General features: G+C 32.5%; 8 protein-coding genes and 1 long non-coding RNA gene across 9 annotated transcripts in view; 6 read left to right on the top strand and 3 right to left on the bottom strand.

Annotated features, from left to right (window-relative positions):
* Window positions 1–8,920, top strand: part of LOC127737758 (uncharacterized) — a 10,991-nt gene extending 2,071 nt beyond the window's left edge. The window contains exons 2-4 of the mRNA XM_052248660.1: window positions 1,106–1,174; window positions 4,783–4,872; window positions 8,103–8,920. Coding sequence (XP_052104620.1) covers window positions 1,106–1,174; window positions 4,783–4,872; window positions 8,103–8,213 — 270 coding nt within the window. The 3' untranslated portion in view covers window positions 8,214–8,920. The remainder of the gene's footprint in view (window positions 1–1,105; window positions 1,175–4,782; window positions 4,873–8,102) is intronic.
* A 14,398-nt stretch (window positions 8,921–23,318) lies between these two features.
* On the bottom strand, window positions 23,319–36,059 carry LOC127737760 (agmatinase, mitochondrial-like). Its single transcript, XM_052248663.1, has 8 exons — window positions 35,878–36,059; window positions 32,015–32,140; window positions 30,565–30,749; window positions 30,048–30,145; window positions 28,483–28,585; window positions 27,306–27,450; window positions 25,938–26,032; window positions 23,319–24,755 (listed from the first exon to the last, which is right to left on the bottom strand). The coding sequence occupies exons 1-8, from the start codon at window positions 36,044–36,046 to the stop codon at window positions 24,657–24,659; spliced, it is 1,020 nt and encodes a 339-aa protein (XP_052104623.1). The 5' UTR covers window positions 36,047–36,059; the 3' UTR covers window positions 23,319–24,656.
* A 2-nt stretch (window positions 36,060–36,061) lies between these two features.
* LOC127737759 (leucine-rich repeat-containing protein 63-like) lies at window positions 36,062–54,189 on the top strand. Its single transcript, XM_052248661.1, has 11 exons — window positions 36,062–36,124; window positions 40,376–41,075; window positions 43,962–44,196; window positions 45,295–45,383; window positions 45,724–45,809; window positions 46,953–47,036; window positions 48,812–48,963; window positions 50,800–50,886; window positions 51,332–51,476; window positions 52,554–52,648; window positions 53,784–54,189. Exons 1-11 carry the CDS (start codon window positions 36,104–36,106, stop codon window positions 54,013–54,015), a joined length of 1,926 nt encoding a protein of 641 aa, XP_052104621.1. The 5' UTR covers window positions 36,062–36,103; the 3' UTR covers window positions 54,016–54,189.
* A 7,199-nt stretch (window positions 54,190–61,388) lies between these two features.
* LOC127737761 (zinc metalloproteinase nas-14-like) lies at window positions 61,389–85,504 on the bottom strand. Its single transcript, XM_052248664.1, has 15 exons — window positions 85,154–85,504; window positions 79,527–79,638; window positions 78,957–79,062; window positions 78,375–78,457; window positions 77,683–77,803; window positions 77,023–77,092; window positions 76,212–76,415; window positions 75,749–75,893; window positions 71,765–71,872; window positions 70,854–70,994; window positions 67,558–67,719; window positions 65,807–66,058; window positions 65,464–65,619; window positions 64,333–64,464; window positions 61,389–63,246 (listed from the first exon to the last, which is right to left on the bottom strand). The coding sequence occupies exons 1-15, from the start codon at window positions 85,172–85,174 to the stop codon at window positions 63,128–63,130; spliced, it is 1,932 nt and encodes a 643-aa protein (XP_052104624.1). The 5' UTR covers window positions 85,175–85,504; the 3' UTR covers window positions 61,389–63,127.
* A 10,598-nt stretch (window positions 85,505–96,102) lies between these two features.
* On the bottom strand, window positions 96,103–102,850 carry LOC127737763 (peroxynitrite isomerase THAP4-like). The gene is made up of 5 exons (XM_052248666.1): window positions 102,818–102,850; window positions 101,783–101,933; window positions 100,904–101,013; window positions 97,804–97,907; window positions 96,103–96,356 (listed from the first exon to the last, which is right to left on the bottom strand). The coding sequence occupies exons 1-5, from the start codon at window positions 102,831–102,833 to the stop codon at window positions 96,246–96,248; spliced, it is 492 nt and encodes a 163-aa protein (XP_052104626.1). The 5' UTR covers window positions 102,834–102,850; the 3' UTR covers window positions 96,103–96,245.
* A 2,365-nt stretch (window positions 102,851–105,215) lies between these two features.
* Window positions 105,216–115,853, top strand: LOC127737762 (uncharacterized). Its single transcript, XM_052248665.1, has 4 exons — window positions 105,216–105,363; window positions 110,832–110,971; window positions 112,543–112,678; window positions 114,145–115,853. Exons 1-4 carry the CDS (start codon window positions 105,303–105,305, stop codon window positions 114,534–114,536), a joined length of 729 nt encoding a protein of 242 aa, XP_052104625.1. The 5' UTR covers window positions 105,216–105,302; the 3' UTR covers window positions 114,537–115,853.
* A 14,414-nt stretch (window positions 115,854–130,267) lies between these two features.
* Window positions 130,268–130,699, top strand: LOC127699266 (uncharacterized). Its single transcript, XM_052203017.1, has one exon. It carries the CDS (start codon window positions 130,268–130,270, stop codon window positions 130,697–130,699), a length of 432 nt encoding a protein of 143 aa, XP_052058977.1.
* A 27-nt stretch (window positions 130,700–130,726) lies between these two features.
* LOC127699267 (uncharacterized) lies at window positions 130,727–131,533 on the top strand. Its single transcript, XM_052203018.1, has 2 exons — window positions 130,727–131,040; window positions 131,530–131,533. The coding sequence occupies exons 1-2, from the start codon at window positions 130,727–130,729 to the stop codon at window positions 131,531–131,533; spliced, it is 318 nt and encodes a 105-aa protein (XP_052058978.1).
* Window positions 131,534–131,713: 180 nt separating this feature from the next.
* LOC127699269 (uncharacterized) lies at window positions 131,714–137,177 on the top strand. Its single transcript, XR_007981148.1, has 2 exons — window positions 131,714–131,873; window positions 136,459–137,177. It is a non-coding gene; the product is annotated as an uncharacterized LOC127699269 (long non-coding RNA).
* The last annotated feature ends 7,002 nt before the right edge of the window (window positions 137,178–144,179 follow it).

A 144,179-nucleotide genomic window follows, 5' to 3' on the forward strand; every position in this document is an offset into this window, starting at 1 on the left:
TGTTAAAAGAAGTCTGAGTCCGATGTCAAAATTGGTAACAGAAGAAACTATGCAAAATGACAATGATTCATACATGAACAAAAGACTACTAGCAGTTACTGACATGCCAGCTCCAGACCTCAATTAAACTGATTGAAAGATTATGTCTTCATCATATGAAAATCAAGCACAATCCCTCCCGTTAGGGGTTTAGTATCATACCATCATAAAATATATGAGAAGAACAAAACCCGTATCATTCCAACAACTAGTTTTAGAATAAATGTGTTTATTTCCAATGCAAAGACCCTATAAGGGAATCAATTAAGGGTTTGGTTAGCTTTTGGTGTGACTGACGACATGTTTGTGATTTGTATAGAATATTATCATAAAAGATTGGATGTGAAATACCTGAACGTATAAAATTTCTGCATGTTTTTTCCCCTATTTGGAACATATTGCCACTTTTTTCAATGAATTTGCTTTGACTTATTTCTTTGTTCAAGTTAACAGTGATCATTTGAGTTCATATTTTTACGATGTATGTTTCAAAATAGATACACTGACCTATTTATACCAGAAAAAAGAATTAAACAGTAAACAACATAATATGTTGTGTCTGTCTCTTTTAAAGCTTGTTATCTATCCCATATATTGTCCTTTATGAAATTTCTATGTCTTTATTTTTATCATAACTGTTGGTTTTAATTCCTATGGTTTTTTTTTTTTTTTTTTTTTTTCCTTTTATTTGCTGATAACTGTCATCTTCCATGTGTATTGGTATGACAAATCGGTTCTTTATTAAGTATATACAAAAGAAATTAACATGTTCATAGCCATAGACAAATTTGAAATAAACCAGAATGCTTTAGAATCCTGAATGATATTTCTGTTTTTTTTAATTATATATGTATATCTCTCCTTCCTCTTGAAAATTCAAAGGGTATTTTCCAACCCTAATTGGTCACCGCAAACATTTGACAGTTGTTATCCATTCGTTTGATGTGTTTGAGCTTTTGATTTTGCCATTTGATTAGGGACTTTCCTTTTTGAATTTTCCTATTCAGTTCGGTATGTTTGTGATTTTACTTTTTATTATGTAGTATAGTAACAAATTATATTTCAGGCTCACCAACCGCTTGAAGAACTACATAACTTCGATATGTCAGTACTACCGGACAAGACGGTTCATCAAGTAAGACACTTCAACCATTAATGAAAGTCTTGAGAAATGTTTATTTTACGATACACTTATTCTAATTTGAAAAAGTCAAAAATTGAAACGATCGATTTTAACCGAATTTTTGTTGGAAATCAGGTTATTGCTATCGATTGGTACGGCGGTTCGGACGGATGGTTCTAGGTGTTTCCATAAAATAACATATAAACCGTTCACCAATCCTTTTAAAATTGTAATATGTTGTTACTAATTACAAAAAGGAGGTCAAATTTGATATTGACAATTTTCACATTAGCTGTTCAGGAGTGTTGGTTCTTGGTTGATTGGAAATTTCTATTTTAAGTAGTTTCCGTGCAACAAGTTGAAGACAGTTCTACCAATGATAATTAAACTTTAATATGTTGTTACTGATAGCAAGTTCTATTGATTGACGATTTTCACTTTCACCGTTTAGAAATTATGCTCTTCCGTATTTCTTAAACAATGACACTAATAAAAGTAATACAAAAACGGGTTTTCTGTCATTTTGATAGCATCTTGTTAACAATTGAACCGTTGCATGGGTTGACATTGAATATAATTTGCATAACGATATTTTTAACTTCAATATTATAGAGATGATTTTAAGATTTTATAGAGACTACTTATTATAAATTTCATTTTCAAATGAAAGAATTTGCCGTTGTGTCTAAAATGTTTATCATAAAAATATAATTCTTATTAATTAGAAATAAGAAGTGCACAGTATTTATCACAGGTAATGGATATCGAATTGAGAAAATGTATGTCTAATAGACATTTCAGTAACTACATATTCACATGTTACCTTGACGAAATTGCACTGCATTGATATATTTGGGATATCAAAATAGCGACACATTCAAGCGTCAAGTCTGTGTATACCTTCACATAAGAAGAGATTCTAAACGTGATTTTAACAAGAGAGATAAATCGGACGTTTAAAGTATTACCCATTTTAATGCCAAAGTAAAGTCACCAGTGCCAAATTTAGCGAAAGAAATAAATCCATAGTGTTCTTCTTTACAGAATGAAAAAGTAAAAAAAATAATTTAAGTATTAAAAACTAATCAAAGATACAAGGCTTATAATTTGTCACGCCAAACGCGCGTTTCTTCTACATAAAACTCGTCAGTGGCGCTCGAATAAAAAGTTGGAAAGCCAAAATCAAATACGATGTTGAAAATAAAGTTGAGAATGGAAATGAGGAATGTGTCAAAGAGACAACAACCCGACCAAAGAGCACAAAACAGCCCGAGGCCATCAATGGGTCTTCAACACAGCGAGAAAATCCCGCACCCGGAAGCGGGTTTCAGCTGGCCCCTGTTGAAAAGCATTGCAAGTCAAAAGAGTTGTGTGAAATACGACTGAGGCCTTCTATGCTTGAGATTGAAAAACCTGAGTGGCATTCAGTGGCACTCAAAACAGCACAATGTAAAAATGTCATTTTTATTTAAAATGCAGTGCTGAAAGTAAATACTAAATAAAACCAATCATCTCATATTTGAGGTTTGTTTGTGAAATCAACTATTACAAGTCCATTCTAGCCTGCAATAGAGCTTAGAACAATAATTCTGCGGAAAAGATTACTTAAATAATCCAATCATTTTTATCCATGAAAATATTTTTGTGTAATTCATATTTTTAAAACATCTCCGGGCTATTTCCTGACTTTTGAAAACCTTTTCGAACCCACTACATAGTATGCGTCACATATTGAACTTTTTTTTTAGCTTTTTTTAAAAACATTTATTTTAGTATAACGTAACCAAATTGTAAAACTCTTAAATTAAAACAGTTTAAACTTCTGTCCACGGTTGAAGTATAAAAAGGTACAGTGTATCGCAAAATTGGGGTATCATTTGAACTTCGCCTTCGTCAGTGGTAGACGTTTACCAACAGCTATAAACTGTTTTCTCCCCTATTTGGAACATATTGCCTCTTTTTTCAATGAATTTGCTTTGACTTATTTCTTTGTTCAAGTTAACAGTGATCATTTGAGTTCATATTTTTACGATGTATGTTTCAAAATAGATACACTGACCTGTTTGTACCAGGAAAAAGAATTAAACAGTAAACAACATAATATGTTGTGTCTGTCTCTTTTAAAGCTTGTTATCTATCCCATATATTGTCCTTTATGAAATTTCTATGTCTTTATTTTTATCATAACTGTTGGTTTTGGTTCCTATGGTTTGTTTTTTTTTTTTTTTATTTTCTTTTATTTGCTGATAACTGTTATCTTCCATGTGTATTGGTATGACAAATGTTCACAATTGGCAAATATATTACTAGTATATACAAAATAAGGGTATAAACATTAAATATCAAAAAAGGAGAAAATTACTATGTTTGTAAATTGTTGCTTCTGGTGTTGTTTTGTATAGCTAAGATTTCAACTACATATATGCCTCATGCCTTTCGTGATATTAGATACAGAGTATCTTTATCAGGAGATTGACTTCAGCTTATGTGGTTCCTTTCATTTGTATTTTTAGACTCTTATCTAAAAAATTCGTAAGGGTTCCGCGGAACCAAGTGTCTCGCCTGTTTGTTAAAAATCCATAGTTTAAGAACGTTATTAAAATTTAAAAAAACTTAAACCACAGAGTGAATATTTGTGGACGCCGCCGCCGACGACTACGGAATGTAGGATCGTTATGTCTCGCTTTTGCGACAAAAGTCGCAGGCTCAATAAAAATGGGGAAAAAAATTATTAAACATTTTCCTCTAGATACTATCTTTTGATTGTAAGAAGCTTCTGTCCAAGTTAGGTAAAATCAAGGATGGTTTTTGAATCTAATAAATGTTTTAAAATCTTTAACTGCAGATTGTATGTAATACTAACTGGAAGAAAAACTAAGTCCATTTATAAGTAATATACGGAAAAACAGGAAATAATTTTTTACAAAACTTCTTTCTGGATACTAGCTTTTTATCATAAACAAGCTTCTGTCCAAGTTTGGTAAAATCCAGGATAGTGTAAGAAAGTTATTAAATTTTTTAAAACTTTAACCACAGAGTGAATGTAATGTTAACTGGCAGAAAAACTAAGTCCATTTATAAGTAAAATACGGATAAACAGGATTTTTTTTTACAAAATTTACTTCTGGATACTATCTTATGATCATAAACAAGCTTCTGTCCAAGTTTGGTAGAAGTGCAGGATATTTTAAGAAAGTTATTAAAATTTCAAAAACTTTAACCACAGAGTGAATATTTGTGGACGCCGCCGACGACGGACTGTAGGGTCGCTATGTCTCGCTTTTGCGACAAAAGTCACAGGCTCGACAAAAAGAGGCGAAGGATACCAAAGGGACAATCAAACTCAAAAGTTGAAAATAAACTGACGCCATGGCTAAAAAATACAAACAAAAACAAACAACAGAGCACAAAACACAATATAGAAAACCAAAGACTGAGCAACACGAACCTCATTAAAAACTAGGGGGGATCTCAGGTGCTCCGGATGGTTAAGCAGATCCTACTTAACATGTGGCACCTAAGGATAATATAAGATAATTGTAGTTTCAAAAGATAAATTTTCCATACAATTTTTATCGTGTCATATATTCATATATCCAATATTTTCTTTTATATTTCAGATTCTAATTTTCACAAACAGACTGACTGGTCCTCCAATTGGCGTCAGTGTTTACGGATTATTTGTAATAGACTACTCTACAGTGTTAATGGTAAGTAGGAGGGCACAAGGGCATGTGTACAACCTTCATCATCACACGAAAATTTACAGTGGGTAAAAAGACTTTTGTTATATAATAACCTTCATTTAACTGCTTGCACTACCGTCAGTATCACATATATTGAGCATATCTATACATTGACGTTGATATGCTATCAACGTTAATGACAGGCACAGCAATCTCAATTTGCCGTTTGTTGTTGAAGCACAAAGATTTGCAATGAGATAGGGATAACAATACTCTCAGATTCTTGCTAGGTTGTGATAATGTAGGCAGTGAGTCAGTTACTGTTGGAAATTTCACAAACACAAAATAAAACAGCCCTTAGATATCTATTGTTTGCATGCTGGACATTCTGATTTAGAATAATTCTTTTGATAGATATTTCAACATACATGATACTAAACCCCTAACGGGAGGGACTGTGCTTGATTTTTGTATGATGAAGACATGATCTTTCAATCAGTGTAATTGATGTCTGGAGCTGGCATGTCAGTAACTGCTAGTAGTCCTTTGTTAATTTATGTATCATTGTCATTTTGCTTAGTTTCTTCTGTTACCTATTCTGACATCGAACTCGAACTTCTTTTTAACTGAGTTTTACTGTGCGTATTGCTGTGATTTTGTTTATTCTACACTGGCTAAAGGTATAGGGGGAGGATTGAGATCTCACACAACATGTTTAACCCCGCCGCATTGTTTGCGCCTGTCCCAAGACAGGAGCCTCTGGCCTTTGTTAGTCTTGTATGGTTTTTAACTTTAGTTCTATTATATGTTTCGGAGTTTAGTGTGACGTCCATTTTCACTAGTACACAATTTTGTTTAGGTGCCAACTGAAGCCCGCCTCCGGGTGCGGGATTTTCTCGCTGTGTTGAAGACCCATTGGTGGCCTTGGGCTGTTTTCTGCTCGTTGGTTGGGTTGTTGTCTCTTTGACACATTCCCCATTTCCATTCTCAATTTTAATTGATATTTTGGCAGTTAAGGGCAGTTGAAAACAACATTGAACGACGAAGGTAATAATTTTCTTTTTGAAAAGATGAATAAATTATTTTGTGCTTGGCAAAAAAGAAATCTTACTATTTTTGGAAAAATTTTGATTATCAAAACACTAATTGTGCCCATTTTTACTTTTGTGGGATCTGCCTGCATAGTTCCAGAGAAATATTTAAAAGAAATAGAAAAAAGTTGTTTTAAATTTGTTTTGGATAATAAACCAGATAAAGTAAAAAGAAATTCAATTATTGGTCCCTATAAAAAGGGGGGATTGGATATGATAGATATAAGGAGTTATTTCACTGCTTTAAAAGCTATGTGGGTAAAAAGAGTAGTAAATTATTGTGAAGGAGGTTGGAAAATTATACCTCAGCACTATTTTTATAATTTTGGGTCAAACTGGTTAGTGTTTCAAACAAACAGTGGGAATAAGCCAGACGAAAGCATTGAACACATCCCAGATTTTTATAAAGATATCATTAAATGTTGGAAATTAACTGGTGGAGGTCTAACAAAAAACCAGAAACATTAACAGAGATAAGAAAACAAATATTATGGAATTTTATTAAATTTGAAAATAAATCTATATTTTTTAAAAATTGGATTAAAAGCGATCTTATTTATGTAAATGATATCATAGATGAAAAGGCTGTTTTTCTCAAGACATAATTTTAAATAAACTAAAAAATAAATCAAACTGGATAGCTGAAATTAATTTAGTAAAGAAATTAATACCAAAAGACTGGGCAGCAATTTTAAAATCGGAAAATTCTGTAAAAAGTATTGTTAATATAAAAAGAAACCAATTTATATTGGAAGGTTTACCTATAAAATTAGAATCACTATCAAATAAACTTTTATATAAGTCTCTGATAAATAAAAAATTTTAACCAGCTATCGGACCAAAAAAATGGCTGCGTATATTTGATATAGATGATGTGTTATATCAAAACAATTTATATAAATTTTTATTCAGATATTTAAAAGAAAATAAACTTAGAATTTTTAGATGGAAATTACTACAACATATTCTACCTACAAAGAAACTTTTATGCAGGTGGAAAATTGTAAACAATAGTTCTTGTAATTTTTGTACACAAGAAGAGGATTATGATCACTACTTTATACTGTGTCCGTATTTAAAACTTTTTTGGAATAAAATAAATGAAGTTTTAAAAAACAGTAAAATAACTTTTAAGATAAAACTAAGACACTTGGTATTTGGATATAAAACTTTTGACGAAGAATATTTTGACTTTAACTATTTTTTAACGATTGTTGGCTTTTCAATTTACAAAGCCTATTACATATCTGATCAAAAGACAAAAAATGTCAATGTTTTCTTAATTTTTCTCAATGAGTTCAATAGGAGAGTATGTTTGAAAATAAAAAAGTAATATTTTAGCAACTATTAGAAAACATATGAATAGTCATATTAAGTGATATTATTTAATATATATTTGATGTACAAATGTAATATGTATTTTACAACTAATCAATACCCTGAGTGATTAGTGGATTGTAACAGGGAACATCAGGAGAAGCTTGGACTCCTGAAGGATATTGTAACAAGCCAATATTTGAAATAAATATTTAATTATGTTGTTAAAAAAAAAATAATAATTTCCTTTTTCTAAGTAGAAGTACACACACGTCGTATGTGTACGGTGTTTCAATTTCAGAACTGATTTGAAGTTTAACGAGCTTACCAAATCATCAAAAAGAATAGAAAAAAATAAATAAATTCAATTTATTGGCAAGATTTATATTTTATTAATCAAGATGTTTTTCTTGTAACAAACACAATTATTAAACAATTCTTACATCTTATATGGGTAGCAAAAATATTCCACAAAAATACCATCAACATAGTTTGTTAATTACTTCTCCACAACGGTAACCACAGTCAGACAATGCGAATAAAACAATCTTGATTAACTAGTAATAAACTTGTTTTACTTGATAAACTACCTTGTAACAATTTTTAAACTACCTTTTGACACTTTCGGTCTCTTCTAATATTTTCTATAGTCTTCCTTATTTTGACTTCCTGCTATTTAACTGTATATATCGGGTTATGATACACAAGTACAAACATAGATACAGATTCAACACATACATTTAAAAAGGACACTGATCAGAGACACCGGACAACGTGAAAAATGAGATAGTAGTAGACTGTATGTAAAGGTGTACATATATTCAATGAATTAATTTCATCTTTCAGGTATTTGGGACAATTATAACATATGCAGTGATCGCAGTACAATTCACTTCAACTGGTTCACCAAGTGACAGCTGTTTATACAATAATACAAATGTGACTTTAATAACATAGAACAAATAGGAGCTCCCATTAACATAACATGCTTTTTACAGTGGTAAATTATTAACAGAGTAAACATCTATATCCGTATAATCTGTTTAAAAATAATGGCGGTAATCCAGACATTCTCGTTTGGTAGTTTTTCAACGCAACATTTTCTGTTGGTTAAAACATGAATATCACACTTTATAAATTTTGTGTATCCAACGAGCTTTTTTGGGGTTTATCTTTATCTGGAACGTTCAAATCCATCCATTTAAAAGCTGGGGAAGTATAAATATATGACGAGCTCCGTTTTGTTTTTGGACAAAAAGGACATGAAATAAATAGCCAAAACCACCAAAGGTTAACAGTGCCTGAAGGAGTAGGAATCTTAATTTATAATAAGTTATTGATGTATTAGCGGAAATATCTTGAAATGTATGTTATAAATATGGTAAGTGCGGAAGCACTGACTACTGGGATGATGATAACCTCGGTTATTAACAGTTCACCGGCAGTGGTATCGAACCAGTGCTAGAAATGAATTGGTAATACAATAAAAAATAAAAATATGTGAAATGATTGTCAATAAGACAACTGACCATCAGAGACCAAACGACGTAGAAGTTAGCAATTATAGGTAACTGCAAGGCTTTCAACAATGAGGAAAAACCCATATCGCATAGCAAGCTATAAAAGGACCCGACATGACAAAATGTAAAACAATTCAAACGAGTCAACATTACTGGTAAAGAACTGTTAGTTCAAAAGAGTATCATAGTCGAAACCAAAGGCTACCGGTGATTTGTTAGTCCAAGACAGTTGACCGTAGACATCACTATTCGTGGACTGTTAGTCTCAGAGAGTATCATAAATGACACAACTGGTGGGCTCACGTTGAACCCACAGCCTATTATGATCATAGTCGACACTACTTGTGGACTATCAGTCCCAGAGAAAATCATAGTCGACACTACTATTGTAAACTATAAGTCCCAGAGAGAATTAAAGTCGACAATACTACTCCTTCAGTGTTAGTCGACACCAGCACTTGTGGACTGTAATTCACAGAGAGTATCATACCCCCATATTCAAATGTCCATAGCTCATTTTTATCGCACTTTGACCTTATGTATCCTAATTAAATTTAATCTAAACACATGCTGCAAAGACCATTCATTTCACTTTAATATCATCTTGATATCTAAAACAGCAAAACCCTCTTTGAAACGAAATGATTAAGATAATATTTGCAGATAATTAATTCATTAGTCATACAGCAATAAATAAATATGAATAAAAAGATGTCCTTGTTTTAGCAAAAACTAATTTCCTGTTGTTATCTATCAATTAGACAATAATGTCTTTGCGAGGAAGGAACCTAGCCAAACTTCATTTGTCTATTCACGTGATTGTTCTAATTTGTCATAAAATCTGTTTCCATGTCTGAGTGTCAACATGACTTATATAATATCGCATTGTCATATAGATCAAGTTATGTAACGTTTAATGGAATCTTAATAAAAGACTGTTAACAAGAGCATTGGTAACCATAATATTTACTATCATGAGTGAAATGCTTCGCAACTGACACGCTTTTAAGTACAAATTTAAATCTAACTTCCAGTTCACAAATTTTACATTGATCTGCTGCTTCATTTTGATACAAGATACAACCATCACAAGCAAAACTAACCCAGAATGTTTTTCCAAGTGCTGTCCTTTGTTTTCATTCTCCCTAATGTTTTTCGCGCTTTTTATGTTTTCTTAGGTTTTTAATTGATGTTTGTTCTTATTTCATGCATATTCAGAGCGAGAACAAATTAAAACTAAATCAAATAGGTAAGGGGTGAGGGGCAGGAGTTTCGACTGCCTACTAGAAAATAAAGAGTTTTTTTGATAGACACAGAAAATTGTTTTTGCAACAGGACATCAACTGACTTCTTATAAAGCCTTCGCGTGAAGAGAGCTTGACATTACCCTTACACAATGTATCGGATTTAAACCCCCATTGCGACCGTATGTGGTGGTGAATTTATATATACCACAAAGCAAAATGGACGACTCGTGCCCCATTGTAGCAATGGTTTTACTGTCAGATTGAAGAAGTCTACGGATAATTGTACTTCTATACTCAAGTCAACCATTGGAGTCCAAAGATGTTTGCACATTACACGTCACTTCCATACACCTTATCGATATTTATTGTAATCCAGGTCTGAAATAACACAACTTTTTCATGACTTCATAAACCAGTTAAAGCTATCTGGGGCCCGGTTTTAACAATGTCTTGTGCAGAGAGACATGTTTAAATTATCTGTTGTGTTTTGTGAACTGTTGTTTGCCTATGTGTCTTTTTCTTCTTTTTTTTAGTCATGGCGTTGTTAGTTTATTTTCTACTTATGAGTGTTTTAATATTCCTTTGGTATCTTTCGCCTCTCTTTTTCAAACAAAGCATTTTATGATTTTAATGTGTGTTTCAAAAATGGAATCATAAACTATAAAAATTTCAAAATGCATATTTTCTAAACTTTTTCCTCCCTCAGCTCATTACTGATGACCTTTGTTTATGGAAGTTGTCTAAGTTTACGGATTAGGCTAAATAACGATAAGGTGTATTGCAAAAACCTATTAAGACTTGGCAAAAGTAACTGACGCATGCATTGGAAATGAAAGTTCCCCTATTTGACAGCTCCAACAAAAAATTGTGAACAAGTCGACAAAAGTCGATAAGTAGTATCTTTTACGTAAAATAACACAATGAATACACAAAACATCAGCATCAGCAACACAAGGTTCTTCCTTACATCGAAACAAAACCGATCTTACATTTTTTCTACAGCGGCCCGTTGTTGACAGTTTGGGGTTTAATACACCAGTATTGTTCCTTTAGTAAGCTCTCCAACCAAATACAGAACAAGCCAGGAATAATGCAATTCACTGTACGATGTAAAACACAAAACCTTAACAATCAGATAAGCAGGAGAAAGTTACAAAGATACGTTGAAAAGCAGTCACACAGACCCTCCTGTATCTGTTAAGAAGTACCAATATTAATATCAGACAGCAAGGGTTTCTGCTTGAGAGACGCATGTACACAATATAACTTTTCGATCGAATCTTGGTGTATCAGTGGTGCAAGAACAAGCACACTGGTGGATTTACTGGAAGATCGTATTGAGAAAGAAATACAAAGGCACAAGCATACTGTTATACACTTTTGGTTAGGAACGTGTCACTTGACCAATAAAGAGGGTATATACACAGAGCTAAGACACAAAGGTAATAGATTAATAGAGACAATAGAAAAAGAGTTTCAGAAAGCAAAATACATACCGTATAGCGGGTTATTTTCGCGGGGTGTTTATTTTCGCTTATTTTGGCGGGTCAGGGGAAATCGCAAAAAAATTAATTTCGCGTTTCTAATAGCTAAAGCGTTTTGTAAACTATATATTTTTCCCGTTCGACGGATCAATAACGGTTTATGTTAATTTAAACAACAAAAATGCCAAAAACCATTATTCACTGGCTTTCAGGTGTTCTTCTATATTCATAAGAATTTAACTTCATTTGAATTAAAACATCTTACATTCAGTAAAATATGTGTGAAATTACAATACGTTGTTAATAAGTTTCCATGGGAGATCACCTAAAACATTATTCTTTTGAATATAGAAGACTTTTCGAAAGAAAAATTGATTATCTTCCATGGAAACTTACACATATTTTACTGAAAATAAAATGTTTAAATTCAAATGATGTCTGGTTCTTATGAATATAGAAGACTTTTCGAAAGAAAAATTGTATGAAAGCTTAGTTAGGACATTTTTGTAGCAATTCAAAATTACTACCCATCACCTTTAGCATGACAATAACAATAAAATTTCTAAACAAACTGTTAGACTGATTTTTCATAATAACATTAAAGTGGAATAAAAGTCTTATAGGATTGTAAGTATGCTATATTTTATCACCTTGCAATTTCACGACTTGACTGTGGTTTTCTATAGCAGTTTGTTCAAATTTCTGACCAGTTGAACAGTTTGTTTTATAAAACAAATTGCAATTTGGTCAGAATTTTGAATAAGTTGCAATAGGTTGAAAGCAACACTAACAGTCGAGTCACAGTAAAAACTTTAACTGCAGACTGTACGTAATGTTAACTGGAATAAAACTAAGTTCATTTATAAGTAATATACGGAAAAACAGGAAATAAATTTTTACAAAATTTCCTTCTAGATACTAGCTTTTGATCATAAACAAGCTTATGTCCAAGTGTGGTACAAATCACGAATAGTTTAAGAAAGTTATTAAAAGTTGAAAAACTTTAACCACAGAGTGAATGTTATGTTTACTGGCACTGGCAGAAAAACTAAGTCCATATATGAGTAAAATACGGATAAACAGGATTTTTTTTTTTACAAAATTTTCCTCTGGATACTATCTTATGATTATAAACAAATCTAGGATAGTTAAAGAAAGTTATTGAAATTTGAAAAACTTTAACCACAGAGTGAATGTTATGTTAACTGGCAGAAAAACTAAGTCCATTTATGAGTAAAATACGGATAAACATGATTTGTTTTTACAAAACTTACTTCTGAATACTATCTTATGATCATAAACAAGCTTCTGTCCCAGTTTGGTTGAAATGCAGGATAGTTTAAGAAAGTTATTAAAATTTCAAAATCTTTAACCACAGAGTGCATAATTTTGGACGCCGCCGACGACGACGACTCCGACGGTATGTAGGATCGCTATGTCTTGCTTTTGCGACAAAAGTCGCAGGCTTGACAAAAACCGCCAAAATTTTTCGTATACTTTGTTGCCCCAAAAATCACTTTGACCTTATTTATCCTAATTAAATTTAATCTAAACACATGCTGCAAAGACCATTTATTTCATTTTAATATCATCTTGATATCTAAAACAGCAAAACCCTCTTTGAAACAAAATGATTAAGATAATATTTGCAGATAATTAATTCATTAGTCATACAGCAATAAATAAATATGAATAAAAAGATGTCCTTGTGTTAGCAAAAACTAATTTCCTGTTGTTATCTATCAATTAGACAATAATGTCTTTGCGAGGAAGGAACCCGTTTTGATAAATGCATAGCTTCATTTGTCTATTCACGTATTTGTTCTAATTTGTAACAAAATCTGTTTCCATGTCTGAGTGTCAATATGACTCATATAATATCGCATTGTCACATAGATCAAGTTATGTAACGTTTAATGGAATCTACACAAAAGACTGTTTACAAGAGCATTGGTAACCATAATATTTACTATCATGAGTGTAATGCTTTGCAAATGACAAGATTTTAAGTAAAAATTTAAATCTTATTTCCAGTTCACAAATTTTACATTGATTGATTTTGATACAAGATACTACCATCACAAGCAAAACTAACCCAGAATGTTTTTCCAAGTGCTGTCCTTTGTTTTCATTCTCCCTAAGGTTTTTCGCGCTTTTTATGTTTTCTTAGGTTTTTTATTGATGTTTGTTCTTGTTTCATGCATATTCAGAGCGAGAACAAATTAAAACTAAATCAAATAAGTAAGGGGTGAAGGGCAGGAGTTTCGACTGCCACTAGAAAATAAAGAGTTTGTTTGATAGGGAAAGAAAATTATTTTTGCTACAAGGTATCTACTGACTTCTTATAAAGCCTTCGCGTGAAGAGAGCTTGACATTGCCCTTACACAGTGTATCGGATTTAAACCCCCATTGCGACCGTATGTGGTGGTGAATTTATATATACCACAAAGACAAATGGACAACTCGTGCTCCTCTGTAGCAATGGTTTTACTGCGGGATGGGAGAAGTCTATGGATAATTGTACTTCTATACTCAAGCCAACCATTGGAATCCAAAGATGTTTGCACATTACACGTGACTTTCATACACCTTATCGATGCTTATTTTAATCCAGGTCTGAAATAACACAACTTTTTCATGACTTCACAAACCAGTTAAAGCTATCTGGGGCCCGGTTTAAAAAATGTCTTGTGCAGAGAGACATGTTTAAATTATCTGTTGTGTTTTTTTAACAAGTTTGCCTATGTGTCTTTTTCTTCTTTTTTTTAGCCATGACGTTGTTAGTTTATTTTCTACACAATATAACTTTTCGATCAAATCTTGGTGTATCAGTGGTGCAAGAACAAGCACACTGGTGGATTTACTGGAAGATCGTATTGAGAAAGAAATACAAAGGCACAAGCATATTGTTACTTGATCAATAAAGAGGGTATATACACAGAGCTAAGACACAAAGGTAATATGTCAATAGAGACAATAGAAAAAGAGTTTTTGGCTGGTCAGGGGAAATCGTGAAAATAAATTCCGCGAAAATTTATGAATACGTTCGATACTTTCTGATAGCTAAAGCGTTTTGTAAACTATCTATTTTTCCCCTTCGACGGATCAATAACGGTTGTTAATTTAAACAACAAAAAATGCCAAAAACCATTATTCACTAGCTTTCAGGTGTTAATTAGTTTATTGGTTACATAATAAAATAAATAATGATACAAGAGTGTAAGGTACGCTGTCATGTATTTTATTCTTATTAATTAGTGTCCAGTTAAATAAAAGTTACAAGTCGCTCATGATAATTTTGTAATCTAATTAGTACATCAAAGGTCCGGTCAATTTCGTAACTAATCAACCGTAACATTTACAAGAAGTTTGTACACCTGTGACTAATAACTATGTACCGGTATTATATCGATTAACTGTTTCAAAACATAATCAATAAATCAATAAATAAAACGTCATGGGGGTAACACAATAATTTAACCATAACAATAGACCCTTGTTTGTAGAATTTTACAACTTTTTAACCTCAACCATTTCAGTATCCGCCAAAATATTTGATTTGGATAAAAAAAATACGCCAAAATAAAAAGCAAAATTTTTCGTATACTTTGTTGCCCCAAAATCGCGAAATTTTTCACCCGCGAAAATAACCCGCTATACGGTTGTAAACAAATACTCATCAGCTGAAATAAAATTTATTGACCGCCCTGTCCTATCAATCTCCACATGGAATAAGAGAAAAGACAACAAACATCCAGAAAATTTCAAAACACTGGTCTGTCTTCTTACAAAACAAATAAATCACTGCTCTAAACAAAAACATTTGGAAACTCAATTCAGGTCAGCGGTTACTTTGAAAAAAGGGAACGGAAGATATTGGATATGGAGAAATGTGAACCTAACCATAACAAGGACGGTGTCCACCCTGATCCAAAACTAAGTTTAGCGATTACAAAACTTATACTCCTGTATACATACAAAGAGTGTTATCAAGTCGTAAATGAACAAAACATAAGGTATTATATATCGAAGTATAAGAGATTAATTTGCTTCTCTAAAAGCGTAAACGGGTTTATTCTATCACTGTTACAGAACAGACAGCTAGCCAATCAATCAATAAGAAAACATAAATAACCAGGAGAGAAATACCAGTGAGAGGTTTAGCTAGCTATCAAACCTGGTTCAATCCCCCATTTTCTACATAAGAAAATTCCCATACCAAGTGAGGAATATGACAGTTGTTTTTCATTCGTTTGGTGTTTTAGGCTTTTGATTTTGCCATTTAATAAGGGACTTTCCGTTTTGAATTTTCCTTGGAGTTCGGTATTTTTGTTACTTTACTTTTTGCCATACACTGAACACGCTAATTGAACCTCACATAGAAGTTGGGAATAGCTGGAGAAACATCTACATGCAGAACACCTTCGGCCAAAGCCAAAGCAGGTAAGTAGTAGCACTTAGGTGGGTTAATCCTATTACTTTACTACAATACAACAAAAGTTTGTACTACAGCCTAAAAGTATTTCCTGTTGGGTAGATTTTTATTGGATCCTTGTACAGTACGAATGCGTATATCCGAATAAATATATAATACAAACATATAAATAATGATATATACCGTATATGATAACCATCATGTCTACCACCAGCAGAAGTAAACGTCTAACAAGCAATCGGAAAACAGTTCAGTAAATGACAATAAATGCAAAATAAGAAAGAGATAGAGAATGTGAAGGATCCTGCAGAAGGAAAGTGAAACAATTTATGTGCTGGGTGTTGTAGAGAGGAGCCACCCTAAACTGTAACTGAAAGAGATTACCTGATTTGCATGTGATCTGTGCAATAAGTAGTGGCACTGCGTATCCGCAGGATAAACAGCAGAGGACATAGAAAAAATGACAAGTACAGGTGTTTCTTTATGATAAATTAACTGTTTACAAAACTTTGTATTTTTGGAATACTCTACTCAGGAATAGATTAGGTGTATCTGGCAAAACTTCTAAGAATGTTTGGTCCTCAATGCTCTTCATCTTCCTACTTTATTTGGCCTTTTTAACTATTTTTTATTCGAGCGTCACTGATGAGTCTTTTGTAAACGAAATGCGCGTCTGGCGCAAATACAAAATTTCAATCCTGGTATTTATGATGAGTTTATTGGTGTGCACTTTTTGTAACAAAAAGCAACCGCACTTACGGCAAACAGTTGAGGACCATCAAGAAAGGAGTGATATCAAACCAGTTCCGAAAATAGATAAATTATTAGAGATTACAAAAACAATAGGACAAGGATATATGCAAAGTAATAATCAAAAGCAGAAAACAGAAGGAAAATTGCCAAAGTCATAGCGAGAGAAGAAAGTCCAGAAAAAACAACATAGAATAGTCAAACATAGTTACAAACAGTACAGCAATCAGCAAAGTGTAGTCAAAGCGCTTGGAGATCAAATAGAAGAGGCATATATAGTCAACTAAAACGCGGAGTAGCTATCCACCTGATTGGCAAGAGAAAAAGAGACAGTATCATTACGTCGTTGCCGCTCAACACATCAGTATGAGGTGAAAAGTCTGTAGGACACAATCAAAGATCAATATACCAGGGAACAAACACTTGTTGCTTACATAATATACCTGTCCATATATCAGTGGAAAATCATTCACTGGATATGTCACACATCTTCAAAACCAAAGAAGTGAAGAACCAAATAGAGAGACACAGGGAAATCTATGCCAGTAGTTAAAGTTATCTTTGTTGACCACGAGGAGGTGAACAAAGATATCGATTCCAAAGGGTACTGTCCCCACGGTACAAAATTCATTCAAAATTTCAAACAGAACAACCGGTTAAAGTTGTGGGGTGTTATAACTGCAACAAATTTGGACACAAGTTAGAGCTGCATAAATTAAGCAACCTGTTCAAACTGCGGAAAGAAAATTGCAAGACAAGAGATGGCAAAACATCCCGTGATGCGTAAACCTTGGTAACAAACAAACAGCAACATCAACAAAGTGTCAAACATATTTGGAAATATTTAACAAGAAGTGACTCTACAGCATTCTGAATACACAGAATAAAGCTCCTCTTCGGGGACTATTTGCATCAATACTCACAAAACAAACTTCACAGCCACTGAATGCAAAGACTTTGAAGACATAAACTATGAAAGTGAAGCGGCTACAACACTCACGGATAACAACGTTATAGTCGATCTGCTAGTACATACATTCCATCAGAAGAAACAAAACAACTTGAAGAAGTAACAATCAAAGTTCAAAAGGTACAACAAGACAACAAGTATGCATTGGTTTTGATGGGAGACCTTAAGGCTAAAAGTCTAGCAAAACCAGGCATGATGCGTGTAAATGATGGCCAACCTACAAAACGGAATACAAAAAGTATTATTGACCCAGTACTTATAACACCCAGCAAACAAAATAAAGTCCTTAACTGTTCAACATTAATCTATGCATATTAGCAGAAATTAACGTGTGCAAAGCGGAACACGACGACAAACCAAAAGATAAGTATGACAAATAAACAAAGTAGACTGGAATAAATGGAAAGAACAGGATGATAAGAATTTGGACGAATGGCTACCTTACAATCCAAGCAGTGACAATGTGGACAAAATATATCAATCCCTTAAAGAAGCTAATGACAAAACAATGCAGAACGTCGTTATTTGCCAGAGAGAGATGAAAGTTAAAAAATCAACTAAACCTCCGTGGTGAAATTACGGTGAACGCTTAGTAGACCAGATCAACGCATCCAGGAATTCAAAATAAGTATGGACTACTTATAAGAAATTGACAAAAAAGAAAGTGTGCAACACCATTCTACCAATAATCCTTTAATAGAATAAGACGAATCACCAGCCTTTCTGAATCAAGAAAAATATAAAATACTGCAGAAAAACGTTTTTTGGAGGAAAACATCTGAAGACCGATGAATTTTATGAAGAGTTTAAAAACAAATTCTAGAGGAATACAAAATAATATGAGAAATAGAGAACAGACTGGGATAAAGTTACACATAAATTGGATAATGAGGTTACGACAAACGAATTAGAATCAGCGATATGCCTGATAGAAATAGGGAAATCACCTGTAGCTGACAGCCACTTTCAAGAACTGTTTAGGTTTGCCGGAGAACCCTTATAGAAGCCATATGAACTATGACGAACCTTAAAATAAACATGGCAGGTATTCCCTATTAGCATACCACTTAATAAGTCTAACCAGTGTAATGTGTAAAATTACTGAATGAATTGTTCAAAACATGCTTTCAGCGTTCATAGAAGGAATAAAAATAAAAATTCAGAAACAAACACTCAATTTCAAACTGCTGGTTGTATTAAATCCCCCTTGCATGCCTTATCTATTTAGAAAAGGCATATACTAGTATTTCAATCTGGCGAAAGGGACTATTAGAGGAAAAATATGGGCCTGGATTAAAGATTTCTTAGATAACAGAATGGCAAGGTGCTTCTTTGAAAACTAAGTAAGCGAAGAATTTGAATCAAGGATAGAGCTGCTATACAAGGATCAGTCCTCGTTCCCACATTATACATCTTTATCAACGACCTACTGGGGGATATCCTGGGGGACTTCTCTAAATTTGCCGACGACGGAACACTCTGGCAAACTGCTTAACCAGATCAGATAGCAGAACTTCCGGATAGAATAAAGGTTGTCATCACGTAGGCAGTGAAATGTACACAAAAATGGAGAGTAAACATCAACCTGGACAATACCGAAACATGTTTCTTTTCAGAATAGAAAATTGACGAATAGGACAAACGCATTTTGATTCAGGTAAAAGAAATCAAATATAGCTCGACACCAAAACTCCTGGGAATCCTTATGGACGCGAAAATAACTTCTAAACAAGCACATTGGTGTCATTGAAAAATGAGTAAACAGGTATTTAACAATAAGGAGAGAAGTGAGATAGGTTAGTAAAGTTAGTTAAAGCTACTACAATTATACTACAGTCTAGTAAAGTCAGTCATGGAATACTGTATCCCAGCATGGCAAATAGCAGAACCGAAGGAACTGCAAACATTTGACAATAGTGCAAAGAATAGCATTGATTCTTTGCATAGATATTACAACATTTGACAGACAAGCATTAGGAGTTGAAGTAAGAGTAATGCCGATCGACCTAAGGTTTGAACAAATAGAACAAAGAACCGATCAAACAACAACTTGCGAGGTATGAAGAGCAGGACAAATACCCCAACCCAATGGGTAAAGACTAAAGCCAAGCAGCAGACATGGCAACACAGGCAGGGATTAACATTAACCTCATTGAACCTGTAGGGAATTGACATGCAGACTGGGCGAAACTCAAATAACCCAAACAAGACCATTATACTGGAGTCGATTAGGCAACTGAAAATCAAGGACATGTCAGTATAACCGATAATGACGAGGCTGACATCCTTGCTAAGACCGCGACAAAGGAAACAAAAGAACTACCACCGGAGGACACTACATGACGTCAAACAAGCATCTTATAAGAGTACAGCAAGAAAATGGCAGAGAAGATGGGAAATATCTGAGAGAGGCAGGGACTTATACGAAAAATACCGACTACAAACATTCTGTATGATTTCTTAACTAAAAAACAATTCAGCACATTCGCCCAACTCAGCAATAGCTACACAGAACTAAACTACTACAAGAAACGAGTTACCAAACCAACGCCATAGAGTCATGCAACTGTGGAGCACCCGAAACACCTCACTACTTTCTCCTGGAGTGTCCTTGTTATGAGAACGAACGAGAAAATATGTTTTATCAAATATTCACAGTGGCTAAACCGATAAACTAGAAAAAAAGACAATTCTTTTGACAAAGTCGGGAAAATCAACAGTAAAACAATGCCGGTGACGATATTGATCAAAAGTTATTTCTAAACAATAATCGTACATTTTAAAGAAATTATGTGTTAAACTGTGTTATTAGAAACATGCATGCAAAGACACGATGTTTTATATTTATTATTTACAGAGATAATTGCATTAGAAGCTTGTGAAACTGGAATTCAAAAAATGTTAATCTTTGCTGCATATTGATAAAAAAAATTGGAAAAAAATCATGAACATACCAAATCTAAAGATCTTTCAGGTCAAAATTTTTCTGAGTGTTCCACATAGTCCTTAGCAGGTTATCATTTCCCAAAATATACGTATTTTAACGTCTTGAGTATTCGAATACACAGGTCTGTTCTTGCCACGTGAACTTTCCATATAAAAAATATTGTCTTTCCGTGAATATAACAATTTAAAAGTCATGTATGTGCGTGTTAAAAAATTAAAGATAAATATTTTTATATAAAGTAGGTTATCCGTTAAAATATTTTTACTATGTTTTAAACAATTCTAAGAAAAGGTTGTCTCAATTTATGTACATGTATTTGTGGTCTTCTCGGTCTGTTCAAATGTCCGTTTGAATTTGCTTTAAGTAACTTAATTTCAAAAGTGTTAATCTTTACTGCATATAAATCGATTCCATTGGATTTTCCCCCTGAACTTCTTTGATCTAGCTGCATACCTATATGTATCTGTATCCGTATCTTTTCTTCACCTCCTTTTGTTCGAGATCAATGATTGCTCACTAAAAGTATAGGTAAAACATTTTCCATCCACCACAATGTTAAAAGATAGTCCATCACCATATATACATGTGTATACATCATGTACATTCTTAAAAACACATTGTCTATAAGCAGCATATAAAATGTCTGTTTCTGGCAGTTATCTTATCGTTCAGTTTAGAATTCATACATGTGTGGTATATATATATACCGTAAAATACTTTCTCAGATCAGACAGCATCTTATATCTTGCTCTATGAATGTTATACACATATTTGCGACACTGAAATTCTAATGAAGATAACATATTGAAACTAATTTTTCTGTTGCTATGTCCAACATTTTCCCTAAGGAGATTTGGGCAGTCCAGTATAATTTTGATTTTATCATCATCAGAAAAGTAGGTAATGTTTCTACTAGTTAGATTATAGTATTCATTTATAAGATCTGCCATGGAGACTTTCTCTAGTTGTCTCTAATAGTGTACACTACAATAGAAAATGCTGTAAATCTTCAAAGTTCCAGTTACTAGTTTTAATTTGTTAGAATACGATTTATGTCTTGTACAGATGATATTTGGATATAAATCAAACGGTGTTGTTTTCCAGGATTGTATTCTCCAACATTTAAATACTTTATATTTCTATATAGCTTGGAGATATCTGTAAAGTAACTCTTCTAATATTTATTCAAATTATTATAGATTAGATTTTCCACTGAATTTTGGAATATGGAGTGTCTAATAGAAGATATATTTCTGAAAGATCATATTTTCAAATAATTTTCTTCACTTCTATGAACTAACTGTGATTATTCTGGTCTTCAACAGCTAATTGTATTCTAACTATTTGTTTTTCAGTTGATTCCTCTGGAAGTAAACATATACTATAGAAGTAGCTTAAAATTTTAATATGTATTTGTCCTTCTATTGCTATCATTTCAGAGATAATGTATGGTACAACATCAGGAACATTTTGCGTTAGGGACAATATTTGTTTCAGTAATATTTTGAAGGATAGTTCCAATTTTCAATATTTAGTTTGGTTGGTATCAGTATCTCCAATCCATAAAGTAATGTTGGTACGACATATGTTTTCATATGAATGCAAGTGCCGGGATATAAACTATCGTTTCTGTGAAATCCTATATGCTGTTTTCCTTGCTTTTTTTATGTTTTCGTTGCTGGTATTATCTACAGTTTCCTTATTGGATCCGAAACATGAATTTATCAACCATATTAACCATACTAGAAGACGAGAAAAATAGAGACAATGAAAGCCCAGATTACATACAGTGGGAAATTATATCAACAGAAATGGCATATTTGATACTGCAGTTCCTAAATTCAAATCGTAACCAGCCCATTCCCTTTAAAAAGCGCACAGAGATAACACGTTAAGCATAAAGCACAAAACCTGCACATTCCAAACAATTTGTGCCAATAGACCTTAAGATGGAGGATTGAGGATAAAGTACACTTGAGACCAAAAGTTTGGAAAGACATTTATGGGTATCAAAACGATATTTGTCTAAAAACACAGAAAACCAAAAATAGCTTTAGGTCAAATTTGCTTCATTTATAAGGTTCTAAATTCCTCAGGCAATAATTAAAGCCAGAAAAGCACTTCTGCGCACTAACTTCGTAAAGTTTTATTTTCATTAGCGTGATGCAGTTTCAGGCTTAATTTTAGTACAACTTCTTTATTCATAAAATGAATATTTACAATAAGAATAAATTTTAAAATCATCACCACTTATTACTAGGCATGATACCTCATATGTCATATGGTATTTTGACCCCTGGTGTCGATTTTCAGACATGGAATATTAACTCGCTTAAGGAAAGTTAACATCCCTTATATGTTAAATTTAACCTGGGACTTAAAGTTCACTAGCATTGATAACAGTGATACTATTACCATAGAAATGTAAACATATGATATAAAACTAACTTGGGGACAAATGGTTACCTTTGGTCATATATGGTCATACTTCTAAGTTTGTGCACTTTGCAACGTGCTGGATTGTATCAGGTTTAATGAACCCTAGTTTAAAAGTTATTTCAGTTTGAAATCTCCAAGTCTAACAGTGAACTTAAAAAGCCAAATGTGGCAGTCATACTTAAATATGAATCCATTTTGTTTTATCTTCCTTAGATATGGCATACACTACAGTAACGAATTATTTCCTCACCAGGCAATAAATATGACTTGTTTTTTATAAAATGATTTAATTCATTTGTAAATATGGTATAAGTAACAATTATAAATGCAATAAATGTCCAAATAAAATGGATCAATATAAATTACTACGAAAAAAAAAATATGAGAACTAACCATTATTGCATACATGTACATTTGTATATGAAATTGTACATCATAAAGTATATATTGACTGACTAAACATTTTACAGTAATGCATGGTTACCATAACTTTGGCTACAAATGCAGTGACATTTATCAAATCGGTAACATGTTATCAAATCAGTAGAGAATTCTTCAATCTATAAACCATGTTGTATTATTTCACTGTCTCACAAAATCTAGACATTATACACAGTATCATTGTTTGCTTCTTTTGTGTCTTTTTTTATCTTTAACTGGAAGTATTAAAACAATAGACATTAAGGCTTCAAATGTTGATGTAAACAGTGAATTCCTATGTAAAATGTTAAATGCTTCAACAAAATATACCCAAGAGTCCAAGACTATAGAAAAATCATTTCTTTGAACATAACAAATAATGATATTTAACAAAATCTGTTTAAATGAACTAATAGTGAACATAGAAAACATTAAATTCCCTCAAATAATATTAGTAATTACTACAACAAAACCAAGTTTAATTGATTCAATGTTTTTACAAAATGTATCAATATTCTGAATTCAGAGACTAAACATTCTAGATTACTTTCATTCTCTGTTTACTCATTTAAAAAATTACATAGCATCTAAAGTACTACATTGTATATGTAAATATAAAAATATATAAATATTCTCTGTTTATATGAAAAGGTTCTCTTTTTTAATCAAAATACTATAACTGTATTTTTTTTATATTCCAAAACTATTGCACAACTACATACAACAAAACAAGAAAAGAAAATGCCAATTAAAAAGTACACTAAAATTACCAGCTGCAACATATACAGCCACTTATAGAATAAAACTTTATGAAATTTGCACTGAAAAAGGAATAACATTTGTTTGTTTCAAACTATATGATACTTTCATCTTCGATCTTTTGATTTTAAATCCCAATATAAGATGTTGGTTCTATTTTTTTTAAGAGATCATAACTGTTCTGCTTAAATTTTGTTTAATATGAGCAATGAAATTATAATAATTTTTAAAACCCTTATAAATTTTTTTTTCCCAAAAATAGCAGGCTAATATCTGATGTTGAAATAAGTGGGAAGTTGACGAGGCATAATAAAGCACATGTCATATAGTAAAGCATGCTCTGCGGAAGCTGTGATTCATAGTTCCTGATAAGTATGGCACAAAAATTTCATAAATGGCTACTGCAATATCAGGTTTCCTACTATATTTTTACTTATATATGACACCTGGAAGAACACACAACATTTCAAACAACATATTGGCTCCAACCAAAGCTGTAGTACCTGTTGTATCATATGGAGGTGACACCTATAATAAAAATAAAGAAACAAGTTCAAATTCTATATTAAGCTAGGGAGTATATCAATTAGCAGTCTCTGATATTTATACAATTTTGCATGTAACTACTACAAATGGATTTGATTGATTGATTGATTGTTGGTGTGTAATGCAACTTTCAGAACTATTGTGCTGGTCAGATTTTATTGGTGGATGAAGACAACAACTATGAAAGATTTACTTGAAATCAGAAAAATATGTTGTCCTTAAATGATGGAAAGACAATATTTGTAAACAAAGACTATTTAATGTTTTTTCCCCAATTTGGGTAATCTATCATAATTATTTTTCCAACTGCTGAGATCTTAATACTGAAATGATGCATACCAATACACAAATACCTATTTTCCAATGTTTATACCAGATCAATCATAGGATTAAATCAGTCAAATTTTATCAGATTTTGCATACAAATTTAGAAGATTAGATTTAAAAAAAAAATATTTTTTTATCTCCTTTATTTTCCGAAACATTTAATATTTTGTTCAAATGAGGAACACATTTGTATAGAATCTGAAAGCATGTAAAATCAGTATACATTCTTAAAAACCCTCATAAAATCATCATTCCGTTCTTAGCAATCAATTTTTAATTAATGTGTTGATACTAGAAAGTTTCTGTTCAATTGGTATAGTAGTAATAAAATGAGCTTAATTATTTTACATAGTAATATTTCTATTTCTTTTTTCCCCAGTGGAAAATCTTAGCAAGATAATACTTTGTATAAAGCTTTACAAAGTCATGCTTATTTCAAATTTGTTTAGCCTTTTAACATTCATATATTACTCTTTTAATGCTGAATATTCAATACAGAAACTATTTCCCTGACAGAAATTGTACATCATAAAAACAGAAATTTATCTAGCAGTATGACATTGGTTTTAATAAAGTAAAAATGTTTAATTCCCTTTTGTTCATAAAGCTCCTCATTTTAATGCATCCCTGATTTCCAATTTTTTTTAAATACTCCTAGTGGAGGTAAATCCTGACAAGAACTCCAGAAGCACCAAATTTATTAAGTGATATTTTCTTTCTTAAATAAAGAGTCATTCAATATTATTTTATTTGAATTTTAATTACAATGTGTCTATGTTGCAAGCAAAATCTGTGACATAGTCATTTCTATCTGTTTTATGACCTTAACTTAGTTACCTCCACTAAATCTCCTCCAATTACATTCAAACCTCTACAACCTCTGAGAATTTCTAGACCTTGTATGACAGTTAATCCACCTACTTCTGGAGTACCTAAAACAAATAAAACCATACATTGTAAAATAACATGTACTGTACTATGTTCCTAACTTCTGGTAGTTCATTGCTTCCTTAGTTTAATGTGTTACTAATTAATGATTTGTTTCTGTTTTTACACACTTACAACTGGACCTGTTTCCCTTGGATAATTGTAGACTGGTTCTAAACTCGACAAAATTAGCAGATGCAAAGTCAAAGCATGATAAATTGAAAGTGATATATAGGCATTTTAATCAATTCTTAATGAAAAAAAAAAAACTATCTATATCTATAGTTTTTAGCTATACAAAAGATCAAATGTCATTACAAGATTTAAAAAGGTTACAGATATATACACTACACACAGATAAATTTGCTTTTTCCACTAAAATTTCATGTTCCTTCTTATGGAAACAACTCATGCAAATGGATCCCTAATTACAGGGTCAATTATGGTATTGGTAAATAGACTGAGGGAGTCAAAAATAATGTCAATACATGAATACTCAAAGTATCCAATGAATGACATTTTACTTTATCTAAGTCATAAAAACTTAACTGAAATGTCCATCCTGACAGATTATTGACATAACTATAATCATTATACTAGTTAATTCCAATGAAATTTTCTAGATATATTGTCCTCCTGAATTCCTCTTCCATTTGGTTGACTCTCCATTCAAAATACTTAAAATCATCAAACTTTGATATCATCATAAATTGACAGGCTAAACATAGTTCCACTGTGATTATAGATTAAGAGTCTCCAGATGACTAATACCATGTCAGTTTGAGGTTATGCTATACTGCAATATTCATCTCCATCTTTTAATTTTATTTCAATAAAAATTATTCATATAATTTTGTTAAATAAATCGAAGATAGTATAAATATTGAGTATTATGTCACAATTACCAAGTGTTAACTGATTGATGACAACTGAATACACAACTAAACCACTTTTGAACTAATAAAAATTTACCCTGTGATCTCAATTGACCTTAGAATTCTATCTTCTATAACTTTCAAGCCTTCATTAGGACCAAGTATTGTGTTAAGTTTCAGTTAAGATTTTGAGCTCTTTTATGCATATGATATTTTTTTTTCTATCTATGCCATTTTTATAGATTAAAGTATAATTCTGGATAGCTGCTAAATGTCAAGTGGTTATTTATTGAATGGAGATAGGTATATATTGATTCATCATCTCAACAACATACAGGGGAAAATGGAAATGTGAAAGGAGGATTATAATTCAATATATTCAACCTAGAGCACTAATACTGACCTGTTCCTGGAGCATAGCAGGGATCTAGTCCATCAATATCAAATGATATATAAACAGGCTTATCTCCCATCATTTGTCGTACCTCTTCCATCAGAGGTGTCAATGATTTATACCAACATTCATGAGCCTGCACACAGCGGAAACCCTGAAAACATAAACAAATGTCTTATTATACAGTTGTTGTTGCAAAAATGTTCTTAAATCCTACAGATACCATCTAATTGAGTGCTAAATCCTGTATGTCCTACATTTAGTTTAATTAATTTCATATATTATTTTAAAGAGTGACATAATGTATAGACTAGACACATATCATTGCAACTGTTTGGATGTCAATGGTCAAATTTGTTAGGTGAACAGCTGCACCAGAAATGCATGAGATGTCTGTTGTGTTCATAGGGAATATTGTAGAAGGCATTTTATCAGAGGTCAGTAAAATGACCCTAAAGAAAAACTTGCAGAAGATATTTTTAAGTGTATAAAATTGGCCTGAATTTTGACGGTTAATTTCCAATAACTTTAAAATGATAAATTGTAAAATTTTCAAAATTGAAAGGGAGCTTACCAGTACTTTCACAAATCCAAAAAAGAGTATACAGTTTCTTACCAAACCTTTCAAAAATTTTAACAAGATAATATTGTTTGTAGTAAATTGATCTTAGTTTGCTCCAAGTGTGTTACATGTGAAAAACTGCTTGAATCTGAAGGTTAAAGTCCCATATTTCTGGAATGACATATCATTAGAAAATCTTCAAAATCATTAGTTAGCTTACAACAATTGTGTAATTTTTCAGGTAAGTCGATCCAAGGATACTCCAGTTAGTTTGCAGCACATGAAAAGTTGACTTAAATCTGATATTTAAATGTACACTCTTGGAAGGACAACCATAAAATCTTTAAATTTTAAAGCGAGCTTACCTTTATCAATCCCAATAACAGCATAAAGTTTTGAGCAAATGAAAAACACAACAGGATTGTAAAATAGCATTGTGTCATCAGTATTCATGGTATTTGCTCATGGAGTTTTTTTTAAATGAAAGCAAGTAACCCATATGTCTTTGACACTGGTTAATGTACTGACAGACAGCATAATAAATTTACTTTAATCTTGCTAACAACAATTTAGTATTTTTATCCTCCAGAATTTAAAAAATAAAGTAAAATAAACCTGCTTTACCTGTTGTTTAGCCCAATCATAATCCGAGGTACTATAACCACTCCCCCTTAATCCAATCTGGATCACTCTTTTACCATCTAAACATCCTTCTTCTATTGCACGCCTGTCAATCAAGGTTAAAATTGTTGATATAAAATAAATACAAATGTGATCCAAGATTACAAAAGTTTGCCCTATTTAAATCATTGGCTCCATTAACTTAAAATAATAAATAGCACTCTAATCATCATAAATGGCAGAAAATAATTTGTTGAATAATTTTAATCAATATACGAAAACCATGCTCTGTTACTTTTGTAACCTTCTTTGTTAATATTTAAGCTCTAACGAGCATGTGTCACTCATCTCGATTAAAGGGCATCTTCAACAATGGCCACTCTCCAACATTATGTAGAACAGATGTGGTATGATTGCCAGTGAGATAACTATATCCACCAGAGACAAAATGACCTAGATGTTCTATAGAATGAAATATAATTCATGACTAAATCTCTTTTTTGTTGATCTTGTACTACTGATTATTTTTTCTGCTTAGTTTCTCTAAAACAAATATCGACCATTGATTTTTCCAAAAACACAAAAAGGGGTAACAATCATCATTGAAGGGCAGTAACTTATATAAGAGGAAGACTGACTATTTTGGCTATGTTGACCTATTTGCTGATCAAATCTTGCTGATCGTTTTCACTGTTTAGAATTTCTTTCTATCTTCTATACTTTTTGGCCAAAAAACAAAAAGCCGTGTTGGTTGCAGGAAAGATCATTGGAAATATTTCAACATATATATGCAACAAGATACCCCAATGCTGATTGTGGCTAAGTTTAGTTTCAGTCTGTAAGATTTTTGTAAAAGCTAACATATGATGATGATGGAAAACAGACCCCAAGTGATGAAAATAACCCATTTGGCTCTCTAGGGTACTATCTGTATGTAGAATCATCAGAGAGTTAACCATTTTAAATTTCTACATACCTAAAGGGTGTACCATGAGGTACTATCTGTATGTAGAATCATCAGAGAGTTAACCATTTTAAATTTCTACATACCTAAAGGGTGTACCATGAGGTACTATCTGTATGTAGAATCATTAGAGAGTTAACCATTTTAAATTTCTACATACCTAAACGGTGTACCATGAGGTACTATCTGTATGTAGAATCATTAGAGAGTTAACCATTTTAAATTTCTACATACCTAAACGGTGTACCATGAGGTAATATCTGTATGTAGAATCATTAGAGAGTTAACCATTTTAAATTTCTACATACCTAAAGGGTGTACCATGAGGTACTATCTGTATGTAGAATCATTAGAGAGTTAATCATTTTAAATTTCTACATACCTAAACGGTGTACCATGAGGTACTATCTGTATGTAGAATCATTAGAGAGTTAACCATTTTAAATTTCTACATACCTAAAGGGTGTACCATGAGGTACTATCTGTATGTAGAATCATTAGAGTGTTAACCATTTTAAATTTCTACATACCTAAAGGGTGTACCATGAGGTACTATCTGTATGTAGAATCATTAGAGAGTTAACCATTTTAAATTTCTACATACCTAAATGGTGTACCATGAGCAATCTTTTCACCCAACATAACATCGTTTGTATCAGAGTGAGCATCGATGTGTACCATTCCAACTGGTCCATGTTTCTCCTGTTACAGTATAAATTTTAAAAGGAAAATTAATTCCAGTTTAACATCAATAGATGACAAAAATAACTCTGAATTTCATGCATACAACCAATTTACTATCATATGAAAAATTTGGTTTTTAAATTGACTTCTTTATATATTTTTCAATAAAATCAATTTTTTTCTATTTTTAATAATTCTATACTATCCAAGGAATTTTATCATTAATCATAAATAGCATGATTCTTAGAGACTGTATTATCCACCCACCCCCCCAATTCTTTTTTATTGAATTTGATAAGCTTTCTTGTGATGTTAATTAATCAGTAATGACCTGATATGATTTAAAAATCAAAATATAGCAATAAAAAAAACAATTCAAGCCTATGCCATATCTAATATGCCTAAGAACATAAAAAATCTTGTAGTTAACACAATACCTTAATAGCCTGTAGAATAGGATAAGTCATTGTGTGATCTCCACCAAGAGCTAAAGGAATACATCCTGTATTGATGATCTTCAAAAAATGTTTTCTTATGTCTTCACATGCTTTGGGTAAATTGTATAAGTTAATGTTGACATCACCTACATCTGCAACTTGGAAAGAATCAAATGGTGATGCTCCTAAAACAGATAGAAAAAATGTTTACAATATTTAGAATCTACCATTTTACTAGCTGTATTTTAGCTTTCAGTTCTCCTACTTAATCTTCATCAAGCTTTTAACTCTGTATCCTTTTCTACCTTTTCACTTCAATTTTCCCAAAATACCTGGGGAAGAGTTGAATGCATAAATATTCAAACATAAAATCTGAATACTTTTCTCACTAGTTTTCAGGAAAAAAAATTCTTTTGAGCATTGGTTCAATGCCATTTTGAATCCCGTTTTTTTATTGGTATGTGATTTTTCAAAAATAAAAAAAATCTCATTTTCACCTTGAAATCTTCTTTTTTCAAATTCAATTCCATTCTGCTGAAGCAATTACATAAAGTCTAAAAATTTTTGGTTTTTATGTTTGATACCAAATACAAACTTATATGTATGATGTCAAACAGTTTATGTGCTAAAGACTGAATAAACATTTCATGGAATGTTCAATATTTAATGAGACGTTTTCACCAAAATAAAATGGATTGTTTCGTTCAATTGCATTAGAATGGAGATACCAGTATTGGCATTCATTAAACTTGATCAACTGTCACAAATATCCAAAAATTCAATTTGCAACAGATCAAAATACCAACATTTACATATTAGGCCAAGTTTAAAATCGGCATTAACAAAATAGTCACCAAATTTCCAGCAATTTGAAAAAGAAAATAATTAAGTTAATTCCGGCATAACACTAAAATACAGATTCCAATTGAGGCCTTACAGGTATAAATTTTAAGATTATCCTGTCACAGATACCTGATTTCATTGTTAACTTATAAATTTGGTTATTGAAAATTAAATTCAGGACAGTAAAATCTTCATGTTACCTCCTCACAAACATTGACAAAATCAAATGCAATACATTAATAAAATCTGTTAGATAATAAGCAGTAGTCAATGGAACAACTAGGGAAAAAATAAAATATTTTGGGTATTTAATACATCCCTGAAAAGTTAACAAATGTCTACTTTTAGCTTCAATGCATTTTATTGAAAATTGAAAGAATTATTTCTCTTTGCAAGATAAATGTAAAATAAGGAGATTTGGTATGATTGCTGATAAGACAACTATCCAACAGAGATCAAAGGACATGGATGTTAGTAACTAAAGGTCAGCATAAACAAGCAACAAAGAGCAAAACCCATTGTGTATAGTACTCTATAACATGTGCCAGCATTACAAAGTGTGTTTTTTTTTAATGTGTGCTTGCAAAGAGACAGTTACGCTTCTAACCTGTTGCATTGTTACATTTCCTAATTAAAGCAGATTCTGCTCTGATTTGTCTAGGTCCATATCTGGTGCCAGATCTATTGGACGTCCCAATATCCAATGGTACTCCAACAAAACATGCATGTAGGCCTGTAAGAGAAAAGGAAACATATGTAAACTTTAATTTTTAAAAATTCAAAACTCATCAACATTAATGGCTTAGTTTCAAGCAATGACCGTCTTCATTGTTACATTTATCTTTATTTTAATTCATTTTAATGACTGTTGATTGTAATTCAAATTGCTGACAATATAATGTCTTTTTTAATTTAATTGTATGTTTGTTTTTATTTTTTAATGTATAGTTGTGTTGTATATTTTTTATGTATGTTTACTCAATAATTGTCATGTTAACCAATTATCATGATAATGTTTGTTTGGGTTGCTCTCATAATATTGTCAAGACAACAGAGCGATAAGCACCTAAAAAAAACAGGTTTCACCAACCATTTTCTTTGGTAAATGGTTTTTATGTACAAAGAAAGGAATATGACAGTTGAAATTCCAGTTAGTTGAAATAGTCCAGCATTTGGTTTTGTCAGGTCTTATGGACTTCCCCCTTTTTGAATTTAACTTCAAGTTTGGTATTTTTGTTTACATATTTTCCACTCATAGTTACTACAAATGTAATATAACTAGAAATACAATAAACTTATTAGTCAAAATTATTGTATGTAAGGAGCTCATGAAAGATTTCAGGACCTCCATAATTCCAATTCAGGCTAAAGATAAGTCATTGAGGATTGAGCTTCTATCATGTCTATTTCAGGATATCCTGATATATTTGAGGACCTCAATAATTCCATTCCCGGATATCCTGAAACATTGCACGACCTCCACAAGTAATCAGTCTTTATTTCAGGAGGTCAATAAATATTTCAGGATATCCTTAACACTTATGTACCCGTACGAAATTATAAGGCGTATAACGCCTGGAAATCTGGCGTAAACCAGGCGTAAGTGGTAGTTACGTGTCCAGATCCAGGCGTAAGGGAACAGGAAACGTAAATTTGTAGACCTTACGGGCGTAGAAAATATGGTAAACCTGGCGTAAATTGAAATAAGCAAGGCGTAAATTTTCCTACGGGCGTAAAACTGTTGGTATGGCGTAAATCATAATACCCATAATGCATTGTTGATAAAGGATCATGGGATTTTTTTTTCAAAATTTGGCTCCTTGGTATTATTTTGCAAGAGTTGGACTTATGGCAGCTTTATATATTCAGGGATAATTAAGCTTGTTTTGTGCTTTTTGGAAGAATTTGAAATTGGAATTATGGAATCAAATTGATTAATGAAAATTGTGAAATAAAAGGAAAGTAATATACATGGTAAAAGATAATTATGTGAGTAACTAAGTTTTATTTTTTAACAGTAATTTTGAATTCTGAAAACCTTCATCCTTGGATGATAACATTAAAATCTTTCACATTAAGTTAAATTGCAGTATTATCATTGATATTTTGGTTCAAATGACATTAATTTAAAAAAAAAACTTAGTTAAAATGCTGGTTTTATTTCAGTAAGAATTAATTGTCATAATTCTAATTTAAACTTAAACTTATTTGAGCCAGTGTCTGTCTAATATGTATTTATCTATATAGCTTCATCAATTAATGGTTAATATTTCAAGTTTCATGTCAAAAAATGAGAAATTTAAGCAATAGTACAGAAGTTTGTATCAAATACACAAAAGTACACAGCTAGGGTAATACACTGATTTAAAATAAGTGTAGTATTATGTAAGGATATTACGCCTGCTTTTTTTATTGACCAGGCGTACTCATTTGCATATAACGCCTGGTTTTCTGTGGACCAGGCGTACTCATTTAAATATTACGCCTAATTTTACGCCTGGTTTCCGCCTCAGTTACGCTTGGTTTCCGCCTGGTTTACGCCTGGTTGACGCCTGGACATGCATTCCCTAAACACTACAATGACGCCCTGATAAAGTATGATTTCTACGCCTGGTTTCCGTGTCATTTACGGGCGTCCCATTTCGTACAGGTAGCTTCATAATATAGATTTAAGGACCTCAACAATCTAATTTCAGGATATTAAAGGTAGCAGGGTGTCCAAAATGTTTGATGATAGATTTTCTTAAACTTCTGTAGAAGAAACTTGATTTTTCCATATTGAGGAAACATTAAACGATAGAATTGCATTTCAGAAATACTCATTAAATTTTAAATACACTTAACGGCACTTAATTTTTTTGATATAGTAGTTTAATCTTAAAACTTCAAGTTTTAGTTGTTTCTGTTGTATATTTGAATGATGCTTGGTAAAATATTTTTGCTACATGCCTAGAAGGGATGCTCAGAAAAAGACACCTGATCAACCTTAAATGTTTATTCCCAAAATTTGTAAGAACTCCATGATTCCATTTCAGGACATCCTTAAATAAAAGAGAGTCAAAAGATACCAAAGGGACATTCAAACTCATAAGTTGAATATAAACTGACAATGCCATGGCTATAAAAGAAAAAGACCAACAGACAAACAACAGTATACATGTATACAAAACACAACATAGAAAACCAAAGACTGAGCAACAGGAACCCCACCAAAAACCAGGGGTGTGATTTCAGGAGCTCCGAAAGGGTAAGCAAATACTGCTCCAAATGTGGCACCTGTCGTGTTGCTCATGTTAGTACAAACCCAGTGATAAGTCTAATTCAGTAGGTCACATTCAGGGTCAAAAGGGGATTGTGGTTACAACAATTGGAACATATCCATTGCCATCTGTCATTATGGTCAACCAATTCAATTTTAATGGTTTTTATGTACCTATGCAGGTATTTATTAGGTAAATACATGTGTATATTAAAGAAAATACATATGCATGATATATCTTATAGTTGAAAAAAAAATATATCTCTGAGCAATGATTAGCTTTTCATTGACATTGTTACATTTGATTTGAATTTTTATTAAATTTAATGACTGTTGATCATGAGTGCATGTAATTGAAAATGTTAATTAGATATAATTAATATGTCTATGATACCATTGATTGCTGTGTGAGTGAGCAGGTGAGTGTATCAATTTTCCTTGGGGTTTTAATTATGAAAATAACATTTTTGTGAGGTTTCATTTAAAATATAAATATAAGAGGAACTTAAGGGTATTAAATTTTAATAGATATCATATTTTTCAAACATAGTCATACCAGAGACATATACTACTGTATTATATGTCTCTGGTCATACCATTATAAAAGCTTGAGGACTGTTAAATGACATTAATTTAGTTCTATATCACACTCATTGGTATAAAAAAAGTGTGAAATTGTGTCTGAATTACTTTGTTTTCCAGTAGACTTCAGTTCAAAATACAAAAAGAAATATAATTATCTGGCAGCAGCTATACAACAAAAATTTATATATTGTATTTTCAGTGTGCAAAACACATTTACGTTTGACCCTTTATTGAAATTTTCGACACATTTTAACTTTGGGCAATACATACGCTATTCATATAATACATTGACAACGTATGTGTGTTCCGGCTAACAGAAATTCCACTGGAAACTTTGTTCTAAACAATGTCATAATATCTGTTCCTGGAACAAATATTATATACCCTTAATCCTTAAGGAACAAATACTGGTAATATTTTTTCCAGTGGAAATAATATTACAGAATATCTCTTCCACTTGGAACTTATATTATGAAGGAACTTCTATTTCGTGACACTATTACACCACTATACAACATGAAATCATTTAAAATCCAAATCGGGGCGAATGGACCCAGGGCGAACGCGTTAGGGCGAACGTGATTAATGGCGAAGGAACCCGATTCATCATCTTCCACGATTTATACCATTTGCTGTTTCCTGCACTGGCAGTCGCATCATGGATGCAATTCCTCCTGCTCTGGCCATACTGTGACCGGAGAGAGGTTCGTTGAATTGGCTTGAACGCTTGCATGTTGAAAATAGACGCGAATTTACTCTCAGAGCAGAAACCAATGGCCTAATTTTTAACCCCATGTTAACTGTTAACTAATTCTCGCGTTAATCTCGTGTTTTCATGGCTACAGCGTCAAAATGGCGCTCAATGGACCCTCGGTAAGAAAAATGTATTCAAAACCTGTAATAAACATCTACAATACCTTTTAAACACCTCAGAAAACTTTGATAACACAAGAAAACGATTATACTTATCATTTTTTTTGAGAAATTTCTTCCATTTCTGATTTTTATTGTTTTTTTCCAAAGGGGGAGGGGTTAAAATCCCTTCAACATTCTGAATCTGAATACTCAATAGGTACGTTGCAGGGCCAGTATATGGCATCAATGGCAACGGAAGAGAGGCGCTGGAAAATTAGTCCAAAGATGTGAGAGCAACCGAAGTAATAAAGCTCTCTGTTGTCATAAAATTCTTTGTTTGATATGTTAAGGTTCATGTGGACCCTTCGTCTAAAATGGCTGCATTTTCACCTCAAAATTTACTCTGAGTACAGACAAACCTGTGCATCTGGAAAAGTTTAAAGGCATAGCATGCCCTAGATAACTAAAATTCAAATATATTTTATGTTTTAGAAAATTAAAAACTTAACCGGATTTTGCAGTGCACTTTTTTTCATTCCACCAGAAGGTGCCAAAATAAACAAAGTTGGGAAAGAGGTTTGAGAACTTCCCCACAGGTAATAATTGAAGTGAACTGTTTTGATTGACATGGACAATAGATGGACAATAGATACCTGGCAATAATTGGTGATTTAAACTGTGTACCTGAGTGGACCATATCAAGTGAAACTCAACTGTTTGTTAATTTTATCATCTTCTGCAGGGACGAAAAAAAGTGCACTGCTAAATCCAGTTAAGTTTTAAATTTTCTAAAACATACAATGCATTAGAAGATTATTTATCTAGGGCATTCTATGCCTTAAAACTTTTCCAGATGCGCAGGTTTGTCTGTCCTCAGAGTAAATTTTGAGGTGAAAATGCAGCCATTTTAGCAAAAGGGTCCACATGAACCTTAAGGATGGTTTAAACATGTCTCCTGGAAATTTTTTTATGGACAATGCATTGTTTAAACAGGGCCCAAGATACAATGTACATGTAGGTTCAACTGGTTTTTTACTGTCATCATGAAAAATTTGTGTAATTTAAGAAATTATCTGGATTGGAATAAACAGCGATAAGATGTATTCACAAACAGTACTGTAATTAAACCAGCTTATTTTCGCTGATACTTTATTTAGCGTTTAGCAATTCGTAACCGACTTTGCGGCGATTTATTTTCGCGATTTTTAAATTATTTTGATGTATTTATATGAAGGAAGATAAAAGTTTAACAAATTCGCAAAGATTTATTTTCACGTTATTTTTCAACTCGCGAAAGTCGCGAAAATAAGTTGATTTACAGTAATTGGAAACTATATTGTAGACATTAAAATATGTGGTTGACATGTTGACAGGTCCTGACTGTTGTCAAGTTGACAACAATAGTTTAGTAATCAGAATATAAGGTTGACAGTGACAAACTATGTAGACTGTATTGAAGTCTGACTAATGTATTACAAAAGTTTGAGAGTAAACAGGAAATATTTAACAATTGATTTTTATTTGCACTTGTATGTTAAATTAATGCACTGACCAAATATAGGGCTAAAAATCATTATAATAAATAATAATTGTAAGCTTAACAAAAAAAGTTAGTCCATACTCCCACAGAAATTGAAGAAATTTGTATATACATGTATAGGATTTACTTAAAAGGCAAAAAGGCACAGCCTATGAGAAGTATCATTATGTAAGATGCATTTCATGTGTCAAGATGAATATATACATGCAGCAATTGGTCAAAAAGTGTTGAGAAATCATGATCTTAAAAGTCTTATCTGATGCCCCAAATATATCTGCAAAAGTATATGAACTTATAATTCGTCTGATACATGTACAAACAAAGACCCAAAATTGATAGGACAAAAAGTGGAAAATAGTTTGTTTTTAATTGTTTGAAGTAATTTCCTTTTATAAGATTTTTATTTTACAGTTTTTGAATTTTCATTGTTTAACATGTTAAATAAAAGTGAATATTATTTTTTATCATTCAATATATCAAACAGACAAATCACAAATTGACAATACCAAAATTTGATATCCACATGACATGGCTATGTGCTGAATCTGTCAGACACCTCCTTCCTACTTGAAATTTTTCAATATGTTGAAATACAAGAAATAATTTTGTCACACTTTTCCTTATAACTACTGTACAGAGTGACTTTGTGTTTGTTCAGCAGCTGGACAATACATTAAGGCATTTTGTAATGATTTGTAATGACTGAGTGCTTTTTGGATCTGTTGAATGAATGAACTTTATTCTCACAAAACTACATGTCATAGTTACAGAGAAAATATATATCTACAATTACATATATGTATATATAAGCATGCACATGTGTGAACAAACGTAACTTAACTTGGAGGACTGACTTTCACCTGTATTATTTTTATAAACTTACATAATTTTTCTAAAATGATAGTATTGTCTGAATTAAATAAACCATTAAATTTGTATGTATTTGGATTTTTACAGCAATATTCAGGCAAAAATTTCTTTCTCTCTACATCCAAAGATTTACAAGTCATGATGTAATGATATTCGTCACCAATACCACTTGAATCGCAGAGATGACAAAGTCTGTCGTTTTGTGACAAGCCTCGCCATCTTCCCGTCTCAATTGGTAACCGGTGACTTCCACATCTAAATTTGCAGTATACAAATAATAAATTATTAGGCAATATGTTGAGATAATTCTCAAATTTCAAATTAGTCTTAAAAATTCTATAACATAGGCATTTAGGTAAGCTATCTATATGTGACAAACATAATTGTGTGAACTGATCTTTAAGTTTTTGTTCCACACTTTTTGATACCCATTTGTCAGACCCATGCATTTGTACTTCATGTTTCCAAATACTTTGAGTCGTTAATGCTAGTGAGTAGGCTTATTACGACAAAAACATACAACTTCTTGTTATTTGATATCTTCAGAAAATTTTGCATGGTAACCTCCACTTTTTTTTATAATTTCATATTTTCGTTATACTGTGAAAGTAACTTTTATTGGTGGAGTACCAATTTTCCTGGTTCTCATGGAAGGCTCTATCCACGAATGTTAATTAGTGTCCCACAAAATATAACAACTGTTGTCCAAATCAAGACATGGAAAGATCCCTGTGTACAGTGGTGTAGGTTTGACTTCATTGATACCGGCATATCTAGAGTACTTCAAATATAAGCAAACACAATAAGAACAATATATACAACTTCAGACAGGATTTTATCAATTTAATCTTTTAAACACCTAAATTGTACGACTTTTAACCTTTTTAATGTCATGAAAAGTTAGCTTCGATCAAGGAAAGTCAGACTTCCAGTGATGATATTCGATGATAAAGTGTTGAATCTCCTCATAATTCACATATGAAAACAAATCATATTAAGCTTGCTTTTTTATTTCATTCAGAATTAATTCTACATTTCAAAGTATATTTGTTGCATTTGTTTATAAATGTAATCTTTTGCTGTAAGTGACATGTTTATGACCCAATTAACACCTTTGATGACCGTTAATCTGTTGATCATTAAATTTCGGGTTAATTAGTGTCATCAGTTCTGATTACACATTTGCAATAATAAAATGTTTTTTTTTGCAATTTCCTTCAATCGAGACAATTTGTCACCATAGATGAATCAGCTTATTTACGAAAGCAATTATTTTATTAAAAAATTAATGAATGTTGTCAGTAATGAAAGAAGAACAAGTAAGCGAAATGAACACATTATTTTGCAATGTCCCACAAATAATTATAGAACAGTAGATGATTATTTTCAAGAATCTACAATATTTTTTCAGAAAAATAAAATCCACTTATTTAAGAAACCACGAACATGTAACTTCTGCTCAAACCACAAAAATTGATACCCACGAATTAAAGTACTTTCACAGTATGCATGCAGTGTAAAAGTTCCTTCAAACTCTGGTTGTATCCATGCCAAAATTATTTTTTTAAATAATGTTGACTGACAGCATCCCTATTGAAAATACATTTGAAGAATCAAGATAACTGTTCTAAACAAATGAGCACACACAGACAAATATTTTTTGTGTGACTTAATATAACTGAATTCTTGAGCAAATGCCTTTCAATATACCAAAAAAATAGATATAACCATAACACATATTTTGGAACCAAATTAATTTGAAACTTACCAGCAAACTTCCAGCAATTTTATATGATTAATGAATTTAAAAAAAAAACTCTGTTTATTATATGTAAATAAATATGATAAATGTTTTTCAGCTTCTTGTAACCTCAAGTTCTGAAGAAATAAAGAAAAAGAAAGGAGGATTTAAACTGCTTAGAAAACCAAGAGCACCAAAATTACCACCCATTCCTTTTCCCCCTTCCCCAGATCCAGCTGAGAGACCATTTTATGAAAATTATGATTTTGAAAATGAAGAATATGAAACTTACAGTTCCTTTCAACAATCTCCACCTCCAAGTGCTGTACCAAGTTTGATATCACCCCCACCCTCGGAATCAAATCCAAGACGAGGAATTAGTCAGCGAACTTTACATTTATATGGTTCTCCATTGAGTCATGTGAGTTACATTGCCAGAGAGGACAGAAAATATGTTCTAGACCCACTATATAGAGATAGAACAAGCTTGGGAACTTATGTTGATGGGAAGTCTCTTGTCAAACCTTTCAAACCAAGAGGTCCAGATGGATTGCCAGCTAGAGCCCCAAAACGATACAATGAAGTTCCATTTATACCTCCTGGAGATCCTCAGGATGAATTTCACTATTACCAGCCTCCAGCATTTACTCTTGAATCTTTTGTTGGAGAATGTGCAGACGTAATGAAAATGCCTCTACCCAAGGTCAGAGAGGCTATAACTTCAAAGCATAATTATAAAAAGTTGACAAATTTATTGGCACGCAAGCATATCATTCAAAGCAATGAAGAAATGCATGTGAAGGAATTTACTCCTGAAGGTAAGTCATCACTTACGTTGTAGATAAGCAGTCAGGGGACTTACTTAAATGAGTGATTTTCTAAATCACTGATTCAAGTAACATTATGTCCATAAAGGTTGGAAGTAAGAGTTGTCTTTCTTTAATAATCACATATTTAAGTAGTACAAATTAATCACTAAACTAAGTGATTTAATTTTATTGCAGCTTTAAATATAGAGAATACTAATGATCCAGGGACTAATTATGTTGCTAAAATTATCAGAACCAACGTCTGTGTTGATAGGATGACTGGGTCATGTCAGGTGATGACCTTGTACTAAATCTAGGATAATGACATAAAAAACACTTGTTTAAGTATCATACCTTAATTTCCTTCCAAAAAATCACTTCTTTAAGTATCATTATTTTAATAACCCCCACTAATTTCAACACCCCCGTACAGTGAAATTTTGATCGCGAACAGTAGAATTTTATTACATAATCTATAAGATGAAACCTTGAATTTTACAGAAAAAATAATCCCACTGCTGGGAAAATCTGTTAAGAAAGTATCAGTTCATTATGTAAAGCCATTTTTATAGCATTTTTTCAACTAAAATAGAGTTTGCAGCTAAATGATTGTATCAAAGGCATAAACCTTGCTGCTTAAAAGAAGCAAAAAGTTCCTTTTTTTTCAATTTTACTAGTGAAAAGATATTATCTAAACATATGTGTTTAAAATTTTGGTAAAACTACAAAATCACAATTTGTGACAAAACTTCGAATTTGCTACTGAAATAAGTGATTTGAAAATCACTTATTTCAATAAGTCCCCTGACTGATAAGCCCACCCCAATCTTCTAATTGAAACTATATTGATGTTTACTGTACTCAATATTGATGTATAAAAGTAAGGAGATGGTTATGATTGCCAATGAGACAACTATCCATTATTCCACCAGAGTTCAAATGAAGTGGATGTAAGCAATTATAAGCCACTGTACATGTACAACCTTCAACAATGAGAAAAACCCTTACTATATAGTCAGCTATAAAAGTCTATAGTATATTACATTTTGCATGCTTTTATAACTCTTTAATTACATCCAAGAAGCATAACCATATCTCGAACAGTATGCTATAGAATGCAATAAAATGTTACAAAGTTGTTTATTTGCATTTGAAGATGTGTATATTTTAATATCACAACATCATTTATCACAACAAACCATTTACATGATCTCATAAAAATGCAACACTCCAAGCAAGAATACTGGTTTCACAGTACATGTACTTTGTTCAGAAATTTATGACGGAGAATTGTTGATGCAAAACTTTAATAAGAGACATCATTTGAATTGTTTTCTCAGTCAATCAAATTTTTATGAGACATTTTCTTAGCCAATTAAATTGTGATTCTTTAAGACATATATACTTAGATTTATTTGATTAATTGTATAAATATTTATAATTAATTCCTGTCATTTTGTTCATAGGGAAAAAACCTACAAATATTTTTCTCTGCAATAAAATTGCAGATTATCAATAAACTGAAAAGAAAATACGTTTTCAGAAACATTGCTTTTCTTTTTTATTTAACTTTTCACTGTAACATTACTTATTTAATTTTGAGCTTTTCTCATCACTTGGCGTCCGTCGTCGTCCGTTAACTTTTACAAAAATCTTCTCCTCTGAAACTACTGGGCCAAATAAAACCAAACTTGGCCTAAATCATCCTTACGGTATCTAGTTTAAAAAATATATCCGACGACCCGGCCCATTAACCAAGACGGCCACCAAAATAGAACATGGGGGTAAAATGTAGTTTTTGGCTTATATCTCTGAAACTAAAGCATTTAGAGCAAATCTGACTCGTGTATAAATGTTCACCAGGTCAAGATCTATCTGCCCTGAAATTTTCAGACACATCAGACAACCCGTTGTTGGGTTGCCTCCCCTGAATTGGTAATTTTAAGGAAATTTTTCAGTTTTTGGTTATTATTGGTTATTACCTTGAATATTATAATAGATAGAGATAAAAGGTAAACAGCAAAATTGTTCAGCAAAGTAAGATCTACAATAAGTCAACATGACCAAAATTGTCAATTGACCCCTTAAAGAGTTATTGCCCTTTAAAGTCAATTTTTCACAATTTTTTGAAAATTTTTGTAATCTTTTACAAAAATCTTCTTCTCTGAAACTACTGAGACAAATTTAACCAAACTTAGCCACAATCATCCTTAGGGTATCTTGTTTAAAAATATATCCGATGACCCCACCCATCAACCAAGATGGCCACCATGGCTAAAAATAGAACATGGGGGTAAAATGCAGTTTTTGGCTTATATCTCTGAAACTAAAGCATTGAGAGCAAATCTGAATGATGAGAGTTATTGCCCTTTGATGATGATTTTAACAATATTTTGCGTTTTTGCCTTATTTCTGAAAAATTATAATAGATAGATAGAAACTTAAATACAAATGTAGGCAAACATGATCAGCAAGACAAGATCTACAATTAAGACAATGTAGAGGAAATCATCTGATCTACTAACAAGTCACATTTTGCTGATAAATGTAGTAGGCTAGCTGTCACTCTTTATAGGAGTGATTGCCCAGCCCCTTAAATAAGGATTTTTTTTAACCCTCATTTGTGTTTTGAGCAAAAACTAAAGAAGATAGAGAGAAACTAAACAGACTAAATGATCAGCAATACAAGATCAACAAAACAGAGATTTTTCTTATGAATTCTATTCTTGCCTTCAATGTTGGAGAGTGTCCTTTGTTGAATATGCACATAGACCAAGATGAGCAACACAGGCTCTTTAGAGTCTCTAGTTTTTATTATCACAGATAATTTTGAATATAAAATAGCCTTTATAATAAAAGAAAATAAATACATTTATATTATAATTATTCTTTCAGATCAAAATATACCACCTACAGAACCAAGAATTCCACAGAGACAGCTTCTGGTAGAAATGGCTGCCATGATTAAACAACATGTCAGAGATTTAATGGGAACAGAAGTTAAATCTGTGATACGACCATTAAAGAAGTACAGTCCTCAGTATAATGACGCTAATATTCCTCATACTGAGATTATCTTGTATGAAGATGAAGAAACAGATTTAACCAGAAGTTCATTTCAACAAAGACAGTAAGCTTCAATTCAAATTTGAGAAGTACATGTATATGATATTCATATTTTCATCAGAAAAAGCTGCATTTACTAGAACTTGTGTGTTTACCTGTTGTATAGATGTTTTACCATAGGCACTCTAATTTCCTTTTACATTACAACTGTCCTTTGTTATGCTATGCATATATAGTCACTATAATCCCATACAGTCACAATATTTACTCATATTAATTAAGGGAGCTACAATGTAATCAACAAATCATTTTGGATATTGACAAGAAATATGTATTAAGCTAATATTACAATTTATACAGACATCTATTGTTTACTATCTGAAGAAAAATCCTAGGCCTGGTGACATTATTTAATGCCAACTAACATATAGTAATGTGTATGCTATAATAAGTTACAGAAAGATGAATTTTGTCTTTCAAATGTTTTTATTTAATTTCAGAACACTGTTCAGAGCATTTTATTGAGATAAACATTCAATCTTGTATTCTGAATTTGGGAATAAGGGGAGATGTGGGGTATAGGTCAATGAAACAGCAACCCAGCAACACAAAAATTAAAAGGACATCTTAAGGTCAATATGCAGGTGTCTATACAAAATGTCAAACTCTATATGGTTCTAAATCTATAAAAAAAATGTTATATATTTAACAAAGACTACTGTGTTCATTTATGTTCATGGGTACTGACATCGTAGATTTAGGTAAATTGTATTTTTGTAGATATTTCAATTTCATGGTTTTCACAAATTCTGTAACCATGCCTATTGGAAATTTATAATTCCTTTCACATATAACCTTTACCCACGAAATCACTGAAAATAATTATAAGTACAAATGTACTTAGTGAATAATAATGAATTCACATGTACAGTACGATATCTGTGAACAACATCAAATTCCCACAATAAACAATAATCTATGAAATTATCAATAACTCTATCAGATGACAAGTAACCATCCTCAGTATTAGTTGTTTGATGTAAAATGCTGACTATATTCTGAATGTTATTCATCATCAAAGTCCATCAAGTTTGGATAACAGAAAGAATCTTTCATGTCATGGTGCTGTACACTGCTGAGATGAATATACTTTACCTTGTAGGGAAACAGAGGTACCAAGTGCGGACACAATGTTCCATTCTGCAAGATCAAGATACTTCCAAGGATCTGGGAGGAGTCAATCACCTTTCAGTATGTTTTATTGCATAAACACTTCAACAATTTTACTATAATAAGGTCTTAACAACTTTTGATTATTTGCTCCTTTAAACTGTATTGTATTTTCAAGATTTATGTGAAAGAAAATATAGACTAACTTGTACATTCCATTCAGTAGCAAAGAACAATGAAACCCCATGGTATTTATTTAAAAGAATGAAAGAAATACAAAAAAATACCAGGAATTACAGGAAAAACACTATGGACCAATATGAATTAGGGAGCTATCAAAATAAGAAGTTTTTACTTATTTAAAACATTTGTTTTATATGAAAAGGGAAGATATTTAATGTATTTTTACTATATTTTTTAGCTGCACCAGGAGATGGTGTCATTTCTCCCTCAGAGCTGGCAATACTGGATTGTCTTATCAATGGTGGAAAAATTCTTAGTTTGAAGGTAACTATTTAACATGTTTAATGAGACTGAATTTCAAAAAGATTTTTTTTACATTTTATACCTGCCAAACATTTGAAAAACTTATAATGTGTAAGTAGGCAAGACAGATGTGAATAGAATATGTTGGTAAATCAGCTACTTTTTTGAAAACTTGAATCAGTCTCTTACTCAATAATGCTTACAATTCAAAACTTGCTTTTATCCATTTAAAGCATGTGGAGGTACATTTGGAGAGAAACAACACATGCACTGTGATCAAAACATGTTTGAAAAATTACATCTTTTCTTAAAATACTCAACAAGAAATTCAATTTATTCTACAAAAAAAGCATTACCACAAAATATTAAGAATAAACCAAGTAAATTCAGCAGCCTATAAAACCAAAGACAGTTCTATTCCAAATTAAATGCTTGAAAGAAGTGCTTTTGGCTAATAAAAACAATACAGCCTGAATTCATAAGATACTGGGAAAATGTAAAGATGAAGGTGTTGCTGTTGCCAGAAATGTTTCATAGAAAGATTTAGACAAAAATGCTGTTTAGATTTTTGTTGTGTGCATAATAAAAATAAAATTACATCAAATAAAGCTATATTGGTTATTTTTTTAATCACAGGGCCAGAAACATATGCAAATGTTAATGCTAGGTAAATGAATGAAATCATATAAGTATAATTGATATTTACACACGCAAAAATATCATATTGTTATTTTAATCATTGGATAGTTAAGTACTGTAAAACAGCAATACATAAGAACATCTCAGAATATGGAAAAAATAAAATTAAAGTATAGTCATTATCAATGTAGATGTTACATTGCATTCTAGAATCTGGTTGTATGTATGAGAGAGAATATCTGCAATCCTGTGAATTATTGGGAGTTGGTATCCAACTCAAAAGAGTCTGACACACCTTAATAATATAAATATGTTGAAAATTTGGTTTCTTCATGGTACACACACATTTTTGAACCCTAGTTCTCAGACTGGATATGACCCAAAGATATTGGATACTCAAATGGAGGCCAGGGGTAGGGTTGTTGTTACTTTTAAGATGCTGTTCTTTGAAAGTAAAGTGTTCAATGTTGCATATTACTTTTTTTCTAGTTGAAGTTAATGTGGAATTATAATTTTTCTTTGTAGGCTCACTTCATATCACAAGTACCTGACCTTTCACCTTTGATGAGGACTGTCACATATATAAATTTATCTTTCAATGATTTCACAGTAAGTATAGTAAAAAGATATTCTCAAACCTGTACTACTTTGCGGAATGCAATTCAGAAATATATTCCACAAGCAAAATGTGGCTTTTCACGATGACTTTATATTTATTCCTTGTTATGTTGACTAGTTGACAATATTTGAAATTGGAAAAATAATTAATAAGAGTAGCTAAGAATTATAACGTATGAATAGTAGCAAAGGGTTAATCATGGTCTACTATTATGAAAACCCTTTCTCTAAAGATTCTCTAAAGTTTCATTATAATTTTTCACTCTGATTCAGATTTAACCCTTCTCTATCTCCCTCTCTCCTTGCAATTGATGATCTTATTGATGGTCTAGTGCACAATTAAGGATGCAAATGTTGTATTTCATCAGTCCTGCTAGAACTGTAATGGAAAAAAACATTGGAATATCAATTATGTCTTTATGACATAACTTTCATAGAATTTTTTGTCATCTGATTTCTATTTTTTTTCACATAATTAAGAATCAGCATTACAGTTGTTATTTCCTAATCACAAATACATTATTATTACATGGTTGTACTATGTAAACACTTTTCTAATTTTTACTTGTTTGTCCTATTGGATAAATAAATGACAAACCATAAGTTGAATAAATTGTTTTTTGTTCCCACCTAGTCTGTTTGCAACATGACACTCGAGAAACTTCATGTAAACACTAGGAAAACAGATGCTTTCATTTTACCCTTATGAAGTATTATATTTATTTGCTCTCCACTCTTGAACTATCTGGAGTGGAAACATTATGATAATCTAATTGTTATTTTGATATAATTTCTATTTCAATAATCTTTACAATACATAAACAGAACCAATTATAATAGAAAGGTTATCATACTGTCTGTCTACTGTAATTGATTGCTCCTGATAAGTTTATTGCTACTTTTAATTAAAGGATCTGGTGGAGATCTCATATTGCCTTTGTTACTCATTTATTGATTTGCCTTTTATAGTCTTGAAGTATTGATAATGATTAAACTGTATCTTAATCTCTACTGGAACTTTTTTGAAAAGATGGCTGTCATCTAATGACTTTTAGTGTCCGTCAAAGTTTCTGAATTCAAAGTAACCATTTTGTGTTTTCTATCAAGAAAAATGGAGGTTCTACCATTGCCATATAAAAATGAACAACTGTTCAACATGGAATGTAAATAAATTTGCCTAGATTACCTTATTCTTTTGCTTTACCGTCCATTAATTGATTTCATTTCAAATGTTTTGGAGAAAGAATACTGATTTCAAAGACATGACTTCTTTGCCCATAGAGCTACCAAACTTTTTGATTTGTCTATGTTTTCGATCAGTACTACAAGTTAATGTTAGATATGCAACGTTTAGTTATCATATTGAAAGATGTTAGACTGTCCTGCTAAGAGCTTGTGATGGTTCCATTCCAGGAAAAACCTGTAATAATGGTACTTTACAACAATATCTACTTTACTGTAATAATTAAATCCCATCCCTGTATATTTCATCTCTCAAGTTTGAAAAGTCAGCTTTCTTGCAATTTTGACAACTGTTGTTTGTGTGTGCCAAGGATGGTATTGATCATAGAACTTGCAACAAAAATAAAAACACAAGATTTATATGGATAAAATCCTGATAAATGCTATAATAAAGGTTATTAAGCAGGGTCTATTTTAGTATTTGGTCTTAAAATTAAAAGTTGAGGAATTTTTACTGATTTGGTAATGCAGCATTTGTTATTTAATTCAATGATTTAATATTTGAATTTTCTTTGTTTTAATAGCTATTTCCTAGAGAGATCTTAGGAATCCGACAGTTGGAGGTACTGAAACTTAGGAACAATCCTCTAAGAGAACTTCCACCTGATATTAACAGCTTACAGAACCTAAGAATACTGGTTGTATCCTTCTGCTTGTTATCATCTCTTCCATTGGGGTAGGAATACAAAAAGATCTATACATTTCAGTACTTTTTTCATTCATATAGAACTATTTGAGTTTGTCTGATGATTTTAAGTCTCTTTGGTGATGTAAGATAAATGTATACACTTATCCTTTATGATTTACTACATTTCATATTGTTTATAAACTTGTTCTATCAAATGGTTAGCAACTTTTAAGTTTTTACATCATAAAGTGCAACTTTATAACCTTGGCTGTTCTATAAAACATACATTGGACACAGAGAATGCATTTTAAAAACTCAGCACTGGGGGGTGTCCAGTATAAATTTAAAGTGAAAATTCAAGTGAAATTCTGAATATGCCTCTATAAGTGGTTACCCAATTTTAAAAGTGCCTTCCCTGGGTTCCATGTATGTTTATAAGGAACAGCTAACCCGGGCCTGTTTAAAAATTTGACTATATTTTTTATTTTTTTCCATTTTTGTCGAGCCTGCAACTTTTGTCGCAAAAGCGAGACATAGCGATCCTACATTCCTTCAGCGTCATCGTCATCGGCAGCGTCCACAAATATTCACTCTGGTTAAAGTTTTTCAAATTTTAATTACTTTCTTAAACTATCCTGGATTTCTACCAAACTTGGACAGAAGCTTGTTTATGATCATAAGATAGTATCCAGAAGTAAATTTTGTAAAAAAAAAATCCTGTTTATCCGTATTTTACTCATAAATGGACTTAGTTTTTCTGCCAGTTAACATTACATTCACTCTGTGGTTAAAGTTTTTCAAATTTTAATAACTTTCTTAAACTATCCTGGATTTGTACCATACTTGGACAGAAGCTTGTTTATGATCATAAGATAGTATTCAAAAGTAAATTTTGTTAAAAAAAAAAATCCTGTTTATCAGTATTTTACTTATAAATGGACTTAGTTTTTCTGCCAGTTAACATTACATTCACTCTATGGTTAAAGTTTTTCAAATTTTAATAACTTTCTTAAACTATCCTGGATTTGTACCATACTTGGGCAGTAGCTTGTTTATGATCATAAGATAGTATTCAAAAGTAAATTTTGTTAAAATAAAATCCTGTTTATCCGTATTTTACTTATAAATGGACTTAGTTTTTCTTCCAGTTAACATTATATTACATTCACTCTATGGTTAAAGTTTTCAATAAATTTTAATAGCTTTCTTACACTATCCTGGATTTGTACCAAACTTGGACAGAAGCATATTATGATTAAAAGCTAGTAACTAGAAGGAAATTTTGTAAAAAAAAAATTCCTGTTTTTCCATATATTACTTATAAATGGACTTAGTTTTTCTTCCAGTTAACATTACATACAGTCTGCTGTTAAAGTTTTTAAAACATTTATTAGATTCATAAACCATCCTGGATTCTTACCAAACTTAAACAGAAGCTTCTTACATTCAAAAGATAGTATCTAGAGGAAAATTTTTAATAATTATTTCCCCATTTTTGTTGAGCCAGCAACTAACAGCAAAAGTAGGTGAGACACTGGGTTCCGCGGAACCCTTACAAATTTTTTATTCATGGACGGGGGATAGTGGCTGAGTTGTCTAAGTAGTCAAACTACTATATCAATAGCCAGTCAACACTGAGGTTGTGAGTTTGAATCCCACATGGGGCAGGTGCACTCGATTCCAATCTTAATTGACAAGGACTGTCAGTTTTCCTACCTAAGGTCAGTGGTTCTCTCTGGGCACTCCGTCTTCCTTCACCAATAAAAACTGACCGCCACGAAATAGCACAATAGTGTTGAAAGAGGCGTTAAACATCAATCCGTTTATTCATGGAAGTGAAATTTGATTTTTAATAATTTTGAATTTTTTATTCTTATTTTGCAGATTATTCTCCTTGCCAAAATTAGAACATCTTGACATATCTTACAACAAGGTGACATTTATTCCTATTGAAATAAAATACCTTACTAGGTGAGTTATCATTAGACTATTTATTGAATTTTGATAAAATTTATAAATAAAATGTTCTAAAAGACTCTCACTTAAACTTTATAGTTATGTGTACTATCTGCAAGTATGAATGAATAAGTAACTGCAGCTAATAATTGAAACATCTAATCATGTTTCTGCATGTATTTTGGTACTTCTAGTAAAGCACTTTACAGTAATAATAATAATGAGCTGTGGTATGATTGCTAATGAGATAACAATCCATCAGAAACTAAATGACATAGATGTTAGCAACTATAGGTCACTGTACTCCTTTAACAATGAGCAAAACCCATACCACATATCAAGCTATATAAGGTCCTGGCATGACAAAGTGTAAAATGATTCAAATGAGAAAACCTACTGCCATATTTATGTACAAAACAATAAATGAAAAACAAATTTTATGTTAATACTTGTTTTAAAGGTGTTTACGAGAACTGAATTTGGAGGGAAATCAGTTACCAGCCATGCCTAGTGGTGCATTAGGATTAGAGTTGGATTATCTGAATGTGAAGAATAATTTCATGCATCCTTTATTCTGGAAGGAAAATACACAAAATCAACCACAGGTATTGTAAACATGGATTGTGCTTTTGTTTCCAAATCCAACCCTTCATTATGAAATTTCATCTTTTAGTGACATTAAAGCTACTTGAACTCTTTACTAGGGGGAATCTGTTTCCTTAAAACAGTAATACTTCTCTGGCATAGGATGGCAAGAGCTCATTACCAGCGATGTTAAATATCTTGCTTACTTAACTTTTCACCAACTGATACTACTTTAAAAAAAATTGAAAAGATTTTCATAAACTGATACCAATGTGAATAAATGATGATAAAATATGAAAAGAATGTACAAAATGAAAATTACAGAAAATTATAAAAAAAAGAAGAAAAAAATGTAATTTCTAGACAATCACAGGATTTTGATTTGCAAATGGATAAAAAGAAAACTGAAAAAAAATCTACTTGGTATCAAAATAATATATTGATGGCTGTCGACCTCCATCATAGGTAAGATAGCACAGCATATAAAGTAACTGTGAATTTTCACTCTTCATATTTGTTGGTCTTTGTGGCATAATTGCCTCATTGATAATGATAAATGTCTCCTTATTTTCATACTCTTTGCTGCACATTATTAAGAAAAAGAAATATGGAAAAGCATAAATTTTTTTTTTTAAATTTAAAGACTACCACACATATATAGAAAATATTTACATGATTGTCTACAGTTATATGTTTTTAAAACAAAAATTGATAATGAATAGTAAACTCCAAGGCTCTGTCTCCACATACTTCAAACTTTATTTGCAGATATAAACATGTTAAAGTTTGTACATATTTTGATAAAAACTACAAAACCAACTCTATATTACTTAAACTAAAAATATTGATTATTAAAGCGAAAACATTTGAAAAAAAACTATTTTGAAAGGTTATGAGAATTTATGCATGAAGTAATCATTGAATATATTTACAAACATAAAAACATGATATTTTTTTTTCAAAATACACAGATGTTCCCAACTGTTTTGGTCAGTTTGGATTTTACTTTGATAAATATCAATATCCTACTAATATATTTATATAGCTTAACAACTGTGTCCATGAGTTTAATAAAGTACCCTGATTTTTCTCTTCAGAGACTGATTGACATGGCAGCTTTAATGATGTTTAATTCAGATCTACATATGCATCCAGAACACTACCCAGAATCTGTCAACAATGTACTAGCTAGGTAAGGCATTGTGGTACCATGCCCAGATATTGAATTAGTATCAAAAATACAAAATAAACAAAAACCTCCCATTCATACCAATTGTGAAATATCAAGGCCTGAGAGCATGGGTTGGAAACGGTTATGTTTATCAGTCAGGACTGATTCGAAATTCAAATGAATAAAATGAAAGTCTGAATTTGGGTCAAATTGAATCTGAAAACATAAAGAGATTTGACTTTTTCAACTTCATTTTCTGTGCCTTTTTGTCAGTAATTGCAGATTCTTTGGTTACCATTCACTAAATCCTTGTTGCAATGGATTTTCTGTAATAAAATTGCCATACAGTATTGTATGATAAACTTCAGGGCCCAGCAAGTTACTGTTTCAATTCCTCTAGGGATATCAGGCTTATGATCCTTACTCAGTGTTATCAGCATTGACACCTGATTTAAGATTATTTTATTGACTTCAGACAAATTACTTTATTATCAAAATAATTTTTCAACAAAGGCCATCTACAATTGAAATTTAGCTGCTAAAACTATTTAAGGTTGTAGAAAAAAGAATTTTGCACAAATCGAACATGCTTTTATTTACTATGCAATATGCATGCCTGCAAGTGTCCCCATTTTAACAAAAACAAGATTAGAGGCATAATTGTAAAATACACAATAATTTGATGCCACTGACATGTTAGTATAACTATTATCAGTTATATAGATACAATTTTACAAGTAAATGAATTCGAAAATATGTTGCATTAAATTAATAACAGGTTCATTTATGTTGTGACTTCTGGTATGAATATTTACAGTATGAATAATGTGACCCAGACTATGGTCCTAAAAAAATTACAGAAGTTGCCTCAAAAAATTTCCTGATCCTTGCCTGAGACCCAACATTTATTAGAAATAGCTTTATAGTATTGTGTTATATGTACTTCTGTTACTAAGAGAAGTCCAAGATTTGTCTTGTTATAGATACAGACTGCTGTATGATGGTATAGGATTTTACTCTGTTACTGCTGGTATATATATTGACAAACAGATCATATTAGACTTAAATATTGTTTAGTCTCAAAATTACAATATTTCATTCTAAACAGATATTGTCAGTACTATCCTAAAAAAATATTGATTTTTTTCTTTTTCAGTCGATCTGTTTGTGATTGCTGCCAAGGTGCTTTGTATGGGCCAGGACTAAGAATAATTCGACCAGTCAGCAAGCTACATGGAATTAAGAACTTACCATTTATATTTAGGGCTTGCTCACCTAGCTGCTTACAAAGTTTTAAAAGCAGTAAAGAAACATTATCAGAAGTTTTATATGGTGTGAAAGACAGAGAATATGGATTTGATGATGAGGAACATCATGATCAGTTGTGATGATTCAGCATAAGATTTTCTATTTTTAATATATAAAATATATAAAAGTTGAATTTTATGCTTCAAAGATCTGACCTGAATCGGTCAAAACAAAGTTTCATGATATAATAGAAGAGGCATTAGATGAAGGGTATAATGTATTTTAGAATACAACTAATATAAAGTACCCTTTTTAATTATTAATTATCCTTTGATGTCTAAAAAAGAACAATTTGATGTCATTAATGATGTCAGTGATGAAAGTAACAATTGTTAGTGTCCAGGTTTAGTCATTGGACTCCAGTGAGTAAGTGACAAATACTCCATCACATAACAAAAGATTAAGTACATGTACCAGTGTTTCCTTATTAGTATGCTTTAAATAATACATTTTGACAACAAATTTTCCTTTTATAAATTATGTAATTAAAGTAAAAGTTAGGGTGCATCTCCCTCCTGCAAACTTAGATGATTTTACTGAGTCTCATGAATTTATTTTGGTTTAGGATACTCCTAAATGATATTTTTTGGCTTCCCAAACCTTTGGCCTCAGGTGTTCATGATGAAGGTTATTCCACAGACAAAGATTATGCTAACTGAAATCAGTATCATACTAATACAGTATTTAACAATAGGCTGAAGTGATGTTTAAAGGTAGATATCACTTATTTCAACAAGATACTTTGCACCAGAGACTTTTTGGATTTTGTATGTATGTTTGAATATATGGATGTATGGATATAAGGATGTATGTTTGTATGATAGAATATGTTATATTGATGAGTGTATGTTTTTTAAAAATTATTTATTTCTTTTAGTGCTGTTTAATGGAAAACTGTGATATATTTACATGTTTAAGTATGAATCTTGTAACTGTTACAATTGTATTTTGTGCATTTCCTGCATTGTGATATTATTTTTGTAAAACATGAAAATGTTGAAAAATAAATATACCGGGTACTTGTATATGAAGACTTTTTTCAGATCATTGATTACAATAGTTTAAGGAGATTTCCGGTATACCTCTATGACCCCCCCCCCCCCCCCCCCTCCCCAAATATTTTAAGATAATATGTAACAAAGATGACAGAAATTGCCAAACATATATATTCATTGGTGTAAAAATATTTGCATTTTTCCCTGAAGGCTTTGTAATTTGTATTTTTTTCTATTATTCACTCAAATTTCAGTGTCTGTGTCATATCTCCATTATCCTAACTAGGTTTCGCTTCAGTTCACAGTATTTTGTACTAATGACGAGTTGTACAAGACATTTAAAGCTAACTATTTGGTATGGTTTTGCTCATTGTTGAAGGATGTACAGTCATTAGTTGCTTAAATCTATGTCATTTGGACTTTGGTTGATAGTTGTCTCATTGGCAATCATGTCACATATCTTTATTGGACTTTGGTTGATAATTCCCTAGTTGACAATCATACCACATCTTATTTTACATAGTACTCTAACTTCAAACTTCAACTGAAAATGAAAATTAAGAGTTCATCATGCACATGTTTTAAGCAAATTGTATAACAGCAAATCAGATTGCCAATTGACTACCCATTTACTTTCTAATGACCTTGAGACAATTATTACTCCAGACAAATATTACTTCTATCACTGTATATTATAGAGAAAAATCAAAGAGCTTGGTAGCTCTAGGAGAAAAGTTGGCCATTGATCACTTGATGTCAGTAATTTTGTCCCAAAATATTTTAACTCCAAATGTATACTTATACAGTATAAAAGATACTCCATATATTTTTGACAGCTAAATGTGATTCTTTCAAAAGATTACCCCACTATTCTGCTTTTGGAAGAAAAATGGCAGCCAAGTTGCCTATCTCAGTGCCAGTTTTACATAAATAGTAATAATTGTGAAAGACCATTCCAGGGGCCATATAAAAGTTCTAACACTGCCAGTTAAATATTTTGTATATAAAGTAAGTTATGAATCAAGTATCAACTTTATTCACCATATACTTTACAATATTTCAGGAAATGAAAAAAAATTCACACATAAATCTGCACTTGGCTCAAACATTAAAAGTGTGTAACCTTTAGCACAGACAAATCTTAATATGTTCATTACATATCAATTGTCATGATCCAGATCATGTGATGTGAGAGATTGAAGTTTAATGACAATTTTTGATTTTTAGACCATCTATTTTGATCGCATGGAAAAGCCTTGCACCATCAGTGAAGTTCTTTTAATCATTAGACATGTTACTCAAGTGTTTTAAACTTGTAGAGATTGGTTAAGATTTCAATCGATAATTGTTTTTTAACTACCTTACCATCCCACAGGGGTATGAAAATTCTGATAACATTGGTCAAGTTTGCATATATAATGTGGCTTATGATTAAATTCAGCTTTCTTTCCTTAATAGTTTAGATTTCACTGATTTACTAGTTATCATCATTTTTGGGGCCCTTTATAGCTTGCTGTTCAATGTGAGTCAAGGCTCCGTGTTGAAGTACTTTGACCTATAATGGTTTACTTTTACAAATTGTGACTTGAATGGAGAGTTGTCTCATTGCAATCTGAATATCAAATTTCAGAGTCAAATGATAAGAAATTGCCATAATTTCAGTCTATAAATTGCTGCTGTAACCTTGACATTCGACCTAATGACCTAAATTCAATAAGGGTCTGTTCACTTTTTACTAGGTACATTTTTCAACCAAAGATAAGGGACCTCGGTGGCCGAGTGGTCTAAGTAGTTACTACTGTAATCACTAGCCAGTCAACACTGAGGTTGTGAGTTCGAACCCCGCTCGTGCGGCTGCACTCGACTCCAATCTTAATTGACTAGGATTGTCAGTTTTCCTATCTAAGGTCGGTGGTTTTCTCCGGGCACCCCGGCTTCCTCCACCAATAAAAACTGGCCGCCACGAAATAGCCCAAAAGCGGTGCTTAAAAGTGGCGTTAAAACACCAAAAAAATCAAAATCAAATCAACCAAAGATAAGAGAAAAGATCTGATTGGCAGATCAAAAGATACTGTCCCGAAACAACATTTTCACAAATTTCAGTCTTTTTAAGGGTATTGGGACCTTAACCTTTCACCTATTTACCAAACAAATACTCAAAGTCGTGTCCTTTTCATTTTGCCATTTGATAAAGGACTTTCCGTTTTGAATTTTCCTTGGAGTTCGGTATTTTTGTTATTTTTCCTTTTTTCAAGAAAATTTGTTGGAAACAAATTTGTGTCCAAATTTCAGTTTACCAATTGCTATTGGCCTTGAACTTTTACCTAGAAACATCAAATCGATAGGGATCTTTGTCATCTCATGAGGGATTATCAAATTTATTAAAAGTTGGATATAGTTAAAAAAAATAAAATCAGGACATCTAAACTGCTGTCTTTTAATAGCTGCTTTGACCTTGACCATTGACTAATTGACCCCAAAATCAATAGGGATATTCTCGACACCAAGAGGCATTGTCATACCAAGTGTACTAAAAGTTGGACGTGTGGTTCAAAAGATAACACTCATCTACAAAACATTACATAAATGACTGTGCAACATGAATCCCACCAAAATCTGGGGTGATCTCAGATACCCAGAAAAGGTCAACCGATCCTGCTCTACATGTAGCACTCTTTGAGTTGCTCATTGGAAGTGCGAATTCGGTATTATGTCTTTGTCACAATCAAGGAAAAGGGACAGGAGAATGGCCATAACTACTGGAACATCCGCGGTCATCTGTGAAACAGATATCCCATAATAGCTGTCAACCAAACCATGATGGCTCCCATAAAACTTTCGAAGGGATGACTTCAACTTTACCCGCACGTGGCAGGTGCACTCGACTCCAATCTAAATTGACTAAGATTGTCAGTTTTCCTACCGCAGGTCGGTGGTTCTCTCCGGGCACTCCGTCTTCCTCCACCAATAAAAACTGACCGCCACGAAATAGCACAATAGTGTTGAAAGTGGGGTTAAACACCAATCAATCAAATCAAATCAACTTTACCACTAAGAACCCTTCATTTGATAGCTTCCTTGTAAACAGCAGACCTTTGTCAAGTAAATCATGATGAGTAAAGCAAACTCTGTAATATTATACCAACTAGGAGATATACTCCATATGCAGGCTCTGTTACAATGTTGCTATATAGAAATGGAAAGTTCCCAATATGAAATCTGAAATCATCTCTTCTGTCGTAAAGTTTGTTCTCAATCACCCCTCTTAAATGCTCTTCACATAAACCTTTTAGCATGACTAGGTCGAAAGCCATTTATACTTACAGTGTTTTGTTTCGATATTGTTAAAGATCACATTTGGCGTGTTTTTTAGTTGACCTAACAGGGGCTGATGGGTAGATCCAAACTTGAAAAATGCTGAGGGGAGCGAGGCGAACATTTTTTGGTACGATTTTTGTACCAAATGTTTTTATCTTCCGATCAGAAGGGGGAAGGCATACACCCTAATGCCCCCACTGAACCTGCCACTGTATTAATTCACTAAAATCCTTTACATTTAGTAAAATAAAATCTTAAACCTTTTTGTTTTTACCTTTGTTGTCTGTCCTTTTTACAGATATTAAGCCTATATTATTTATACATATTGTAATGCGAAGTTACTAATTAAACAGAATTTGTTTCAGGTTATCCTCTTTTGACACAATGGACTTTTTTTTTTATTATTACCGACTTCGACTACGGAGTATAAAGTTTTTGAACAGGATACCTTGTCTGTGGTAGGACATTCTGTATTCGGTAACTTTAAAAAGATTAAGCTTACAATCGGTTCAATTTGGGGAGGGGGTTAACCGTTTTTTTGTTTCCCCAAATTGCACCCTTCAGGTGATCACAAGGCATAAACTTTAAGTCTATAATTTAGTCTATTGTTGTGCACGGCCAATTACTTTAGGCCAGCAGACTTTCATTTTCAAGGAAAACTGACAAAAAGAGCCGTATTTCGAAAGCTAGTAATAAATGTTTTAATATGAGCAACATAACATAGTTACCCAAAATATGTATTTTAACATTATATCTCAAAGATATTGATGTGATTAAACATCTTTTCGTAATTTGCTGTTGCTTTTATTCTATTTTTCAACATCACATCTAATATATCCTTTATAAGGGGATAGTTATCTCATTGGCAATCACACCACATATATCCTTTATAAGGGGATAGTTATCTCATTGGCAATCACACCACATATATCCTTTATAAGGGGATAGTTATCTCATTGGCAATCACACCACATATATCCTTTATAAGGGGATAGTTATCTCATTGGCAATCACACCACATCTCATTAATTTATACAGATGAAGGCGAGAATACACTCATTTCAGAATATAACTGGCAAAGAAATCTAAGATATAGGGTGCTATAAACAGTTTCGTATAAAAAACTAGGGGTTATTCCCCGACTAAAAATAACCATGGAGGGAAATCCCTTTTTATTCATATAATTGGTGAAAAAGTATCATGTTTTTTGTATTTGATTGTATAAATTAGTTAATTAGCTTTCAATTTAAACAGGTTAAATGATTAAAATAATTTTAAAAATTAGATTAAATATACATGTTTTGAGGGGAGACAACACTGTAAACATCCTGTTGTTTTGGCAGTGAAAATTGAAAACTTATTTGCAGCCACTGTAGCTCTTTTCGAAGCAGGAAACCGTACCCTGAAACATGATTTTTATTAAAGGCCAGGTAAAAACCTATGAATTTCATACAGTTTTGATTATGGGAAATGTGCCTGTATCATGTTTACATGGGTATGCACATGAGCTGATTTCAGGTTTTTTATGTTCAGATTAGGCAACTTTTTCCCCATTTTCTCTGGATAGAACTTTTTTACTATACTAAAAGTACACTATATTTTTATTTCAATATAAACTAGAGACAATTCTGATTCCAGTGATATCTAGTTTTATACAAGTATCTTTATTAACCATTCCACCACTAAGGGTCACTTAGACATGGTCCCTTAAAATATGACGTCATAGAAAAAAACTGTTGATTGCACCCATACTGACATAATATACCCAAGAGCTCGTTGTAAAATAAACAAACAATACACACATTTAGAAAAACTATGTGGACTCTTTTTTGTTGTAGGGATGTATAAATACCCTGCCACGTCCGGTCTGTGTTTTTGTTACATGTTTTCCTGCTTTGTATCGATCTGATGACCTAAGCCCTTTTCAATTGATTTTCCTCGTTTGTTCAAATGTTGTATTGATATACCACTGTCCCAGGTTAGGGAAGGGTTGGGCGACCGCAAACATGTTTAACCCCTCCACATTCTGTATGTGCCTGTCCCATGTCAGGAGCCTGTAATTCAGTGGTAGTCGTTTGTTGTATATCATATTTGTACTTCATTCATTGTAATTACACAAATCAGGCCATAAGTTTTCTAGTTTGAATTGTTTTACATTTATCATTTCGGGGCCTTTTATAGCTGATTATGCGGTATAGGTTTTGCTAATTGTTGAATATAAAAAAGAAGATGTGGTATGATTGGCAATGAGACAACTCTCCACAAGAGACCAAATGACACAGAGATTAACAACTATAGGTCACCGTACGGCCTTCAACAATGAGCAAAGCCCATACCGCACAGTCAGCTATAAAAGGCCCCGAAATGACAATGTAAAACAATTCAAACGAGAAAACTATATATCGGCCTAATTTATGTACAAAAAACAAATATGTAACACATAAACAAACGACAACCATTGAATTACAGGCTCCTGACTTGGGACAGGCACATACATACAGAATGTGAAGTCCATTTGGTAACCTATAGTTGTTTACTTCTATGTCATTTTGTCCCTGGAGAAGAGTTGTCTCATTGGCAATTATACCACATCTTCTTAATTCTTATCTTGTACGCTATTTTACATTTCATTTTTTATCAAGCACTTTATTATCCATGAAAGTATTTTACATGTTAGTGAATTTCACATGTGCTTCGTATTTCAAATTAAGCCCTTTAGTAAGTTGTTTTAGACTGAAAGATTGAATTAAGAAAAAAGATACCAAGATGGCAGTCAGAAACCATAAATTGAGGAACCATAAAACCATGGCCTATGACAACATAACAGACAAGCAACTGACATGAAACACAGCATATCAAAACTAAAGATTAAAACACTTGAACCCAACCAAAAACCGGGGATTTACTTAAATGCTCCGTGAGGGTTAACTGTTTCTGAGAAACGTGTGTCAGAGATGATCACATGATTTATCGTAAACAACAGACAAAAATGAAAACTTAACGTAACTCTCTAAGAATTCCAATAATGAAGGAACTTATATGTGCTTAAGAAGGACTATCATAATTATCTTGCATCGATTGTTACACTCACCTTATTGCTCAGATAGTATTATAATATTTAAGATATATACATACATATATTTTACAATTTTACATATTTTATTAAACAATAATCAATAACAATAACAGCACCAAAGATAAATTAGTCAATGATAGCAATATATATACAGTATATGTCCATTGTCGGAAAATATGATAATTGTTTGTACGAGGTTTTCATGACTCGCTGAACTTTTTCCTGTTTCCTAGCGAGTACAAATAAATTTCATATCTCCGTAATAGTTATACACCGAGGGATAGGTGTGTCTGGATAAGAAACCCCGTCGGCCGGAGGCCGGAGGGGTTTCTTATCCAGACACACCGTATCCCGAAAAAAAAAACGATAGCATATTTATTGATAATATCAAACCATGATTTATAAGAATATTTTTTTATTACATGAAACCCCACTAGTAACCTTTCTTTGGCTATCTTTGTTCAAACTTTGACAAGTGAGTATATTTTACAAATGTCAAAGTTGTTTTGCATATTCACGTTAAATCCATGTGCTAATATGGATCAGCAGGTCAAGGTTGACTGTTTCGTGTATTCTTATTACAAACAAAAAATTACATCATGCTCCTGGTATACAGTTGTCAATATGGACGGGTATAAGACGGACGACATTCTGTGGCAAGCGTTGGATTTGGTAGAAGAGACTAAAGATAAAGGCAATATTATAACCCAAAGTACTTACCTGTATCAGTCTAATAAAGGTAATCATAACTGTATTTTATATCTTATGATTTTATCAAAAACGAAATCCCCCCCCCCCCCCCTCATCTCGAGAATAAACAAACCGATTCATATTCGAACATACTAAGGAATAGGTGTGTCTGCATTAGAAACCCGACTACCAGACACGCTCAACATACAATATTTAATATTGAGGAACTACCCCTTTTTTTGGGGGGGCAATCAGGGGCTGATCCAGCCGGGGGTTCCCAACTCAAGAGAAAGGGGGGCCCAACCATTCAAATGCATTGATCTTTTAAATAAAAGTCGGGTCCAACCCGCGGAACCCCCAACCCCGGATCGGCCACTGGGTAACCGGGGGAGGGGGGTCCGGGAGCTAGAATCCCAATTCTTTTTTTAAAGATCAATGCTTTAGAATAGAGACCATATGACTGGGATAAAAAAAAATTACCTTCAAGCAAAAAAGTATTTGAAGGATTATTTTTGTATTCCATATAGATGCTTATTGGAATTTCCTAAAATGTGTTTTTTTTTAATATCATGAAACAATTTGAAGTGAACACTATTAGTAATTTCTTATGTTCATAATCAATTTCTATTGTTACGAATAACAATGGACTTTGTTTGCGGGATGTAGAAGCAGGGGTTTCCAGAAACCCCGCTCGTCACACCCTGTGGTCAAAATCCATTGTTTTTCGTAACAATAGATCTATTCAATTCACACTTGTTTCAGAAATAGAAATTATGAAGTATAACAATAGAACTGGGGTGTAAGACAATGTACACATTTTGTTTTTTATCCTGTATTTACACCCTGCACTTTAAGGTTTTGTTTTTTAAATCAAAATAGTTGTCTCTGCTTTTTTCAAAGAAATTGACAAAGTTTGAGCCTGAACAAGACCCCACAATGAACTGTCACACAAAAAACAAAATATTCACATTAACGTTTCTTTTATATGGAAGCGGTGTAACAGAAGACTTTATTTATTCAAGTAAAGCTAGCATTTATTTGTGTGTCTATTATTTGTACACTAGAATGCTAATACAGGATAAAATATTCAAGATATATACATACATATTTTTATTAAACAACAATGAATAAAAATAAAAGCATCAAAGATAAACTATAAAGAGTTCCTATGAGTGTTCTTGCATTGTTCTCTGTGTTTTCTTGAACGACTTGTTCTGCGGCTTGCCTTAAACCTAGAATGAAAATTACATGAAAGTGTTTTTTCTCCAAAATTACTTAAGTTGTTTTAAAATCATTAATGTGACAAACATACATAATACCCAAGTGAAGGCGGTTATGTATTCCGTATTTACTTAATGAGCTAATCTTGTCAGGGTACAAAAACAATTTGGTTTAGCACATGGATGTATTTTCACTGATTAAATTAAATTACACCTTTCACACTGAGATGCATTGCAATTTGAAGTCAAGTCACTTTGTATCAAAAATACAGTGGAAAAGAATATTTACAAATCTTGTTAGTGTGCTTTTAGGAAGATAGAGGCTTGGAATTTTCAGTTTGCTCATAGGCAAAACCTGCTCGTCAACGTTGCATTATGAATTCCTTTAGAGCATTAATTTTATCGAAACAGTTATTATAGAGCAATTGCAATAATCTTATTCTTATCATTTATTCAATACTAAGAAAATCGGAAAAGCTAGAATTATCAGGAATAGAAGTGTATATAAAAGAGTTATATTCCAATGTGAAAGCAGAACTGTGACAGGTTATCAATACCAAATACTAGTACTTCAAACTAGTTGCGTGACTAAAAGATTTGATGTTTGTTGATGGAAAATAGTTCTGGTGGTGATATCTGAATATCAATGTGCATGACTTTTGTGATCTTGTAGTGTCAATTAGACTACATTTAAACTTAATATAACAGTTACTTTGATAAGGTAAGAGGTGACACTAATTGTATTTGAATATTAAATTACGTTTACTAATCTATACAAGTCAAAAAGATCAGAAGGGTTGTCTCGCCCATTGAAATAGTAAATTGCGCTTTTATACATTCTCGGAGCACCATGATGAAAATATAAATTGAAAGTTATCAATGACAAGCAAATTTGAATAAAACTTTCCAATAAGGCCTTTTCATTGAACATGCTTTGTAATTTTAACAAGTATTTAGAACGTACTTCCATCTACTCTTGTACATGTCCTTGTGCTAAATATTTAGGTTGATATTAAAGGAAAAGTTTTTATTTATTATTTTTTATGCAAACCTTGTAGTTTTGAAGAGTATTTGTTTTCATCTCAAATATATATTTACCTGTTGTACATCTTCTACAAGACTTTGCACAGCGTTTCAGCATGAAACTTGGATTAATGACACAATGTTGATGTTCTGCCCAGATCGGACACATTTCGGGACTTGTCCATGTGTCTTTACAGTTACTTATGACTAAAAGTATAAATTAAATCATGACATTTGATTCTATTACTGTAATAAGGTTACGTTACCTTTTTAATCAACATTACATGCAACTTACTTTTGTAATATTAAGATAACCTCTTTTCTTGTTTTAATTTTAGCGCCAAAAAAGGGGAAATGGGATCTCCAGCATTTAAAAAAAAAGGTTTTCTATTTCTTTGCTAATTGAGAACACGAAACCGCATTTTTTGCTTTTGCAATCGACTATGTACTACTTCAAGAATATTATAGTATTTTAGTCTATAGTGTATCAAAATTGGAAGAAAAAAATTAACGATAGAATTATGTCTACATCCATTTGTATTAGCAAGAAAATTATCTACGGCTTTTTATTACGTATGATTTTGCAGACATTTTATCGCATTAAAATTTCATCTCAATAAATTAAGGAACACTTTGCAAAACACTGGGTGAGAATATTTTTTTTCAGTTAAAAAGTTGTGTTATTTTTTCGTAAAAGTATTGAAAAATGAAATTTTGTGTTTTTTCATGAAACATGCAAATTTTAAACTGAAATATCTAAAAAAAAGTGGTCATAATGGTATGTTTTTCTTTGCATATTTCAATAGTGCATATCAAAATTGACCTTGTGTCATAGTGTTAAGGAAAATAAACGAGAGATCTTTTCTGTATCTTATGTCCTTAAAATGGAAGAGTAAAGACTCAAAAATAACACAGTATGCTCAAAGTAAGACTTAAAGCATCATAATAACTGTTTTTAAGAACTATATGTGCCAAACAATTTAGTGGACAACTTTGCAGCTAATGTATGCAAGGTTAAATATATATATTATATTGTTGGATATTTATCATACTAGCAGCATTTGAGTTCATTTATAAAACGATAATAACAGTTCAAAATCAGCAAATAAAAGCAGAAAAGTATCAATAATGAGATTGTTACCGTTTTAGGTAACTTGGACTCATTGAATCTGCAAGAGAATCCTAACCGTTTTATTTTGGACATACCTGGATTTTTTGTAACGCCAACTCTACCATCGTTATCCTGGCATACCTTACAGGAACGCATGCAATTAGCTTCCATAAAAGTGGGATTTATTGTGCAATGTTTGTACCGTGCCCAAACATCACAATCTTTATCTGGATAACGGTTGACACAATCATCTGGAAAACAAGAAAAAATTGTTATTTGTAAATTATTAATGAATTTCATGCTGACAAATTGCTTCTTAATAAACACAATTTTTATATTTCAAATTGTTCAAAATAAGATTATTAACACAAATTTCATATTTTTGAGAGAAAAAAATTGAACTATCGTTTTGAGAATTGTAAAAAAATGCTATCTTACCGACTGGTTTTCTAGTTGTTGGTTGTGTGGTGATAACAGGAGGTCTAGTTGGTGGCCGAGTTGTCATTGGTCTTCGTGTAGGAGTAGTTGACCCTGATGGTTTGACTGTATTAACAGTTTGTTCATCAAATGGACATGTAAAGCACGCCTTTCTACAGTTCAGTGGCATCCATCTGTCATTTATAATACATTCTCCTTTCCTGCCCCATACTTCACAAGCCGTGTCATTAGTATGAGCATTCATACACTGGGCTGAAATTAGAAATGAAATGTATCATCCTCTTTTTCGAAGTTTACAGCTTCTGTCTAAGTATACATCAACTAAATTGCACATCTGTAATTTTAAAGTCTACCGAGAACAATGATCGTGAAAGAATAAGTAAAGGTGGTCAAGTTTAGTGAAAGGATCGTGCAAGATCTAGTATCGGATCCTGAATTATACAGGTTTATTATCGAAAAAAGTAAAATAACAAAAATACCGAACTCCAAGGGAAATTCAAAACGGAAAGTCCTTTATAAAATGGTAAAATCAAAAGCTCAAACACATCAACCGAATAGAAAACAACTGTCATATTCCTGACTTGGTACAGGCATTTCCTTAAAAGGACACATGCAAGGTCAGTATTTAATCTAATTCATTGAATTATTAGACACATATTGGAAAAAAATAAATCTGTCGGTCAACATGGTTCAACATTATGATCAGTATCTGAGAAAAATCTAAGTGTAAAAAGGCAAATTGCTGATCAACTTTTCAATATCATAAAATAATGTAAACCCACATGATTTTTGTCAAAATATGAATGACTAAATAATCATTATCTGTACAATGTCATTCTTTCTTACTTTTCTTAAATTTTTATTGTAGAAGCTAAAACAAAGAGTTTGCAAAAACTGGAATAATTATAAAAAAAAAGATCGGGTACCACTTTTTAATGATCGCGAAAAGGATCGTGAAAGACCAGGTGCGACTTATTTGTTTTTGCAAAAATCCTTGAAAGCGTTCAAATCATTGTAAAATTTGTGAAAATGGTCGAAAAATTTGGTGAACACTTAAAAATAAATACGAGACGGATACGCAGAGTTGAATTTTTTTCACGTTCGAGCTGAAAAAAGATATTTAATTCGAGTTCGCATGAGACATATCACTTACTGGGACATATGATTCTGACTCCGAGCTAGACGGTTTTGGCCGTTTTTCTAGTGTTACATGCTTAGCAAAAAGGAACTGACTTTCCGTTTAGATTAAAAACATTTTGTGGATACAAACCAAGAGAAAAAAGCTAATGGAAACTTATTACGTCCAAACAGAGCGAGACCAGATTTATCCACTAGAGATAGACATGCAAATTAAATCAAGACTAAATCAAAACTGTTACGATTTGGAAAAGAAAACATAGGACAATTTTCATACCAAGCTCAGATCAATCAGAGTCTTTTAAAACCTTTATAAAACTCGTTCCGAAAAACTACTTTTAAAACTTTAAAAAAAATGTTGTTTAAATTGAACTCTTATTAAATTTACAAAATTATGTGTTAGTGACCTTTGCCTTTCATAAACCATGTGAATGCGAATTTTTCAAATAATTATTCTGAAATTATTCATTGATAAAAATCATAATCTTGGAAATGATAAATTGGTTTTGAGTTCTTAACTTGTAACTACAATAATCTTTAACATGTGATGCGATTGTACATATTCTGGCACTGAACATGTTTAAAGTCTAAAATTATTTAGTCAATGTACTTACTCTGTGGAGGTGTACGGTTAGCGGTGAAGTCATTGCAATAACCACAAGTCTTTCTACAGTTCTTTCTCATAAAATGTTCAGCAACTCTACAATCACCAACTTCATTCTTCCATTTGTCACAAGTGGCATCATCGTATGTGTTTTCGCACAAACCATTTTGTCCTGAAATAGTTAAGTTAAACCCAGTTATACTTAAAATAATTAGATTAAGATTACAATGTTTCACATCCTCGTCTTTTGGAAGGAGAATCCAATGAAGAAGAAAAGAGTTTCTAAAAAAGATTATGCAACTTTTTGTTTTTTGGCTCGGTTGTTGTCACAGACAGGCATGAACATCTGTATCATTCGGTTGTTGTCACAGGCAGACATGAATATCTGTATCATTCGGTTGTTGTCATAGGCAAGCATGAACATCTGTATCATTCGGTTGTTTTCCAGGCAGGCATGGACATCTGTATCATTCGGTTCTTTTCATAGGCAGTCATGGACATCTGTTTCATTCAGTTGTTGTCAAAGGCAGGCATGATCATCTGTATCATTCGGTTGTTGTCACAGGCAGGCATGGACATCCATATCATTCGGTTGTTGTCTAAGGCAGTCATGGACATCTGTATCATTCGGTTGTTGTCACAGGCAGGCATGGACATCCATATCATTCGGTTGTTGTCTAAGGCAGTCATGGACATCTGTATCATTCAATTGTTGTCACAGGCAGGCATGGGCATCTGTATCATTCAGTTGTTTTCCAGGCAGGCATGGACATCTGTTTCATTCAGTTGTTGTCAAAGGCAGACATGGACATCTGTATCATTCAATTGTTGTCACAGACAGGCATGGGCATCTGTATCATTCAGTTGTTTTCCAGGCAGGCATGGACATCTGTATCATTCGGTTGTTGTCATAGGCAGTCATGGACATCTGTTTCATTCAGTTGTTGTCAAAGGCAGGCATGGACATCTGTATCATTCGGTTGTTGTCACAGGCAGGCATGGACATCCATATCATTCGGTTGTTGTCTTAGGCAGTCATGGACATCTGTTTCTTTCAGTTGTTGTCAAAGGCAGACATGGACATCTGTATCATTCGGTTATTGTCTTAGGCAGTCATGGACATCTGTATCATTCGGTTGTTGTCACAGGCAGGCATGGACATCTGTATCATTCGGTTGTTGTCTTAGGCAGTCATGGACATCTGTTTCATTCAGTTGTTGTCAAAGGCAGACATGGACATCTGTATCATTCAATTGTTGTCAAAGGCAGGCATAGGCATCTGTATCATTCGGTTGTTGTCATAGGCAGTAATGGACATCTGTTTCATTCAGTTGTTGTCAAAGGCAGGCATGGTCATGCATATCATTCGGTTGTTGTCTTAGGCAGTAATGGATATCTGTTTCATTCAGTTGTTGTCAAAGGCAGGCATGAACATCTGTATCATTCGGTTGTTGTCAAAGGCCGGCATGGACATCCATATCATTCGGTTGTTGTCTTAGGCAGTCTTGGACATCTGTTTCATTCAGTTGTTGTCACAGGCAGGCATGGGCATCTGTATCATTCAGTTGTTTTCCAGGCAGGCATGGACATCTGTTTCATTCAGTTGTTGTCAAAGGCAGACATGGGCATCTGTATCATTCAGTTGTTTTCCAGGCAGGCATAGACATCTGTATCATTCGGTTGTTGTCATAGGCAGTCATGGACATCTGTTTCATTCAGTTGTTGTCAAAGGCAGGCATGGACATCCATATCATTCGGTTGTTGTCTTAGGCAGTCATGGACATCTGTTTCTTTCAGTTGTTGTCAAAGGCAGACATGGACATCTGTATCATTCGGTTGTTGTCTTAGGCAGTCATGGACATCTGTATCATTCGGTTGTTGTCTTAGGCAGTCATGGGCATCTGTATCATTCGGCTGTTGTCTTAGGCAGTCATGGACATCTGTATCATTCGGTTGTTGTCACAGGCAGTCATGGGCATCTGTATCATTCGGTTGTTGTCACAGTCAGGCATGGACATCTGTATCATTCGGTTGTTGTCTTAGGCAGTCATGGACATCTGTTTCATTCAGTTGTTGTCACAGGCAGTCATGGACATCTGTATCATTCAATTGTTGTCAAAGGCAGACATGGACATCTGTATCATTCAATTGTTGTCAAAGGCAGGCATAGGCATCTGTATCATTCAGTTGTTTTCCTAGGCAGGCATGGACATCTGTATCATTCGGTTGTTGTCATAGGCAGTAATGGACATCTGTTTCATTCAGTTGTTGTCAAAGGCAGGCATGGTCATGCATATCATTCGGTTGTTGTCTTAGGCAGTAATGGATATCTGTTTCATTCAGTTGTTGTCAAAAGCAGGCATGGACATCTGTATCATTCGGTTGTTGTCAAAGGCCGGCATGGACATCCATATCATTCGGTTGTTGTCTTAGGCAGTCTTGGACATCTGTTTCATTCAGTTGTTGTCACAGGCAGGCATGGGCATCTGTATCATTCAGTTGTTTTCCAGGCAGGCATGGACATCTGTATCATTCGGTTGTTGTCTTAGGCAGTCATGGACATCTGTATCATTCGGTTGTTGTCACAGGCAGTCATGGGCATCTGTATCATTCGGTTGTTGTCACAGGCAGGCATGGACATCCATATCATTCGGTTGTTGTCTTAGGCAGTCATGGACATCTGTTTCATTCAGTTGTTGTCAAAGGCAGACATGGACATCTGTATCATTCAATTGTTGTTACAGGCAGGCATGGACATCTGTTTCATTCAGTTGTTGTCAAAGGCAGACATGGACATCTGTATCATTCAATTGTTGTTACAGGCAGGCATGGGCATCTGTATCATTTAGTTGTTTTCCTAGGCAGGCATGGACATCTGTATCATTCGGTTGTTGTCATAGGCAGTCATGGACATCTGTTTCATTCAGTTGTTGTCAAAGGCAGGCATGGACATCTGTATCATTCGGTTGTATACACATGAATTACTGTATTACGTATTCAATTACGGCATCATTAACAGAATTTTCAGTTAATTCAGAAGATATTTTCTAAATCTTCATAAAACATTGATGATTGTATATAACCTGATTGAAAACAGAGACAGACGATACGAAAGGAGCAAAAAAAAATCATTAGTCCAAGAAAATTCGACAATAACATGGCAAAAAAACGAAATACGACGAAAATCAAAACAACAGTCTACAAAATAATAGAAACACGAATCTTACCAAAAACCCCCGGAAGGGTAAACAAACCCTGCTCCACTTGTGACACCCGTCTTGTTGCAGTATTTCTTACTTAAATTACCTTGTGCGTTTTTCTTTTCTTGAGCGCATGCTTTTGCACAGTTGGAATTCATATAACCTGGATTCCTTTGGCATTCACCTTGTCGTGACCATATGTAACACTGCCAGTTTTCTCTATCGGTCCTTGCATTATTTCTAACAGCTGAAATTTGACAAATACGAGGTATGATCTATGAGTTCGAGGACAATTTGTATACAATATAGACTTTTTAATTGAAGTTGGTTATATTTATTCTTAAAAAATCATATGTATTAGGTGTTACCGGATAGTTTTATCTTATTGCTTAAAATTTAATTTGCGTTCCTTTTTTCAGTCTACTGATCGAGGTTAAAGGGAAGGGGGGCGCTGATATTTAAAATTAAATAGTTTAGCTGCACAACATATGCATGGGCCTGTCCCAAGTCACGTTTCTCATTCGTTGCTGTTTTAAATCATACTTATTTTTTTTCCATCTAGAGAATAAGATGTTGATAGTTTCTGTTTAATCTAATAAAAATGTTAGACTCGAGTAGTGCATCAACATCTGTATTTTGATCTCTAGATGTCTATCGATTAGTTTATTTGTTTTGTTTTGTTGCACTCATACCATACATTGTTGATTTCGGAATAGTTAAAGGTAAGAGCACAAATTACGTAACATTATAATACAACAACATGTGCGGAGGGAAAACAATCTTGAAAACTCTATAGACGATATTTTTGAAGTAATAATCACATTTACTGCCATATATTGATTTATTTTTATTTTTCCTATCAAGTCACACGAATGACATTTTTTTTAATTAGGTGTTTCTCTAAAAGACTGTGCTTTGGAAATTCACACAACTGCTGAGCTCATATAATAGGATATGCACTGTCCATATTTCTTCTTTTATTGATATATCATTCGCAAACGTAAAATTGGTACCTACATGTATCCCGTGTTGTTCCGCTGGTACATTCTTGTGACCCATCAGGGCATATGCAGTTACAATTCTGATCAAGATAACCCTTTCCTGCACAGGTCACACCACCACACTCTAAAACACACAATTATAAGTATTTTTTCTACCTACATTTAGATTCACTGCAATTGTTGTTGAATGAACTAACTTTGAAATGCCATATTTCTTAAGATGCAATACTCAAATTTATTACTTTGATATTTTTTACGATGTATAGGTAAATTCATATTCTTTTGTAATCATTTCCTAAAATTGTGTGATTTCATGTGAAATTTCAATGCATTGTTGCTTTTTTTCATGTATTTACAATAGCAAAGCAGGAAACGGCAATAATAATTTGACAAAAGAATCAATTGTACCATGCAGTGAATTACTTAGAAACAACAAATCACACGTTGGCATTTGAAATTTAAAAAAAGTTGTGTTCCTAAATAAAACCACAGAGGCTACCAAAACCTCCTATACATGTTCATAAAACTTAATTCAACTGAATTTGGCAACGAAAAACAAAAGTCATGAACAGAACAGAACAGACCAACACAAAAACAAAATCTAGCGGTCAATATGGAATTTTCAACAACAGACAAATATCTTTTCAATATGTCCAGTTCTTAATCAACCAATATCTCTAAAAATTGTATTAAATACATATTAAAGAAATTATCAAGTTAGTGCTAACAACACCTTCTATAAAGAAAAAAAAAAAGATTTCTGATCATTTACTACATTTGACATACTCTTTGTAAAAATAAAAACCTTATAAATTGAGAAACATACAACTAAATTTGAATTCACTTATAACTTAAAACTATCTGAAAAACTAACCAAAATCTCCAAAACTGCACGTATATCGTAGTTTACGAATAAACAAAAGTACGCTAACAAGCAAAAAAAACCATGTGTTTCGCTTTTACACCATATGGTTTCATTTTTATTCACAAGCCCTAACCCTCTAAACCTCTAAAAGACATACTACGTTTGGTTAAAAGAGAGACGAAAGATACCAAAGGGACATTCAAACTCATAAGTCGAAAACAAACTGACAACGCCATGGCATGTTAAAGTCATTTCTTAGCTGAGACGCATATTTAATGTATATATTTCTTGTACATGTTCATACATTGTTTACTATTTCCCGATGGTTCATGTACACATTATACATTGTGTCTACAGTACTGTTTCCTGATTGTTCATGTACACATTTATACATTATGTCTACTGTTTCCTGATGGTTCGTGTACACATTTGTACATTCTGTTTACTGTTCCCTGATGGTTCGTGTATACATTTGTACATTCTGTTTTCTATAACCTGACGGTTTATGTACACATTTGTACATTATATTTACTATAACCTGACGGTTTATGTACACATTTGTACATTCTGTTTACTATTCCCCGATGGTTCGTGTACACATTAATACAGTCAGGATTCTACTCTGTCAAAATTATCTCCCCATTACGCCAGTTCATTTTTACGATTGATTGTAAAAATGGAAGCCATTGTAGGGATGACGCGCTGCCAATTTAGCTCTTGAAAACCGATAAATTTATCCACATAGCACCATTACGATCCTTATATGCCAGTTGTATTTTAAAAGACAAATGTATCTACTAGCTAATGAGCATCAGTTAATGTACTTGTCTACATTCAGTCAACTTAAAACTATTGTCTGATCGGTTGTCAGGTGGAATTTTCGAAAATTCATAAACATCTAAAAAAATTCTAATTCAATATTTCGTGGAAGGGCAGACTAAAAATTTTCAGTGGTTGAAGACTATAAACCCTAGATATCACACACAAAAAATGAAGTTTTTTCGAAGATATGCATTTTTAAGATCCAACTTAAAAGTCTGTCGTCAAGTATTTTTAGTAAACATTTGCTATTCGAACACACCTATTCTGTTTCTGTGATTCATTAGAAAGGTATTTCACTTGACCCATATATTTCTTTTTTTAGTACTGTGTATTTTCGATGTTATAAAGTCAACCTGTAGCCTTGATATATAAAAATGATAGAATCTGAAGCGAGATGATGTATCAAATACTTTTGCTTTTTACGTTTTCAAGACAAATATTCAACTCAAACACGCCCTAACATAAAAAGGTGCACTCGATTTTCTCTTTTCGATGCAATTGTTTCCATTTTTTGGAATTATTTCTTGAGTCACATAATGGAAGGGCAGAAGCGAAAATTAAGGAACAAATAGATTGATATGTTCTCTGTCCGTGGTATTTTTATTTTTTAAATTGGAGGTTATGCATTTTTTAGATCCAACTGAATAGACACCCATGTCGTGGACTTGATATCTAATTGTTCTGCTTAATTATGTAATAGATAAATTGAAAACTTATGCAAATGGTGTTTTTATGATAAAATACTTCGTAATTTAGCCGAAAACTGTAATTTTATTTGTTTCTATTAATTTTTTTAATTTTTGTTACTATAGTAAACATTACAGTAAGCATTTATCGCCTTCTCTAACAAAGAGCTTCGATTCTTTTGTTCTATTTCAACTGGGTTTCCGCCTGAATACAATTATGTTTACTATTACCTGACGGTTCATTTACACATTGATATGTTTTGTTTGCTATAACTGAAGATTCATATACACATAAAATTGAGAATGGAAATGGGGAATGTGTCAAAGAGACAACAACCCGACCATAGAACAGACAACAGCAGAAGGTCACCAACAGGTCTTCAATGCAGCGAGAAATTCCCGCACCCGGAGGCGTCCTTCAGCTGGCCCCTAAACAAATATATATACTAGTTCAGTGATAATGAACGCCATACTAAACTCCAAATTGTACACAAGAAACTAAAATTAAAAATAAATACAAGACTAACAAAGGCTAGAGGCTCCTGACTTGGGACAGGCGCAAAAATGCGGCGGGGTTAAACATGTTTATGAGATCTCAACCCTCCCCCTATACCTCTAGCCAATGTAGAAAAGTAAACGCATAACAATATGCACATTAAAATTCAGTTCAAGAGAAGTCCGAGTCTGATGTCAGAAGATGTAACCAAAGAAAATAAACAAAATGACAATAATACATAAATAACAACAGACTACTAGCAGTTACCTGACATGCCAGCTCCAGACTTCAATTAAACTGATTGAAAGATTATGTCTTCATCATATGAATATCAGGCACAATCCTTCCCGTTAGGGGTTTAGTATCATACCGTCATAACATATATGAGAAGAACATAACCCGTGTCATGCCAACAACTGGTTTTTAAATAAATGTGTTTATTGCCGATGCAAAGACCCTATAAGTGAATCAATATTAACGCCAAAATATGCAATCTTTAATGACCTGACAACAGTATCGTAACTATATCCCTTCTTAATAAGTCTATTTAAAGGTTTTGTTAGCTTCAGAGGTGAATACTGACATTTTTGTGTTTAATAAAGGATATTTCCATAAAAAATTGGATGTGAAATACCTGAACGTATAAGAAGTCTGCATGTTGAGCTATATTTACGAATGATGTCCTTATACCGATGATAAAATTTAGTAAATGTTTTGACTAGTTTGTGATATCGAAAACCCTGGTGTAATAATTTTTCAGTAATACATAAATTTCTCTCGTTAAAATCTAAAACATTGTTACATACACGAGCGAATCGTACAAGTTGAGATATATAAACACCGTAAGATGGTGACAAGGGAACGTCACCATCTAAAAATGGATAATTAACGATAGGAAATGAAAAATCATCTCTTTTATCATATATTTTAGTATTAAGCTTTCCATTAATGATATAGATATCAAGATCGAGGAAAGGGCAGTGGTCATTGTTAGTATTAGCTTTATTTAAAGTAAGTTCAACAGGATAAATTTCTTTAGTATACATACTGAAGTCGTCATTATTGAGAGCCAAAATATCATCCAAATATCTAAAAGTATTGTCTACATGTATACATTCTTTTTACTCTTACCTGAAGTTTCTTTAACACAATTATACATTCTGTTTACTATTTCTACGTCAGTGAAGGACAATTCTTTGGCATACACCCGGCCAATTTCACTTTCTCTTGTTTGATCTTTGGCACGGATTGTTTGTTGTTGATTCCCAGAAAAAGCCTGAAAAGAACACAACAGAAATCTGAAATAAGGTAAGTTAGTAAACAAATTTTGAGAGTAATTTGTCATGGTAGAATAAAAATGTACTTTTAAAGCAGTTGTGAAGTCTGATTTGAATAAGGCTGGTTATTGAGTTCAATTGCATAATAATAATTAAATTTAAATCGGCTTTATACTGTATATTGAAATACAATACATATAAATGCTTTTTATTGTGTATGTATACTTTTTGCAAAAATATGGTTGAAGCTGAAATATATCCATATTCTAGTGCTTTTGGAATTAGCACGCAGCACCGTAAGAAGAATTCTAACTTACCTTAACTCCATAATGCATAACGGAAGATAATTCATAATCTACATTATGACTTTTTATAGCAGCTGGATTGTACTTCTGAAACCATATTTTCATGCTTGGTTCTACGTTTTGATAAAGAATAGTGATGTAGTTGTCACGTATAGGACGTTGATGCTCATGAACTACTCCAAGAGCATGTGCAATTTCGTGTAGATATAAGCCTTTCTGTAAAAGAAAATAAAGTTCTAATATTTTGAGCACTGTGACAATAGATATAGTGTTGACCGTTTCGTCGGACTTTTTATTTAGCTAACAATTATTTCGTTGTTTACCGGTTGTAAATTATGTCATTCCTTCAGATGGCTATTGTCCAGTTTAAATTTCAGTCAAACATAAACATTAACCGTTTCTTACCGTTACAATACATTCATGTTATACGGTTATTGCAACGGCTTAAACATTTAAACATGAAACGAATTACCATTTAACTTTAATCTTGGTCTTGAAATTTGGATTTTTTTCACACTTTAGAATTGATTGTGTTCCAGAAAATCAATGGCATGAAATCAAATAATGACACCGCAATTTGAAAAATTTTTGAAGCTGTGAAAAATGCAAGAAAATAACTAGTTAATATAATTTATAAAAAAGCAAAGTCCAGGAAAATGAAAAATGGTAATACAATAATTTGATTTAGAAATAAAAAATGCGATGTGGTATGATTGTCACATATGGTATACATAAAAATAATGAGATGTGGTATGAGTGCCACATATGGTATATATGTTTACTACAGTAATAAGGGTCAAATTCATGAGTTCAAAGTACTTACAAATCTACAACCGCCTTTGTCTAGGTTAAGAATTTGCCCGCCTCCAACCATACCAAGTTGAGAATTGCATCTTGAAAAGAAAAAGTCTGTAGGTTAATAAATAACAGATAATAAATTTTGACTCACTTCTAATAATGTATTTACTTTTACACATTTTCTCTTTTGGTGAGTTTATCAAAATTGTAATATGTATCAAGTTCACAAGATTTACTTGTCTTATACAGAAAAAAATAAATTAATGTACGCCTATGACCTTCAATGAACAGGTGCTGTAGCGTTATCAAAATTCAATAAAGAATCACGCAAAACGTGATAAGAGTCGCCTTGAATTTGCAGTCGGGTATGAATGTTGCGCTATGTTGAAGGCCTCACACTGAATTTTACACGAGGAACAGCAAACAAACGCTGTTCCTATTCTTTGGCTTTTGTCATGTGTGTGAAACATTTTTTTTTGTCATGAATTAGTACATTGCATCCTTCCTCCTGTATGTATTCTTATTACTACTAAATGACATTTAAACAGGCTCATTACCATGATGACTATAGTTTTGTTATCAGATGAAGGTTTAACAACATTATGTATAGTTATGGTTTTTTTAATTACCCAGTAATGACTGTAAGACACCTCTTTAAATGAACATTTCAGTCTAATTTTCTTACCCTAATCCATCTTGAAAGTAGACATAGTTTGAATCCGATTGACGGGCTTCGTGAAATCGAACACATGTAAACTTCTCCCACTCTCTCATTGCTACTTTTAACATCCATTGCTCATATGCACCTTTAATATAAACATAAATATACACTGACATGTTTAGTATTGTAAAAATTGTCAATCAAGTTTTGAAATATATAAAGACTGTGAAAAAATGTTCAATGTTTTTCCAGGTTTCGGGATTTTCACCTTTCCATATAGGTATTCATTCAAATTCGCAGTCTAAAGATTTATTTTCTGGAATCGATCGTTGTTTAAAGATGTAAATGAATAAAATACACTCACGATGTTTTCTCTTATAAAGTGAAATATACCGATATACAAACTTAGTAGCAAAATCACTGTTAATTGTCCTAAACAAGTGCTGTTTGTGAACGTATAATTCACGGGAGTATCCTTCGTTCAATAGCCAATGCGGTAAAGATTTAAATTAAACTTTATTTCGTAAATAAAAACAAAAAAATTGCAACTGCCTCGAGCAAGCTGACTTTAAACTGTTTTAGTTATGATAAAATATTATAAAGATATCTGTATATTGTTGAAGACTGTATGTTGGCCTTTTGTTTTTTGTGTCGTTATATCCTACTCATAGTTTTATTCAATATTTATCAAAATAGCATCAAAATTATTTACTTACTGAAATGATTAGGTGCAAACTTGTATGGAACTTGACCACGTGTCCAGTAAACAGTTTCGTCGCTAACAGCTTTTCTTTTTGTTCTATAAGAAAGAAATCTTTATTTTTCTAAATTCAACAATGAAAGTGTCGACAATCACAAAGACGGAAATATTTGGAGCAGGAATTAGCAGGAATTAGAAGCAACAATATAAACTTGTAACATTAAACAATAACAAGTGTACTGTTCAACAGAAAGGAGATATTACAGTTTTCTTGTCATTTATTTGTAGATACCACCACCGTTTCAGGTTTTTTTTTAATCTACTAGTTCGTTACACTAGAAACACTGCACTAACAGTTTTTTTTTACACAAAGCAACGACAGTCGTTTGTTTTTGTCATGTACTATATATTTTAGTACAGATTGAGCATTGGTTTTTTTCATGTACCGATTTTTGTGTGTGTATTTAAGTACATATTGGGCATTGGTTTTGGTATTCATTATACACCGCTTTAACCTACAAACTCCGCTTTGCAAGAGATCCTATCTTATATTCATCTATCAGTACTATTTATCAATACTCTTAAATGAAGATCTCACCTGGTAGAGTTACCATACATTGAATCATATTGTTTCTTTGTTAAAACCATATCCAATTCAGCGAGTGTCCTGTTTGGGTCAGGTAAAGTCATGCTAGCTGCAACTCCTTAAATAAAGTTTCCAATATTTTAAAACATTGTATTTGTATGTTAAATTAGGACAATTAGTTAAAAATGAAAACATTTGAGTCAAGATGAAAACACATGCTTATATATCTGATGCAATATTACTTTACTCCGCGAATCACACTTTACTTTATCGGGTATGTAATGCATAATATGGATACCCAAATTTAATAGAGTAGCCAATTTCATTCAGGATTCTTTCTGCTGATTTTTAGAACATTATTTTTTCTCTGACAAAATGTATAAATGGTAAAATGTAAATGAAAACATTTAAAACTCGAATAGAGTAACAAATCATAGGAAGTATGATCAAGTATAAGGTAGTAAAAGATTTGTATTCTTTTATATATTCTTTCTGATATTCTCCTAGAGTTAATATTGTATACATAGTCCAAGCATAATTTTGCTTTTATGTTACCAAACCTTGTTGAATGAGACCACTTACTGTTTGTACCGCCCATTGCTCCAAGTATAACCTGATCAATTGTCAGATCGTTTTTAACGTCAATTCGATCTCGCTGTCCATGTATACAACAGCCAAGACAAACAACGACTACCTGTAAACAGAATAAAGCATGACTGTCAAATTCAGCTGTAGCAACTGCAAATGGTCGAAACCGCTATTTCGAACTTTTATTGGTCTGATTTCAAAACATGACGACTTTTTGAAATGTTTTTACTTCATTTTGTATACTGTTCGCCTTATGCCAAGACTACTAGTTATTACACAGTGGTCTCGGGCTATGGAATGGGTATTGATTGATAATGTTTAATATCCAGATTGCAGTATATCGAAGCATTTAAAATTAAACTATTTATTTAAAGTAGAGAACCGACAAGGAATAACTTATAACTACTTATCATATGTAGTTCTGAAGATTTGTGAAACGACACTGATAACGAATAATCACATACGAACAAGATGAAGTAATATCACATTAACAAATATCAAATTTGGCACAACAGATGACCTTCGTTAGTAATTTCTTGTTCAAAATGCAATCATCTTCGTATATTATTACCATTGTTCAGTATCGATGCACAAATGTTAACACTGTTTGTGCAGGATTGTCAGTGCCAAACATGTATTACATCTGCTGGTTGGTTTATTTCGTTGGATATATTGGTTTGCAGTCATTTTTGATCTGACTAGGGCTATCTCAAAATTCTATAAAACCCTTGAAACAATTCTTTGACCAGTTGTAAAGGAATTACATCAGCAAGTTGCTATCATACCAACCTTTCCTATTGAACTGATGTCGGAACATCTCTTTCGTCAGTTTTCAATTAATTTAATCAATTTGTTGTTTTATTTTATGTCTTTCCGGTATATGAGTATCATTTGAGATATTAGCAACTAAACGTTATCAAAAATACAATCAATCTATAAGCTTGTAAATATGTCTAATGAACTGTCAGCTTTCAATCAAAGTATTATATTTACATCTGAAATTTAAAAACCTACTAAAAGTTTCGTTTTCATTACGAACAAACAAACAAACAAACAAGTGTACTTGGACGTCAGATTGCCTCAAGTCTTCATGCAGCATAGGCAATTTAACGAAAGTTATTAATAAATAATTAATATATCTGCAAATTGGTTCACAGATATTGATCTTCATCATTTATCTATTATAGCATTGGGTGTTTTTCTCTATCCAAATATCCAAAGTTACTCCATTATTATTCGATTTATATCGCTGTCTTATTATAAAAGTGTCGATGCCACAACATAGCTATTTTTGACTGAATTAATTTATGTAAGCATATCTGGCAATATGATCAATTACCTTGAATACCTTCCTGCGGATACAATACAATTTCCGTAATGTATACAACATTTCCGCCGATTTTTCAACACTTACATATTTCTTACGTTTTTGGTAAAGTATATAACAAATAATCTAATTAATTGCATAGTTTGAACGTAATATCGGATGCAATATCTTTTCCAACACAGGTTTCAACTCTATACTTTTTATGACATACAAATAGAGGAAATATCACTTTATAAATTTTATATTACAGGTAAAGCATAAAAACTTTAGATATGAAATGGACTTATTCATAAACAACATAAAGGAATTTCTTGAACACTTTAAAGTCTTTACATCATTATACATGAACCATTAACAGAACTTATTATCTTCCCGATACCACAAAATACAGAGCAAACACTTATTTCCCTCTACTTAAAGTTAATGTTATATATTACAATTGTTAACGAGGAATCCCTTTAGTTATACTATGAGAATAAAGAGAATACATGTATGCTTGAATGAAAATATCAGACTAGGTGATCTGTTTAAAAATCAAATCGATAAGGTGTAAGATTGAATAACTAATACAGCCTTTGGAAAGAGATACGAATTTAGCGCGGGGAGTTTCTGCAGTACAAAGAGAAAAAAAACAAAGACTAAAAAGACAATTATTGAAGTCGTCTACATTCCGATTTCAAAAATGTGTTTCCTCTCGTCCGAAAGAATGTGATGAATTATAGAGAATTTTTATTTTAAAGTATTTCCGTCGCCATAGTGATGACCTTCGGAAGACTTCAACGTATTGATATTTGATAAAAGTTGGCAACAGCTTTAATACAAAGCAACCTTCGAGTTTTGATGAAAGGAAAGCTGTCAATACTAACAGGTCTTTGATCAGAACAATCATAAAGTAAGACTATACCATTTACATGAATTTAAACTGTATAATCTAGAATGTAGAGAATAAAACTGTATAATCTAGAACGTAGAGAATAAAACTGTATAATCTAGAACGTAGAGAATGTAAAACATCTAATGTGTTTCATTATTTATTAGTTAAAATATTGTTTAATTAACTAGCGATCATGGTGGCAAATACATAAGAACTGTCCCCCTACAAGTCATCTATGTTCATTTAAAAATAAATTGGTTGCATCCGGTGCGCTTTCAGATGTCACTTTTCAAATTATAAAAGAGAAAGCTGGCTTGGATACAATAACAGGAAGCAAGAAGGAGAATATCTGGATCTGATCGAGTTTTTGTTACATTTATTCACAATTGGTTTATACATTAGATTTTATGTTAGACACATTATAAAGACATTTGTCTATTTTACTTTTAAATATCTGGTTTTTTTTTGTCGTTGGGTAACTGTCCCTTGAGGTATAACCAATATCTCTTTTTATTCATGTATGCATGGCAACCATAAGTAAGGCTTAGGTGTTGATAAAATAATGACCGTTATATTCAACACTAATGAAGTCAGTGTCAAAACCAGTAGATATGCACTATAGAGTGCAGATACATGTATACATGAGGTGTCACTTTTCCAACACGCGACAACCAAATGCATACGTCAAATTGAAATGTAACAACTTCTCTTTTTTTCTCATGAAGATTCTCATATAAATACCGATTAAATACAATGGAATGTCGACACTGAATATAATTCTATAACAGATCGTTAAACATAATAATTTATAAATTATCGTTTTTGATCAATGAACAGTAGCTAAGGCTGCCTTGTAATATGCTTGTGATAAACAGACATAAACTGTAGGATGTTGGGATTTGTATTGATGGTAAAATAACTTAACAGTTTTTGTTTTTGTTTTAAATAAGAATATAAGGAGATGTGGTATGATTGCTAAAGAGACGAACTATTCACCAGAGTCAAAATAACGCGGATGTAAGCAACTATAGGACTCGTTTATTCCTAAACAATAGGTTTGAGTCAGCATTTTTAAATGTTCCATATCTTTATGTAATGCACACAATGTATAGTAAATCTGATGTCTGGAAATGAATATAAAAAAGATTAAGGTAGCCTTAATAAAGATTTGCAGTGATTCATGTTCATTTAAACCCACGACGACCATCTGCCATTAATGTTTTGTGGAAATATTTGATTACCGACAGCAAAGGGTATCTGGTGAGTGCTACCTGTTGCATTGATAACGAGTTGTCAATGTTTGTAACGTAAATACTGACACGTACTCAATGAGTCACTGAACATTTTGTAAAAATGTACAAGAAAAGCCGAGTGTGACAATAAATAATTATAGTTAAAAGATACACAAATTTGAGGTTTTTTCGTCCAGTTCGATTAATCTTTCACTTAAATTTTCGTAATTTTTTTTATATAAATTAGGCCGTTAGTTTTCTCAAATGAATTGTTTCATATTTTCAATGTCGGGGCCTTTTTATAGCCGACTATACGGTATTGGTTTTTATCATCGTTGAAGGCCATACGGTTGCCTATAATTGCTTACATCCAATTCATTTGAACTTTGGTGGATAGTTTCATGGCAATCATACCATATCTCCTTTTTTATACCAAGTTTTATACAGGAGTTTGATTACAAGTTTGTTAAAAGTTATATGATCTTATAAAACAAATATTATTGCAAAATAACGTGAAATGGAAGCCGTCTTTAGTAAATCTGCAAGTAGATTATTCTTGATTGCCGCAAAGCAGTGATACTCACGGAGGGCTCTCGAAGACAATAACTCATATTAAGCTTTTTAGAGTCAATTCAAGAGACAACTTGTTAAACATTATTAAACACTACAAATCAAACAGAGTTTGAAAGCACACCAGTGTATGGTCTAAAACAATCAAATATCATTACACTAAAAATGACCCCACTTGCCTATTAGAATTGAGTGGATCATTTTAGTTAATCATAGTTCTGAAGGTCATAATTTCTACTTAGAAACTAATTTATTTCAAGCACCTATTAAGTTGTCCTTCCGAAATTTTATGACGTTATCTTTTGAAGAAGTAGTAATACATAAAGATGAAATTCACTAAGTAGTTCATAAAATAGAAAAAAAAGGAGAAAAAGACAAACTTAGAATTGATAAAGATAACAATTATAACCTAAATGTATTCTTTTATTTTTGTTTGGCAATAGAATACAATGTACTGAATGGATTATAGATATTTACATAATGGAGAACTTCAATTAAAACATTTTAAAGGATTATAACATCTATCAAATAACATCAAATAGAGATTCGTACGAAACAATAGTTTTTTTACTAATGAATTTTAATTTTGTCATACATTTAAGCTTTCAAAGTTCTTGAATTTTGGTAGAATCTTTAAAAACTGCTTCATTACAAATCTTCCCATTCAACAACAGTATTTCCAAAAGAGATATTTGTCATAAGGTGTCTTAAACAAAATGATTCGGAAGTAAAATATCTTTTTGGGTATGACTGTTGCTCATATTAAATTTTACAAAGACTATGTGTAAAATTACCATTTTTCCATCAATATAAATTGAATGTTTATGACAACACAAATGTCATTTCTTCAGACTTTATTTAACAACAAACACAACACGATTTAGAAGAATTGAAACTTTAGTATTTTTGCAATTTAAGTGACCAAACAATGGCAACTAAAAGCCTTTGATTTACACAATTCTACAAATAATTCCTTTTTTTCATAGTTATGGTTATAGAGATGAGGTTAGGTTAACAATATCAAACTTCAGAAATCAGAAAAAAGTTACCCCTTTTTATCAGGAGAAAAATGTGGTTATTTTTATTTTAGTTGTTGGTTATTTTGTCATCAGTCGCACGAACTTATGCTTGCAAAATTACTTTGAGTTCTAATACACATTCTTTTTTATGATTTTTTATTACTAGCCTTAGGTATGGACACATGTATTCTAATTGTTGAAAAATATATGTGGAATTCTAGATTTAGTTTATATCTAGGTGGCTTTTAATTTTGATGCTGTGATCGTCATTGGTTTCGATAACAAATTTCAGTTCAACATTTGACATTTAAGTCGTTCAACGCAGCAGAAGGTATTAATGATTCTAAATAAAGAATAAATGATCGTTTGCTTCAAGTCCAGTGGCAAATATTTCATGTATATTTAAGAGGTTATTGCAATTTGAAAGCGACGTGAAGTAATCAATGGATTTGTAAACACCACCCCTCGTCTTCACAGAAATGATTTTCATTGAATCTAAAAAAAACAAAAATAAATATTTTACAACAGTTAAGAAAGTTTTATTGTGAATACAAAAGAAGGAAGAAAAGAAATAGTGTGTTTTAATTCCTGTGACTTACCGTCAGTTTTTCAATCCACATCTTTATTATCCAAGTCTAAAATCCGATATCAAAATATTTACTTTTATTTGGTTTTATATATGTTGCTTCCCAAAATATTTCAAGTTCATTTAAGTTCTTTATCCTCGATGAAAACATTCATTGTGAAGGAGTACCGGCTAATTGTTTATTATCTATTACTAATGGCATGTGGTTTAAGATGAGGTAATCACTATACTACATCTGTATCTTTATGTCCGGATACACATCATCCTTTTTGTTAGGACCTTTAGTGAACGTATATTCCCTTATTAGTGTACGTTTGTTGTAATATACGTATCATTTATATACCATTTCTTAGTAAACAATTGTTATACTTAGCAATAAGAGTTCTTAAAAACTACGACACATCGAACTTGTGTATGATCCACTTAAAAATAATTAAAAAAAAAACTCGAAGTGTTGCTGCATTTGTCTCGCTATTTTAAGGCACAATTGGTGCACATAGAAAAAAGAGAGGCGGAAGATACCAAAGTGATATACACCTGTCCTAAGTCAGGAACCTGATGTTCAGTGGTTGTCGTTTGTTGATGTGGTTCATAAGTGTTTCTCGTTTCTCGTTTTTTATATAGATTAGACCGTTGGTTTTCCTGTTTGCATGGTTTTACACTAGTCATTTTGGGGGCCCTTTATAGCTTGCTGCTCGGTGTGAGCCAAGGCTCCGTGTTGAAGGTCGTACGTTGACCTATAATGGTTTACTTTTACAAATTGTGACTTGGATGGAGAGTTGTCTCATTGGCACTCATACCACATCTTCTTATATCTATCACAAGTCGAAGACAAACTGAAAACGCCAGACGAAAAGCAATAAACAAAGAAAAGACAAGCAACAGTCTGCAAACCATATAAACTGAGCAACACTAAACCACCCCAAAAACCGGGTTGATCTCAGGTGTTCCGGAAGGGTTAACAAATTCTGTTCCACACCCTGTGACACCTATAAACAATGTTGATAAGTAATAGAAAGTGATTAGACATCACGCCATAGCCAATTGTAAATTGATTTTTATATACCCTAAGAATTCACCATATTTTAATAAATTCAGTCTGAAAAGTCATCGTTGTCCTTTTTTTACATTTAGTAGTCCGCATTTCATTATAAATTCACATGAAAAGTTAAAACATTTTTTTCTAATTTTAAGTCATACTAAAGATAATTATTTTATATAGCCCTCCTCTTTGTTAAACTGGTACAATACAGTAATATTTATCTAACCAAAAATATATTTGCTTATGTCCATCTTCAAATGATTATCTTCTTAACCTATTTTACAATACAAGAGTCAGAAAAAAGTCATTTTGTTTAATTCTTGCAAAGTTTAGGATAATTACTCCTTGTCTTTGACCTTTCATTAAAGATATAGCATAAATTTGTCGACTGGGAAAGGCAAAAAGGACAGATAATAAGCTGTCAAATGGTTTATATAGGTGTGTGTTAAACGAACGCACTAAATTTCTTCACAAGGCGTCTTTTTGAAAAATGTCCCTCGACTATGATGTTCGGTTTGCTCATTCATTTTTTTTTTACATGAAACTGATATCAATTTGCTTATTTAAAGTTTGAAACATGATCAAAATATTCAATTATACTTATTCTTTTCTATGTTAGAATGTTGGGCATAAAAATAATGTGGATATTCAAAATATGTAGTTTTAAGATGTTTGTGGCGTTGCTATATAAACTTGCGGTATTGGTTTTTCTCATTTTTTTTAAGGCCGTAGGGTGCCCGATAGTTGCTTAACAAAGCATTTTTACGCATGTCTCAAGTTAGGAACCTTTAGCTGTTGGTTTTGTGTGTTTTTTTTTTTAATTTTGGTTCATTTGTAATTGGAGTTTAGTGTGGCGTCCATTTCGCTGAACTACTATACATTATTGTTTTGGGGCTGCGTTAAATATGTTTGATAAAAAGTAAAATAACAAAAATACCCAACTCGAAGGAAAATTCAAAACGGAAATTCCCTTATCAAATGGCAAAATCAAAAGCGCAAACACATCAAACGAATGGAAAACAACTGTCATATTCCTAACTTGGTACAGGCATTTCCTTATGAAGAAAAATATAATTTCTGGACATGGCTTTCTGGTGATTTAAAAGAAATGAAGTGTTTACAATCCAATAAACTCTCAGCTTTACATGAACATTATACATTTTTTGTTAGATCTCAACCCTGCCCATTTACCTCTTGCCAATGTGGAATAAATAAACACACAGCAATACGCCCAGTAAAACTCAGTTTGAAAGAAGTCCGAGTCCGATGTTAAAATAAGTAAGAGAAGAAACTAAGCAAAATGACAATGATCAACATAAATTAACAAATTGATTTGTTTGTTACTGATCATATACCACTTTTTGGGTCTTTGAGAAATAAAAACTTAAAAAATGAAACTTGGATAATGATCTGAGTGAAACTGTCGACTATAAGTCTTTGATTGGTGGTTCATTGTGACAAACCTATCTTTCAGTAACAACACATATTGCAGCAATAAATCTGATACTATTAAATGTTTAATAAGTATCTAATGAGATTGTTGTCGTATCATGAACTTCTATCCATATCCCCTCGCATCATGTTGTACCATCTTCATTTAACAGCAATAACAACAGGAAATAGTTTCAGAATTAACATACCTTTATATTTTGTTTCAAGTCAATTATTTGGTGGTAGATTATAGAATTGTATAATCATGGTTTATAGACGAGTTGATTATTCCCAGCTGTTAAATGGTGCTGATGACTTTTCTTAACCCGTTTCTGCATAACCCGTTACTCGACATTAAATATCGGTTAAGAGGTCACAAAACATATAGGTTAGATAAAGTTGCGTGCTTGCAGTTTAATAAGAAATGTGTCACGTGAAATACAAGTTGAATCACAGTCTTAGTAATTGCTCCTCGTGGCAACAGCTTTTAAAACTTATTCTCAAAACAAATGAAAAACACTGTTTACAAAGATATAAGTTATGCCTCCAAGTAAAAAAACGGATTCCGACGAAACGGAAATCCCGTTTCCAGCCATATAGTACTGAAACTGTTGTTACAAAAACTAATTCTGAGAGAACAAAAACCGAAATGGTGGACGAACTGTCTAAAATTGGTTTCAAAGTGCCTACAAATCTGACTTTAAACGTTGTTAAAACTCTGTATACAGAAAACATTGGTAACAAAAACAGTGATGCTCGCGTAGAAGCCATCGATAATATTTTAAGTGCAACAGACAGTTTTCCATCTGATACGCAAACTGCTTCAACAGAGACTCAAAACCGTGAAAGCATTGACATTACTTCTTCTGCTACGGAACATGTTAACACAAATATATTAGTGGCTGCTTTTAACACTATGTCACAATGCGTGAACGGCCTTCAGAAATCTGTCGATACCCTGATGACAGAGAAGCTGTATGATACTAGCAAACCGTATAATCTACATCAATGGTACAATTCCAGTAATACCGCACCGTCGATACAAAACACACCGGATGCGTTAGTTCATGGATTAAATAGAACAGGAGTTCGTTCTGACGATTTTCCCAATGTCGACATAGTTTCTACAGCATTACAGAAACAAATAATACAGGGTAAGGACATTAACTTAGCTTCTCTCCTTATTCCTAGTTTCGAGAGTCCCCAGTCACATACCATTTTGGCAGACGGTATGGAAATTAATGTAGGGAATAAGCCAGACCCGCGTTTAAATCGACAACTAACCATCCAGGAATTCATAAAGGCCTTCGGAAAATTCAAGCGTGTAATGACATCTGCTTTTCCAGGTAGGAGATTTGAATTAGACGCCTACGAGGAGGATATCATAGAGATCAGTAATTTTTACGGTCAGAAGTTCTACGACTACCATAAATTGTTTTCAGCAAAAGCCTCGACCCTTCTTCAAGAGAAACAAATTAAAGTCGATTGGAGCAAAAGGGATCGCGACCTGATGATCTTGATAGGTGCGGGCGTTGAAATAAATATTTGCAAACTTTGTCACATGGTTGACCATGACACAAAATTCTGTCCATTGCAATTATCAGAGAAAAACGTATCTACCCCACATCTAACGAAAAATAGCGGTAATTCTGATATTCGTGGTAGGAAGCGTTTTTATCACAACGGAAAAGAAATTTGCAATAATTTCAATAGCATGTCTGGCTGTAATAAAGACGGTCGATGCCTTTTCTTACACATGTGCTCCAATTGTCGTAACTATGATCATAGCGTAACCGCCTGTCATCGTCAATCTTCGCATAACGATAGCGAAAAAAAAATAGAAAGAACCACGCTTTTAAAAACACTGTTGCTAAGACTGGTACTCCTGCATCAAAGCACAGCTTCGGTTCCGAAAAATGACTATCAAATGTTAACTTCCCCCTACATGCTACTACTCCGATTAACGTAGAAGTATTACAAAATGAACTTAGAAATCACAGTGACAAATCTTTTGTATTTTATTTATGCAATGGTTTAAAATATGGTTTTGACACTAAAGTTTCTGTGACTAGTTTACCAACCCTTGAATGTCGTAATAATTTGTCTGCACGATCACAACCGAACGTAGTAAATGAATTGTTAAGGAAGGAGTGTGAAAATGGTTTTATGTACGGGCCTTTTGATACACTTCCATTTTCAAGTTACCGTGTCAGTCCGTTGGGAGTTGCGGAAGGAAAATATTCAAAGAAAAAACGACTTATATTGGATTTATCGGCACCTCATCAAAGTGATACTCATTTTAGCATCAATGAATTAATTGACAAAGACATCTGCTCTATGTCATACGTTAAGATCGACAACGCTATAGATATTATCCTGAAATACGGAAAAAATTCCTGGTTATGTAAGTACGACATTTCCAATGCATTCAAAAATTGTCCTATTTTACCTTCACAATGGCCTTTGTTTTGCATTAAATGGGAGGAAAAATATTATTTCTATGTGCGATTAACTTTCGGTTGCCGATCTAGTCCCATTATATTCGATACTTTGTCACAAGCAATATGTTATATTGCCACAAACAATTACAAGGTCAATAACATTTTACACCTGTTAGACGATTTCTTAACTATAGATCCGCCACACGCTGACGGAGAGCGATCAATGGCATTAATGATGATGATTTTTAAACGCTTAAATGTTCCAATAGCGATGCACAAAACTGTTGGCCCTGTAACGTGTCTTGAATATCTTGGCATCATTCTCGATTCACAAAAAATGGAAGCCCGTTTACCGCAGGAAAAAGTTGATCGAATTTGTGAGTTTATTTCAAGTATAAGTGTCAAATCCTCTTGTTCTAAGAGAGAAGTTCTACAGCTGCTTGGGCATTTAAATTTTGCCTCAAGAGTTATATTACCGGGCAGGTCATTTGTGTCTTATCTAATCAATTTATCAACCAAAGCAAAAGAATTACATCATTATGTGCGTTTAAATAAAGAATGTCGGATAGATCTTGAATTTTGGTTTCGATTTCTAAAGAATTGGAATGGAATTAATATGTTTTATAATTCTTCATATATATCTAATTACGATATGGAATTATTCACAGATGCATCGTCAACTATAGGTTTTGGTGGATATTTTGGTGGAAAGTGGTTTTATTCTTCATGGCCGACCGAAATAAAAAACATCACAAACAGTAAACATTCAATGGCATTTCTTGAATTGTACCCAATCGTTGTGGCAGCTGTTTTATGGGGCGCCTCATGGAAAACAAAAAAAAAGTGTTATTTTGGTCTGATAATATGTCTACAGTCGAGATTATAAGGAAAGGCAGATCAAAATGTTTGTATATTATGAAGTTAATGAGAAAATTAACATGGTGCGCGTGTACAAACAACTTCTTTTTTAGTGCAAAACACGTGCCAGGTTTACAAAACGATATAAGTGATGCCTTATCTCGATTTCAGATACAACGATTCAGAGCCCTGGCACCAGATGCAGACCCCTTTCCGGAACCGTGTCCCAAAATCTCAGATGTAATATGGTGTTAAAACAAACTGTCGAACAACTATGGACGACATCTATATCTAAAAGGACTAAGGACGTGTATGATATTGGTTTCATGCATTTTAAGAGATATTTACTGTTAAATAATGTGACATTTACAAATAATTTGGCCCCAGTTTCGGAAGAAATCCTCATATATTTTGTTGCCCATTGTCAAACAGTTCTGAAACTTCATTATTCTACCATTAAACTTTATCTCTGTGGAATCAGGTACAACTACTTGAAGGAAAATTGTAGTGATCCCTTAGAACTATATAACGGCAAACCATTTCCTAGGCTTACATTGATCTTAAATTCTGTCAAACGATCTCAAAATCAAAACAAGAGAGTAAGGCTACCTATCACTTTTGATATTCTTGAACAAATTATAAAGAGATTACGAAAGGGAGTTTTTTCAAAGTTCATTGACCTCATGATAGAAACAGCTAGCGTGATTTCTTTCTTTGGCTTTCTCCGATGCGGAGAAATAACTGTTATCAAATCCGAACAATTTGAACCTGCAATTAATTTATGTATATCAGACATTTCATTCACAGACAATGTTGCTAACTTTCACTTGAAACAGTCAAAAACTGATCCATTCCGTAAGGGTATAGATATTCAGCTACACAAAATTAATAGTCATAGTTGTCCTTATCGTGTTTTAAAAAGATATTTAGAGATCAGGAAAACGTTTATGTCGTCTTATCAAAACACTGACCCTCTTTTTGTATCAATTGGCAATTTAGCCATGGAAAGAGAATTCTTTATAACAAAAGTCAGACATGTTCTTGAGTTATGCGGTTATGATCCTAAAAACTTTTCAGGTCATTCATTTAGAATAGGTGCTGGAACCGCAGCTGGTCAGGCTAACATAGAGGATCACATGATCAAAACATTAGGTCGTTGGTCTTCAGATTGCTATGTGCGTTATATTCGCACTCAACCAACCTCTATAAAACATGCACAACAGCAGCTTGCTGAATCTATTTATCATTGATTATATTATAGTCAACTTCGATTTTATTGACAGGAGAACTGCATGGTTGCTTTATATGTATATTTTGTTTCTTTTGTTTACCTTATTATTGTGTTATTCGTTGACTTATTGAAGGTGATCCCGGGGGATTCCTCATTCTAAATACTTGGGGTCACTCAGACTCATCTGATTTCTCATCACTATTTCGTCAGAGTTTCTTGGCACCTTTTCAAATATTTCACTTATCATTCATAATTTTCATTCATTTTCCAAGCATTTTTCATTTAACATCTCCAACCTCAACTCAACACCTTAAAACATTGTAGCCCACCGTCACGCGGGGGCTGGTCCACTGCCACGCATGGGCCGTCAGATGAAGCTTCGCTTTGTCATTCTTTTGTCAGTTGTGTTGTTCAAGTTGAGTGTAGTGGCTTGTCAGCTGGTGTACTTTCCACGAAAGAATCGCTTCCTGACAAAGTCCTGGAGCAAAATTATTCGTCAGATAGTTGAGTGATTTCCCAAGGCCAAACAATTTAATATGTTTTATATATTTAGTACAGAAAATACGTTTTCATTTTATTTAGTGTAATATTCATAATAAATATATTACATTTACACCGTATTGTTAGTATCAATGGTTCCGTGACAAAGTTATTATTGAATCTACAGTCTGCTAACACTACACTAAGATAACATTCACCAGACAGGAACCTTTAACAAATTTGACCTTAAGATTTGTAACAGATGTTAAAGTTTTAAAACAGTGACGCTAATAAGCATATCGACACAGAATAATTTCGCAGATTGATGTCCTGCGAAGATTCTCATACTAACTGATTGATTGATAATGGGAATAAAATAATTATTACAGAGACTGCAATGTCAAATTCCTCACAAATCATATTGTGCTATTACACGTGTATAGCAAACTGCATAACATGAGACTTATGGTTTAATCGCCATTGAAACCAGCATCACAGTTTGAATACAACCTTTAATATTAAATTTTATATGATTTCACTTCGACTATTGAACTATATTTAGATAAACAAGATTATCATGTGGAAAACTGGCGTCATTTTCAGATATAAATTTATCGATTGATTAATTGGATTGGATGCTTACATGGTTGATTGGTTGTTGGTGTAGTTTCAGTGGCAAATATTTCATGCATATACACGACGGGAAAAACATAAAATATATTTTGAAACAGAATTTCGACTATCAGTTTTACACAAACACACACTGGAAAAACGAATATATAAACTAACAGCCTAACTGGTGCATAAGTGATCGCTGTGTCATGTTGTAAAAATGTGTGAAATTGTGAATTTTAGCATTTTCTTCTTTCTACATCGTATTTGGTATCAAAAGTCATTATTTCTTATGAGTAATTAAGTTTTAATATTTTAATTAAGCAATAAATGCATTTTGTTCGGGAAACAAGATTTTGAACTATTTTCAAATAATTTTATAAAAGACATTTATTAGTCGTGTTGGCGTTACTAGGAAATATTTATGGATTAAGATTGGGATTATGTCGTGAGAATACTTTTTGACAACAATGGTCATCAATGTTATTTATTTGTCAACACCCAAACTGTATATATATAGAGTGAATAATGTCAATTAACACTAAGTCTTAATTTAAAATGCTTTAAATTTTATATATTTCATTGTTTGGAAACTATTTGTTTATTAGTACCTTTTTCTATTTTCATTGATCAAAACGTTTCTATGATCATGTTTTATAAAGGTTAATTTCGAAACGAAAAGGTGGCAGAGAAAAAAAGAGAGAACCATGTGACGCACCGGTTCGCTCCGCTCCCGATCTGCGAGCAGCGGCGGGTTAATGTAGGTTGCCATGATTACTGTTTTGTAAATATGTTTTATGAACTGACTGTATATATGTTGGATGGAAAAATAAAGTATATGAACGTTCATGTATCCAGTCTCATGTATTGATTTACAATAACTTCTCGGTATATGGAACCGTTGTCATCAGAAATTGGAATAAGTTTGTTGGATTGTAAAACACTGTTATTTATCTCTGATGGAATGGATTTACCAAAAACGAAACACACAAACGAACCAAACACCAAATTATAATCAACTATTTTAATTACGCCAAACAACGATTTTCTAAACACGTCAGCTGCAACCAAAATGGAAACGGAACGTGTTGTGACAAGTATTTATCTCTGAAGATAATGCCCAACAACATGAATCTAACTTTCTAAATCTAGGTTAACCATTGGTGTCATATGCTTGTTGAAAATATTTGGTATATATAATTCCACCGTTTACAAGAAATGTGGAACATGCAGTAGATATTTTGTCTGTCCAATGTTATTTCATTGCGACTGTCCTAGATTTTTACAACACAGTTGTATAATTATAAGTTAGGTTTCTTTCAAAGCGATTTCTGTATTTAAATTTAGCAGGAACGCAAAGTTAAGCCGAATAGTTTTAACAGTTGTTATTATGACTATCAGAAGTCCATTACTAGGTCTTACTAGGTACTACGTCTGTTACTATTAAATTCATACAATCTATAAATCAAAACAATATTGTGCTCGTTTTGACATCATAGAAAACCGCTAAAATAGGATAGATATAAGTGCTTCCCCATAACACACAATCTTGAATAACAACGTACTATTCATCTTATTGTATAAGTTAATTGGTTCAAGTGTTTTCTAATCAACCGGAACATTCACAAGTGTTTTATCGTGTTCTGACACACGACCATTCTTGTATCAAGTTTGATTTAGAAATGCAGCTGACCGAATTAATGTATTCTTTAACAAAATGAATGTATAAGGATGGTGTTTTAAAATTGTAATTCAAAGCATAACAAATGAATAACATATTTTCACTCGGAGAAAGCGGCTATGCGTAACTTTAGATTTTAAGATGTAAGAATAATTATTTTCCTCCAGTGGTCCGTTATAAAAAGATTTTAACAAGAAACTCCGATACATGTACTTGTGTAATTTTAATTTATATATAGCTGTCATTTGTTAAAAATGTTCTTATGTTGTGCTGTTACTCCACTGTCCCAGGTTATGTGGGAGGGTTGGGCGCTCGAAAACAGGTTTAATCCCGCCGCTTTATGTTTCTGTCTGTCCCAAGTCAGGAACCTGTAATGCAGTGGGTGTCGTTTGTTGTTCAATGTTGTGTATCATTTTTTTTTTTTTTTTTTGTGTATTGATTTTTTACATAAATCAGAACGTTAGTTTTCTTGTTTGCATTGTTTACATTTGTCATGTCGGGGTCTTTTATAGCTTGCTATCCATATGGGTGACCCATAGTTGCTAACTTCAACGTAACTTGATCTTTGGTGGAAAGCTCATTGGCAATCATACCACAGTTCCTTATTTTAAATTGATAGAGATCATTTACATGCAGAAATGCCTTTCTTAGCCCTTGAAAAATTTTGGCAAATACAATTTAGCATATAATTGAGGAGTGTGCTAAGCCTTTTAAAACAAATGTGTACTTTCTGATGCCATAATGGTTAATAAAGCAGTAATGGGTTTATATCTTTAATCATTCGGAGTTTAGTGTGATGTCCATTTTCCACTGAACTAGTATACATTATTGTTTAGGGACCAGCTGAAGCCCGTCTCCGGGTGAGGGATTTTCTCGCTGTGTTAAAGATCCATTGGTGGCCTTGGGCTGTTTTCGTTCTTTGATCTGGTCGTTGTCTCTTTGACACATTTCCATTCTCAATTTTATTAAGTATGTTGACTCCACCAAACTTTATTTGGTTAAAATCCTTATTTTCTATATTCAAATCCAGTAATCAAAATGTTATTTAATTGTCAGGCAATTATTTACCGCATATTTATTATACTAATGGGAAAAACTGACACGCTTGTTTCTCAGCAAACGGTTCCTGTTTACTAATAACCATGATAATTGTCATTAATATTTGGAGCTTAATACCAGACTCCGCTCACAGGCGAATGATATATTTTATTTTTTTAATATTGAATATTAAGATATTAAACATACAAACAACAAAAAACAAATACGCAAATTAAATGCAATGGAATCAACAACATATCAACCTGATTGAAGATGGGTAAGTCATGTGACTTAAACCTTTTTGTATGTTATTCTTAGATGTTCAGTCATTGGTGTGTTAACTGTTTCCATATAAAGTATTTGTTCTAAAGTATCACCATCTCTTTTGAAGTGTCTGCACACCTGACAATGTTAAAGTAAAATAAAACAGTTAAATGAAAAATTGCCATAAACATACCATGACACAAAATTTATAAATGAAAAAAAGTCTTTTCTTGAAACAAATTGGTACTTAAAATAATTTCATAGTAATGCATATGCCATGCGTTTCCTGCAATTAACTTCATGTATAACACAGAACAATCTAAAGACACATATGTATGCCTAAATAAGGGAAGAATATTACTAACAGTCGATTTCCGTTTATGAAATTGATTACTTCAAGTGACATGCATGTATTTGTGAAGTTTTTTCTTGAAATACTTTTAAACATCTGATTCTTTATAATAACATGTCATGAGAAGTCACTGACGAATAAGGGTGATTAGGGGGTATCACTTTTGAAGACAAATAAGGACAATATAAATACAAAAACATATATATAAAAATAGAAAAATAAATCGTATATGCAATAATTATTACAAGATTTGCTTCCTCATTAGGTATAAGGTACAGGCCACATTTATCGACCACTGGGAGTTTTTTTTATTGCTTTTAGATCTAGAGGGATTACTACATAGAGGTCAATATCGTAGACTTTTTTTACAGCATAAGATATGGAACTTTTTTAATGTAACGTTTTTGGTATGTTAGGTTTTACATGTTAAATGATACAGGAAGTTTTGTGATACAAATATCAATTGAGCAGCTTTATCAATCATGAAAACCACAAGGTAGCAAGGTAGCAGTAGATACCAGTTTTAGGGTACCAACACAAGTGTGACGATTTAACAAAAACTTGTTCCTGTCACCTTATAAAAAACAATAAGATATATGTTGGGAAAATATTTTGCTTTCAGCATATGATATATATTGAGTTCAGAGCAAATACACTTTTGTTTCATCAACAGTAAAGATGTATATTGAAATATACTCATGAATGCTAAGTATTCATTTTCTGAGAGAAAAAAAAACATGAATTAATTTCAGTAGTTCTCTTGAGTTCTAACTATAATATATTTATATAAATTTATTATTCATATTTACGCAGATACGTAACTGTAGGAGAAATAGTAGTGTGGATTCTTTCTGTTATTTGACATTATGCAATGATAAAAATCTGACAATTTTACATATAAGTATTCTGCAAAATGATCATAGTCCACGTCACGTCATTTGAACTCGGGTGGATAGTTGTCTCATTGGCAATCCTACTACATCCCCTTATATTTATATAAACTAATATATATTATAGTGTTCGTTGCAAAATCAACGATCAATAAATTGAGAATGGAAATGGAAATGGGGAATGTAAAGACTCGATATCAATTTAATGTTATTCAAGACTACGACGTTAGGTACATGTAAATGTATGTCCGATTTTGTCACCCGTAATGAATCTACTCTGATTGCTCTAGATTCTACTCCCATAGAATGCATGATTGTTACAGACATAAAATGTATTTCATACCTTTTTTGTTGCAGGGTCAGAACCAAAAGTTAATCGACCGAGACTTTGAGATTCAACTTTTATTTCAGACTCTGTGAATGTCCCTTCTTCTATTTCACATACACCTAAAAAAAAAAGGATCTCCTGAAGTTAAAGAGAAACTAACAGTTGTTTGAAGACTTGATATTTTGATGTTCAACAATCGATAGAATCAATGCATTCGGTCAGATAAATTAGGCGGAGCTCTAAACTCAGAACGACTGAATGGATTAAAATAAGGCATGTTAATCTGTGTATTAAAACAGGGCATATAAAAACTGTGCAATAAAATAACATTAACCGTACCAATTTTACTGCATTTCTCCACCATCTGTCGTCACTATATATATATATATATATATATATATATAACAATTTCCGTTCACATTTGTGCTATTCTCGTCACCAAAATCGGAGTCAAATCAAACAGTTGTATTCAGTTAGCCCAAATCGTTCCGGCCATTTTTTTAGATGGGCCCTCAGCTCCCTCCCCTTTCTTGAAAATCCTTCGTCCGCCATTTCGAATTGTCATAAACGAACGGAGAAAAAAATAAAACTAAATAAAAGGAACACTCACTTAAATGAATAGTCTTAGAAGTTAGAAGTCATAAGGTCGAAGGTGAAATATAAGTTGTGTCATACAGATAAATATAACTAGATATCATTGAGATGGGAGCCATCTCTGTGGGCCCCGCTGTGAATAATGTGTGGTAAAAAATTTGTATCTTTATCATTTGACATGGGGTTGTCAAATGAAACCAAAGTTTTTGACCTTGACCTTTGACCTAGGAAGTTGTACATAAATTATGACACACTCTCTGGTGTTGGTTTATATACATATCAAGTATAAACTTTGAAATCATAACGGTTCTCAAGATATAGAGCGGACACGATCTTTACCATAGGACATGGAGTTGTCAACTAAAACCAAAGTTTTTGACCTTGACCTTTGACTAAGGAAGTTGTACATACATTATGACACACTCTCTGGTGTTGGTTAATATACATGTCAAGTATAAACTTTGAAATCATAACGGTTCTCTAGATATAGAGCGGACACGATTTGTTACGGACGGACTGACAGACGGACGGACGGACGGACGGACGGACGGACGGACAGACTGATCACTATAGGGCGTCCGCCATTCGGCGGGGCCCTAATTAGGAAATTAAAATAGTATAACCAAGCTTATATTCTGCCCATCTCACATTTCCGTCGTACTTTCTCAGAAACTAAAATGTATGAATTCTTCAAAGGCATTGTTTTGTATAAAGAAAATGCTTTATTCTGATTAAACAGACATTTTTTTCTCATATGAAACTTTTTGATCCTTGTGTTGGTCCAATTATGTTTTATTGTAGTGAAATATGGTCACTTAATATTGTAAACAACAACAAAACACTTGAGTCACAATATTTGTCAATGGAATCAGGAAAACTTCAAATCAAGAGTCTACTTGGAGTTAACTCTATGGCAGTAAATACAGCTGTAGTAGCTGTATTAGGAATGTTCTCTATTGGTATTCAGGCTCTCAAGTCTTCTACAGGATTCTGGCTGCATTTTTTAAACTCAAAGGAGTCTTTACTTTATAAAGTTTATAAAGTTAACCAGCAATTACGTGATGGATTTGTTTCAAAAATTAAAATTTTACTCTCCAAATTAAGTTTTTCTCATGTTTGGGAAAATCAATGTACTTTTTCTAAAAAACCGATTACTTTCAGCTTTAGCAAAGAAACTTAAGGAAAGTTACAATATATTTTGGGAAAATAGCCTTTTAATGATGACAATTCAATAAATGGAAATATTAAGTTAAGAACTTGTAGAAAATTTAAAGTAAAGTATGAACTTGAAAAACGTCTTTTATTAAATTCATATAAAAATGGTATTAAATAAAGGCAACAGTAGTATACCACTGTTCGAAATTCATAAATCGATTGAGAAAAAAACAAATCCGGGTTACAAACTAAAACTGAGGGAAACACATCAAATATAAGAGGAGAAGAACTACGACACAACAGAAAGACAACATTAAAAACTATGCCAAAATAAGAATAAGTAACAGCACGCTAGCTATTGAACGTGGTATATAGGTATAATAAAACAGCTTTAGAAAAAGATTGTGCCCCTTATGTAATATAGAGGTGGAAGATGAATTCAATTTTGCATTAATGTGTACACAACTCAATTACTCTAGAATGAAAATGTTTAATGACATTTATGATATTGTTCCTAGTTTTATTTCAATGAGTAATGGGGGGGGGGATTTAATTTAATTTTCTCTTTTAAAGAATATGACATTTTGATAAATTATTGTTAATGGCATAAATGAGATGTATAATTACAGAAACAATAATATTGTAACTATAATCTAAAATATGAATTAATAAAATAGAGTTAAGCAGCATTTCTTCTAAATATAATCATTTTATGCTAATTTAAAGGGGAGGCATGTCGTCTAACATTTTAATATTGTTTGTAAATGTTACATATTTGTATTCTTATCTTATCTTATCTTTAACTTATTTGCGACTATATTTGTGTCATTTGAATACGTTTAGGCAGGGTCTCCCTGAACTGCCTCTGAACAAGACCTGAAACGTTTATTTAACAAGTTGTATGACGCGTTTCAGATAGCTCGTGAACTTCATGTTAGTCGAATAATTTTTACAAAAACGTATGTTTTTTTTTCACAAAGAACACATGATTACACTTAATTTTCATTACATTTTTCTCTGCGACAAATTTTCTTGCCATCTTGGTATTTGATAACAAAATTTATTCTTTTTTTTTTTTACAAGCATCCATTGTATTTTTTTCAAACAGCTGATAGGATTGTATGATGATTTCTCATCGTTGTAGATGATCCCTTTTGAGTCGCGTTGGGGAAGAAACGATTATTTTATACCATTCCGCTGTGTGTTTTTGCATACATCTTTTCTCCGTGTTTTATATGTGAAAAGGCAAGTTCAACAATTCATACACATACCACCCACAGTGCAAAATATTGCACTGAGTTGTCGGCATTTAAATGACAATATATATACAATCGGTAAAAATCGGACTAATATTGTTCAGACTTACCAAGATTGTGCGCAATAATGAAGGCTATTTTATCAGAGTCTGGTTTGCGACGAATGAAACCAACCTCCCTGTGCAATGGTTTGTTTGTCTCTGGATGCCAAGAATATGCCCTTAAAAGAAAAATAACCACGAACAGTAAACGTATTTGGCTATAATGAAATACAAATGTAACGTTTTCAATGGAAAAAAAAAAAAACAGAACCGTCTCGTGACTTTTTTTGGTCTACATGTAATTACAAAAAATGTATTTCTATGCTGTTACAAATAAACTGAATATGCAAAGTACATACTTAAAAAGTAGGATGGGACTTTAAATAAATGATCACCTATAAAGAAGGATTGGACTTTAAACAAATGATCACCTATAAAGTAGGATGGGACTTTAAACAAATTATCACCTATAAAGTAGGATGGGACTTTAAACAAATTAACACCTATAAAGTAGGATTGGACTTTAAACAAATGATCACCTACAAATTAGGATGGGACTTTAAACAAATGATCACATAATAGATTTACATGATTCATTTTACATCATAATCATACTGATGGATATCTGATTAAAACAAAATAAAATTCGAATATTTCAAATTTACTCGTTTTAAGTCACAGCTGTTCAAAGTCCAGAAAAGTAAACATATAGCGACGTTTTAGATTTAAATGAACGTCATCTATGTATAACTAGTAAATGATTTATAACGATTCGTTACCACGAGTTACTTAAAACATGTACTACAATCATTCCCTGATGAGTAAGTGCATGGGTCAATTGCTGCGGCTTTAATTCGTATGTGAATACCTATTTGTTGTAATTTGTACATCATTAAACTCCCTTAAATGGATATAATCCTATAAACGGGATTTATTCAGATAACTTACGAAAACTGAATATTAGGCTGCCCAACATGCACGAATTCCAATTCTTCTACATAGGTAAAGTCTGTAATGGTTGGATATTTGCCTTTGCCAACTTCACCTCGCCATTTCCCTAACAACCACGACAAAGGCTTTATAAGTTCGTGCATCCTTTCTTGAATATAATATTAAAATCGGATTTCGTTAAAAGCACATTTAATATCACAATCGGCTGACACCTAACGTTATATCTTATATTGCACAAACACTCGCAAATAACAAAATGCTGGGAATGTTTCATGGAAGTGGATTATGTCGCATCATCTTTCTCAAATCATCAAACAAATTTTTGAATAGCAAATCAACAAAATTTTATAATCAAAACACTATATAGATTTACTGAACATTTTAATAGTTTAACCATTAAACGGAAGCATATCATAAAATTATCCTTTGGGCAGGGTGATTTTTTTTTTTCTGACGGTTTATTCGTTGTCATCTTTTGCAAGTACGCCCACCTAAAAAAATCAAATGGTCATACCCTAACAGTAAATTTTGATCACATCTGAAGGACTTTTTTTAAATTGGCTTTTGTGTGAAATAAATAACTTTTAAAGGCACCAGATGCGCATCACGACAACCAATGTCTTCAGTGATGCTTGAGGCCAAAACATTTGAAAATCCAAAGGCTGACTTGTCCACAATGATATAAGGAAAGAAACAGAGCTATTGCAAGAAGAAAAATTGGCCCAACCTCTTTGAAATGGCCTATCCGTTCACAGTTTTTCAAGCTCGTATTTCCGTGTTACAAGGGAGTTAACTCGATTTTCCTTAGTTTATTTTTTAAGGAATCACAACGTAAACAAACATTTGTTTTTAAATTAGCAACTTCCCCTTACCGTGACGCCTCACGTAAAAATGTAGCAAGAAGGATATGCAATAACATAGTAAAAATGTATATAACATAATATAAAATTATACACAACATTAACACATCAATAAAGATACAAAAAGAATAAACAAAATTTGAAGGACGGTAATAGGTGATGGAAAACTTACTTCCCAGTTGAGACATCACTCACTCAGGAAAAGATACGAACACTATCCGGATTGAAATAAAAATGGTATTTGATTTAACAGACTGGGAAGAAGTAGGAGAATACATTATGCGTGACCATCTTCATCGACAATGATTTTTTAATCTACTCTTAAACGATTATTCTAAATGCTTTAGATCGTTAGGAAAATTGATATATAATATACAGTTCATACAAACGGCAGTACAAAAGGTGCACCAAGTTACACCAAAAATGAGAAAAATAAAAGAAGTTTATTTAATGAATGAACAATATTTTTTTCTTAAATGACAACTATTACATCTATTACGTCTGATTCAGTATCAGTTGTCCTATGTAAAGTAGCGGACTCGTTTGGTTCAGTATGATTATCAGTTGTCCTATGTAAAGTAGCGGACTCGTTTGATTCAGTATGATTATCAGTTGTCTTATGTAAAGTAGCGGACTCGTTTGATTCAGTATCAGTTGTCCTATGTAAAGTAGCGGACTCGTTTGATTCAGTATCAGTTGTCTTATGTAAAGTAGTGGACTCGTTTGATTCAGTATCAGTTGTCTTATGTAAAGTAGCGGACTCGTTTGATTCAGTATCAGTTGTCCTATGTAAAGTAGCGGACTCTTTTGATTCAGTATCAGTTGTCTTATGTAAAGTAGTGGACTCGTTTGATTCAGTATCAGTTGTCTTATGTAAAGTAGCGGACTCGTTTGATTCAGTATCAGTTGTCCTATGTAAAGTAGCGGACTCGTTTGATTCAGTATCAGTTGTCTTATGTAAAGTAGTGGACTCGTTTGATTCAGTATCAGTTGTCTTATGTAAAGTAGCGGACTCGTTTGATTCAGTATCAGTTGTCCTATGTAAAGTAGCGGACGCGTTTGATTCAGTATCAGTTGTCTTATGTAAAGTAGCGGACTCGTTTGATTCAGTATTAGTTGTCTTATGTAAAGTAGTGGACTCGTTTGATTCAGTATGATTATCAGTTGTCCTATGTAAAGTAGCGGACTCGCTTTTTTTTAATTATTATTAATTCAATCCATTCAATAGTCATTGAATTTTTCATTTTTTGTCGCATTAAATTTTCAATTTAAATTTCGATATCGTTCCCCAAGCAAGATTCGAACTCGAGCTGTGGAGAAACCAAGGGTACCATCGTCTGCTGTTTGTCCAGCTCACTCGTTTTACTAATTAAGTTCTGTACTAATCCAGTATATAAAAAATATAAGTACACTTCGGTAGTGATAGGTGCCTTTCCTCGTTGGGTGTTTCTAAGGACATGAATTCGGTAGTGAGATGTGCCTTTCCTCATTGGGTGTTTCTAAGGACATGAATTCGGTAATTAGAGGTGCAATTCCTCGTTGGGTGTTTCCGAAGACACGAATTCGGTAGTAAGAGGTGCCTTTCCTTGTTGGGTGTTTCTGATGACATGATTTCGGTACTGAGAGGTACCTTTCCTCGTTGGCCGTTTCGAGGACAAGATGGCAGTGGCTTGGAGATTGTACAGATGCATTTTGTATATCTGAGCGGTATATGTATTTTTTAAATTATGTTCAATTTATTATACAGGTTGGCAGTAATATTGGTCTTGTATTACAGTCATGTTTGTGGTGGGATTTTTACAAATCAGGTGATAAAAGGTGTATAATTTTCTGAAGTTTATTCGTTTATCTGGTTATGTTGATAGTGTCTTCAGTTATATTTGTTTTTTCCTGAACACACATAACTTAATATTTCCTTTGATTGGCGACTGATAATTTGCTGTCGGTTTTCTGTGTGGCTTATGTGATTAAATTTTTCCTCTTGGAAGGATTCCTATCGAAAAATATTTCATGTTTCATGTTCCTCTCTCGTTAAATGTGACATGCATATTATATCAATAAGAATTGTGAAGGATCTTAGATGAACGTTTGGTAAATTACAGCTTCACGCTACAAAAGATACATTTTGATATCTGCAGTTAAAATGTCCCTGAGTTGACTGTACTAGAGTACCTCATTTTCAATATTTTGATGTATTTACCAACCTTTTATTCGAATTTTCAATTATAAAAATGGACATTTCTGAGAATTAACAGCCAAAGAGTTTTATATTAATATCTCTACTGAAATTTGTTTGCAATTATTTAACAACTAGTTTTATGAATAATATTCCTCATTTTGAAGTTTAAATAACAATGCATTAAAATCCAACATTCTATGCGTGATTGATAACAAAGCATATCACAATGCACTTTAAAACAATTTGTGCAAGCAGATCACGTAAAAGATCTATCGCTGGAAGCATATTTCTGAAATTACTAGGTTGCTCTGTCAACAGCAGTTGTGATTTATGAACAGTATAATATAAAAGAATATCGATAAGTTCTGTTTTATACTGTTCCACTTGAAACCTAAGCTTACTGATTCTTTAAAAATCTATTTGTTTAATTGTACATGGAATTTGAAACTGAATATGCACAAAGAACAAAGCAGTTGAAATGACGAGCTCCAAATGTTTATTTGTGTTATCAATATTAGGATTGCCTCTTTCTGTAAAAGGTTAGTAACTTGTTCTAAGCAAATTCACGGAAAGGAGGGTTCGAAAAGGGGTAGGAAATTTCTTTCAGCAAAAATACCAAATACATCTACCATAAGATCAGAAATTTCATAATGATTGTGGTAAACATTTAAGTTTGAACTTCTATTCTGTGAGTTAAGCGGCGAGTCGATAACAAACGTCTTCAGGTGAAAAAATTAGAAACGTCAATAATCAATGAATCTCTAACCATACAAATTTTAAAACATCTCAAATAATAGGTTTTTTTTTAGGTTATCTGTAAAACTGTGCGTGTCATTTTATTTTGTCTTTCCTAATTCTTTGCCTCGAGTGTACGTGATGATCCCAGAAAGACGCGTCATGTGCTGGGAAATCAGTAGCATACTTTATTTAAAACATCTGTACTCAATCGGCAAGAAACTGCAATATTATGAAACATTTCTCGAGATCCTAATTTCAGAATGTTACGAGATGGACCTAACTATCGGGAGTGCTTGGTCGACCTCTCCGGACCATTTCCGACCAGCAGGACTATGTTACGAACATATACGACTGTGTTTAGAAAATGGTATGACATCCAAAAAGCTTTCATTTGATACAAAAATTACCCAAATATTTTACTAATTGACAGCTATGCGTAGGTACTATTTTGTTTAAAATATGTATTACTTTCTTTTTGACTGGGCCGAATTAATGGTTCTATACCTAAATCATTGACTGCCAATAATTACTTTTTAAATAGTACTATGCAATTCTCATTGAGGAAGATATTTAACGTACATACTCATCAGGTTACAGTCTGCAATCACTCTGAATTCTAGTCGACGAGCACTGGTTGGTTGAAAAGCAGCCCCATTTTAGTCTGCTTAGATCACATAGACTGTAACTACGGTTTAAATTTTCAAAAAAGTAAGAAGGAACCAAATACTATAGGCAATCAAAAACAATAAGACGAATTCGAAGAAAGACAAAGAACGCCATGGCCAAAAGAAAAAAGACGATCAAAGAGACAAAAGTTATCTAAAGATTGAAAAACATTGAATACTCCCCCTCCTCCCCCCCCCCCCCCCCCCAAAAAAAAAAAAAAACCTTAGTAAAAGTATAAGGTCAGGTTGAGCATGAGGTAGCACTAGCTAATCAGAAACTGAAAATACCTTTCCAGGGCTCCTGAGTTCACCGCGATTTTGTTTGGTTCGTGATCCCAAATCTTTAGTTTTCTGTGAAGTGTTTCATAGAGTTTTGTTTTTCTTTTTGTCATTGTGTTTTCTGTCCTTCGTATACTCATTATTTTGATTGCCTCTATAATAAAATTGAGAATGGAAATGGGGAATGTGTCAAAGAGACAACAACCCGACCAAAGAGCAGAAAACAGCCCAAGACCACCAATTGGTCTTCAACACAGCGAGAAAATCCCGCACCCGGAAACTGGCCCCTAAACACAAATGCGTACTAGTTGACATTTTCCGTTCATCGATTTAAAATACAGTAGCCTTCCAGAAATTCGACTTTCAATATTCGAAAATTCAAGTTAAACTTTTAATCTTTTTCTTTTTATACAATAAAATTAAAAATAAACATTGATTGGCAAAATACTCAAAACTTGGACCCACCATAGGCTTTATACTTCATTTATTTCATTTATTAGATTAAAGTTTGTATATAAATAATTGATAGCCATGATATATCACGTCTCCGTAATGTTTGACATTAAACACAGTATTCTATTTCGATCAATACAATAATTGAAATCAATGCCTATTGGGTGATTACAAGCCTTCAAGTTGGTCCAATGCTCGTTAATAAGGAGTTAATGCAATACAACTTTCATAATATGTCGATACAATTGAATTCAAGATTCCATTGCACTTTTTGTAGTCCTTTGAGGGTAATGAGCATCGCGTTGTGGTTTTAACGGTCGCTATTGAGGAGATCACTTGATGTTTAATAATTCTACAAATGATAGATTTACCACTTCCGAGAATGGTGCCATTACCACTGTCTAAAGTAATCTGTTTGCGAAATAAAAAAAATAGCAGATATATAGCGGTTGTGTTTTATTCATTTATTCTAGTCTACCAACATGCTGCCGTTACATTCATAATACAGACTCTTTGACAATAAAGCAACCACCAGTTTAACAGACCAGACTTAATCAAAGGTTGATCAGATTATTTTGGCGTCGTGATACACGTGTAAATCGGTAAGATAAGGACATTGGTCGTTAAAAATATATTTATTTGACTACAATAGAGAATGAAGGATTCGTATTTTTCTTTTCCTTCCCGGGTTAAATAAATAAATTAAAATCTATTTAAAATGTCAAAACAAAAACAGTACAGAAAATTATCTGCATGAAGTGTAAAAATGTCAAAAGGCGGATTGTTGATGTGCAGCAGTCCAAAATCTGATGAAATACTCGAAATAAACAAATATTATACATGAATAACTTAGAACAGTGCCTTTATTATGTTGCTTACAGGTGACATCTTGTTGTTGCTTGTTTTCTGGCAATTATATCTAAAAGGCTTACTGAAAACGAAACAGAGAACTGAACTTTTCATAAAAAAAGTCATATTAAGTTAACATTTTTATTAAAGAAAGAAAAAAACCTGTATCATTGGATATTGGATTAATAAATTTTAAATACAAAACCTGTTTATTCACCAAAATGATCTCATAATGAGATTATAAAATTCGGCGTTTATTAAATCTAAATTATGAAATTGATACTCGCAAGGATTTGATGCCAACTGTACTAATGAAAAACTAACTTATCACTTGAAATTTATGTTATTTGCAATCACGAGGGTGACACATGCAATAAAACAAAAATGAAAAGGGACTTTTTGTATCTTTAGGTTATATATAATTAAATTATATAGAAACGTATACATGTATTATTTACATTAAAAAAACTTATACAATTTCTGTAAAAACTCATAAGTTATAATTTGGTCAGACGCGCGTTTCGTCGATACAAGGCTCATCAGTCTGAAGATCAAACCAAATACCAACTTGAAGTTAAAAAATATGCCAAATCCGGCTATTGCAATATATGCTTACAGTGTAAGGGCTTTCGGAGCGAGGAGGATAGAAAAACCTTATTGTTTCGAACAATTCGACGTTTTATAAATAGTTAATTTACAGAAAATGAACATATTAATAGTGGATATGGCGCAGAAAAATTATGAGTTCTTATATTTAGAAATAAGTTTTTGGTTTTATAATACACAAAAATGATAACAGAAATAATAAAAAAAATAAAGGATAGTACACAACAAAGACAAACAACACACACATGGTGAAGATTGCCCTATAGTTGGTACAGACACAAATGTGGTGGAGATAAACCAATTGTACGTAAAAACAAAATTTCAACGGTGGTCATGTTTGATGGGTTTGATAGGTTATCTTAAAGAGAGTAAAAGTATCATCTCTTTACATCAACTATTAGATCATTTTGAATTTTCAATTTTCAATACTGTGTTGTTTGGATATAATTGCATTTTGATTCACATATAAGAAATCTTTAGTTAATCATCTGGAGTGAAATCAGACCCAAATTCAGTTATAGTATTCAAGGTATAAAAATTTAAGCTGTCTGAATTATACAATATATTTCTGAATTAAAGAATCCAAGAGAGTACAAGAACAGCATATGTTCAGAAAAATCTTAGACAGAATGGGCACAGGATGTTTGCGCTTTTCCCCCTGTAACACGAAAGGCCATTTGCGATGTTACCTATAAGTTCTTGATGAGGTGTAAGCATAACGCGAATAAAATCAACTTATAATTGTACCATTCTTCGATTTAAAACGAAAACTACATTCCTAGTGTGTTCATTGTATTGCCTTGAAAGTCATAGGAAATTTATCATGATTGTATATTTAAGCTAATTTCAATTTTTGTAAATCAAAAAAAAAAATTTTTTAAACCAAGTGAGCGGCTGTTTCTACATAAATGTACATCCCTGGAGTAAGTTTGACACAAAAACTTACGACTAAGATTGATCGTAAGTATACTGAATTGTTCATGACTTACGACCAATCTTAGTCGTAAGTTTTTTTTGAGAAACCGACTCCTTTATGTATGATAATTCCCGGTGAAGGTAAACCCAGAAAAGCGCTTCCGACACATGAATTTCAAAAGTTTTTTTGTCCTTTTTCTTTCATGTTGACTTAGAAGAAAGAGTCATGGTTGTTATTAGAAATTTATTTTAATTCAATAAAGTGTTCTCGTTTTTATGTGACACAATCATGGTGGCGAAATATTTGAGTCATCAAAACTCTCCAAGAAATACAAATTCTACAATCGAAATAGGAAAATGGTTATAAAAATTTCTTCCAGCCCGGATACATGAGGTGGGAATCATAAAGCACCAACACTAAACTGTTATGTTGATAAAGCGCAAATGTCCTGTAGAAAAAGCGCAGGTGTCCCTTTTTGAAAAACGCAAATGTCCTAAAAATTGAAGCTCAAATTTCTATTTAGAAAAGCGCAAATGTCTTATAAAAAAGCGCTGACGAGACGATTTATTTTCGCTATCCTGTTGATATTTTATCAACAACAAAAACAAAAGAATTTACATTGTTAAAACTTTGACACAATAATTAACAAATAATCAGAGTATGCTTATGTAAACCACATAAGCGATTTAGAACAGTATGTAAACAAGTACTTCAATCATCAACCAGGAGTAATTGATTGTTGTTTGTTTAACATTCAGTTATTTAGTTTAGTATAGTCATATCCCGGACGTAAATAAATATAACAATATAAAGGTAGATTCTGCAGATTAGAAGAAATTGGTATTTTTTTTCGATCTAATTTGGCCATAAAGTTCATAGCGTGTTAAAAATATTTATCATCTCTGGTATTCATTTTGCTGGCTTGAGCGTCCTTGATGAAGTTAAATCTAGAAAAGCACACTTGACGAACGCAATTTAATAAGCGTTATATTCATTTACTATAGCACTATGTTGCAATCGCTGCTGATGGACTGCTAGTCCTCGAGGTTATTATGAGCTCAGTAGTCAATGCTTCAGTGTTGACATAATTTATAACTTATTTTGATTTTATTCTCAGTTTATAAATAATCCAAAGTTCTAACTCCCTCAGACAAAGCTGCCCTAAGATTGAATTGGCTATTCTTTTTCGGTCTTCTATCTATTCTAGTTTTTGGAATAATAGGCAGAAACACGTACATAGTGATATTCATTTTCGTCTGTTGCTAATCAGGCATAATTATTTTCGAATTTTTACACATTTATGTGGGCATTTTGGGTGGCAGAATATTCATGTTCATTCTGTCTTGGGCAGATAATTTATTTTTTTAATTTCTTACCAGGCAGCATATTCTTTTCCAAAATACCCCTTGAAAAACTAATTACCACATTGTTTGTTTTTTTAATTTATTTATGAATTTTTTATTCTCATTATCATTTCTTTTTAAAAGTAATCTTATTTCAGGTTTCATTTTTATTGGTTGCTATTGGAATGACGATAATAACACTTTGAGTGATTATTATCCACCTGTTCCAACGACAATACAGTGCTTCCTTCAATGCATCAGTGCTAATAAAGGATACACATATGCTGGTACACAGATGGTAAGATAATGCAAAGCTAGTGTGTATAATACATAAAAGTGATGACAGGAATGACAAAAAAACCGCACAGTACAACAGACCACATCAGCCATCAACACCTGAATCCTCCAAAAAATCCAACAGACATACAAACAACAACGGACATCCATGGTTCAAGTAGCCTTACTTAGTACAGGCACAAACTATGGTGGGATTAAACAAGTTTTACGTGCGAAAAAATCTCCCCCTGTGTCAATTCAGACCATATGTCGAAAAAAAAACATACAAAAAAACGACACCGTGCAGTTACTAATAGGATGACCACTATCAAGAACAAGGAAATAAAAAATATAATTTGTAAAGCAGGGTCAAAATGTACTCGTCAATTAGGAGGCTAGCAAATTCAGCAACAGCTGTAAGTTAGATATTGCCGCTCAAGAAAAAACAAAATGAAAATGAAAGAAATTTTGCTTCGAAGGACATTGCTTAGTAAAATCACTTCATTTGTATCTGAACAATACGTAGATCACATGCATGATATTACATGAAGAGTTTTGTTAAGAATGTCTCTTTTATTTATTTTTTTTTGGAAAAAGTATTCAAAATTTGTCAACACCATCAAAATTGTTACCTGACAGTTGCATGATAAATAGTTCCAAACCCGAGGTCGATTTATTTCCAGCGTAGTATTTAGCGTTTTTTGTGCTGGCATGACACATCATTCATACGTTATTTTTCTATACATTTACTGTTTATACAATGCTAAAATTGTTCGAAACAGTATAGTTTTTATACCTCCTAGCAAAGATAGCTTTAGCCAGATTTATTTTTTTTTATCTTCAATGCTCTTCAACTTCGTTATTGATTTTGTTTCTGTAAATCAACTGTTCAGCTAACACCACCGATGAATCTTGTATTGATAAATCGAGTCTGTTGTGCAATATATAAATAACACATAGCTAAGAGGGTAATAGAGTAGATTGTTAACCCGAGAAAACATTGTCAACTGAAGGGTAACAATCTGCTCTATCACCCTCTTAGATATGTGTTATTTAATTTAGTATACTGAATGACTGAATGTTCTGTCTTAGTAAACAGTTACATATACCTCAGATATACATTGATTAATACAGCATAAAGAAACGGTTAAATTGTCAGCTACTAGTTAATTTTCTAGCCCACTTATTTATTTGAAATGTTGTTAGTAATTTGTTTACTTATTACTGGTTCCAGTGTCATTGTATCTGAAATAAATTGTAGACAAGTAAACACTCATTGCAAAACATCAAATATAGTAGTCAATTTATAAAGGGAACATTACTATATACGAATGTCAAGAATAAAGGATTGAACAAAAATAATTAGTCCTGTTTTATAAGCTTTTGATTTAACTTATCTGACGAGACATAGATATTACTTAGCTAGTCAATTATATTAGTATCTATTGTCACTTAACAAGTTGGTTCTGACTTTTTTATAGACTAAGTGTTGTTTCTGGATTTCTTCCGATTTATCTTACTTATAAATGTTAAAATATAAGATTAGTGTAGAGTGACTTCTATTTTATTTTCTCCTTTCTTATATATTTGCAGGTCCCACTTACATGTGTCTGTGGTAAAAGCATTGTTAATCAAAGAATTCAATCAAGCATCGATTGTAACATGCCATGTCCTACAATGTCAGGTGACATTTGTGGGGGTCACTTTAGATTGGCTGTGTATAATATTAGTAGGTATTGACATATTTAAATGTATATTTTTGTACTTATTGATCATGATACATGCAATGCAAAATTGTAAATCTTGCATTGTGACTAAATAATACCTTTTACAATTTTTATGCTTGGTTTTCCTACCGGAAATTTACTTGATTAATCTAGATCTTAGCCATACATACATCCGGGTACTCTTTATCTTGACACGACAAACAAGAAAATATATGGTTGAGGTTTGGGTATCACAAGCATCTCCAAGACATATGAACATTTTCAAATAGCACGGATGGGGATGGCACCAGGGGACAAACTACATATCATTCAACTGATCTTGATATGAGAAACAAGACAAAATATCGTTTAAGGTGCGGACCTTCACCATTTTCAAGTTATTTAAAAATTTTCAAATGACAGGGGTGCACGACCCTTCATGTAAAACATATCATACAAATAGCGAGAAGCAAGAAATAGAAACAATAACACTTAACGCATAATAGCATTAAGACATATAGTGAACTTAAACAAATACAGTCAGTATAGTAAGAATCCAGATATGGTAACCTTTTCACATCTTTGGTTTGGTACTTATGGATACTTGTTTCATTAACACTAATACCAAATTTCCTTATTTTGATATAGATTCTTAATCGACAACAAGAGTTACAAAATTATAAGGAAAAACTAAAAACAAAGACCAAATGAGAATATGAAAAAAGGCTGTTGCATCTGAAAGCTAGAAGCAAAGGCCAGTACAAATATATATATTATTCTGTCGCAGCAGCCTTTTTATATTCTCATTTTGTCTTTGTGTTGAATTTTCCTTATATTTTTTTTATTTTTTTTACATGTACCTGTCTTCTTGTTGATTAACAATATTTAGCTTCTTTAACATACAAGTAGTTCCATGAATAAGAGAAGATATTATTGGTTTTTTTTTAGTGAAAAAAAATCCATTAAAAGTACGTAATGTATACATTTTAGTTCAGTGGACATATTTTATTCTTTAGAAAAATGTGTGAAATACGTTTTAACAAAAACAACGAACAATATAATGTTCAGATAGCTTGACTTTGTACAAGTACGACATTTAGTAAGATATAAACCGTGTACCTGTACACGAACCTCTCCTTAAATCGAATTAAAAACTTGCACAGCCCAGCTACAAACAAGATTACTTAGGACCACTAATTGAAGGGGAAAAAACAATGGATAGTACATAATATGGAAAACAAGATCAAAATGTGCTCATTACTACAGGAAGCAAGGTACATTTGGGATCAGTTTTAACCTCTCATAAATTCGACTAGGAAAAAGGTACAACTATATGTGAAACATGAACGACTTTCTAATATATTTTCCCTGATCGGGTCCAAATTAGTATACCTGGATAGTTCTTACATAGAACTTTTCCAAAACGTACTGTTCTAGAATAGTTCTTTATTTTATATAGGATACTGCACGTACTATTTTATCTTTACAGCTGACGAATCAATACCGATAATTATATCACAAAAAGGAACTACAACTTTACCAACATCTCCGAAACAGGCAGACAATCTTGATTGTATGTGCCCGTGTAGTTTTACGAGCGGTAAATGGGATTTTTTGAAAGAAATCAATACAACTAAAGACCAACTTATTGATATCTTAAAATCAGATGTGAATGAACTTCAACAAAACTTAACTATCGATGTTAAAGCTACATCAGCGTATAAAAACACAAAAAGGTCTGCTTCAGATCGTCGCACATCATCTATGTTGATGGGTCTTGTTGGTGGAATCATTATTTGCATTCCCATAGTACTGATAATTTGGTCCGATATAATGCATATTTTAAACAGCCTCAAAACCAAGACCCGGCCCTTGACTTAGTGATGTGAACTGTTTCATCGACAGAAAACATACTTGAACTTCCGAGAATTAAAGGATGGTGTAAAAAAAGACTGGTTTATTGACAAAATTCTGGTGTATCACTCATGTTAACAAAGAAGTCATATTAGGTTAGGTGCATTTCTGAAAAAAAAACAACATATGTAAACAATCTTAAGAGCATATACTTGTATCTATTACCTTCTTAAATATTCTAGCTCTGATTCAGCTCTTTAAATCTCAAAGATATGTTACTAATATACGGTTGACTAGTTATGGGCTTTTACAATCCGGCAGTTAAATCTATGCGTAGGAAATGCGTCAATTTGAATGTACAGCATGAAAAGATAAGCAGTCAAACCTGGTCGCGGTAGGGAAGTTGAAGGTCGATGCTTTGTGTAAGTGGATTGCGACAAGGATTTCCAAACTTACCCTTTTTTAATTGCCAGTCAAGTCTACTATTCTACATCGTGTATTACCTAATTTTCAGAATCTTCCAATTGAATGTATTGTTAATTTGTTTTTGTCCTGATTATACATCGAATATTTGCCACTGGACGTAAAGTAAAGAATCATAAACCCAACAAATGATTTTTGGTTGTTACAGTATCATCATCGGGAAAATTCCATATTGAAAGGAAGTTTGAAATCAATGTGAACCGATGGTGATATGCAAAGTTCTATTTTTATTTTACTTCTCGTATAGTGACCATAAAACTTTCATTAAATTATCAAGACAAATATAGCATATAACGTCGGTCGCGGGGATGTTCGCTGTAAGTATAGAAAATCAAAAGTATCGGGAACAAAAAGAATGTGTCCAAAAGATTAATAAAAACCCGCTTCACTGCTACATATTATTATTATGTTCAATAATCTAGAGGGAAACGTGATGAAAATATTTGTTGGACGAACAAACAAGTTGAATGCATAAATTGGAGTATGAAAATACCGTAGTTAAATGGGTGTGAAAATTACCTTAGTTATCCTAATAGTGATGACATATTGAAATAATTTAAAATCTTCATTTTATTTTGGAGTTTCTAAAACCTGTTTGTTAAAAATTGTCAAATACTAAGGACAATGCAATACACATGTTTAATCTTCTTATTTTATCATGACATTATATTTAACGCACAATATAAACCTATCACATTATCACATGTACAGCTTTTAATTATCCAAAATGCAAGTAATCGGAATTACTGACAATATAGAACAATCTTATCAAATGATTATACGTCTTTAGTGAACTAAAATAAAAATCACAATTGCACAGATATATCTTGACGAAAGAAAATGTTGAAGTTATCTCTTCTCGTTGTTTTTTTTTTTTTTTTGTGTAACTAATGATGTTTCTTATTACCTGTCAGACATTGAATTCGTTTTATTCTCGACGTATGCATGCGTTCTTTCTTTTTTACAACGGTTGGAAAGTTATGTTATGCATCAACTCACAAGCGACATGCATATTTGTTTTCGCGGTCTTGAACGTTAGATACCAGTATAGTCGTCTGATCTATAATGTTACCGATTGATACCAGTATAGTCGTCTGATCTATTGATACCAGAATAGTCGTCTGATCTATAATGTTACCGATTGTGTCCTTCTCCCGATTATGACAACAGACTTAGCTTGAATTCGCATAATAGAGATTTCCAATAAAATGACATTACTAGACATAACCAACCTATCGGAACGTATCTCGGCTTATTGCATTGAAGCATGACCAGTGGCGGAACTTTTCATAAGGGGGGCCCGCTGACTGACCTAAGGGGGGCCCGCTCCAGTCATGCTTCAGTGATTCCCTATATAATCAACCAAATTTTTCCCACGAAAGGGGGGGGGGGGCCCGGGCCCCCCAGCCCCCCCCCCTGGATCCGCCTATGATGACGGAGGGGAGCAAAGACTGCATGGATATTCGGCTCGTTGAATATACATACTTTGTTGGAAAAGATGCAATTAAAAAATTATCCCAATCTGCTATTTAGTTCTGTATATATTTTGTTATTTAACTCTGGATAATTTTATTGACAACAACTTTTGAGGGAATCCAGCAACCGGTAATCAAATGCACCGATCATTGCTTCGTCATTTCACTTGACCTATATATTTATTTCTCAAAGGGTGAATTTTTAAAACGACTAAATCAAAATTGAGCTTGAAAAAATAAAAATAATGAAATCTGAAGCGAGATGATATTCTTGTTTTGATTTATAAGTTATACGGTTTAATCAGGAGTTTCAAACACGCTGGAATGTAAAAGGTGTACACGACTTTCTTTTTTAAACATACTTCTATAATTCATTCAAGATACATTTGTCAGAGGTAGATATTGAGATCACTGATGCACCTAGTACACAATAATTTTTCATCTTTCCGTAGAATATTTTCAAATGGAATTTAGTAGGATTGCATCTGCAAGAAAAAACAAGATTACACTTTCGTAAATTTAATCAGTTACCTTTTTAATTCTTGTCTTTATTATAATGATACATGTGTTCTAGGAAGAGTCTGTACAAATGTATGCGTTTAACGTCATTGCTCAGAAATTGTTTTTGTGAAATGTTTGGCGTTTAACTTATGCAAATACGTATGAAAAACGGACATGCATGGAATATTTGATTGCAGTATTGTTAAGAAGGACGATCCTTTTCGCTTTATGACCAACTTATGATACCAAAGAAATATTATGTTTTCCGGTCTGTGCATTCCAAATATAAAACCTTTAAAATTATATACCAAGTTAGAGTTTGACCCGGATTTAGTCCTCTAATGAGGCAAACGATTTGAATCTTGTCAGTCAAAGCCTCAACTTGGTTAAAAGACCGAAATGTCAATAGGGAGTTGACGGTTTATAGCAAATCAGAATCGCAAAATAGGTTTCAGAGTTTATAAATGCAAAAAAAACGAATTTTAAACAGGTTTGATTGATTGATAGATTGCTTGTATGACATCAAGTGACAAATGTATGTTCAGGACAAATAAAAACAAAACAATTCAATAATATGTAGACTGGGTCGACCAGGATAACATTATGAATTTCAACGCAACTGGAAAATGATAGCATGTTAAAAAGGGGTAGACATTTAGTCTTGTAACAGCCCCCCTATGTATCCCTGTTTTATTTGTTCTGTAACGTGAAAAGCTAATGATTGCACTTTCCCTATATTTGATTGAACGTCCCCATTCAGACTGAGCGGGGCTGCGTATTAATACATCCAAGACAAGCAAACGGACCACCCTTTTTAAGCATGTGTTATACTGTTGAATAGGGTCTTGTATAGAATAAATTCGGGTACATCCAGCAACGCTAAACGAACCACTCACTTCCCAAATGGGGGTAGTTTAGGCGACCATACTCTTGATTGGGCACACACTGGCACAAAGATCCTGTCTTTGAAAAATCCAGATTGTGGAATTTTATCATGAAATAATAATATATTTTCATGAGCGCATTAAATCCATACATTTCAATGAAACTGCTGGTTAATAGTTCAATTCTCAGTATTCAGTTACAGACGGGTCCTGATCAAAACACTTTTTTTTTTTACTGAAATCTTATAATATAAGGGATATAAAATATTTTGCCTGGAAATGTCTTTTGTAGTTGGACTCGTATAGCATTCCCGTTTAACAAAACTACACAGAACAATCCTTAATCGAGCACACCTTTTAACATACAACCTATATAGGGAGTTTTCTCTATACGCATACAAGATAACTCAAATCGATCGTGCGATAGGTAAGGGATACGTGTATACGTGATCTTATGTCAGTGAAAATTAAGGCGGGAATCTAGAGAACCACGACAAAATGCATGATTCCTCCAATTTTTCACCATGTTAAAATTATTTAATATAAGCGAAAAATCCAGAATATGATTTTAAGAGTCTTTGAATACTTTGTTTAAACTTGAGCGACGTATTTTATCAAGTTCAATGTTGGCAATAACCAGTCCCATTAGGTCCGTACGTCGAGTTAAGTACGTATTTCATTTTATTGGAAATCTCTACTGGGCGATGCTTGCATAGCAGGAGAGAAATTTACCTTGTTGACGCACCCGGTTTCGTTTCTTATGAGATTTGATGCGATTCTCTTAGGTTCTGTTTGTAAACTCGATTAGTATTTTCTAAATCGATTTATGAGAGTAACGACATCGGTAAACTATTGCTGCCTACATTTGGTTGCCCTTTAGTATCGTCTGTCTTTTTATACTTAACGTATAATGCATTTGTAATAAGCGATTGAAAAATAGCTAAAATATGGTTATCTTCCTTTTACCAGAAAAAAGCTCCGACTTGAAAAAAAAACCTTTCATACAAAACATTTACATATGCATTATTTACAGTACATACCATCTACAAATTCAAACTTTCCCTTGTACGCGTGTTTATTGTGCGTTATGCGTGCGTGTTCCGTTCATTAATCGTCAATTCAACGTGCGTGCATTCATCATTCCGTGTGTTTTCCGTGTAACGTGTGGTGATCGTGCATTCAGCTTTTATCGGGTAACATTCATTCTGCTTATAATTTATTTTGTAATGTTTTTGATTATTATCAGTTTTGTACCACCACTACTTACTTATAAGTAAAAATAGATTGAGAGATATTCTAAGGGTATTTCTTATCTTTGTTATTAGAATATGCCGATTTTAAGAAAATTTGAATTATATTGCTTAAATTACTTGTTTTAGTTGCATTATATTTGAATCAGCAAATATCCAATCTCTACTGTATATTTGTGCTATAAACCTTACTTACTTAACTAGTTATTTACTATTGGAAGGGTTATTATTACCCCACAAACTTTAGTTTTTAGTAACGGTGTTCTGATAAAATAGATATTAAAAAACTGGTTTTGAGATTCCTGTTTTCGTTTGATTAACGTACGACTTCTGTGTCATTTCTGCAACGATTTGAATAATTCGAATATGTGCACTTTGCCTATTTGGCAATTTCGTTTTCAACTTAAATTTTCTCATTTAGGTTTTGATGGCTACCATTACTTATGTCCCTCAGATTTGGCCTCGTTTCCCACGGGTAACATTAGGACATTCTACGTAGAAGATACAATATGTAAAGTTGTAAATGGAACTGGATTGCGGATTAAGATGCGGAAAGTCAAACTTAATTTCATTAATGAACTCGCACGTTAAAATGCGACTCGGCGTTCTGGCCTAGTACAAAATAGGCTTCATATTCGTAAAACATTAGTTGCTTGTTTTCTCTCTTGTAAACATGTGATATTTACCACTGGAAATTTCACAATTATCACCCGGATCATTATCATCTTTTCTACAGACAAAATTGAATGCAGTTGTTAATTACTCTACACCTAAATTTTGTTTAACACTGGTTTACAAAACAACTTCCTTTTTCACAAATATCTTTTAGTTTAGTTTATATTATTTTTTAAGAAAAAGAGGCGGAAGATACCAAGGGAACATTCAAAACTCATAAGTTGAAGAGAAAATGACAACAACATGCCAAAAAAAAAAAAAAAAAAAAAAAAAAACGAAATGCAAAGAATAGACAAATATAGGCACTGAAATATCCCCATCCCACACAGATCCCTTTTTAAAGGGTGAAATTTTACATATGGGTTCATGAGATTCCAGACTCCAATTTAATATGAATTTAGGACATTGATTGGTCGGATAACACAAAATTTAATGTAGCATACAAGTACATTTTTTTATTTTGAATTTATTTTTTTTTCAAAAACAATTTCTAAAAACAGACCAGTTATTGTTCAACACCCGAACTTTTTACTTTGTTCCAAATGTCCAAGAATTAAAAAAAGTAATTAACACGTCGGAATAAATCCGATGGTACCTTCACTTATAATTATACAATATGCTCTCTTAATTTTCAATGCCTATGAATTGCAATGTACAATTTCGTAAATCGTCTAAATTGTGGTTGACCTTACATATTCCATCATTTTCTTCTTAAAAACTTCACATATTACCATCATATTTCTAAAGTACTCAACCAAAACACTTTTGTATCAATTGCTTGCATTATCTTCCTCGTCAATTCATTTGCTTTGTATATTTCTCGCAAAAATCTTTGGACACTTCTACGGTGGAAAATTACAAGAAAAATAACTCCTTTTATAAAAATATGATTATACTAGATACGATAATTACGGAATCACCATGGGTGCATGAGTTGCGATCGTTCTAGATTTGTAGTTAAAGTAACAGTTTTTTGCTCGGGTGCAGGCTTACTTATTTGTTTTTTTGCGGGTTAGGTCTGTAAAGTATGTATGGTTCAATATAAATATTGTTGAACAATTTGAGATATTTTAAAATGGGTTATATTCTGATGAAAGAATTTAAAAAAAGGAAATACTTTTTTCTTTCTTCCTTCTATTTTGGAAAGCATATTGAAAGTCTTGTCTCACAATCAGTGTTAATTTCAGTTGGACCCTAATCCTTTTTTCTTACCCTTTGACCTTAAATACTTCTTGCAATGAATACTTGCCATAATGTTGTTTGACTATGGTGGAGCAATCGATGACATATCCTTTTTCCATCGGTAAAAAGTTTGCTTAATCATAATTTTTGATCTATAAAATAAAAAGTTTTCAATTAGGTATCTATGTTAAAATTGTTTTTTAAAGTGTTGATTACCTGATGGAGTAAGTATAAATAGTGTAACAGCCTTCCAATCAAACCAAAAACAACATACATGTGCTTTGAATGATTGTTTCTTATGTTAAATTTGTTTTTTAAAGTGTTGATTACGTGATGGAGTAAGTATAAATAGTGTAACAGCCTTCCAATCAAACCAAAAACAACATACATGTGCTTTGAATGTTTGTTTCTTTGTACCATGTACCATGTGACTTTACCGTTTTAAATATTAAAAGATACCAATTTGCAATAGAAATGACCATCACTTTATAGTTTTGATTATTGATTTTATATCATTTTATAAGTAAACTTACTTATATTCATAATATAATATATTAATGATTTGGAAATGTTTTTTGATTCCTTAAAATACTTTTTTTAATTTTGTCTTTGATTGATTAAAAATTTCTATAACTTATAAAGGACTATAAGCAAGCTTTTCATGCTTTTAGCATGGTGAGTTACATAACAAGACAAAGAGGCTCTGAAAATGTTAATCAAAATATACAGAATAAAATAATTATGTCAAAGTCAAAGAGGGTGCTCCATTTCATTCATCGAATACAATTACAAAAAGAACTGCTCAATGTTTAAAGATAAGTGAAAGTTTTATCAACAAATTAATTAATAGGACAGGAGAAAATCAAGATTCAAATTCAAAAATTGCAGCCAGAAAGGATACGCTTGACCAGTTTGACAAAGATTTGATAAAAAACTACTGTTCATAAGTTATTTCGAAAAAAATGAATGTGTTTTTAGGTACTGATGCTGTTTATCATATTAATTACGTGTTATAGTGTTTATTTAATTTGTCTTTGTATACTTTTAACCTTCACTGTTTAGTCCATTTTTGGTAATATCCTTTTGGTGTGGCTCGGTTTTTATACACCCGCAATTGTATTATTATGCTATGGTCATTTTTTGTATTCTTGTCTTTCATTTTTTCTTATGTATTTTGTCTAAAGAGTATCTATATGCCATTTTGTTTTTCTTTGTTGAAATAGTTATTATGTTTTTAGTGATTAAGATTATAACACAATTTTGACTGCTGTACCCTAATTTTTGACATTTCTACCTAATATGTCTGTTTGTTTTGTTCACACATTGTTGTCAATATAATGGAATTCTATGCGACTGTGAGAGGTTTAGCTAGCTATAAAACAAGATGTAATCCACCATTTTCTACAGAAGGAAATGCCTGTACCAAGTCAGGAATATGACAGTTGTTTTGCGTTCGTTTGATGTGTTTGAGCTTTTGATTTTGCCATCTGATCAAGGACTCTCCGTTTTGAATTTTCCTTGGAGTTCGGTATTTTTGTTAATTTACTTTTTATCTTAAAAAAACCGAAAACATATTTTGGAGAAAGACCATGATATTGTTTTATCTAAATGCAAGCTATGGAAAACCTTACATTGATTAGGATTCATATATAAAAATGTTGCTAAAAAAGAAAAGATCTTGTTGAAAAAAAAGACATCATAAATCAATGTTTCCAATTTTAAAAACAATTAAGAAAAAACGTGAAGAAGGTTACACACCTATTTGTTTGGATGATACATGGGTGGACACCAATCATACTACATCACATCAATGGACCAGTTCTGAAGAGTCGAAAAATAGATAAAAATCTCTAGGTAAAGGACAGAGATTTGTTGTGTTACATGCAGGTTATGATAATTTTTTGTAAACGGATGCGATTTACTTTTTAAGGGTAAGAGCACATAAATGAATGGTAAAATATTTGAACAATAGGTTGAGAAACAATTAGTTGCCGCTTTGCCACCAAAAAGTATTATAGTCATGGACAATCCATCATACCACAGTATCCGTGTTGAGGAAACAAAACCTTCAACATCTAACTCGAGAAAAGACGATATGAAGGGTATTTTAAATAAATTTGGTTTCGGATTTGACAGCAAGTTTACAGAACCAAATTTATACCAAATAGTTAAATCTAAGAAAATTGACCCTGTATTTAAGGTAGATGAATTCCTCAAAAAGAAAGAACATGAAGTACTTAGACTCCCCCTTACCATTGTGATTTAAACCAAATTGAACTTATATGGTGTGATATGAAGGGAAAATTGGTCAGGCAAATTCAACTTTTAAACGTAATGATGTTAAATCACTTATCCATAAAGGATTTAACAAATTGATAGTGTTATGTGATTAAAATCTTGTGATCATGTTAACAAAAATTATTGAACCGAGATATTGGCAAAATGATGCAATCCAGGAGGGAATTTAAAAAATTGCTATACACATTCAATCTGATTCTGAATCGGAGAGTGAAAAAGATAATTCTAATGATGGAGATGAGACTGAAGATCATGAATGGCCATTAAAATATATTTGATGTGAGAAATGTTTTTTTCCTTGCCCTTAACTTAAAAATAGCAAGTGTCATAACTCTTGTCTACTAACATAACATATGAAGGTATACATGCTATATTCATTTTCATCTCATTTGCCTATAGAGTACTGTTTTACAAGTTTTTACTTTATCTGATATTTTCTATTTAGAACATGGACAATGGAGAATCCTATCATATGAAGAACAATTAAACAATCACATGACTTGAAATCTATTTTTGTTTGCCGGACAGTTAAGGTCGTCTTAATATTTAAAGTCACATAATTCAAAGAAACAAACATTCAAAGCACACGTATTTTGTTTTTGTTTTGATTGGAAGGCTGTTTCACTATTAATACTTACTCCATCAGGTAATCAGCACTTCAAAAAAATAAACTAACATATAGCCCTAATTGGAAACTTTTTTTAATTATAAACCAAAAATTATGAAATTAAAAGTCAGAGTTCGTATATATCATATATTAACATACATCAAGGAAAAAAAAATTTCTGCAAACATATAGAAGTCATATGGACTATACTTCTAATAAATCAATTTTGGATTTGAAACGGTCAGTTTGATCTGAACAGCTCTTAAAAGACTGAACAATAAATTCTTTACTACAAAATTATTTTATATCTACCTGTGTGACGTCATACGCGCGATTCTAAAACCTTCCATCCTTTATGGGTGGATTTTACATAGATAAATAAAATCGTAATAGCAAAATGAGGATGTTAAATTTGACGTATGTCTTTTTGTGCTTCTTTGTTACATTTGTTTGTTTTTATAGTGAATAAGATGATAACACAATGTTGACTGCTGTACCCCTATTTTTGACATTTTTACCTATTGTGTCTGTTTGTTTTGTTCACGCATCGTTGTCAATATAATGGAATTTGATGCGACTGTCATACAAGTGAGAGGTTTAGCTAGCTATAAAACCAGGTTCAATCCACCCTTTTCTACATAAGAAAATGCCTGTACCAAGTCAGGAATATGACATTTGTTATCCATTCGTTTGATGTGTTTGAGCTTTTGATTTTGCCATTTGATAAGGGACTTTCCTTTTTGAATTTTCCTCGGAGTTCAGTATTTTTGTGATTTTACTTTTTTCTTACGTCGTTCCAGTTTCTCGGTCAATTATTAGACTTATCCACTGCTGTAAATTCAGTACTGTTAAGACATTTAGCTTGCAGTCAATTAAGATCTGTTTAGTCTATGTTCAGACAGTTAAGTAGCTGATATTTATTTACCTGTACAAATCAAAATCATACTGAACTGTTTGAAATGCTACTACACAGCAACTGTACTGAATTTACCACAAGCGAACTGTCTGAACAGTACTAAATCTACCGCAGTGAATAAATCTGAAAATTGACTAGAAAAATGTACATGACTGAATATTCTATTGTTCAGATTTTTCAGATTTTTCAGATTCTTCAGATTCTGTTAAGATCAAAATGACAATTCCAGACTAAAATTCATTTACTAGTGATGGTTTTCTTTTTAGCTTTGGTTTTTCTGTCTCTTCAGTTATATAACTTATCAAAATAAAACCTTGATGATATTTAGGCGGTTTGTTGCCATACAAAGGGTGTCAAGTTCGACCATTTTTAAATCAATTTGTTGTTGTATAGCACCTAATGTGCAATCTCATCTGTTGCAATGGTTAATCATCCTGCTTTCCTTCATCAACTATTATATGCACCCAACACTGTGTCAGATTTGTTGTAATATTTCCTATATTGATAGATTTTATATGATAAAGACATAATCTTTCGACCAGTCTAATTGAGGTCTGGAGCTGGCATGTCAGTAACTGCTAGTAGTCCTTTGTTAATTTATGTTGATCATTATCATTTTGCTTGGATTAAATAGTATTTTTTCAATAAAACAAATCATGATAAAATAGATAATACATTATGATCAATTAGATTCAGAAACAAGCAACATTGCTTATCTTAATTTGTCTTCCAAAAAATGATGACACACAACATAATGGTGGGGCATTTTGAATGAGTGTGATTCGCATGACGGGTGATGGATGCATAACAGGAGATACTTATCCTGTCGTCGCACCAAGGCCTACTATGGTCATAAAAATTTACTAGGAACTCTGAGTACAAAATATTTTACTCGAAACACCAAATCCAGCATTTTGGTTGGTTGAATTCTGAGTCTGAGTACGATAATCGTACTCAAAAGTTTTATGACCACAAGGCCAGAGCTATCACCTTTTGTAGTTCATGCGATTTCCTCAGTTTTTGTTTGTTACCTTGTTTTGTGTCTTCCAAATCGATTAACGAGATTTGAACTACTGTTGCCTAAACTTAGTGTGGTTAGGTTGTGTCTTATTGACGCATAACTCAAATCTCTATTAATGCAAATAGTATCTCAATGGTTTTGATATATCAACGGTCTTCAATAAACACTAACGTTTAAATCATGAGAATATTTTTGTAAATTCATTTAAACTGAAATTAAGCAAAAATAAAGCGGGTCGTTTTTTTTCAACAATACACTACCCTGTCTCAGTAACTGATGTCGTGGTTTTCTGTTGTATGCATACATAGCTATTTAGAAATTCATTTATACTCGCACTTGTGCGGGTTACTTTCTAAAATATACACACACAAAAAATAAAGATAAAACAGCAATATAAAAACAGGAAATATATCTGTAGGCCAATATACTGTGTTCCAGAGGACAAGTGTGTTAATAATATGCCAAGTTCTAAATGAATCGTTGACTAATACCAATTCAACAGAGATTAACAAAGACATGCTGCTTTGAAATTCGTTAAAAGAAGATGCTTTCACGGAGACACACTTGAAATCAATTTTTCAGTCTATTTAGAGGTAGGAAATATTTTTGTCGTGTCTTTCCTAGATTAGACAGTATTTCATGGAAATTCTAATTACCAGACAATAAGGGAAACATTTTGCGTGATGAGAAATTGCAAAAAAGAAATACTGCCGGATAAGCTTGTCAAACCCCCAGGATGCTGCTTGTCAATCTGAACCAGTATCAACAATTATAATAGGCGTTTTAATTTGAAATGCATTTCGAATGATCTGTAATATTGATGTTATTTAAAATTATGTTTCAGATAAAACATGCATACATATTTGTTCATACATTATCGTGATGACACATAAAAATCATGAACTTATAAATGTAAGAGTCTGATTCAATATAGGAACTGAAAATAAAGAGTCGGATTGGAATCGTTCTCACTTCTTTTGACAAGACTTTAGTGAGATTATTCTAGTAACTTTACTTAGTAGTAACATTTCAGTTTTAATGACTCGATTTGGTCAATAATGTTTTATCGAGATTTATCCGGTCGATGAGGGTCCGTTGGTACGTTTGTGTCGAAGAAATGTTGAAAAAAGTCACTTCATTTTTGTTGTGATAAGAGATGTAAATGAAAAAAAACTCTACATGTGAGATATAGTAATGCCCTACTAAAAGTAAACTTCATGGAGACTATGAATACAAAAAAAAGTTAATCAATGCAAACAAATTTAATTATATGTATACAGCTTTCTTTTCTCATTGAACTACAAATAGGTCTTGACAACCTCTTGCTTCACTTTATATGATTTGAATATAATAAGGAAAGAGAATTGATTTAATTCAAGAAAACTTTGTATTCTAACTCTCTACAGTTAGAACTATTTCCGGAAACAATTTTTACCAAACATGCTAGATGATATATATCGATAAATGAGTACATTGTATTTTCATATATATTTGTTTATTTCGTGATTGAAAATGATATAATATGATTTAATTTAGATGTAATATAATGATGCTTACCAGAGAGTTACCCTGGCTTTCACTAGAATGCTGGACTAGTTAAGTAAATTGTTAACAGCAATAGTGCAATATGTTGTTGAAAAAAAAGGAAACTTCTATTATTAACTACCATCACATCAATGCTATGCTAAACTTGCGTTTTAGTCAATATCTGCATGTTTATTTTAAACTGTATTTGTATCAAAGATTTTAAAAAATTGTGCGGACTCACCGCTGTTGCCCCGACGGTTGGTATAAATTCAGCTTTTCTAAGAAATGTATGTCAGTATCGTTGCGCAAATCTAAAGACATATTTTGCCTCAGATTTAGCACAACAATGTTAGATCTGCAAATTTGCGTTAGTAAATTTTTGTTTTTTCCTCAGGGGGATTCGAATCCCTGCATCTGAGACATCGTGGCAACACTGCCTGCACTGTGTCCAGCGCCCTGGACCACTCGGCCAAATAGGCTATATAAATAAAGTTGTGGTTAGTCGAGTAATGCCTTTCCTCGTCGGCTTCATCTAGGGTTGTAACACAGTACATGATGTAAAGTGGCAAGTAAATGGTATGCCTTGTATATCAGTTATTATCTATATAAAACACTTGATAAAAATATAACGAATGGTACAGGTTCAGTTCATAAAAAATACCAGGCATCTTGTGGAGAGTTGTCTCGTTGGCAATCATACCACATCTTTCTATTTATATATAATGAAGTATGTCAGATGCGGGTTTTGTCTACACAACATTCGCCAGTAGAGCTCGAAGAAAGTTGGAAGGTAAAATCAATATCGAAGTTTAATGCGCCTACAATCCTTTGCTTTGAGGAATTTATACATAGTTACAATGGCAAACATGGCCTTTACGAGAATCACTGTGAGTATCTCACTAGAAGTAGGAATTGATTACACTTCCGGAATATTTGAGTTCTTCCCAGTGGTAACACCGTCCATGTTTATCATATGTTTCCTAAGTATCCCTTTGTTTGTCACGTTTTTTTATTTTTTACTTATCCATAGATTCTGTGACTTACAGTTCCACGAATCAACAAATCAAGCCAATATTTCCTCTGTGTGCCTTACCTAAAATAATATTTAGCTACAATATGTCTTAATAAAACATTTTAAAGTGTGTAAAATATCTTTTTAGGTAAGGGCTTGACTTATATCTATTCCGTCTAATAGCTACAAATAATTTATGTATAAAAAGCCAGATAATGGCTCTTATCATACATGTACCTCCCTACGCCTTTCAACTATATTTTAACTTTTTTTACCGTAAAGGTTTATTCTAAGCAACGTGTGCAGGTCACTTGAAGTTCTGTATATAAATAAAAAAAAATATATAACAAAGAAAGAATTATAAAACCATTTTTACAGGTAAAATTAAATATATATATATATTTATACATTATTTATATTGATTTTAAAGCATCTTTAATACCTTTGAAGCTATATTTATAAAAAAAGTTTGCCAGTTAGGAATAAAAAGGTGAAATAAAACGATGATTTATCTTTGCTAATTTTGCATTAGTATGGGGCCAAAATCACAACAGCTACACTGAAAATATTCATTTTCTTTCTGTTAAATGTAAAATGTTATGTGATACCCTATATACGTTTGTCTTTTTCAAATCGATTCTAACATCCTCCCAAATCGCAAAGAGTTATTTTTAATTATACTAGAGATATTTTAGGTAGAGGTTACTAAGGTTTAGATTTAGCCCATCACAACAAAAAGTGTACCTTTTCATTGCAAAATAATTATATAATGGTGTACTGATATTTTACTCTTAGAAACATGAATTTTCGTTTAGTTGTTATTGGCTTTGAACTAGCTTTCAGTAAAAAATGAAAACAACGCGTTATAAATTTCATGCGTCCGAAGCGCTTTTCAGGATTTAACTTTATAGTTTAAGAGCTATATAACCAAACAATGACCTATTAAAATAGCCAAATCCACCTAAGGTCAACTTTGCCTGATGGAGTTGAAACCTTAGTTTCTTATAATATCAAAATTTATTAATGAACAATTTTTATCATGTCAGTACCGAAGTTTTGATTTCTGAGCTGATGATACCCTCGGGTTTTAAAATGTCATGTGAATACTCTCAGATCTGTACTTTGTGTCTTTTGTGTTTTTGTTGGTGTTTTTAGTTTTGTATCGATCAGATGAGTTAAGTCCTTTTCAACTGATTTTTATAGTTGTTCATATGTTGTACTGTTACACCACTGTCCCAGCTTAGGGGAGGGGTGGTACAAGCAAGCCTGTTTAACCCCGTCACATTCTATATGTGCCTGTCCCAAGTCAGGAGCTCGTAAATCAGTGGTTGTCGTTTGTTGTTGTATATCATATTTGTTTTTCATTTATTAGTGTGTACATAAATCTGGCCGTCAGTTTTCTCGTTTGAATCGTTTTACATTTGTCATTTTGGGGCCTTTTATAGCTTACAATGCGGTATGGATTTGTTCATTCTTGAAGGCAGTATGATGGCCTTTGTTGTTAACTTCAACGTCATTTGATCTCTGGCGGAGAGTTGTGTAGTGCCAATCATACCACATCTTCTTATTTTCATTTAAACGGGACAAAGGAAATGCTTGTTATTTTTTTAAGATCGTACAGATTTAACATTTTAGAAATATACAAAACCAATTGTATGGCAAATAAGTCTTTTAATCTAAATTAAGGAATTTACTTCTGCATCCCTTGTTGATCATTTTTTGCTTCCAAATTTATCTGCTTACAGTGTATTAATTTTCATTTGTAAAGTCTTTTGTAATGTCTTTGTATGATTCCTTGTTGTAGAATATGTGTAATGCCTTATCACAGAATATGTCTGATGCCGTATCGCAGAATATGTCAGATGTCTTATCGCAGAATATGTCTGATTCCTTGTCGTAGAATACGTGTGATGCCTTATCGCAGAATATGCCTGATGCCTTATCACAGTATATGTGTGATTCCTTATCGCAGAAAATGTGTAATGCCTTATCGCAGAAAATGTGTAATGCCTTATCGCAGAAAGTGTGTGATGCCTTATCGCAGAATATGTCTGATACCTTATCGCAGAATATGTCGTCTGATGTCTTATCGCAGGATATGTCCGATGCCTTATCGCAGAATATATGTGATGCTTTATCACAGAATATGTCTGATGCCTTATCGCAGAATACGTGTGATGCCTTATCGCAGAATATATCCAGTGCCTTATCGCAGAATATATCCGATGCCTTATCACAGATTATGTGTGATGCCTTATCGCAGAAAATGTGTAATGCTTTATCGCAGAATAAGTCCGATGCCTTATCACAGAAAATGTGTGATACCTTATTGCAGAATATGTTTGATTCCATGTCATAGAATATGTGTGTTGCCTTATCTCAAAAAATGTGTAATGCCTTATCGCAGAATATGTCTAATGCCTTTTCGCAGAATATGACTGATGCCTTATCGCAAAATATGTGTGATGACTTATCGCAGAATATGTCTGATGCCTTATCTCAGAAAATGTGTAATGCCTTGTCGCAGAATATGTCTAATGCCTTTTCTCAGAATATGACTGATGCCTTATCGCAGGAAATGTGTGATGCCTTATCGAAGATAATGTGTAATGCCTCATCGCAGAATATTTGTGATGGCTTATCGAAGAATATATCTGATGCCTTATCGCAGAATATGTGTGATGACTTATCGCCAAATAAGTGTGATGCGTTACTGCAGTATATGTCTGAGGCCTTATTGCAGCTTTCATATGATGTTTTACCGCAGAATGCACGGGATATGTATGATTTCGGATCGTAGAATAAGTGTGATCCTTATCATAGATATCATAGATATCATGGATATCGTTAATATCATATCAAGATGACCACCAGCAGATTTTAATAGAGTACAAAGACAGTTTCTTGCTAGTGGAAAAGAAACCGCTATCCTATCGGAGCACACGAGTTCAGCTATTTTCGATGGGGTTTCAATTTCTCGATATTAAGTTTTCTGTGATTTGTTTTGTTGCTAGCCGTTTCTTTTTTCTTTCTTTTTCTAATGGCTATGGTGTTGTAATGTACTTCTACGACATGTTTGTAAATAATGTTACAAAGTCTTCTTTTCCATCCTTACAAAATGAAAAAAAAAAAAATCTTTTATACATTTGTAAACATATAGTTGAATTAATAGATTTACTGTTTTTAAAGTTAACATGCATCGAACTGGTAAACCATCCTCTTTATTGAAAGTCAATTAAAAGGTTTTGTTAAATATTTATTTGCTCACATAGCATCCAAATCAAGTGTTACAAAGGTAATACAATCTTTATATTCCGCATTTAAAAAGGACTTTAAATCGTTATTTCGATTTTGTCTCTGATAATCTGACAGATTCATGCATATTCTGTTACAAGTAGGTTATGTCGTCATAAGCGTTTATTCATTTCTAATGCAGTTTATAATCATAAAAAAGATGGAAATATTCTATAAATCTATGATTATTGCGTATTTTACAATGTATCTTGTTGTGCTGTCGGACACTTCTTATACAGGTATGTTAGTGTTTCTTTTTTTTTGTCTCTTTCTTAAATATATACTCGTATGTTATGTATAAATAGTGAGCAAGGGTAAGCTACAACGACACAATAAATAAACTCATCATAGATATCAGGATTAGAATTTTGTATGCAAGACGCGCGTTTCGTCTACAAAACGAAGCCAACATCATAAGTTTCAACTAAAACAATCAAAGAAATTCCATACGGAAAAGATAAGTAAAAATAAAGAGCCACCAGCAAATGACGAAATAAGACAAGAGCATACAGAAACGCCGATAGCTAATGGCGAAATTCTAGAAATGGGACAGTCCGAAACATAAAGTTACCTAAGTTTTTTTATGCAGCCCTGCCTATATAGATTTTTTTTATCTCTATTAATAGATCTTAGGTACCTCAAATGTAGAAGCAAATATATCATGCATATTGAGGATATGTATCTATCAATAAAGAGCAGGATAGGGGTCGGATAAAACAACGTTGAGTATTGGTAGCTATTTTCGTAAAGATTGCCTTTACACTGGTCATTTCAAACGAAAAGTTGTGCATTTGTTGCTCACTTTTAGAGAATGACAACAATCCAACACGTTCATTGGATTTAAAGTCTGGAATCACAGAACAAGTCACAAGTGAAAGAGCTCAAAAAGCTAAAAATGCCAAGAATTCAATGACATACATTTTGTACAAAAGAACCCTATTAATTCAATTGTTTGTATTTGTTATTTAATTTTCAAATTTAACTGTTGACACATTTTATCTTTATTTGTATATTAAACACAAAGTTGATGTATTTTTTTTAAAAACATGAAATCTTTATCAGCAGATAATTTTTGTATAGATTAAACTGATTAAACACAATTCTCGTGATTTTTAATGTAAATCCCCAGGACAGTAGTACAATAAACAAGGAAGACTTAGTTATATTTTTCTACAGCTTAAAAACATGCAAATATTTTATGGGATTCTAGGAATGTCATTCTCATACGGTAGGAAGAAAGAAGGAATGATAAAAGGTTTTTACTTGACATCTCAGTATTAACAGATAAGCCTTTATTTTATATATAAAACTTAAGTGTACGTTAAACTTGTATTTAAAAAGACTTTAATTTCAAAACATAATATGCAGATATGGAAACTTCAAGAAAACGGAAAAGCAACCAAACTTGAAGAAAAAAATACAGGAAAACAACTTATAGAATATACCGTATCTCACAGTGATTTTTTTTTTCAGTTCAGTGAATTAACTTTCATTTGAAAAAACTAATGTATAGGAATGGTATTGAATTGTTAAAAGTGAATTAAATATAGAGTATTGGACTGGCATACAATTAAAGCAACCCAACGGAATATGGACCATATCAATTAAATGTGATTGATCAAAATTATGTAGAAACGTTTCTATCAATTTAATTTCCCAAGTCAGGTGCATGTAACTCACTGCTTGTAGTTGGTTGCAGTCTGTAATATTTCTTTTTTATTTATTGTTCTACTAGCATACATCAGGCTGTTGGTTTTCTCGTTTCAAATGTTTAACATTTTATCATTTCGGGTCCTTTTATAGCTGACTATACGGTACTAGAATGCTTATTGTAGAAAGCCGTACGGTCACATACATTTGCTTTAATCAAGTCATTTGGACTCTGGTGGATAATTGTCTCATTGGCAATCATTGGTTTTACATTCATTACAAATGTCAAAGAAATATTAAGAATTAGATCTTCATTCACTCTACTGGAAACCAAATCATGCATGTGCCAAAATACTGTCATGCTGCTGAGTCTGGTAAATACATCACAAAACCTCATTCAAAATTACTTACATGTAATATATCAGAAATTAAAACAGGGCTTTAAAGTTGCTATCAAACTTCGTACTCAAGGGGAGGTGCGAATCATATTGGAAGCTAAATTGAACTAAAGAGGGACGAAAGATACCAGAGGGACAGTCAAACTAAACTAAAATCTGTAGGGACATTCAATTATAATCCTTTATCTTAAATCAAATCATTTTAAATTTTCACTCTTTACACAGGTACATGTGTACTCCATTTTTAACTTAAAGACATATTGGAGACAACTATATATATACTATGCCTCATTAAAAGGAAATTCGATCATATTAAGTATAAAAAGCTTGTTTCAGAAAGATCCAGAATCGATACTTTGTTAAAAACCACTGATTCTAAAAACAGTTCTCTGAAACTGGCCTGTTCAAGAAGCTTGATTATATATTGTTTATGTTTGGTAAAAGTGTTTTTTCAACAGACAGTTAGCATTTTGTTATCATCTACTCGAATAAAAGTTCTTCCATTACTTTTGTTTAAATTACTAATAAAAAACAAATAAGAGAAGAACATTCTTAAGCCTAAACACATTATATCAAAAAAATTAAAAACATTTCGTACTCTTACTTGCTGGGAGGAGTCGAAGAATTATAAATACATGTTGTTTGGCCTAAACACAAACGTGTTTCAATGTCGAATAACTTCAAAGACAAACTGGTTATCTACGTTTGAAGATTCCACGAGGTCAATATTCGGATTAAAACTTAATACTGTAGTAATGATAAAATAAAAGATGCAAAATGCCACTATTTTTACATAAAGATTCTTTAATATTTCACTGAAATTGGTTGACTTGTTATGGAGAGTTGCAGATACAAAGCGACAACCCTGTTGTATAAATATGACAAAGTCCCTGTATTGATCCGGGAAACCACCATATCAATTAGATATACAAATAAAATAGATGTGCATAATATCACGTACTGAAATGTTTCCTATAGAAGCATTGAAAGTATAAAAGAGTCGGAACGAGGAAACAATTTCATAACAAAGACATACATACCTTGTAGGAATTTTCAGTGCTAAATGTGAAATGCGTTTTAAGTTTTTCTGATACTCAAGATAAACTGTTAATAATTTCACATTTACTGAACATTGAATTTTTCAAAGTAGCTATTCATTCAGATTTGTTTCGTATGTTTGAAGGAGTATTGTTTGTACGAATCTCATATCTAAAGCAGAAAAATTTGATTGAATATCAACCGGATGCACGTTTAAAAAATCAAAACGAAAAAAATGTCTTTATAAATAGTAATTATCAATACAACAAAGTACAATATTTCGTTTTTGTTAAGTATATACATTTTGCAACAATTGAGTATAAAGCATTGCAGATACAGAAAACTATGAAACACCATGCAATCAAATCATCATAATTGTATACCAATATATACCATGCTCACCAATGACGCTCCAATAAAAACAATAACAATTCTGAAAGGTTTTGCCAAATACAGCAAATGTAATCCCTTCCTTGGGTAGAAAATCTATAGTATTTCGAAAAATTCAAAGTTTAGTAAATTGTTAAATCATAATTATGACCATATCAATGATAATTGATGTCAACACAGAAGCGCTGACTACTAGGCTGGTGATACCCTCGGGGAAGTAATATCCACCAGCAGTGGTATCGTTCGCGTGGTAGTATCTAAACTCATCATGCATACCAGGTTTAAAAGTTTGTACACCAGACGCACGTTTTGCCTACAAAAGACTCATCAGTAACGCTCGAATAAAAACATTAAAAGTCCAAGTGAAGTACGAAGTTGGAGAGCATTAATATTGAGGACTTAAAATTCCGAAAGGTTTTGCTATATTCACCTAAGGTTATCTAGTCTTGGAGTAGAAATGATAATCTTAGACTGTGGAAATTCAACAAGATTCGCATTTTTTTCTTTTCGTATGTTTTGTTTTTGGTCAGTTTTGTTTGTCATCTTTGACTTTAATTGCCCTTATTTAGCGTCTTACATACTTTGCATTTATGATTAACTTAGTAGTTGTTTGTTGCTGAACGTCTTGTGTCAACTTTCTGCACGCATATACATAACAAAAACAAATCAAATTGGTAAGTTGTCAATATGTAGGCCGATCAGATAGAAAAGGTGGGATGGAGGGGTAAGCGGAATTTAGCTGTCAATTTTGTAAACAAATATTGTTTCCATATTTGTCACAAGAACCACCATAACGTTTTATATTCACAAAAAGAACATATTGAGCCTTTATCTCAGGGGTTGTCGTTGGTTGAATGTCTGTCATATTTGTTTTTCGTAAATTGTTTTGTTATAAATTCGGCCGTTATGTTTCAAAATTGAATTGTTTCATATTTTTCATGTCGGGGCCTTTTATAGCCGACTATACGGTATTGGTTTTTCTTACTGTTGAAGGTCCTACGGTTGCCTATAATTGCTTACATCCACCTTATTTGAACTTTGGTTGATAGTTGTCTCATTGGCAACCATACCACATGTCCTTATTTTTATTTTGAATGGCTCCATTTATTTAGAAAACCTGTTACCAGGCTGAATTTCATACATGTGCATGTAGCTTAAAACACACGGTCAGAGGTGTCCAGTGATAAAATTATTCAAAATTATCGGTCTTATATTTTTTATACAACTTTTCCGGCCTTACCGATTGCTAGTTGCATTCAAATCACCTGTTTTCGTGTTGAATATATATGTTTTTTAAGCAACCACCAATCACAATCATTTAATCAAATCTCAATTTGATTTATTTTAGCGTGTTCGTGTCCCTGCAATACTGTTGGAAGAACCTGGCAACATTTACTCAGTTTAAACCTGACGGAACAGGAATTGGTTATGTACTTAAATGAATATATACAAGACCTGCAGCAAAACATTACTATTGATCCTAAAACCACGTCTTCGTATATTAATTCCAAAACGTCGGCACCTGACAATCGTTCTTCCTCTGCTGTGATTGGCTGGTTTGGTGGAGTAATGATGTGTGTGCCAATAATTTTATGTCTGTGTTCAGATTTCTGCCGATGTTCTCATGGCAAGAAATCGAAAGAAGAGTAATGATACTGTAGTGATTTTCGTATGATTTTGATAATGATAAAAGCTCCTACGGTTTCGATGATGTGTACTTAAAAGAAATGTTAGTAAATCAAGTGACAATGTAAAACCTATATTCGTTAGATTTTAACTGAACACTATACTCCTTTCTATCATAATAGAAAGAATAATACGATGATACTTGAGTTTTCCCTTAAATAATCGGATGCAAATATCAGGATCAAGAGGGTTATTCCTCAGTAAACTAAAATTAACTTCGATTTCTAAATAGGTGGAAAATGATAAGTAAATTAATTCTTTTCCACTGTCACCATATAAATAAAAATTGTTTCTCCGCAAGGACAATTTTGATTAAAAGTTTACAAAAAAAGTTTTGTAAAAAGTAATGATTAAAACAACTAGAATTTTCTTTTTTAAATACATATTCTTTTATTATTGTTTATAAAAAAGAGGCGAAAGATTCCAAAGGGACATTCAAACTCATGTCGAAAATAAACTGACAACACAATAGCAAAAAAAAAAGAAAAACAAAATTATACAAGACACAACATAGAAAACTAAATACTGAGCAACATTAAACCCCACCAAAAAATGGGAATAATCTCAAGTGGTCCAGAAGGATAAGCAAATCCTGATCCACATGTAGCACCGGTCATGGTGCTCATGGAAGTACAAACCCGGTGATAAGTCTAATTCGGTAGGTCGCATTCGGGAAAAAAAGAGGACGATATTGTGCTTAGGGCGATTGAATCATGTCCGTCGTCATCTGTGAAACAAATATTCCATAACGAAAAAAAAAAAACTCGTGATGACGTCCGTTGTATTTACGAAGGGATGATATCAAATTTACCATTTGAAATTCTTGGTTTAATAGCTTCCTTGTGAGCAGCAACTCTCTATTAAGGATATCGTGATAGGAAACGCAAGCCTTGGAGTATCGTATCAACTGGAGATATATACTCTATATGCAGCTGTTGGAATGTTGCTACATAGAAATGGAAAGTGTATATTACAGATCTTTGGATTTTTTTAGTATCTACATCTGATTCACGTCGCCTCTAGTATAGGTAGATTCACAGTAACTTTGAAGCCCGACTTTGATTGATGATACCATTGATGTTTATAAGTTAGAAAGAGGTTTCGTGAAACACTTGGAAGACCTATCAATATAACGTTGTTTGTAAGGACATGCATGCAATTTGGGTATTTAAAACAGTTAAGGAAGATCTAGTTATTCATAATTGCTTGAAATTCCAATTGAACACAGAACAGACCTAAGATTATCCAGGATTTCCTCTTTGGTAAGTGTCTACGTCTTGTTTCTCGCGTTTAACCTATTGCCTGGCATAATCCTCGACTGAATCCATCAGTATTTTGAAGTTGTGTTTCCAATTTGCTCACGAGGAAGTGTTATTGACAATGTTTAGGTCACCAGTCATAACGTGACCAGTAGAATTATATTTGAATGGGGATCTAGCACAAGGCAATCAGGAGGTTTAGAATTGAAGTCATTAATATCAGGATCTTGCAACACGTGCTTATAATTGAAAATTCTAGTTGCAATTGGTTTGGTATAGGTATAAGAAATGATAGGTACAGACTGATCTTAAAAATAGGGAGGTATTTTCGATTGAACTGATTTTGCCCGAGTTGATGGCATCGAAACCTTTGTTGGCAAAGGAAAGTTTTAGAAAGGATCTTTTCTCCTTTTCATCTTTTCCAATGCGAACTGGTTTGAAAAGTCTGTAAGTGGCATTATCTTAGATGGTAGCTGTAAGTTTGTATTGGTGTGAATTTGGGTTTTGCCTTTTGTTAAGGACTTTCCGTTTTTTCATTGGAGCTCGGTATTTTTGCTATTTTTCTTCTTGATGTAACAGTTGTTTCCAAACACGAGTTGTACAGAAATAAAGTTTTGAAAGGGGTAGTGAATAAGGCTTCGTGTAAATGTGATGAATACCCAACGACTTTTGTATAAATAGCAGAAGGTCATGGAGATTGGTATAATGACGTTGACGATCACTGCGTCTACGTCAAGGAGTAGAGTTGAAAATGTTCATTACATTCACCGAGCTACAGGAAGGACTATATAGAATACCTATACCATCAATTTTGTCATTGCAACCATATTGTGTCGCAGTTCCCGATTCTCAAATCAAGAAGTCTTTCTATTGTCTACGGAGAGGGTTTCAAGATGAGGATTGTTAGTCCTGTGGTACATTTTTTTCGATGATGCGAACTTGCTTAGAAAGGATTGAATGATCAGGCTAATTAAAATGCTAGAAAACAATGTTTCTTGCAAAATCGACAAAAGATCTATAAATCTCACTTAATACAACAAATGTCGAGGACAGAAGTTAAGTGAGATTTTTAACATAAGTTGAAAATGTTGCTTAACGATGGAATTCCTAACGTGCCAAACTCAATACTTTTTCCCCGGACTTAATGTTAGAAACATGCCAATATCAGAATTTGGAATATAAGCAATCAGAGAAACTCCAGAAAATAGATTCCTAATAAAATATTGTGATATGTCTTGATTCAAACAAAATTTATTCACTAAGAAAAATCAAATTCAAAGCAACATTATTCAGACAGTTAGTTGGAACAACTCGACTGATTGAAGCATAACGTCAAGTGGCATATTGTTTATACATACGCGGGACAGGTACAAACTAACAATTGATGCAATAGTTACATGTTTATGTATGTTCTAAACAGTTGGTCGATCGGAATGAAAGCTTAGAAATGGAAAAATATTAAATACTAAACTCGTTCAAAGGGTATCTACACGTCTCAATCTTCAAAATCACTTATCTAAAAATACTACCATCGCTAACATTTTAACAATAAAAATCGTGGTTACCCTTCTATCGATAAGTGTCATGCCAAAAAATGACTTACATGTCCCCGTCTTTCCACCAACAATACGGTAAGGTCTACGTTTAATGGTCGCACATTTTCTTTAAATTTTGAAACTGATATAACTTGAAAAACAAACAGTATTATTTATTTACTCACATGAAACAAACCGGGATGCGGTATTCAGTACGTAGGTGAAACTGGACGATATTTTTCTAAACGCACGCAAGAACACCTGTATCGTTTTAAAAGACCCAATAAATTCAAAAGTATCGTTTATCAACATCTTAAAAAGCACAATCATCCTATTAAATATTTAACAGTTCAACCTTTAGAAGTAGTAGATAAGCAGCCTGGTGAATCTCATTCAAATTTTGTAGGATCACGGAAAATAATTGAATTAAATTGGATTAAAAAATTACAGACAGTCCACCCTCTCGGCCTTAATGATAATATCATGGGAATTGGTAATATATCAAGAACCGATTCTGTTAACATTTTGGATATAGTTTCTAAAACTTTTCGTAAAAACCGTTCTCATGGGCGTAGAAAAAATCGCAATCAAAGAAAATTTCGGACCAATCATACAAATTTTGTCGGACCTTATTTCTATTTCAAAAAACAACGGCAGACATTATCTATTAACCCAGCTCTGTTCTTTACCTATAAATAAATTAAATAAAATTTTAGAGGGTTGCAACACAATTTCATATTGCAGTCCTAAGTATGAAATCGTTCAAATTATAATGGCATATTGTTATAATAAACTGTTTCCCAAAATTGATCGCCCTGAAGATCATAAAAAACATTTTATTAAAATAAAGTATGTCAATAAAGGTTTTGATTTTGTAAATATTGCCGGTATTTTAACGACCATTCTGTTAAAGAACAAATTCCTGGATATTTTGATTATACTGAACTCCCTCTTATTTGTTATATTTACAAGAAATGTACCCGAAAATTTGTGTTTAATTATAACCAAGTCTGTAAAGATGTAAATATCAGTGAAAATACATCTACGTCATGTAATTGTAGTAGTTCCGAAATACACTTATGGCCTCATTTCCCATGTTATAACAGGAGACCTTAACATCGTTCGCGACCGAGAGTTAAAATCGTTCCTCAGTAAAGAACCTAAATATCGTCCCCCGTCAATTATTAATTGGAATGAGTGTCGTAATATCATCCACGACTCACTTCGTGCTTACTGTTTGAAATGAATAAAACGGGAAAAAGCTGACAAAAAATCTTTGGACTCTTTTTTTAATTCAGTAATGAAGATAGTTGATATACGTATACAACATTTTAAAGAACATTTTACTCTTAACAACAACCATAAAAATCCTATTTCTCGTACCAAACATAAACTAATAGAACTAGCCAAGGAATTTGTTTTTGTCCCGGCTGATAAAGCTGCTAATAATATCATTATAGTTTGACGTAAATTTTACATTGAGGTTCTGCAAAAGGAAATCACAAATTCACCAACATTCCAACTGACTTCATTTTCAGAAAACGATATCTGTAACAAACATAAACTATTAGCTACTTCTTTACAAGCAGAACCAAAAACAATGAAAGTCCCAACTATGTACTGACTTCCGAAGCTACACAAATCACCTTACAAATATAGATTTATTTCGTCTTCAAGTCATTGTTCCACTACTAAATTGTCTATTTTACTTACTAGTACACTTGGTACAATCAAAAACCTGATAACAAATTGTTCTAATAAGGCCTTTGAAAATAGTGGAATTAATTACTTTTGGAGTGTCAAAAATTCGTTGGAAGTACTTGATAAATTGCATGCATATATTGGTGATTTTGAATCTGTTCAAAGTTTTGATTTTTCTACCCTATATACCACTTTGCCTCATATTCTTATTAAGAAAAAATTCACACACCTAATTAAATGGGCATTTGAAAAGTCGGAATGCGAATACATATGTTCAAACTCTTTTAGGTCATTTTTTAGTAGCAACAAACAAAAGAACTATGTCAATTGGACATGCTTTGATACTATATCTGCCCTTGAATTTTTACTTGATAACATTTTTGTTCGCTTTGGAGATTCCGTATATCGTCAAGTTATCGGAATTCCAATGGGGACTAACTGTGCACCACTTATTGCGGACCTATTTTTGTATTGTTATGAGTTACAATTCATGACTAAAATCAGCAAAGACCCATCGAAACAACATCTTATACAAAAATTTTATAATATTTTTAGATATTTGGATGATATATTGGCTCTCAATAATGACGACTTCAGTGTGTATACTAAAGACATTTATCCTGTTGAACTTACTTTAAATAAAGCTAATACTAACAATGACCACTGTCCTTTCCTCGATCTTGATATCTATATCATTAACGGGAAGCTTAATACAAAAATTTATGATAAAAGAGATGATTTTTCATTTCCTATCGTTAATTATCCATTTTTAGATGGTGACGTTCCCTTGTCACCATCTTATGGTGTTTATATATCTCAACTTGTACGATTCGCTCGTGTATGTAACAACGTATTAGATTTTAGCGAGAGAAATTTATGTATTACTGAAAAATTATTACACCAGGGTTTTCGATATCATAAACTAGTCAAAACATTTACTAAATTTTATCATCGGTATAAGGACATCATTCGTAAATATAACTCAACATGCAGACATCTTATACGTTCGGGTATTTCACATCCATGGTAATATTCCTTACAGAGCACAAAAATAGCAGTATTCACAGCAAAAGCTAACAAAACCTTTAAACAGACTTATTAAGAAGGGATATAGTTACGATACTGTTGTCAGGTCATTAAAGATTGCATATTTTGGCTTTAATATTCATTCACTTATAGGGTCTTTGCATCGGAATTAACACATTTATTCTAAAACCAGTTGTTGGCATGACACGGGTTATGTTCTTCTCATATATTTTATGACGGTATAATACTGAACCCATAACAGGAGGGATTGTGCCTGATATTTATATGATGAAGACATAATCTTTCAATCAGTTTAATTGAGGTCTGGAGCTGACATGTCAGTAACTGCTAGTAGTCTGTTGTTATTTATGTATTATTGTCATTTTGTTTATTTTCTTTTGTTTTCTATTCTGACATCGGACTCGGACTTCTCTTATACTGAGTTTTACTGTGCGTACTGTTGTGCGTTTGTTTTTTCTACATTGGCTAGAGGTATAGAGGAGGGTTGAGATCTCAAAAAACATGTTTAACCCAGCCGCATTTTTGCGCCTGTCCCAAGTCAGGAGCCTCTGGCCTTTGTTAGTCTTGTATCATTTTTAATTTTAGTTTCCTGTGTATAATTTGGAGTTAAGTATGACGTCCATTATCACTGAACTAGTATACTTATTTGTTTAGGGGCCAGCTGAAGGACGCCTCCGGGTGCGGGAGTTTATCGCTGCATTGAAGACCCATTGGTGGCCTTCGGCTGTTGTCTGCTCTATGGTCGGGTTGTTGTCTCTTTGACACATTCCCTATTTCCATTCTCAATTTTATATATACTAAAATAAGTCCTCTATACAGGAATTTTTTTTTACATTTATTACAATTTCATATAATCGACAAAAAATATGTCATTCATTAAAAACATTGCCTCCTATTAAACTCTTGTGTTTTAAGTTTACTGAACTTGACCTATAAAACCCAAAACAGAACCATGGAGGATGTGCAAAATAAGTGAAATGATAGGCATGTTTGTTTACCTTTCCTTTTATCATGGGTTTCCCTCGCACTTGCGTTGTGCGGTTTCGGAAGTACTAACGAGAGGACTCGTGATTAAGGTCTGCATTCGAAAAAACTATCGGTGAATTAGAGTACGAGAAGACAATAATTCAATGGCAGTACATTTCAGAAGATTTTAATACGCTAAATGATTTTCTTTTAAAAGACAGTCTATGTACAGGTGTTTTACAGTAAAACTTAGTCATTCAATATATAAAACATATCGATCAACTTTTTTTTTTAACTTAAAGTATCATATGTGAATTTAATATATACTTATATATATATACAGTTATATACATTCATGATCCAACAATCTGTTGATACTTTTAGCATCGCACTAGGTCATGATTTTTATGACTGCGTATAATGCATTTACACTACATGGATGTGTACTGATTCATAGTTTTGTCTGAGAAACATAATTTTTCAATTGGTTGAAATTGGCTTTGAACTTGTTTTCAGTAGGTGCGAGTACTCTCAAAAAGGTACTTTGTGTTTTCGTCTTTTTGTTATGCTTTGTGCAGATCTGATGAGTAACTCCTTTTAAGCTCATTTTTCTGTACAGTTTGTTCTGATGTTGTAACCACTATCCAAGGTTAGGTGAGGGTCGTTAGATATATCTTTTACTTGACGCCAACCAACCGACTATCGATTATAATCGGCTACAAATTTATTTGGAGGTTTATCTTTCATTGTCAACAACTTAACACATTTTTATAGGATTTCTAAGGTGCTTTAGAGCTTATAATATGTTTAGTGTAAACATTAATTAAAATCAAGTTTTTAAAAGTTAAATAATGTACACAATTTGTATAAATATA

Source organism: Mytilus californianus, unplaced genomic scaffold (genome assembly GCF_021869535.1).
Source record: "Mytilus californianus isolate M0D057914Y unplaced genomic scaffold, xbMytCali1.0.p SCAF_4, whole genome shotgun sequence".
NCBI lineage: Eukaryota > Metazoa > Mollusca > Bivalvia > Mytilida > Mytilidae > Mytilus > Mytilus californianus.

Coding starts and splice junctions, on each gene's coding strand:
- LOC127737760 (XM_052248663.1), bottom strand. CDS start 36,046: ATGGGGTTAAAAATTAGGCCATTGGTTTCTGCTCTGAGAGTAAATTCG. Junction 32,141..35,877: donor AGTGCAGGAAACAGCAAATG/GTATAAATCGTG, acceptor TTTCTCTTACAG/GCCTACATGCATGTTTTGTT. Junction 30,750..32,014: donor GAAATGTAACAATGCAACAG/GTTAGAAGCGTA, acceptor TATCTGTTTTAG/GAGCATCACCATTTGATTCT.
- LOC127737759 (XM_052248661.1), top strand. CDS start 36,104: ATGGCGCTCAATGGACCCTCG. Junction 36,125..40,375: donor TGGCGCTCAATGGACCCTCG/GTAAGAAAAATG, acceptor AATGTTTTTCAG/CTTCTTGTAACCTCAAGTTC. Junction 45,810..46,952: donor GAAAAATTCTTAGTTTGAAG/GTAACTATTTAA, acceptor TTTTCTTTGTAG/GCTCACTTCATATCACAAGT.
- LOC127737761 (XM_052248664.1), bottom strand. CDS start 85,174: ATGTGGATTGAAAAACTGACG. Junction 78,458..78,956: donor ATGTATGGTAACTCTACCAG/GTGAGATCTTCA, acceptor TCTTTCTTATAG/AACAAAAAGAAAAGCTGTTA. Junction 77,093..77,682: donor TACTTTCAAGATGGATTAGG/GTAAGAAAATTA, acceptor TTTCTTTTCAAG/ATGCAATTCTCAACTTGGTA.
- LOC127737763 (XM_052248666.1), bottom strand. Junction 101,014..101,782: donor CAGCCTAATATTCAGTTTTC/GTAAGTTATCTG, acceptor TTTTCTTTTAAG/GGCATATTCTTGGCATCCAG. Junction 96,357..97,803: donor CTGACCCTGCAACAAAAAAG/GTATGAAATACA, acceptor TAACATTGTCAG/GTGTGCAGACACTTCAAAAG.
- LOC127737762 (XM_052248665.1), top strand. CDS start 105,303: ATGACGAGCTCCAAATGTTTATTTGTGTTATCAATATTAGGATTGCCT. Junction 105,364..110,831: donor ATTGCCTCTTTCTGTAAAAG/GTTAGTAACTTG, acceptor ATCTTATTTCAG/GTTTCATTTTTATTGGTTGC. Junction 110,972..112,542: donor CATATGCTGGTACACAGATG/GTAAGATAATGC, acceptor ATATATTTGCAG/GTCCCACTTACATGTGTCTG.
- LOC127699266 (XM_052203017.1), top strand. CDS start 130,268: ATGCCTGATGCCTTATCACAGTATATGTGTGATTCCTTATCGCAGAAA.
- LOC127699267 (XM_052203018.1), top strand. CDS start 130,727: ATGTGTAATGCCTTATCGCAGAATATGTCTAATGCCTTTTCGCAGAAT.